The sequence below is a fragment of the Diadema antillarum genome, unplaced genomic scaffold (genome assembly GCF_040938485.1).
Source record: "Diadema antillarum isolate AM-2024a unplaced genomic scaffold, OU_Dant_1.0 seq00001803_RagTag, whole genome shotgun sequence".
Classification (NCBI taxonomy): Eukaryota; Metazoa; Echinodermata; class Echinoidea; order Diadematoida; family Diadematidae; genus Diadema; species Diadema antillarum.
This window is the reverse complement of record NW_027272479.1, coordinates 14,321-157,897: the sequence shown is the minus strand read 5'-3', so window position 1 is coordinate 157,897 and position 143,577 is coordinate 14,321. Positions and strand designations below refer to the sequence as shown.

General features: G+C 37.7%; 1 protein-coding gene across 1 annotated transcript; it reads left to right on the top strand.

Moving 5' to 3' along the window:
• The first annotated feature begins 25,247 nt into the window (after positions 1-25,247).
• On the top strand, positions 25,248-105,233 carry LOC139712416 (WD repeat-containing protein 89-like). The gene is made up of 6 exons (XM_071624237.1): positions 25,248-25,508; positions 33,448-33,589; positions 56,132-56,232; positions 90,744-90,828; positions 99,191-99,240; positions 104,986-105,233. Exons 2-6 carry the CDS (start codon positions 33,486-33,488, stop codon positions 105,090-105,092), a joined length of 447 nt encoding a protein of 148 aa, XP_071480338.1. The 5' UTR covers positions 25,248-25,508; positions 33,448-33,485; the 3' UTR covers positions 105,093-105,233.
• The last annotated feature ends 38,344 nt before the right edge of the window (positions 105,234-143,577 follow it).

Below are 143,577 nucleotides of genomic sequence, written 5' to 3'. Positions count from 1 at the left end.
ACATATTCGAACTTCGCAGATTGACTCCCCATCGCTCAGTGTCACTTGGACCCTTCCAGTAGCTTCAGACAACAGTGGTGTCGTATACCTGGGGCATATAGGCCTAACTTCAATCCTCAAGCACTGATTCCATCAGGGCAATCGTCAATTATGTTTGCCGCCATTGATCCTTTGGCACTTGAGACCACTTTCACGTTCAGTGGTTTTTGTCGCGACATCAGGTGAAGATGTTAACTCCTTGTTCACATTCATGTTCTTGTATAAGTCTTTTGTGTACATCTTTGCAACAAATCTATGATCTCATTGTCTGGTTAGATGTTGTTTTTTCAAAGCATTACGTGTAGACCATAAGTTACACTGTAATATATGAGAAGGGGCTGTTAGGGAGGAGAAAGATGGATCCGTTGAAGACAGTTATTTGATTCTGTATAAAGAAGACTACTCTGCATCAGCCCCACCGTGAATGTACCAAGTATTTTATGATTATAAGGGAAATGATGCGAGACTGATTATATGTTTAATACTGAATATCCTTCAATTAACGTATAGACTTACATTAATTATTTAGATTGATTAACTTAAAGGTGAGTTTTAGAAGGTTCTCTAGTAGAGGCAATGCAGATGTGGCTAGGTAATGCAAATACATTGTCTCAATTATTGTTGCCGTTCTACAGGTAATGCCACCTACCAGTGATCACCGGATACCCTGGTACAGAGACTGCCACCCTGCCAATTGGATTCTCCGGGGCTGCAGTCAACTGGAGTCCGCCGCAAGTCACTGTTGCCAGTCCTCCAATTACTCTGACGATAGGGAGTTTTCGCTACACGACGGGGGAAGACCGAGAATACGTGGAAGCAATCAGCCGTGACAGTCCCTGCACTCAAACCCCCGTCCCCCATATCTAAGCAGTTTCGCTTTCCTGTGTGGACGGAGGCCTGGGGACTAGATCGCTGATTGTCTGGCTGGCTGGCTCCCTCCTGGCCAGCATCGGGACCGAACGCTATTTTGGCCGAGTACCGTACTCGTTTTCCGCAGGACAGGACGTTTCTCGGATTTGATCATGCGCAGAAGCAAATTTTTCACAGGGCACACTTAACTACCGGCCGCGTCGTGCTTGCGAAAGCTCACCAGTTTACCGGGACGCGAGATCTTTCTTCACCACAGGGAAAACCATACATGGTCACATACACGGCAGCACATGGGGTGGGGTTGTAGTTAGTGTGCACCTTAAATGTCAACGTGGGTACTGATGAAGGAATAATTCTCCTCTTGTTTCTGTTTTTTTTTTAAGCCTTGCAGGAAAAGAAGGTGTCACTGCATGCTCACTGGCAGTACAAGAATGGCTCTTATAGTATGGGACCAGTTGAAGATCAGTGTCAAAACCAGTGCGGCTCTGTGATGCACTTTTGGCATGCAATGTGGCATGTAATGAATATACACCACGAGCAGAACTTGTCCCCTAGCCCTAATAAGGTGCATTAAACCCAAAAGTATTTTTGAATTGAATGAATGCCGAAATATTAGTGAAACGAAATACATCAGTGAAGTTTAAAGGAATTTTGAAGATGGTTCGGGAGATATAAATTTTTAAGTTTCAGCACCACCACTTCTGCAAGCTTGTTGCAAACTTTGTTTGCCCTAAAAAATGAAGATAATTTATTTACCTGAATAACGTTAAAAGTCAAGAGTAAAATTGCTTTAAGGCTTGTTTTTAAGCCTTGACAAGATGACACTAATAAAAGGGACACTTTTAATAACCAGTGTGACGCTTTTTTAAAGAATCCAATTACACTTAAACATTAAAAGGAGCTGATAGTTTATGATATCTTTCTGGAAAAGGACGGATTTATAGCTACTTGTGAATACTGAGAGTCTATAAAGCAGATTTGTTAAATTTGATATGTCATTCCATAAAACTGGTTCCATTTATTAAAAATATGTATATTGAAGTGCACAAACTGACTTATTTCATTAATAATTTGAAAGTAAAGCGCATTTGAACTTGTACGTGTATGGAAAACGCGCTGTTCAGTATTATAATTTTTCTTGTTATAAAGTATTGTTTATTATATGAATACATAACAATAACGAGGAAAAATTTGTTCTATAAAGATATTGTAAACATGTTATTTTTTCAATAATGGACCTGTGTGAGTAAACAATGGTCTATCACTTATCATACGAATTGCACGTTTTTGCAAAGTAAAGAGTTGATCTTAAAAATACTCTTCACAATTCACCCGCACGATATCACTGAAAGATAAATGGAAACAATTAAAGTATAATAAAACTTAACAAGAATTTCAGGAGGTATGATTGCACATTTACTATTGATTGCACTTATTGCTGTGGAGAGTTTCCAACATACTTCATTGATACGACATTTCCCTGTTAAATGATTGTTGATAATCACTTCAAGAATTGTTGTGCCTATAAATGGCAACTGGAATTCTGAAATCAGCAATCTTCACATTAAAATCCATCAGTACACACCACCTTACTTCTTGGTCTAAATATTATGCATGGTGTTTTATCAGCAATTAATTTCAATTTCAAAAAACCATTGATTAGCTTTCTCTATAGCTCACAATTTAAGATCGCACTGATGCCATACAGGTACTCTGTATATCTTTACATGGCATAAAAATGTGGTATCATCTGCATATGAAATCAACTCGAAATATTTGCTAGTATGCTGTGAGTCATTCATACAAAATAATGAAAGTAGGTACTGTCATAATCTTACGGTGGGAAGAAAAGCTATTTAATATTTTAGTTTTTCAGACGTATATATATTCGTCTACTTTCTTCGCTTGCTTTAAAAATTGACAAAATTGACAAAAATCTAATGATTTTTTTTTTCATGTTTCTTACAGAAAATACAAAGTATTTTGAATGCAAATAAACCACATTTTAACACTAGGTTTTCTGTAGAACCAAGTATAAAAGTACTTCTAGCTATTGAATGTTACATATTGCATATAATATGGTTTGAAAGATAATTCTCAAATCAACAAAAAGCTGTATCTCTTAATATGCCATAAACGTGTAGTTTACTCCACAATTTTGTGTGTTAATGCAGTCAAAAGCCTTGGACAGAACAAGAAATATTCCAACCAGATGCTATTTTCAATAGCAGTTGTAATTTTATCAATAGAATCTAATTATGCCATATAACTGGATTTTTTTTCCTCGAAATCCAAATTATTTATTGAATAATAATCACGTGCTATTCGGGAAAGCTACGACATAAGATGTGTATGAACTGAAGTTTTTGAATATTTTAGTAAGCAGATAAAATATAAATCTGTCTATCATTTTATAGAATACTCTTCTATCCTTTATATATAGATATATGATATATATATATATATACATGTATTGATATATATATATATATATACATACATATATATATATATATATATATATACATATACATGTATATATATACATATTGGCTTTATACGTCATCCACATGGGATATAGGGGAACGGGTTCAGGATACACTGTATGCTTGAATGGGTCCCTCCTTCGAGTGGTATACACTTGTTTGCTGGTTTGTCAGCGTCAAATGTATTGTTTGTACAGTAACATGTCTGCTTGTTCTTTAGGAAATTGTTTGGTTTGTATAATAGTTTACCAAAATTGAAATATGAAAATAAAGTAAACATTCCGTAAAAGTAAACAAAAATCAAAGACGTCAATTCCTCTTGCATAGTATGAGTGGTTATGTTAACAATTATTTACTTCCGACACTCAAATATACACGGCTGACCAATGATTTTGGACATACACGTTGTGTATGTACTACATTTATTGAGTCATTCGAATGTACATGCATCACGTAAGCTGGAAAAGAGAATGTTTATCATTCTAACTTTGAACTTTAAACTTAATCACTTGTCGGAGATGTTGATTATATGCAACCATGCTTACTTTACGTACAGATTTCTTGATATTTTGTTTTTGAAAAAAATAAGGCTATTGTTTTTACTTCAACAGTGTTTATGAGCAACAACATAATTCATACAGTCTATTCCAGATACATGCTCACCCTTTTTTTCAGCATGCTTGTTCGTCCTCACTCGGCATACACAAGATCATGTATTCTATGCTTGTTCTTGTTATCATTGTATCTGTGTGTGTGTATGTGGTGCATAGGCGCCGGAAGTGGGGGGGGGGGGGCAGGGGGGGGGGGGGGGGGGCGGCCGCCCCCCCCCCCCCCCAATCCAAAAAGTGGGGGGGGGGGGCAAAACGCATTTTTGCCCCCCCCCCCCAAAAAAAAAGCCCCCCCCAAAAAAAAAAAAAATAATAATAATAATGATAATAAAAATAAATGAATAAACAAAGAAAATAAAATAAATATGTATATATATGAATAAAAGGGAAAAAATATGGCTACCAACGGCAGCTTTTGGAGTGTAAAATGTCAAAATTTTCAAGCTCGCTCGCTTCGCTCGCTCGCATCCAGCAGTTGAGCCCGGTGCTCCTCCCTCTTAATTTCTAAAGCGAAAAACATAGCTACGACGGCAGTTGTTGGACTGTAGAATGTCAAAATTTTCAAGCTCGCTCGATTCACTCGCTCGCGTTGAATCGTTATGCCATTCTCCTAATGTTGCTGACAGTAATTGCCAGTAGTTGCGCCCGATGCCCCCACTCCTTAATTTCCAAAGCGAAAGATAAATATAGCTACAAACGGGAGTTTGGAGACTGTAAAATGTCAAAATTTTCAAACTCGCTCGCTTCGCTGGCTCGCATTGAATCGTTATGCCACTCTCCTAATGTTGCTGCCAGTAATTGCCAGCAGTTGCGTCCGATGCCCCCCCCCCCCTTAATTTCCAAAGCGAAAGATATAGCTACAAACGGGAGTTTGGGGACTGTAAAATGTCAAAATTCTCAAGCTCGCTCGCTTTTGCTCGCTCGCATTGAATCGTTATGCCATTCTCCTAATGTTGCTGCCAGTAATTGCCAGCAGTTGCGCCCGATGCGCCACCCCATTAATTTCCAAAGTGAAAGATAAAGCTACAAACCCCAGTTTTGGGACTGTAGAATGTCAAAATTTTCAAGCTTGCTCGCTTCGCTCGCTCGCATTGAATCGTTATGCCATTCTCCTAATGTTGCTGCCAATAATTGCCAGCAGTTGCGCCCGATGCGCCCCCATTTATTTCAAAGCGAAATATGTAGCTACCGTAATTAAAACTCCAGTTTTGGAACTGTAGAATATCAAAATTTTCAAGCTCGCTCGCTTCGCTCGCTCGCATTTTATTGTTATGCCATTCACCTTATGTTCCTGACAGTATATAATTTGTCGATCGTTTCACACCGTCATTCCATAATCCATGTAAGGAAAACTTACAATGTTCCTCAATGACTGCATTGTTGAATGTATCACGTTCCGTAATGTATTGTAGTCCCATACAGACCGTCAAAATTACTTTATGGTTTTGGGACTCTAGAATGTCAAAATTTTCAAGAGTGAATTTCGAGTGAAATTGGAGTGAATTTTGAGTGAAAATGCTCATTTTCACTCATTTTGGAGTGATGTCAGGGATCACTCCAAAATCTTCGAGTGATCCCTGACGTCACTCCAAAATCTTCGAGTGATCCCTGACGTCACTCCAAAATGAGTGAAAATGAGCATTTTCACTCAAAATTCACTCCAATTTCACTCGAAATTCACTCTTTTTAGAGTGAAAATTTTCACTCGATTTTTTTAGAGAGTAGACGTGTGTGCGTGTGTGTGTGTGTGTGTGTGTGTGTGTGTGTATGTGTATATTGTGTAACATAATAATTATGCATGGTCTAATCTTGAGCCCCCTCCAATGTTTGCCCCCCCCCCCCCCAATCCAAAACTGCTTCCGGCGCGCCTGATGTGGTGTGTATGTGTTTGTGTGTGTATTGCGTGTGTACTACACATAATTCTGATTCACGATACACATTCATTGATGCAACTAGATTCTGGATCCTACATACACAGCTCAATGCACAAATTTAGATTGATCGTGAGTATATCATCGCTGTTACAATGTAAATCCAAAACTATAAAAATCAGCTGCCCTACAGAAATGATGTCATCATGACTGCGCATGTTTTCACAATGTACACAGTCTTAGAACATTCATTCAAAGCGGAAGAAATAAATAGGCGTATAGCCAGCATTATAAATGAATTATTGGAACGAAATCATTGTATTGTTTTATTGGAAAAGAGAAAATGTGAATAGCTTTCAGTGTTTTTGAAGCGGTAGTTTGGTGTGTAGCTATCATTGAATTGCATTAATTGAATTCAGAGGTACTTTCAATGAAGAATCGTTGCACGCAGTACATGTATTTCCAAGTGTCATTTATTGAAAAGGTGTCTTGTGTCATGCCCTCTGTCTTCGAGCTTCAGATTCTCTCTTTGAATTATTCTCTCCATCTCATTTCATATCCGTAATACACATTGTTTATTACATACTATGAATGGGTGAATGGAATGGAGTCTTGGTGTTAATGAAGAGTTTTCAATTGGGCAAAACTTTTGTTGCTATAGAAACAGAGGCGGGACTAGCAAGAGAAAGGAAGTAGTGTATAATCTTCGATTTGGATTAAATAATTAGGTGATCCGAGAATCCTCTCGGATCACCTTCTGTATCTGTACTGATTCTTTGTTCTTCTTCTTCTTCTTCTTTATTTCTCCGCAAAAGTTGTGTAGAGATGAGCTCAGAAAGTGCATTGCCTATGAATGTCAAACTTATACCATATGTGTATCATGTCCCAAAGACGACATGTCAAGTAAAATCGTAGTGATCAGTCGACCGTGACGTCACTATGACGTCATTATATGAAAACACATTTTCAATCATATCTCATTAATGGAGTGGAATTTCTCAATGAAATTTACGTCACATAAATTTCAATTCAAGGGAATTCTACCCATATTTTCAAAATTCCTCGCATCGTAAAGACGTGCGCGTACGCGCGCGTTGAAATATTTGTATGCTCCAATCAAGCTCAAATTTTTTTTGCATACGTTTCAGACCATTTGGAGCATTTTTTGAAAAATTGAAAAAATCGGACGGACGCGTACGCGCGCGCACATATACGCACGCACAGCTCATATGCAATGAAAATTTCCCGTTTTTTCACTTTGATCGGATGTGTGAAATGTCAAGGAATATTTCTACCAAGTTTCAAGTCAATCCGACTCAAGATGACGTCATACGGGTCCGTCAAAGTTGAAATTCCGCGCGCGCGTCAATGGCGATATACAGTGCAACAATGCCAAAAAACTGCCAATTTTAAATCCAATTTTACTCGTCAGGATGGACGGTGACCCCCCATTTTTTTTACATATTCTGAAAGCTGATGAGTTGTACATGTCATTTCATGGGTTGGCAATGCTGGAAAAATGATTAAAATATATCAAATTTCTTAATAAAGTTAAAAAAGTAAATTTTCAAAATGACGTCATCAAATTTCAAGTTCATTCAAGCATATCTCACTTATTCTTTAGTTGATTTTCGTCCAAATTTCAATATGTTGTAGCTTATTAAATGGTCTTTCAGATATATAATAACAACAATTTGATTGGATGACGGCATCACCTCGTAAAAAGGGATTAAAAGTAACATTGTTAAATTTGACCAGTTTACGTGTTATCTCTATGGGAGTGCAGTTTTTCTGGAAATGAAAACTGACATGACTATCTTTATCGAGCACTAGCTCACTTATGCTTCGGTGAATTTCTCCCATATTTTAGTATGTTGTAGCTGAGACTTTGGGCTATCGTCAATGTGCCCTTTGTTTTTTCATACGGAGTCGGCATCATGCCCAAAAACTTGGTTGAAATTAAAGCTTATCTTCCATGTATTTTCATATTCCTTTCTTTCTGCAACTTTCTTTGCAATAACTCAAGAAAAACAAGCTCTATCAGCCCAATATTTTGCACATGTTTAGTTTATGTCACGTACATTATTTCATAAAATAACAACTACTTGATCGGGTACCTTCTTGGGTATGTAAATTAGGGTCAAAGGTCAAAAATGTTTCATCCTGTATCTTGGTGAATACATGTCTTATCTTTCCCATATTTTGCATACTTAAAGACCATGTTACAAGAATCATTTCACAAAGTAACTACTTTTTGCTCAGACGCCATCTTGTCTGTGCAAAGTAGGGTCAAAGGTCATATGTACTTCTTTCTTTATCTTCATTATGACGTGTTATCTCTATGGGAGGGAATTTGTCTAGATGTGAAAATTGACATGATTGTCTTTATCGACGACTAGCTCAATTACCCTTCGGTGAATTTCTTCCAGATTTCAGTATGTTGTAGCCAATGTAATACTCTTTAAGTTTTGTTTAATCAAAGTTTTAATCGGATGATGTCTTCACCTCGTGAAAATAGATATAATGTAACCTTGTCAAATTTAACCAGTTTACGTGTTATCTCTACGGGAGGGAATTTTTCTGGAAATGAAAATTGACATGACGGTCTTTATCGAACACTAGCTCACTTACTCTTTCGTGAATTTCTCCCAGATTTTAATATGTTGTAGCTCAGACTTTGGGCTATCGCGACTATACCCTCCATTTTTTCATACGGCGCCGATATCACGTCAAAAAACTTGGTTGAAATTATACTTATCTTCGATGTATTGAGATATTTCTTTCTTTATGCCACTTTCTTTGCAATAAGTTAAAAAAACCAGCCCCTATCACGCCCATATTTTGCACATGTTTAGGTCATGTCACGTACTTTATTTCATAAAATAACAACTACTTGATCAGACACCATCTTGGGTATGTAAATTAGGGTCAAAGGTCATAAATGTTTCAACCTGTATCTTGGTGAATACATGTCCTATCTTTCCCGTATTTTCCACACGCAAAGACCATGTTACAAGAATCATTTCACAAAATAACCACTTTTTGCTCAGATGCCATCTTGGCTGCGCAAAGTTGGGTCAATGGTCAAATATACTTCATTCTGTATCTTCGTTATAGTGTATACCGAATTTGGTACCAAAGATGGCAGACCTGACTCTCTTTTCTAAATGGGAATCCAAACATCACACGGCCAATGTCTCTAAACACAGATGAAACCTATATGGTCATGCCTATTGCGATCAGGACTCGAATCATCGATTAAAACAAATCGGATCACCTAATTTGTCAGTCTTGACAAATTCCAAGTCTAGTTATTTTTAGTAATCAATGTGGGAAGGGCAGGATGTTTGGGTTTAAGTCAACCTGGTCGTAAAAAAAGATGTGGCTAGATGTTACTTGGTATACATTGGAGAAATAATGGGATCATTCTAACGTCTGGTGGTATACTCCTCGGTATACTCAAGGGATGATGAAGATCGGTGACTCACTAGAGGTGGTGAATATCGTTAGAGATCATTGACTAGCCGGAGGTGAAGTGACATGCACATGTAACCGGTCATCATAATGGTGTATTATGGAGAGAAATGAAAGATTACTTCTGTTTTAATGTTTCGTATCGCTGTTTGTTTATAAATAGTCACTGGGGCGACAAGACCTCGTATCTCCAAAATGTTAAATGTTAAGGAGAGCCAAAAAAACATGGCAGCCAAAGCAATATATCGAATGGGAGAACCTTTCCTTTGACATGCCGTGGTGGCTTTATTTTTGGGGTAAGACAGGACATCACTTAACTGATTATCTGACCATTCAACCTAAAAAGACATTTTCATCAAAATTTCAGATACGAGGTCTTGACACCCAGCAGCGATATATATATATATATATATATATATATATATATATATATATATATATAAACATACATACATATTCATTTATATCATGTATATATATATATAAACATACATACATATTCATTTATATCATATATATGTAAATGTATATATATATATAAACGTTAATATACACGCAAACGTATCCACTTCACATTACAAAGATTCCACTTGATACCATTCACAATCTCACCCAAAATGTGACGCATTTTAGGTATATGGGACGTTCTCCTATGGATAGTCCTGATTGCTGAGTATTCAGAGCTGTTTCCTATGAAGGACATCGTTAGTTCGTCTGACGAATACCAGCGGACATGATGCCATGAAGAAACGAATGTTTCCCTGAATTGTGTTTGTTGACTGTTCACAATACAACATATCATTTCAAATATGGAGAGGGAAGGGGTTAAACTTCTTCTTTAACTTCCAACGGGATTAAAAGTGCGATTTTCCAGATTTCAACAGAAATAAAAATATGAAAGGAGATTTCCTTGTTTTTGTTTTGTTTTGAGCGTTATTACAGGAGACATCTGCCAAGAATATGCGTGTCCCCGAACTCATATTTAGAAAGCTGGGGATAGTACTTTCACTGTATATACCAGCAAGACAGGCACGAATAACCCGCATTTACATCAAATCTGCAAGTTCAGTGCACATTAATGTATTCTCCCTCAGTTGTTCTAGGATTTCAAATATTTGATTTTTTTTAACGAGTATCTTATAAACGCTCTGAACTATAATATATGTAGCGCATCTTAGTAGTTGGTAATGATAAACAATTATAGACATATTTATTCAGTCGTTCATTGATGTATTAAGTTTCCACACATTTTATTCATAACATACATTTACAAATTTAACAATATTTAAGATATACAATCAAAACGAATATTTTATAAATGTATTATAGTTACAGGACGCACTCCAGTAAATCTAATTATTTTCATATGGAATGACAATTGTAATGGAATGTATAGAAAGCTACAGGAGAGCAGATCTGAAAATCTGGCTTACATCCACTGGCCTTAAACTGATGATGCTAAATCTGAGTTTTTGTAATTAGGTTCAAAGCATATACAAACAGCCACTATTACTATTGTTTTTATCATTATTAGCATTATTGTGGGGATAGGTCCCTTGATAAGACATCAACATACGCACTTTAACGCGCACAAGACAGCACACACACTACACGTGCACACGAACACAATGGACAAGCGCGCATGCACATACCAACATCAAAGAGAAAATGAAGAGAGAGAAAGAAAAAAACAACAAGAGCACCGACGAGCCCGTCATAAGGACACCACTAAGAAAGTAATGTTGAAGCTGCGAGGAAAAAGGAAACATCAAAAACTAGGAATGGGAGAAGAGATCAAATGGACTTGTTTTAGAACCATGTCGAGCAGTAAAAATCAAGGCTACATAACTTATCACGGTATAGATTGATTTTTTTAAAGGAATTTATGCTGTCACCAAAGTACTGTTTAAACTATATTTTCTACATCTAAGAAAACTGAGAGTCTGTTAAAATTCAGTATTTGCAGCACTTATGTTTGACGAATACGTGGTTACAAGTTTATATTATTGTCATTTACCGGTATGTTTATTATGGGAAATAAAGTGTAAATCAAAAGACCATGAATTACTGTTATTTTTACAAACGCTAAGTCGTGTAGTGCTTACTGTGAACTCGGGGGAGAGTTTTTACACTGGACGTTAACTATTAATGTAAACATTAGAATTGAAACAATTCATATAAAGTGTGATTCGGATGAATCATGATAAACATCTAAACCAGCACATAACAAAACGACGAAACACTAATAATTAAAACATCTTAAATCAAGCTGCGAATATCAACCCAAGCTCGTAAATCAGTGAAAAAGGGTGATTTCGTAAGACTAAGTGAAGAATGGAAACTTCTTATACACGTTGGGATCGCATCTCGGTGCTTACACTGGTTCTGTCCTCCGGTGTGGAAGCTCTTGTAGTTATGGCAACGGTCCTTTCTACATCCTTCAAGCTGTAATGTCAGGAATAGTAGGTTAACAACATACAGAAAATGAGATCGTTGAAGTGAAGATATGACGAAAGTTATTTCACTGGTTTAGACATATTCAAATTTAGACAAGAAAAAATGTGCATTTTAGGCTTTTTTGTCAGATTGAGTTCTCAACACAGATAGTTGCAAATAATTTACACCCAGTTGGCTTGATTGATGAGTGAATGATTATATAACGTAGGGAACTTTCACAGATATGTATGACATTATGTGAAAAACATACATTTTTATCAACAATATCAATTACATAGCTACTGCACTTTTTATGACTTTCATAGAACATATGCATAATTGTTTATTGACGATGATACTGACGCTCGTGTCGGCTCCGGTAATAAACAAGGGTGCCACACTATACACACAAATTAAGGCCCCACTAAATTTATAACATTTTTAGGAAATACAACTGACTCTAATTTCACTTAGAATGATCGTATATTTCGTGTACTCACACATTTTCTAAGCAATGGGAATTTGACACCGATTGAAAAAATATTTATCAAAATTGAAAATGCATGAAATTATTTCATATAATGCTCTGTTTCTACCAGGATATAGGATGCTGCAATAATGCACGGGGAACTTTGACACATCTAGAATATGTTCCACTTTTATTCTTCAGAAACGCATTGTGCGATTAATCACTAATTCCCCCTATGATTTAACTTCCCTATGATTTCATCAATTGAAAATAATGCGAGTTTATGATATTCTTTAATTTCAGACTTCAATTTTTATGTAAAAAATGCATAGTGATGTAATCGTTCCCCCCCCCAAAAAAAAATGATTTTTTCTTTTGTTGATGCAAACTGCATGCATTTCATTCTTATACCCAATGCGTCAATCAACCGATTTTCATCTCGAAAAAACCTAGAATCATTAAAACTATCAACTTATTAAACAATCACGGGTCATGCAGATATCTGTAATTCTGTGCCTTGAAATTATAACAGTTTATGATTTTCCAATAACCATATGAAACTCATTCTTCCCCCACAAGTCTATCGTAAGCATTACAGCATGTATACTCCTCAAATCAAAAAAATATAACAAACCTTGTACAACAACAATGTTGAAGTAGCACGTCTTAGTGTCGTCGGAAAAACTCTGACATGTTACCATGGTAACTCCCACAGGAAACGCCCCTCCCTGAAGATGTGAGGGATCGCAAACGACGCCCGATGGAGGCTTCCAGTTCGTACTCCATATCGCAAACCCGCTTTGGCCTTCATCAACCAAATACACATCTTCACGGCATTGCAAATCTGGATTTTTCGACACAGGATCACCAGAAAGAGATACAATTTGTGTAACGATAAATCAAGATGCCTCTACTCTATAACGCGTCTTATGATTCTCTCTGGTCAAACTTCTATTCGAGTGACAGACTTGAGCAATTCTGTGGAACGCATCAAAATAACTTCACATGATTCAAATATGGACTGTTGACAGAAGTCTTTGTCCTCTGTAGATTGTGACGCCTTAATATAGTTACGTTTCCAACAATTTTTCTTCATTTTTATTGACAAAATTGCTCAAAATCTCAGCAACAACTATGCTTGTGCAATATTGTTCGAAATATTAAAGGCAAGGCATCTATTTCAGTCTTCTAGTAGCCCACTCCTAGTACTTAATTTTCAATCAGCATCGAGAGGAAATTATGTGGGTAATATTCTTATACTCTATCAGGAAAAAAAATGATACTATAATATGCTGGGAGACTTGATAACCACTATTCCATTAAAAATAGGTAACTAAGGCTAATCATGTTTTCTCTGTGTGTGTGTGTGTGTTTGTGTGTGTGTGTGTGTGTGGTTGTCATTGTTTTTTGAAACAAATTAATTAAGCACCTGTTAAGTAATAAACAGAAAAAAATATATAAATTGTACTGATATATACGCCACAACACTTCTGGAACCAAAATCAATTTAGCCCAGATCCTGTAATTTTTTTCCTGCCTATATGTTGTTTATAATATGATGCAGGGATGACGTTATAGCGTTCTTTTTTTTTCTGCTTCTTCTTTTCTTTCTTTTAATCTTCGAGACACTTGAATTATGAATCAGTTCTTTGAACTTAAACCTGTAGTTTTCCTCACGCTGAGGGTTTTATTTTGGATTGATTGAAATATAATGCCTTCTTGAATATTATTTACGCGGGTGCAGGGGGCCTGGAATCTTCGCATAATATTCCTTAAAAGTGACCGATCGATCGATCGTATTGTTACTTGATACAAGGTACGAGTCTATATACACGACAATGTTTTATTTCTTCCTCGAAATAAACGACTACAAATCACAATACATAAGAATTAATTAAGTTCAATCGAACATTGTTTCACATACCACCGAACATAGCTGCCCCCCCCCCCAAAAAAAAATAAAATATATATATAGGCCCTAAATAATTATGAATTGTTTGCATAAACCAATTTCTTTTCCTTCCTTTTACCGATAAATTGACGGGAAATCTCGGGAACCCATAAATGTAATGTATTGCACTGTCGTTAATACCAACATTGAGATATCATAGTTTGACATATAACATCTACAGAGCTAACTGCATAGCGCCTCAAAATGTTTCCACGTGCACATGTGCATGTACAACTATTACATGGTACAGTGTAATCGTGCTGGAAGAGTAGTTCATACTTATTTCATGTTTACACCGAGCACGGTACGGGCAACAGGCCTGGTATTTGCTATGGTGCGCCAAAAGAAAGCATGTCTGGTACTGTAAAAAGAAAATCGGTAGTTCGGAAAAAAATCACCAAAATCTTATACTTATGTCTAAATCAAGAGTAACAAAATCAACAGTAGACACGTAGAAGAGTAACTTTTTAACAAAATTATTAGCGGGGAAATGGTATTGTGACACAACCCGACATGGTTGCTTTTGGCGCAACATACGTCCACAGCAAAACCCGGCCCGTTATCGTACTCTGTAAAAACGGGCCTTTACTGTTATTTGACCTCATCATAATGTATTGGAATGCTGTATGTAGTCAGATGCAAACGATTTCTTACCCTTTTTTGCAGTCGCTGTCTGCCATAACGTCAGAGCCACCAGACCACATAGAAGAAGCAATGCACATCGAGCCATTTTATGAAGTATTCGAGCAGCAATTAATTCGTCTTCAGGAAGTAATTATCTCTCAGGAGGAGATAGATAGCGCTGAAGGACAGTTTTATCTCAGGGAAAAGGAATGAAAGTTACGCATTTGGCACAAACTTCTCCAGAAGCGCTCAGGACCAAAGGCATCGGCGAATATTTTCGGTCGCAAGCACGATATCTGAACTAAGCAATCTCAGGCGAGAAATCGTTTTATAAAATGCAAGGATGGCTGACACGCCCACAAAATCTGTTCGCAAGCGCACCAATCAGAGAGAAGTCAACACCCATTTTACACTTGTCAGGATGTTTGGTCCTGCCTCAGACGAAAGACGCAATGTTTAAGGCAGCCGACATGCCCTGTATACGCAACCTATTTGTCTCCTTTGACGAAAGACAACCAATCACAGGAAAGCTATATCTAAACTTTTCACTCCCCGGAACAACTATACAGAATTCAATAATAGTCTAACTACCCTAATACTCTCTGAATATGTTCACATATTATGCTCAGAATTACAAACACCTCTTTGTTATTACATGTATTATTCTGACTGCGCTCCTCCTAACAATACATTACATTACGCTACTTCCTTTTTTAAAAGATATATATTTCAGAGAAATATAAATAAATGTCAGAAGACTTCGCGATGGTTAAGGCTTGAGATGCCAACCTAATAAACGGATCATGAATAGGCGTAACTTGAAAAGCAAAAGTCGTCTAATTGCCCCCCCCCCCCCAAAGCTAAAAGGTTTAATACCTTTTTCTGCGGAGATGAACTTGAGAACTTGAATTCACAGGCTGTGTAATTCATGGTTCATAGATTAAAGACTGAAATAAATACCACAATATTTTCGCTCCTCCCCCGCCCCTTCAGAGATGTTTATCAAACTAATGGAGCCCTGGGTCAAACAGAATTGGGTCATAGTCATTGTCAAAGAAAGAAACAATTACACGAACAGAAGAACACATTTTTGCGCGTAAATAAGTTCTCTAATCCAGGGCAAGGATTATTTTGCATTATGATATATTTTCTTTTATTTGCAAAGGGTTTTTTTTTTTCACCCCGTGATGTGATCCCACCTAACATCCAAATGAACCCGTTGAAAACCAGCTATTGCAGCTGTATATGTGTATGTGCTATCAACCATCTGTTCAGATGGAAATGAAACAAACAAACAAACAAACAAACAAACAAACAAAGGAGAAGTTTTTTTTTATTATGTCTCATTCGAAAACAAGGCCTAAAAATACGCAAAAAGTACGAATGATAATAATGATGATTATAATGATAGTTATAATATAATAATACAATTTCATATAGCGTATTTTCAATAACAATAAACATGGGCTTTACCAGTGGGCTATTAACATTAATGAAACAAGTGAGTTTTTATACGTTTTTCTTTCTTTTTTGTGGAAGAAGAAGAAGATGAGAGATTGCTGTTTGCGGAGAGTTTGGGGTAGTTAATTTCACAGTTTGGGAGCAGATGAAAATGCTGTATGGTTTGATGGTTCAGTGAGATACCTTGAGAGGAGCGGAGGGTGAACCGGGATGGGTGACGGATGGTTATGATTTCAGATAAGTAAGGAGGAGCGAGACCGTAGATACATTTGAAGGTGAGCAGAAGAATAATGCAAGGCCAATTCTGAAGTGACATAAACCATGAGTTAAAGGAAAATAAAGCAGTAAAATGAAAGAATACACATACTTGGACTGAAACGAAACAACACACACACACACCAAAAAAAAAAAAAAAAAAGGGACAAACACAGTCACGATTAACTCGTTTGTTCGTTTGTTTGCGCATTTAACCTGTCTCTCAAGTCAAAATAAGATGAAATTACACTGTTCAAAGACTCAAACGAAACATAATAACTACATTACAAAATAGAAAAATAATCGAAAGGGAGAAATCAAAGAACTTTGTCATATTAAAGAATTTCCGGTGTAATCTCTAACAATATATATATATATAAATAAATAAATATATATATATATATTATTCATATATATATATATATATATATGTTTTAGTTATATGGTGTGTATGGAAATTCATGTAAGGAAAGATGATCCGACTGTTAGCACTGTTTGTGATGGGAAACGCTGGACCATGGGTCACCTGACGATGAGGGCGTGACAAGCAAAGTTATTAAACTGATATCGAGTTAATTAGCTATTGCATTTTACGTTGTAAGTTTTAAAGACATTTTCATCGAAGATACACAACTTGAATTTGTATCATATTGTGTAGGTCATCTAAATTACCGCAAGGATAAAAGTGTGTCTAATTCTCTCTCTCTTTCTCTCTTTCTCTCTTTCTCTCTCTCTCTCTCTCTCTTCCTCTATCCATCCATCTATCTGTCTGTCTGTCTGTCTGTTTGTCTATCTATCTGTGTCTCTCTCGACTGTGTTCATCAAATTGTCGCACCATCTCGACGATTCGAATGGACATGGGTTCACTGCAGAAAAGAAAAAAAGAAAAAGAAAATGGAGAAAACAAAAATGAACCAAAGAAAATGTATTCCTTTGTTGGTCCTTGGATCCAGGAGAGGATTAAGTTTCTTTGTGATTGCAAGAATTATTATCATCAATGTTACTTCTGGGTGGGCCGTGCCCAAAATTTAACACAGTACAAAGAGAGTTAAAAAGTGAACTCATCAAACATCGCAGCCTGAAGACACACACACACACACACACACACACACACACACATACACACACACACACACACACACACACACACACACACACACACACACACATACACACACACACACACACACACACATACATACTGTACATACATACACACACAAATGGGTTAAGACGCTTGTCATCGGATATGAACAACTTGAATATGCAACACAAACCTCCTGACATTGTATTCTCTTCGTGTCCCCCTTTTTTTTCTCAAGGCTTTTAATCAAAATGAATGTCTCACTATAGGTTACACATTATAGACCGCTCTGAATATTGCGTGTTTTTGTCATACTGTGCATCCAAGGTTAGCATTAGTTGTCGCATGATCGATTGTTTTCACTATACAAAAAACTGATGCGAATGTTTGAACTATCCGTGGTTGTCTATGCTCCAGATCTTATACATCAGAAACTTTTTAAACGGCCCTGAAAAATAATTTCCCATGAGCATGCATGTCAGATTTCCTACCCTGTCTGGGCCTATACCCATTTTGCTTTAGTCTGCAAATAGGTCCTATAATACCACGTGTGTATATTTCACATGGCATGTAATAATGAAGATATTGTCATCTTTATGCCCCAAAACCTTGACATTGACTATGTGTAATTTGTATAGATAAGACGCATGAGTCACATATCAAGAAAAGATAAACGACAAAGCTTTGCGGATTCTGATTTCTTCTCACATTACGCAAGCTGGTATTATTATTGTTTTCTGTCTTACCACTCTCGAAAATGATTTTGCACGTCACGTCTAAAACACTTTCAACGAATGATGTTCGTTATTCCGAAGCTTCGTTTAGATGAAGTTATAAGGTTTGTTATTCAAAGAAAAACATCAAAAAATAGTGGATGTTTACAAGTAAACACTATACCTCAACACATTTCCCACCTCTCTCCCCTCAGGGGAGTGTATCAAATTGATAGGGCGATGGGTCATATGAAACTGGGTCATATCCAAGAAAAGAAAAGACGGAGAAAAGGCGCATGCGCATGACAGATACAAACTGTTTGGGTCTTCTGATCCAGCGATGGCAGTTAACAAAACTGTAAAAATTCAAAGCTTTTGAAAAGATTGTCCAATTTCTCTCAACTTCACTGATGTGTTCTACTAACTTTGGCATGCATTATTTCAATTCACATTTAAAGGTTCTATAGACTTGTGTTTGGGTTTCATTCATTTCATTCATTTCATAATTTTCGCACTGATGAAGATTAAAATCTATCCAAGAGCAGCAATCGAGCTGGGGGTAGGGAGGGTGTAAGAGGGGGATATACTCCTCTCACTCATGCATACTTTGTGTGCATACTTTGTGCGCATATCTCAGAGGATATAAAGTATCGAGGGTAAAATTAAGACGATACGTTTTTCATCTTATTCAAATTTGGGGAAAATGAACAGAGAAAAAAAACAGTTCTTTAAATGTTTTATATGATTCCCTCACTTATTGATTAAAAAATTTGAAAAGGAGGGTGTGATAGAGGGTTATATTGACCCTATACCTTAACGTACCAGCCGAGATGACAATAGTGAATAAAATAAAATGTGTTCCTTTTAAGGTCAGTGAATCCCAGGTAAAGCTGTTTATAGATAATTAATTAATTTCTCATTTGAATGCAAGAAAATCCTCAGTTTGTGAACATTTCTAGGTGGGCCGTGCCCCAAATCTAACACAATGCAATGAGTCATGAAGACAATTTCAAAGCGAATTCATAAAAAAAAGCAGTATAAAGAAAGTGGGTTAACACCCTTACCCCCCTTTTCAGCAGATATGAACCTGAATAATTATGCACTTCGGGGTAGGAACATCCATCCATTGGTTATTTATCTGGGACTTTTGTCTGTCTCGCCTTGCCTTTTTTTTTCCACAGTAATGATCAAAATGGACGACTTATTAGGTTACAGAGATGTAGGTCACTGTAAATATCATGAGCTTTTGACATACTGCGCATCCAAGGTTAGCGTTAGTTATCTCATGGCTGATTCTTTTCACCGCAAGGAGCTGAAGGGAAAATGTTTGAACAATCCGTTGGTGTTCATGCTCCAGATCTATAATTTGAAACTCCTTAAACGACCCTGAGGAGGAATGATTTCAAGCAGGTCGGCCTTTCCTGCTCTATTTACTCTGCTTCATCTTTTTTTTTTTTTTTTAGGGGGGGGGGGTAGGCATCGCATGTGCACATTATTGACGCGACATAGAATTAATGGTATTGCCATCCTTATACGCAAAGAAATTGTTTTTTGGTAATGTGTAAACAACGATTCGTACATACATCCATGTATCAAAATAATGTTGAGAAAAGATGGCAAAGCTTCGCGGGTCATAATGCAAGAGCCAATTAGTGTTATTATGTCGTCAGACTTTCTGAAATGATTTTCCATGTCATGTTCACAAACTTTGCACTGGTTATATTAACAGATTAGTGCAGAAAGTCGGGTTACATCTTATGCAACTTCAGAGAAATGTATTGTCTTGAATATATACTAATAGATTATAAATGAAACGAAAGGAAGCTTTAGACGTGATCTTGGTCAGCGGAACTAGAAAGAGAGGTGAAGGCAGGGCTGCAGCCCCCCCCCCCCCCTCTCCGTTTGCATACACACACTTTACCTGAAAGAAATACCCAAAAGAGGATGCCCTTGATTAAAAAAAGAAAAAGAGAACAAAAACCGTTCATTGTTCAACTGCGTCATGTTTAATCAGACGACGAAAGGAACAGGGTGTAAAACAATTCTTTGTGATTATCCCCCTGGAAAGACGTCTCTTTCGAAATCTCTTATCGTAAGGATCTTTAGATTTGCGACGCGAACGTTTCGACGACGATTCCATGCGGTGGCCGTTCTCCTCTCACTTGCATGCGTCGTGTTGCAAAGCTTTAGATTACGCGAAGACGCAGCCCGTATATAGAAAGTAACATGGCGCCCCCATACGCGTAAAATATCTAGGTATGATAAGGACATCCATCTAAAAATCTAGCCAACCTCAAAAGCAGAATTTCTTTCAGAGTGGTAAGAGAAAAAAAATTAAAACAGAACAGCTGTTCGCAAAAAATATCCCCCTCTACCATATCCATATAGATATGTACAAGGAAACCGGTGAAACGAGGGAACAGATGCCTTCGCAACATCAGCAATTATAGATGGACGAACTTACTTGCACGAGGGCCAAAATCCCGGGAGCATCCCACGAGACCGACACCCACGAGTCATACGGTCCACGAGACCGACATCAATATTAGATTCATGAGTCATACAGCCCACGAGTTATACGGCTCAGGAGTCATACAGCCCATGAGTTCGACACTACGCACAAAAGGCTCATGAGACCGACACTAAGCAAACATAGCCCACGAGACCGACACTAAGCAATAAAGGCTCATGAGACCGACACTAAGCAAAGAAAGCCCACGAGACCGACAGTAAGCAAAAAAGGCCCACGAGACCGACAATAAGCTAAAAAGGCTCACGAGACCGACACTAAGCAAAGAAAGCCCACGAGACCGACAGTAGGCAAAGAAGGCCCACGAGACCGACAGGATAAACAGCGCCATCTACATGTCAATCACCTGTACAGGGTGTTCCATGAACGGAAAAATAACATACTGGCGGGTGTAATTTTGTAACGCTATCAATTGAAAGATGTTGACCATCTACATAATTATGAACGTCATCGAATATGTATTTCTACATAGTTACTTCTGGGGAGGGGGGGGGGCAAGTTTTTGATTGCAAGAAGTTCATCCATGTTTGAACACTCCTATTTTATGGGCCGTTCCCTAATAATTCAACACAATAACGTAAATCATAAAGAGAACTGAAAAGCGAATTCATCAAGAGTCGCAGCCCAAAGAAGATTAAAGAGGCTTTCAACATGAAAATGCAATGCAGGGTGGGAACATGGCACGTATAATACTTTATCATTGGCATTTCTTTCCCCCCCCCCCTTTTTTTTTTTCTCAGCGGTGTTGATCAAAAAGAATTCTCAGTTTGTATAGTTCACACAGGATGTAGGTCATGGTAAACATTATCTGCTTTTATCATAATGTGCAGCCAAGGTCTGTAGCGTTACTCTCATTCATTCATTCACTCTCAACATAGAAACTTCTGAAACAGCCCTGCCATGAAAAATGCAATATAAAGTAGGTTGCAGAGTTTCCTGCTTATACTGTTTACCCATTTTCATTGTTTTTTACCATCTTGTTGCTTTCTGCGAAAATTCCATGGATGGAGATAGTAGAGTTTTTTAATATATATATCGCAATATAGCTTGCTTTTTAGTATCGGGACACAGATATAACATGTAGGCCTATATCCATGTTTTATTATATTGAGGAAAGGTAAACCGGAAAACTTTTTGTTCTCCTAGGACAAAAGCAGACATTGTGTTATTCTGTCTTTAGACTTTCTCATAACGATAACTTTCACGTCACGTCCAACAGGCGTTTTATGGTCAAATAGAACGTAATATAGTTTGGGAATCTGGCATACACCCATGCATGCATTGAAACCTGAAAGGAACAGAGATAATTATCAATACGTGTAAAGAATGAAACGGGGTCATCCCATGAGAACGACACAAACAAGTCGTACAGCCATGGAGTTCGACATTGGAAAAAAAGGTCCATGATTAATCATCAAGCCCACAAGTCAAAATTTGTGAGCTCGACGCTATAGGCAAAAAAGGCCCACTGGTTCGACACTGATACAGGCAAACTAGACCCACGTGTTTGACATTGCGGGGAAGAAAGGCACCACGGGGCTCAATGTGTCAGTTTTAGGGGCCTTTTTTGTTCAGTGTCGAACTCGTGGGCATTGTTTGCCCACATAGCGTTGGACTCGTGGGCCTTATTTGATGTGTAGTATCATGTGAGACTCATGGGCCGTTAACGCGATTTGCCCAGTGTCTATAGCTCATGGGCTATATGAGTCGTGGGCTGCTTATGACTCGTTGGTGTCAAACTCTTGACGTTCACCAGAAAGATGTTCGTGGTCATGGCCATGCACAACTGTGAGGAGGGGAGAGGGTTAATGGGGATTGCAGCCTCTCTCCCCCCCCCCCCCCCTTCCGTTGTAGCCTTCCTCCACGTATATCCACCCTCACTCAATCTGTATATGCGCATCTACACTTTGGCTGAAAATCAATACAATTAAAATCGGGAAAATAAGATATTCAGTTGCTCTTACTATTAAAAGCTGGTAAGATTGGTATATTCAGCGTACTAAAAGTGTTGCCATCGCGAACACTAAGATCCTGTTCGTGTTTATGGCCGTGCGAAACACAGTACATGTGTATTAGTAGGTGATGCGTCATATGCCTATTTCGCGAGACTCGCAGCCTAACTTGTGTCTAACACTTAAGAGGCTACCCTATAAGGGGCCTAACTGATGATATAGATAAAGCCACTCACGGTGATTTATTCCTCCAGGGGTCAACAAACTATCAAGCACCTCGTGTCTCTGTAAAAAAAAAAAAAAAATGTGAGAGAAAACCTAATGAGACAGAGTATTATCAATAAATACTGCAGTTCGAAACATCTTCATGACCTTCATGCATACCAGACTAATATGCAAATTTATCAATATTAGATATGCGAATTCGGTACGCAGTAAGGACGGATGCTCATGAGAACAATCATTTATCATAACATTATTCATCAAAGCATGGAATGGAACATTACAAACTGAAGCCCAACAAATATGAAGTTTGAAGTTTGAAGTTTGAAGTTTTTATTAGCAACAACAATTGAGCATGCACATTTTCAATCATAACATTATTGTATAATTACATACATATGTGAAAAAAATACTTATCACTCCTTTACAATACATAATTAAAGGATGACATTTGAGATTTATATTTAAATATGATACGTGTAGCATAATTCTACAAAGTTGTTGTTAACAAGGGAACCAAAAGTTAGCACAAGTGCTAGTCGAGATTGGTCACCTTGATCTTCATACTAAAAAGCTAAACACAAAAGAAAAAATTATTTCATGGTTAGTTGAAATGGCTGTTAATATTTATACAATGTACATCATTCATTTTCTAACACAGAAAACTAATCATACTTGCTACTGTATAATATCTATCAGAGTAGGAAATCTACAAGGCATTTACGAAATGTAGATCTTTTGCTTTGTTCACGCATTTCTCGTGGCAATGTGTTCCAAAGTTTTGGTCCTAAGTAAGAAATCGAAAATTGTCCCTGTGTGGTTCTAGATTTTGGTAAGTACAACATTCTTTTTTCATTTGTTCTTGTCCTGTAGGTATGATGCACAATTTGGCAATATTCATACAGTGGGTGCGGAAAAGTTCCATTGCAGAGATCGTACATAAATGTTAAAACTGAAAACTTATGTAACCTAACAACATCTAGAAGTTTGAATCGTTGGAACAATGGCTCTGAATGCGTTCGTAAAGTCGAAAATGTTATAGCTCTCAGAGCCATTTTTTGAGAAATATGTATACAATTTAGGTGAGATTTATAAGTACTGCCCCATACCTCAATACCATATAATATGTGTGGTTGTATAAAAGATTTATACAAAATCACAAGAATGCGGAACATATACTGTCTTAATTTATACAATACACCTACTTTCCTTCGAACACATTTATTTACCAATTGAATGTGAGGTTTCCAAGTAAGATGACAGTCAATCTGAGTTCCGATGAAGGATGCAGCACTCACTTCATCAATGTCTGTGTCAGATAGTTTTATTGCACCCCTCATCGCAACTATCTGGCGTTTTCTTCTTATTACCATACAATTTGTTTTATTTAAATTGATTGTAATTTCATTGGCATTGCACCAAGTTTGAACTTTGTGCAGGTTTTCATTTACTTCATTCACATCTATTTCTTTTTGGCGAGCAGCATAAGTATGAAAAATATTTGAGTCGTCAGCCAACAATCTGAATGTAAAGAAAGAGCAAGAGCGTGGCAAATCATTTATAAATATCAAAAAGAGTGTAGCCCCCAAAACTGACCCTTGCGGGACACCACAAGTTATAGTCTTCGGTGTCGAGACCATTCCTCTATAAGATAGCAGTTGAGATCTGTTGGACAGATAATCAGCAAACCATTGAAGTGGAATTCCACGAATACCATAATGAGCCAGTTTACATAGAAGAATATCATGATTTATCGTATCAAAAGCCTTTTTAAAATCTATAAAAAGTAACAATACTTCTTAAGAGCGTGTAAGCAAATCAAAATTTACTGACTTTCATGTTCCAAGTCCACTTCCGAAGAACCATCATAACTCTTGTTTTTCTGATATTATTCCATTGTATCTAACCCAACTTGATAATGCATGGAATTGCTTAGTACACACATTCCTTCATTATTATGTCAGAGCGTTTAGCGGCAACGACTAATACCTTGCACGCTTTCTAGTGCCATGTATCTGCAAGCTAGAAGAAAGAGACATGAGGCATATATAAAGAGAAAGAAGAAGAAAAAAACATAGAAGAGGATATATAAGGAGGAGGAAGATTTAAAAAAAAAATACTGATTGATAGATAGATCGACGCAAATTCCTCTACAGACTTAATACTCTCTCAACGTAAGTGGCGCTGGTGCAAAATTGGGAATATTGGTTGTGGGAACTTTTCGTGGCCCAGACATTGCGTAATGCACGTACCCATACACTCGGCAAGCTCGTTAATGAGCTGACTGCACCGTATGTGGGTAAGTGGCGCTACATTGGTATTGCCAGGCCGGTAGACTGGGCAGGGCTGGCATTGAGTTTACGCTGATGCTTGTGAAGCCGTCGTGGGAATGAGATTTCACAGATACATGCCTGAAAGAAATAGCGTTCGATGCCTCAGATGACCGTGCATTGTGGGAATACGGTAAGTAACCGCGGAAAATATATCATATGGTATAGACTAGTGTCTATAGCTCATGTGTTTCCAGGTATTCACATGAGTATGACAGCGATAAGTTGGGTGGAGATGCCCGCATGACCCGAGCCTCGTTGTTGGTTGTGGTAGTTGCCCTTCGTGAGCATTTAACGCCGAACGGCGTGTATGCCATGCTGTGGGATATACCTAAAGTGCATGGTTTCCAATTCATTCAAATGGTCCATGGCATGCGAAATTAGTCATGTAAACGCGCACCCGTTCCTACAAGGCTCACTATATCTAGGAGACTGTTAGACCTATATACGCTCACATTAATCAGATAATCAATTCATTCAAGATAAACATCAGAAAGATACTCTGTAACACAGTAACGGTAAGTATTTGTCCGTATGGGGTCGCTGCTGCGGTTAGTAGCCTAGGTGTATTCTAATGTGTCAAATTACAGAGCAATCCTCTTGGTGGCATGGGTAAATACTTCTAGGGATAACTTGAAGAAACTGCATGTAACCTACATCGTCCAGTCACATACTGTAGACGTGTGTGCATCACACTGTCAGTGTCTACATATTTAGTGGCTCAGTTGGCATGTTGGTAGTGTGTCTGCCTTGCAATTGAAATGACTTGGGTGCGATTCGATTCCCATCAAGTGTAGATGAGTGTCACAGAATTGGTCCCATCTCCACCTCTTATAATGGGAATGAAATGGAACTACTGTGTACCAAAATATCCTCCAAATCTAAGTATTGACAGGTGTTAATTCACTCAAGAACAAAATGGAAGAAGCTTTATGATATGAACTCTAAATGCTTTATACTAATTGTGTATCATTCTATGCCTTTCATTCATACAGCAAACTATAAAAGAAAAGATGGTAAACATACAAATTGTAGGTTGTCGTTTGCTCAGAGGCTTCCTGGCTTTAGTGTCTTTATTTGATTGGGATGTATTTACCTTGTGGTGTTGTGCTGCCCCTACAATATTGTAACAATAATGAAATGGGTCTCCTTTACGCAAGTGCAGGTGCAGTCACATTTATTTCTGTCATATCGAGTCGAGTCCTATTCACGTATGAAGGAGTCAATGTCTCAACAGATGTCACTGCAATGTCCCCTCAGCATCCAGGAACATAGTGCAGGTCAAGTCTCCTTTGTCTCAGAGCTTGTCATGGAACACCCTCCTGTCTGTACTTCAACCAGTGGGTCATTATTTGTGGGAAAACCCTTCAAATATTAAAATACCAAGTTAATCAATAGCCAGAGCACTAGAGCAATGTTTGTGATCCAGCGGAGAGTTACTGTATGACTATTCAAGTTATTCAAAATAAGATTCAAATTGCCTTGGAGTACAAAAGTATTTCATCTCATGCAATTTGCAAGCAATAGCAATAACCATGTGTTCTAAGCAATAACCAATACATTTCTTAGTGACTTACTGTCACTGTAGAAAGCACCAACAAACAGCCACAATTACTTGTAAAGAGATTTCACTAACTACTATCAAACATTATCTGTTGAATATAAAAAAAAAAAAGCTGGGGTGACAGCCCCTATCACCATATGACCATACACTGTAGATAGGGAGACAGCACCACTGTGCTACTGCTATGTCTCCTTCATTGACTGCCTCTTCTTTCCACACTTATCCCCAACATTGGCTTCACTGGGAGCAGCCCAAGATTCCTACAACTGTAGTATTCATCATACATACATATGTTAACCCGTTGAGCTTAGACAAATTTTGCTACAACATGCATAATTTCCCACAGACACCTGCCCAAGTATACTCAGCCCGAGTATACTCGGGACTCGTCCTCTATGGGTTAAACATATGAATTGATATTGTAAAAAAAACTTCATGCAAATAACCTCATTAGAGAAGAGCATCTGTCAGTCCACTTGTGACACTTAGTATTAATGTTGCATGTAATTTTACAGCCCCCTCTAGTAGTAGGAGGCAAAAACACATTTCTCTGTCCTAAGCCCTGCAAAGTCGCTTATGCTCAAACATGGTATAAATGCTTATCTAGGGTCTTATTTTGATGAAATGGGAATTATTGTCCATTCTCCATTGATCAACTTACCGGTACACTGTATGCTGCAAAAGCTAATTCTTGCGGATTTTGCATTTGGCATACTTTCAGCCGATATAAACCCTTTAGCTAGATCTGGGGTATATGTGGACTCTATTCCAGTTGGAAATACCCTGCTGTAATACATGTATAAGGACTCGACAGGCCTGCATGTTACTGAGGAGACTCCGGCTTACCAAGTGTCCTGTATTTGGCTTTCTAAGAGAAGGCATGAGACTTGTGCCGTAGGGGTCTTTCTCACGTTCACACACCTGACAAGCATTTACTCGTGCCTCACAAAAAAAGACCCCCAGAACAAATATCATGGATTTCCAACCATGTACTGTAAACATGGAAATTTTTACGGTGTTGACATTTTCACGCGTTTCGTGCCACCAGAAACAAGCGTGAAAATGAAAGCATGCGAATACTTTTGCTTGCCATATGTTCCAAAAGTTTCTGTCTTAAATTCAGAGGAATTAAAAAGACACGAAACTCTTGTTACCCGGCTTAGTGCAAAAAAATAGTCATATGAAAATATCCACTTGTACAGTAAAAGGTTGTCACTCCTTTGAGCAGTGCTGATGCATAATCTCGTGCCTGAAAACTACTTGTTCACGTTTGACACATGTATTTCGCCTGAAAAGTATGCATTCGTATCTCCTTCCATGGAATATGTAGGAAGCTCTTCATTCATATCCATTGCAATGTAATTTTGTTATCAATATTACTTGTGTCATAACTGTTATGCTATCAATCTGGGTTTTTTTTTTCTTTTTGTTTATTGCATACAGTGTAACTGAGTTTGGGAGGTTCCATTTTAAACCCTTAAACAGACTTCATATATTGTGAATAAAGAGTTTATTGTCTCCTCTGTATTTAAGTTGACATAATAATGGTTGTGTGGTGGCATTCATAGTAATATTATAAGGTTATTAAAGTATACACATGTTGTAAAAAAAAAATAATCAGCAGCAAACATCCTTGTTGTTGCTTTAGCAGATGCAATAAATATACAAATAATACACAGCTGAGAGTGTGTTTGTGGAGGTGCGGAGTATTTACAATGGTGTAACACGCACAAAGTGCAACCAAGTGCATGTTGCATAACATTGTGAATACCCTAGAGTGTGCTGCATGTTGAAGGCGCATAGTCCTGGTAGTGTAGAGGGCGCTGTTGATGATACTGCCGATCACCATTAGCATTGATACGACGATTTGCCGAAGTTGAGCTGTCATCAAGAGTAAAACGCGTAGGTATTGCTGGGTAACGTTGCCTTTGTTGTCTTCTCTGCACATCACGCAGTCTGTAGTAATGCCAGGGGGCGTGCATATGTGCTTCTTATTATGGCATCACAAAAGAAGTTTGCTAAAGCTGTCGTCCCCCTCAGCCAAATAATGAGCCGAACTGTGATCGGACCACTGACTACAGTGGATCGGACTTCTTCGGACTCTGGGGAAATGGGTCGCAGCGTAAGCGCTAAAGAGGAGTCGATAGCGTAGGTCTCTGTAGGAAACTTGTGCCATGCACCCCGTGTACGCATTTGACTGAACCATCAGGACCATGTGCCTTTAAAGGACAAGTTCACCTTTATAAACATAAGGATTGAGAGAATGTAGCAATATTAGTAGAACACATCATTGAAAGTTTGAGGAAAATCAGACAATCCGTTCAAAAGTTATGAATTTTTAAAATTTTTGTGCAGCAACCGCTGGATGAGAAGACTACTGCAGTGTATGAATAACTTGCGTACAACAATATAAGGAAAATATAAAGAGAATTTCACAAAATTCCATCTTTTGAAAAAAGTACACATTACCCTGACTCGTTACCGACAAATGTTATGGGCAATATTATTCCCCCTGCCATTAGAAAGAGGCAAGTCAAGAGCTCTTTTATTATGCGAAAAAAGTGAAAATATGTTGAATTTTCTTTTACATTTTCTTTATACTGTTGTACGCATATGACTCACAAGCTGTAGTAGTCTCCTCATCCAGCGGTTCCAACACAAAAATTTTAAAAATTCATAACTTTTGCATCGATTGTCCAATTTTCCTCAAACTTTCACTGATGTGTTCTACTAATATTGTTGCATTCTCTCAATCCTTATGTTTATGAAGGTGAACTTGTCCTTTAACTAAAAGCACGCCTTGTCACAACTAGCTTGCTTTGGGCTAGTTGGTGATGCTGCAAAAATGGCTGCCAGGGAATTATTATACTTGAAGGTATGTTGATTCTCAGAGGAATGTGACCAATCCATGCAGTTGTACAACTATTCAGTAACCTGAGGTGTCTGTGAATGTGCACAATATTGTAACCTCACGGAATGAAATTCTAGTTTCAGATCATTGGTTTTAGGTCCCTTAACCCTATGAAATCTAGTCATGAGTATACTTGGACAGGTGTCTATGGGAAATGTGTAATAGCAAAATCAATTCGTCCTCGATGGGTTAATAACATTATGATTCTTACGGTGGAACATTCTGTATGTTTCCTTCCATCAGACCTGGGCCCCGTTTCCTAAAACTTGTTATCAGTGTGAAGTTGCCATAGTTGTTATAAGCTACTGAAAGCCTTATAAACTACTGAAATCCTTGCATCTGATTGCCTAAGAGCAAATTTGTCACAGAAATGTGGCAGTTGTCACTGGTAACAAGTTTAGTGAAACGGGACCCTGGGGGTGTTTCATAAAACTGCTCTTAAAGTTACAAATGACTTAAGAACGACTGTTGATCAGTTCTGATGTGCTTTACTGATCAGAATTTCAATAATTCAGCACAAGAACTGATCACCATTCATTCTAAAGTCGTTTGTAACTTTAAGAACAGCTTTATGAAACACCCCCAGGTAGTCATAATGTAATGATGCTAAAGAAATGAAAGTACTGTAAGATTCATTTCTGTTGCCTCTGTTCAACAATCTGCCACTTAATAAGTCTGTGCTACTTAATTAAATTAGTTTATACTCTCAGACGTTTTAGAGTTTATGAATTTCCATTTATTTTGTTTAAGTGCTTATTCTAGACAAGCATTACATAAGAACTAATGTTTGATTCATATCATCTGCAACAGGAAAGACATAACAAATACTCATGTGTTAAAGACAAATAAACTAATATGGCAAAAGATGTGCAACATTTCAAGCTATGTAAGATCATTCTCCACACACAATATTTTCCCCAACCATTTACATCAACTCATTAGCAAAGAGCCAGCTTGTCGTATACCTTATGCATGACAGCAGGCATGGGGGGGGGGGGGGGGGGGGGGAGGGAAGATTCTACTCATGAATATGCACGAGTTGTCAGCCAAGAGAGAATTCCCTAGAGCTGTATCCGTCATCTCCCCCCATGAGTGTGGTCTCATATGATTATGCATGGCAGCCACAGGTTGTCCACAGCACTGCCAGCATCATAGGGGGTCGCTCTTATTGATGAATATGCATGATGTGTTAGCAAGATAACACACGCCCCCCCCCCCCCTCTAACTCACACACACACACATACACAACCAGTTTTGCTGCATTTAATCATGCATGAGGATCCACTGTACTCATGAGGTAGATGAGGAAGGGAAAGAGGGGGGAGAGAGAGAGAGAGAATGAGGGAGCGAGCGTGTGATGCGAGGATGTCGTACAGCGTCAGACATCCTGCACCTCAATTGGTGATGCAGGCACCACATGACACGCTCTCACTGCACTCGACTTCAGATGCAGCGGAGGAGAGTTTTGTTTTCCCACCATCGCTGGAGGGTAGCAACAAGTAACTTCCAGTGCAATCAGTGAAAGAGAAGGAAAATCTCAGTGGAGCCAGTTTATGTGTGGTTTTACATTTCTAATCAAGAGAAGGATATTTTCTGGGTTTTGTTTGAGGATTTCTGTCTGTCTTTAAAATTGTAAGTATTAATCTTTTCTTTCACATGAGATATTCCATATTTTGTGTCACACAATTTGAAACTGTTATTGTGACTAGATATAAAAGTTCCAAACCCAATCTCTTCAATGTTTGCTTGTTTCGTTTGTTTCTTGTTCTCTCAACCGAAATTATATTGCAAGACTAAATCAAAAAAGGATGCACAGTGTAATGCTTGATGTTGCTTCAAAATGTGTAACAGGAACTTTGCTCTTCTTTTAATGCTTTCAAAGAGGGGATTATGTTACTCATTCTTTTTTTTTTTTTCATTAAACAAAGCCTTTTGTGAATGCCAAAGGGATTTCCAATGGAAAATCCATACGTCATGTTGCGCTATTTGAAAAGAATTCAAAGTGTGTACTTATCTTTGTTGTGCTGTGTTTGGGACTTCACCTATCTGTAGATTATTCATGAAAAAGCTAGCACAACTACTGTGATAGAATAACTCGAATACTTTGTGATAGAAATACCTAAAATGAAAAGGATATCATTTGCATGATACAAAGGTCTATTTGCCACATTGCATTTGAAGATGCAAATAACTTCCTTCACCATTTAACTACGTTAGCACCTTGGGCTAACCTGCGAATTTACAATGCAGTCAGCTTCAAGTCAGGGAAAAAAAATAAGATATCAGATTTATAAGTAAAGACCTCCTGCATCATGCATCCCCCTGAAACCTTGACAAGAAACTTTTTTCTTTCCTAACTTGGCCTTGTGGCTTTGTCATACAATTTGTTAGCCCATTCATACTCTAGTGATCAATATCATTTTCATAAAAATCAACTTCTGTGCCATTCAAAAAAAAAAGAAGCATGACACATTAACAAGTGTCATGTCAGCTCAAGAAATTTACGAAATAAAAGAAGTTACTCATATCTGTGACATTTGTGGTTATCATTCATGAAAAGGAAGAATGTTTGTAATGCCACCCATCAGATTACTTTTTGTAAAAGATGAGCTTAAATACTGGGTAGAGAGCATACTGTAAAAGGGGATTGTTCACCATTATTACACTATGTTTTATTGTCAACAATTAGCATATGATTATTAGTGGTTTAAATCTTGATATCTTGATTTGATTACTGTTCTTGACATCACCGTTTTATTCACATTTACAATTGATGAATTGTTAACAGTTGTAGATTTTCTGTCCTGACGCTATAATTTTGAAAACAATACCCCATCTACTACCGACTCATATATAATCAGTGTAGGAGTTCTCATCTTTTCGCTGTGCAGATACATTGTACTCTGGTTTAGCACAGTCTGCAACATATTGTTTTTGTCATTTGCTTTACATTGTATTTTTCAGTCACTTCATTAACTCAACCCCAAAAGTACTTCTTTAGAATAAGATGAATCAATTATCATTAATCGTACTTATAGGAAATATGCATTGTGTATTGAACTTTTGTGATGATAGGAAGTTCAATTCTTAAAAGAAGTGTTTCATATTGTTGTACCACTGATATTGTTTAGCATCAGAAGTTTTGTTTTTTCTCTATGATAGTTGTCAGTACATACATTGCAGTTGGTTCTTAGCAACATATCTTTACAACGGAGGACCGAGGACCCCCTTCCCTTTTGCATTGTAAGAATGTCTAAAGTTTCTAGGAAAACCACTACTGAGTTGTGTGTGTTTATTTTAACCCTATTTCTTCTGCAGTGTGGTGATTTCCCTCACTGAGTTTAACGTTGGACACACCTATCTCCCTGTATAACAAACCAGTGACGAAAAAAGAACTACCTGTTGGATTAAAAGTAAACTTCTAATCACCAAAACAGATAATTAATTGGATGGTGTAAAATGAAGCTAATGGTAGTAACAAGCAGACAGTATTGAAAAATTAGGGAAAGAAGGAGAAGATCTTATAATTGCTAGCTATGTTAAAGCTGATCCATATATGTAAGTGATGTTAACGATAACTTTTTATGCTTATGACAGGTAGCAGATCCATATTGGCTTGAAGGGCAGGAGGAGCAATGTCGCTTTTTACTCCACTTACAAATCTGAAGCTTGGGAGGAGCACGTCGGTTTCCCCCGACAACCATCAGACGTACATCACTGAGTTGGATGCACAGAAAAGGTAATTTTTTTCTTCTTCTTCTACTTCTACTTCTACTTCTACTTCTACTTCTACTTCTACTTCTACTTCTACTTCTTCTTCTTCTTCTGCTTCTACTTTACTTCTACTTCTACTTCTACTTTTTCTGCTTCTGTTTCTACTTCTACTTCTACTTCTACTTCTACTTCTACTTCTACTTCTACTTCTACTTCTACTTCTACCTCTACTTCTTCTTCTGCTTCTACTTTACTTCTACTTCTTCTTCTTCTACTTCTTCTGCTTCATCTTCTCCCTCTTCTCTAATCTTTTTTTTTCATATGGCACAATATGCCTGCATGGTTGATACTTTTTTCTGACTATTGCTTGTGACCAAGGATGGACCCACGAGGGGTCAGTATCTCCTGCCAATTTCCAGTGTGTATCATGGGGCGGACCACTTCACCACATTTGAACCCATATCTTTGTGAGAAGTACAGTGGGCTCTTTTAATTTTTATTATTATTTTTTTTTAACATTGTGGGTCCCGATTCTCTCACATGGGGCCTCCAATTACATCCTATCAGGGAGTTGTTTTACAAAGAATTTTAAATTTGATTGTAAAAGTTAAAATCGACTTGAAATCATGGTATGCCACTGGTTTACCTGTTCAGTTTTATTTAATATTTTCAGAATCTACTTGAAATTGTTATCGAAATTTGTAGACAAATTCCTCTGTCTCTTATCTTATTTTGTATATCAATGGCTGCATAAAAAAGTCTCCAAAATTTTTGATTTCATTAAGAAGTTATTGAAAACACACACACACACAGGATTCAATGATTTAAAGTTGATCATAGCTTTTGAGATCGACTTACATTTTTAGTAAAAACTCCAACTCCCAGGGACAGAGTGTTTTGATTTTTTACAAGAGGGGACAGCATGATATTAAAAGATACACATCATGATTTTCAAGAGACCCAGAACAGCAGGGAATAGAAGAGAATGTGATGTGAGACGACCAATGACAACATGGCTTTGTAGAGACAGGTCTGTGAAACATGGTATAATGCATCGTGGTATCGCTTAATTTCATGAGAGGGGTCTGGCTTGGGCTGGTACTTTCATAGGAGATACCACCGGCCAATTATGAAAATTGATTTTTTGTTTTCTGGGCCATTCATTATGGTGTGACACGGAGGAGAGTGAGATGGAGAGAGTGTAATGTACATCAATTGGAAACCACTCAATATAGGCCACAGATTTCAACACTTTTGTTGTTGTTACAGAGACTCCAACCCAAAGCACCTTCTGATCTGGAGATTCTCCCACCTGAAACCCTTCGCAAACGGGAGATTCCAAGTTGATGTGTGCGAAGCGCGAAATTCCCAGGGTTCTAGATGCTCTCTGGTGCTATCTAAGGCTTATTTTTTCAACATACGATAGCAATAAGTAAGAAATCCTTTCCAACAGGAGACAAAGAGCCAGGACGGGAGAAATTAAATCATAAGCGGGAGAACGGGAGATTTTGCAAAAATGTGTTTTCGGCGGGAGATCTCTCGTCGAAAACGGGAGAGTTGGAGTCTCTGTTGTTGCTGTTTTTTTGATGCACACCCTACTTGAAACCATCAGACTAGACTTTATTTTGATACACATATTTGTACAGGGCAGTCAACAAGGGGTGTTAGGGTGTCTACATGACATGCTATAATATTTGCACGACATCCTTGAAAAGTGAACACAAATGCTTCTTAGCATCATACCAGAGACAGATGGCATGCTGAAAATAAGACTCTTGCAAGCAAATCACTGCATTTTTGTGTCTGCAAACCAACAAATAATCTCAGCTCTGACTGAAAATCGTACTTCTTAGAACACGGCTCATTCACTGCAGTCAAATTGTTGAGAAATCTGTAGAAACAACGCTTGGGCTATGATTACCAGAGAGCATCTAGACCCCTTGAGCTTGCATTACCTAGACCCCAGACTCTGGCTGCAAAAAGACTTCTCAATATTTCAAGTTTACTCTAGCAGTGGTAGTCCTCTGTAACAGAACAACAATTAGGACCAGAAGATCAATACACCCATAAAGCACACCACTTGTATCACGGAAGTGGTCAATTTTTTATTTTTATATTTGGGCAATTCCTTGAAAAATGTTACCCGAGGGTGGAAAAATGAAAGTCAAGAAACAACTTTGTTTTACCCTGGAAAGTATTCACTAAGGGTCATATCAAACTGATATGATGAAAAAATTTGGTACAATTTGGAAAAAATATAATTTTTTAGGTATTGAAATCATGTGTTTTTTCTGAGACATTGCAGAAAAATTCAGTATAATTTGCATACAATTCTTCTGAAGTAGAAATTTTCCCTATAAAATGACTTTCAGGCAAACATTTTTATGCTATGATAAAGCTGATGACTCATTTTTACATCATCCTTCTTGGTATCGAAAAAAAAATAATTCTTAAAAGATGAGCATTTCAATTTTTTGAATTTCCACCTCTTACAAAGTGTAATGTCCGTAACATTTTAGATGTAAAAGTTCTTGTAACACACTGTGTGTTTGTCTAATTTTGTTCTAAATTCAAACGCAAAGCTAAAATGTGATATCACCCAATATATCCACACAGTTTTTCGGGAACCTGCATAATTCTTTTTAAAAAGCGTTACGGACATTACATAACCAGTGCGTTACGGACATTACACATTTGTGGCAAAAGTATTTGCTACATAAAATTATGATTGCTAGGAATAGTTTGGATTCTACCCTACAATATTGATATCTATCACAATGAATGCCCTAGCCCTTGCATGAAAATTGATTTGGGACTTTACTCAGCAACAAGTGCAGTGTTTCAGCAAGGTTTTGACTAATCTTCTGCATTCCTCTACAATCTTATTTCTTGTGTCTACTTATTTCTACCATGAAATACGGGTACATGGATGCAAGCTATCTTACAGCAACAGCATATCAAGTTGAGTAATCATACTATGATGGCAAGAACTTGTTAAAGAAGAGAAATAGTCAAAAACATCTCTGGACAAGGCCTTTTACACAATATGGTCAGTTGTGGTCTGACTTGTCTGTTAAGGAAATACATTCCAACCTCAATATCTAACCATGTCGTGAACGGTAGCCCTCTGGATAAAATGATATTGCTGGATAAGGGAGATATGCTCACGCATGACACTTGTAAGTAAATTGTGTAGGATATTATTAATTGACTATTCAATATTATAGTTTACATGAAAATGTCATGTTTTATTATTCAATAATGTGGACATCAAATGGAATGTGAATGAAATACACTTCCTCATTATTCCTTCTAGCAACAGTATTTTGGTTGGTAGAAATATAATGTACCATAGCGATTAACGCTGTCCTGAATCACAATTACTTTGTAAAGAATAAAAAAGTGTTACATACTTTTCGTCATATTTTGCACCGAATCATGCAAAGAAAATCATGTGCCAGTCCATATCTGAATAATAGAGCAATCCAGAAAAATGATTGCTGGATAAGTGAGGTTGGACTTTATGTAATGAGGATAGTCCATCGATTATGAAATTTCTAAAAAGACAAGGATCCATAAATATTTCTTTGAGTGTAGTGAAGGAGAGCCATTTTTAGAACAGCATGGAATCATGGTATTAGACCCTCTCCAACAATTGGTCAAGAACACCTTTCTAGCTTCCAAGGTGATATGGAAGCAGAATAAACAATATTTTCCAAAACAGACTTTTCTGACCGGGGAAAAGACTGTTGTACTTCAACAAACTGTAGGGGAATAAAAGAAAGTAAAACTAAACATTCATAGTGTAAAAATACATACTGAGCATTTGTTGAACCATTATTTTATTTTATTTTGATTATGCATTAGTTTTTATCAAATCAAAAGTTGTTTATTCGTGCAGAGTTATGCTCAGTGATGGCTATGTAGATGTGAATAAAAAGTGTAATGTCCGTAACATTTCTTTAAAATTACATTTTGAGTAATTAAAAGTTTGAATATCATAATAGAAAGTCAAAAGGCTGATCTATATGTTATTTATAGATCACAACTGTATTGCAGGCATTAAATAAGTTGATTAAATTCCAATATGATAGAAAAGTCAACAAATTGTTAAAGTAGAGGTCCATACTGAACAAATAGTCCTCAAATTGGCAACTCCTGAAATAAAAGATCTCATGAAAGGGCTATGGCAACATTGTCAAATGTGTATTGATTACCATCCAAGTGAAAAGGATAAAAAATATTAATACTTGCATGTGACTCCTGCCACTTAATGAAAGTGGACAAATCTGTAATGTCCGTAACGCTTAGAATGTAATGTCCGTAACGCCACAATTATAGCTCTAGGAGGTACATGTGCCATCTATTTCACTAAATTTGATTTTATTTTCTTTAAACATTTCTTTACCTTTCAATTTATTCCTACATTGGTCTAATTATGTGCTTAAACTCACAGACTTTTCAATGATTGTATAGGCATGCAAAAAGTCATGTCCAAAAAATGTAATGTCCGTAACGGCCAACATTTTATGCAGTAAGTGCCATATAATGTGGTGAAATGGATTGAAATTTTCACTGTTTATGATTTAGCCTCATATGTGAGTGATTCCATTGTATGAGTTCAGAATGAAAACATTTTGTTATCTTAATGACCTTTTGAAGTTGCAAATTTTGTCTGAAATGTAATGTCCGTAACGCTGGAACTGCCCATTTTTTTTTTCTTTTACAGTGGAAGATGCCCTAAAAAATTCAAAAGAAACAAGGATGAGTGCTTGAAATTCACTCAATTCACGGTACTGAATCACTATTTATGGGTTAAGCTTGCATTAGACAAATTCCATGGCAAAAATTATGAATATATGTGTCATCTTGAAATAAAAGGTTTGATGGCAAATGGTGGTTGTGTAGGCTTGCAAATTACCAGCTGTGTGAAATGGAAAAAGATGTAAAGAAATTGGCACTCCTTGTAAGACTTTTTAGCCATCTCTCAATATGTCAGTGTTTTAATATAGACATGAGAATGAAGTAGGAATGTGCCATGTATAAATAGTAGTGTGAATTCATGAATTATGAGACAGAAGTGAACAAGCAAAACAAGCCAAACATAATTAGTGTATCAATGGTAGCTGAGAGAGCCATTTCTTGATTGCCTTCCTGTCATATTAATAGACAACGTGTCAACACCCTGCTGTCCAGAGCATTGTGCATCGACCAGACAGGAGTATAATTAGACAGGAATCTGATTTTGCACTTTTGTTGGGTTGATCAAGCCACTCTGCTCTCGCATATGATCCTGTAGCGGAATTGGGGGGGGGGGCGGTGGAGGCACTTCTATCAACCGATTGCAGAGTCCTGATCGTGCTTTCATGAACCCGCTAATGAATGAATTGGAGGCATTGTATAAATACACAGCCCGTGAAGGGACGGTCTGCCGAACGAGCTGGCGTGAAGTGAAGCCAATCAGTGATAATGTATAACCTGACGCTCACGCGACGGCACTCAGTGCAGACGTTGAATCAATAAACAGTTTTTGGTGTTGCTGCTACAAAAAAAAAAAAAATTCAAATTTGGAAGATCAGCAGCCACGCGTGTAGGTTGTAATGAGGTGGTGGTGTCATACATACGGTACATCCTGAAAATGTGGCGATAACCCATCCTTTGCAGCACCCTGCAAGATAATGACAAAATTGTAAGCATCGCCTTTTTTTTTTTTACTTGACGAGGTGTATTATTTCAAGCTTAATCTCTTGGCAATGCATAGTGTTTTGTTTTTCTCTCCATAATTTGTAATCAGTTGTCTGGAGTTCAAATGAGAATATGCTTTATACCAATTAAATGGAGATTTCGTCATCATCATAAAAGAATATTATAAGAAACTTCACATAAGCCCAATCTGAATAACATCAGGCAGAAAGCTGAAATACTGTAACAGTTGATGGAAAGTATGTGATCTATTATATTATCAAATGGGCAATTCATACACATTCCATGGTCTAATCCATTACTATGAATTACCTGTATGTACAGTTGTCTTCGAATCTATGATATATAATGAAATTTAGTCAAATTACAGTTATCTTATATTTTACTCGAAGGTACTGCCTTTTTCTAAATATTTGGAAAATAAGCCATCATTATACTGTGCACAGTTACTAAACTTTGTACAGAAAGAGAGAAAAATATTGCAAATGAGTTAGTTACAATTCATGCGTGCTGCAATCTAATTGGGTACATTACTAATACCATTACCAAAGGAACCTGATTGATTGCTGCCACAGTGGATCATTTGTATATATGGGTGGGATACGTCACATTATTACCTCCGCTAAGGGAGGAGGTTATGTTTGCATTACCGTTTGTTTGTTGGTTTGTTTGTTTGTGCGAGTGCAAAATAACTCAAAAAGTAGTGAACGGATTTGGATGAAACTTACAGGGAAGGTTGAAAATGACACAAGTAACAAATGATTAAATTTTGGTAGTGATCCGAGGTGGTTTTTTTTTTTTTGGGGGGGGGGAATTTATGAAGGATTTTTGATATTTTGACAGGTAGGGTCAATGAACTTGGGAGTTCAAGCTGCGCATTTTTGAGGTTTTCAAACACACACTAAAGTGCGTGCTCTAGTATTTCTGCTAGGGCGAGGTGCGCCTCGCAGCTGAGGGTTTATGACGCAACAAAGGATTCTATATTGGGAAATCGGGCGATTTTTCAGCATGTACATACCTATGGGTGGAAATCACTGGATGATTTCTATGGAAGAGCCCAAAGAGCTTTTCCCCAGTGGTGGAGAGGAGAAAAATCTCTTTGGGAAGAGCAAGATCGTCGGTGGAAAGTACAATGTAGCTGCTTGGCGGAGGTCTGCGCTCTCAGAGTGCTTTTCTAGTTCTTATTGGTACCAGCCAAGTAGCCATTAAAATTTTAGTGTCTATGAATTTGGTGGAATTCTCATAAATATGGTCTTTTCTTCCTGTCTGTGGTATTACAGTGTGCTGGTTCATCAAAGTCAACCATCTAATTCAGCTGTCTTTATTGAGTTTTTTTGAATATTTTTTTTTTTGGATACTCACCTTGTCTGCTACAGTAACATATCATTGTGACTTCACTAAAATGGCAAGCAAGATGTCCTAAGGCATTCATGTGCTTCAATCATGTTTCTCCATATAATACAGTAAGCACTCAAAGTATTTTCACTCAACTAACCGGTACTTAGTCAGAGCCTTGATTCGAATATAAAAAAAAAAAATTTTTTTTGGACTGTTGTCACTTTTTACATCATTATTAGTGTGATAAGGGTGCAAGTTTTGTTTTCAAAGATAAATCATCTTGAATTATAGATATTTTTTTTTTTAATAAGGTGTACCAGAAATGAATTACCTCATGTAAGAACATATTTGTAATGTGAAGGCAGCATATTCATGTTGACATGGGCAGTTAGGAGAAATGTCAAGCAGAGAATGGAAGTTACATTCTTTGTCCATAGTACTTGGGATTACTCACCAGGCTTGGTTTTCATCATGCAAGAGATGTGTGCTGCCGTTTCTTATTTATGAATCTCTCGTGGATTATTCACCGTGACGGTGGTGGCATCACATCGGGTGGCCGCAGCGTGATTGTCGTTCGCGGGGCCAAATTGATGCAAAGTGAAACGGACTGGAAACAAATTAGCTAGTCTCGGGCAGACTTTCCAATGCCCCGCACAGCTTATATCAATAAATGGCAGAAAAAGTGAGAGATTTCGAGACGCCGCACAAAAGCAAATGTGATCAAATTGAAGAGCGCCGCTGAGCATTGATGAAGCCACGGTTGTGTGGGTAGAGGCCCAAGTCGGTTGTGAGGGAGAGTTTTGAGACCTCAGAATCTAAATGTGAATCCAATTTTGAAACACTGCGCCCTGTGTTTTTGACTCTGTCTACTGTGCCACGGCTTCATTATCTCTATATCAGATTAACTCTTGACACTGCCAAACAATTTAAGGCGTATTTGTCCCTCTGTACTCTTTACATTTACTTGCCTCAGGTGCAGAGATGCATCATTAAGAATGTGTTTTGCAGCTGGGGTAAATAACTATTTGACACCTCGAAACTTATGTGTTAAATGTATACAGGTACACATGTTACTTTTTTTTTGGGGGGGGGGAGGGGGGATCAGGGTGTTTGTTGATGTCTACATTCGACATCATTGGCAGAGATACAAAACTGTATGAATACTGTATTATGTATCGTATGCCTTATCATATCATCTTGGATGGTTTAATTTTGCAAACTTTGCAAGTTGACTTGTATTTGTGTGTCATGGTCAGAATGTTTCTCCAAGGTGGGAAAATTGTTGACATGTGAGGAAAGACACACTCTTCCTCTTTCCATTGATACCTAATTATGTTGACAACGTCATGCATGACTGAGCAATGAACTTTAAAGACAACAATGACAAATTGCACTTTTTCCAAGTTTGCGTGTTATTGTGAAGGAGCAATGCATGTCTCACTGCATGGATGAGATCTGTCAATGAAAGTGGTCAAATCATCACGCCAGCCTGCACTACTGCAGATTCATGTTAAGGGTTTCTTCTAACGTCTTATTGTTCATAACCTTCAACATTGCCACGTTGTTGATAAACCATTATCCATTTTACTCTCTTCATATTCAAGACATGGTTGTCACTGGGAGTTATGTGTTGAATATGACCAGAGAAAAATGGACTGGGTGGGTTGGCCTCTGTGGGAGCAACCAAGTTATCGGACAAAAGGCCATGTTGAAGGTTACGGACCATAAAACGTTAGGAGAAAACCTAAACTCAAACCCTAAACACAAACCTGCATTTGTATGGGCTGGCCTATTTGGCAACTTTCATTGACAGATCTCATCCATGCAATGAGATATGATATGCATTATTCCTTCACAATAATACGCAAACTTGGAAAAAGTGCAATTTGTCATTTTTGTCATTAAAGTTCATGTGCTCAGTCATGCATGACAATTGTGAACATAATTTGGTATCAATGGAAAGAGGAAGAGCTCCCCTTCCCTTCACAACCAACACTGTGCTCTTTATAGCTGATAATTATGAAATAATTGGTAGCCCTCGAAAGTGGATAACTTTTTCTATATGCTCTGTGTATGACAGTTATACACAATATCCCATGTTTACTTAAGGTCAAGAAATCCATGCAGACCAGCCAACTAATATCTTTTTATTGAACTCATTTTTTTTTTGAACTCAGGTTTTGCCCTTAAAAGTATGTTAAATTACTGTTCATCAGTATTTTTTTTTAAGATATGTACAGAGGTATGTAGACTGGCCATTAGACCACTGTAGAAGTTAATTTGAACACTTCAGTTATGTATCCATTTATGGTTATTACAAAGATGCATTGGATATTTTGAGCTGTAGCAGGTACATTGTAAGCACCAACTAGCTGGCTGATCATTGGCATTTTAGTTGATACCTTTAAAATCAAGCTGCATTTTTAACAACTTTGAGGATCAATTGCAAATCAGCATATTTTTAATGTGGAGTGCAAGTGTACACTGTAGGCCTAACAGATTGGATAACACGGTGCAGTCCAGTTTTTATCTCTCAGGGCATTATTTAGCCATGAAACTTTAAATGGGTAAGCCCATGAAGTGTTAAATAGCATGATAAAAGATTGATATTACGGAGAGACTGAATTAAAGGAAGGCAGTAGAAGATGAAGAGAAAGTGTGTAGATGGGATAGGAAGTCAGGAGTTTGTGTGTGTGTGTGTGTGTGTGTGTGTGTGTGTGTTTGTGTGTGTGTGTGTGTGTGTGTGTGCGTGTGTGTACTGAAAGGAGAGTTTGAGATAGAAAGAGAAGAGATGGAAAAGGAGATGGAGAGAAAGTGAAAGGCAAAACAGGGGAGAGGTGAGAGAGGGGTACAAAATCTGGATCATAGTGCTTGCCCTAGTTTCATAGATGATGGAAATTCTTGTTTTGTTTTGTTTTTTATTACTGGGATATAGAATGACAGATACACCTAGCTCAACATTCTAATGGTAGGTGTGAGACAGGAAAGGGAATTTGGGCAGCTGAGAAATAGTAGGTCGGTATCACAATTTTGGGGATATTGAGTCATTGGTATCACATTGTAGAGCATGATCTCCTCTACATTATGGTGTCAATTGAAATTATTTCCATTTTCAGTAAAATTCAAAAAATCAGAACCACAAAGGCACTATTTTGTCCAATATTTGAAACAATGATTGTAAATCTACCTACTTTTGATTAAACAAACTCTTTATTTCATGAAAATTGATTGTTTCCTTTTATTTATGCTCAAATCCTAGAATGTGATAGTATCCTTTTGGTTTTCAGTTTTGAGTTTTCCAAGGTAGTGTACATTTCTAATCATTTTGTAGTTTGTAAAGACATTTTAAAGTCTTGAAACCATTTTTCTTTTATTGCTAGGCAAGGGAGAATGAAATCAGAAGCAGTATGTTTTTAAAAATCTGTGATACCATTATCCAACACTGCACACTGGCACTGGTCCGATGATCCCCGACCAGTAAAAATCACTGTTGGACCAGTAGCTTTTTTCAGGAATGGACTAGTAAAACATAGAAAATTGGGTACCTACTGGTCTGTCAGACAGGTCGAACCAGTAGAAAAAAAAAAAAATGGGTTATTGTGCAGCCCTGCATTATCTATGTATTATGTTGTAATTGCATCAAATCCTAGTCTACAGTTGTAGGTGATAGACTAAACTACACAATTCATGACACAGTCAATAGTGTTTTGAGTCATTGTATCACTTTGCCTTGTGGTATCAGTAGCACAATTGAAGAATCCTAGGAAGAAAGTGTGGACAGCTTTTTCATCCGTGCCTCCAGATCAGATCAAATGTTACCCAAAATGAATGCTTCATAATATATAGGGTTTTGTTTGTTGTATTCTGTTCGTGGGTACAGAGAGAGAGCCTCTCTATACGATTCTCTATTCAAGGTTGGAACTTGACATCAGTTTCCTTTACAAAATTTATACCATTTTTTGGTGCCATTAAGAGTTCAGTGTGAACTGGGTACTCTAGGTAACAGAGCAGTGCAAGATTTCACCCCCTTGGCACTTCATACCGTGTCAGTGCACTGAATTCCTGTTATCCTATGCGTTGGTGCCTGCTGGATAAGTGTGAGCCCCTCCAAGATTTAGCATAATTCTTAGTGGGTCATGCTCCTCGAATGAAGAGCCGGCGTCATTGCACCCTGTGTATGCCGGTTCTTACAAGCATTGTGCACGCATCACCACTGCATTAAAGACTGACTTGCCATCGAAGATAAACTTTACATCACACACAGTCATTGGGAAGAGGAGAAACATGCTTTTTTATGTTGCTCTGAGCTTCATTTTCTTTTATGAGTAGAATTAATCAAATTCTGAAGCCCAGTGTATACAGTGTACCATGATGTTAATTTTCAACGCTTGCAGATCAAAGGGGGGGGGGGGGGGGGGGGGGAGTTGGGATTGTTGTGATGTGATAATGCAGCTTTGTTCTCATCCTGTGAATTGAAGGATATCAGCAACAGCAAGTTTTTCACATTCTAACTTTTTCCTTCAATTTTGCCACACATTGCAATTGACATGCATCATTGACTTAGTGAGTACATGGTGTTGGGTGTGTTATAATGAGAGGGTCCATGGCAGCATACACAGTAGTAGAGCAGCTTATTTGTAATGTATACATGGTAGCAAAGACAACAACAAAAGTCACTGAATCTGTTCTTTTGTCTGTTGTTGGAAGGGAAGATGAGATGAGATGTGTAGAATCGTTGTGATACATCACCATCTGCATGCATCATCTCATTTTGAAGTGCTAAGTAATTTCATTTTGAGGAGTTTTACCTCTCATTGCTTGTGTATCCCCTATGCATTCACAGATCAGATGTTGTTATTGTTTTTGTATCTACATGTTTATGTTTGAATTTGAAACACTGCCAACTTGCTCGGTACTTGATTGTGCCATAAACCAAAATGACAACTTATCAGAATTGTGCCAGCAGCAACGGCTTACAGGTACTATTTTTAACGATGATTACGCTGCCCTCCAGTGGCGGGCCTTTTGATGTCCATCCGTAAACGCTCCTAATGTCTCCATTGCCAGCTCTCATTAAATATTTCAGGGAATTGCCCACGGTAATGGGTGGAATGCACAGTACGAGGATATTGCTTCCTTAATAGTATGTTGCAATGGATCGTGCAAGTGCACACATATGCAGTTGTACACACACACACATCAAAGGAAAAAGTGTCCTTTAATCCACTGATCATTGGCATATTTACCTTGACTTGCATTCTTGTTTTTAACTTGCAGCACTCTAATATAAAACCATAAAGGTCAGCACAAGTCATGTGCATGGTTAAGATTGGTTCAAGTTTGATGAAAAAGTTCCCAAATGATATGGCAACATTTTTTTTTGAAAGTTTATCGCTGCTATCTAAATTAGATATGAAAGAACTGAATCCAGAGGAACAGTCTTAATACTGTTACAGTGGAAGACTTTGTGTGTGTGTGTGTGTGTGTGTGTGTTTGTATTTAAGCAATTGAGACTATGCTTGTACTCTTTTTTTAAAGGAATGCCAAAATATTTGTGCATGAACATTTACAGACATTGCCATGCCACAAAGTATTTCATGTCTCTAGTCTCTTTAATAATTCTAGACAACCATCACCTGAACAGCCCATTGCTACAGGAAGATTGTAGATTATTGAACCAGGAAACTTAAATTCATCTTTCTTTATGCGTGCGCAACCTATCTCTCCAGTGTGTATATCATGATTTGTCACAACTTGTTATGCAAATATTTCATGAATAGAATATTATTAGTGTAATAATGCAGTATTGTGAAATCCATGCAGCCTTTCTAGAGCCTCCCAGCTTACTCAGTGATCATTGCTGCCATATTTATTGATCTGCACATCAACTGTAACTTGGAATTGGCTGTGTGAGCTAAAAAAAAACCCAGCCCCACAGGCAGCCAGAGAGCATGACACTTTGTAAACATTAATGGCTGCCGAAAGTTTATGATCGCATTCTTGATTACATGTCATCATAGATTAGCCAATGGAAGACGTTCTGGTCATGTTTATCAACTTTTTGTTGCTGGAGGAAGTGTATACACTGTAGATATATTGAGTACTAGATGAAGGAATTTAAACTGTGACTGGTTTAATTTGTCACAGGTGCTCACAGCCTAGAGTCTCATTTCAGTGTGAACTGTGAGATTACTACAAGTATTTTTGTTTTGTTCACTGCACAAGAAAATACTAAGTGACATTTTTTTTTCTTATTATCCTAGGAGATGTACACAACATAGTTTTAGCCAGGATTGTGATTTTTTGAAAAATGGAAAAGGAATATTTTACCTTACTCCCTCATGATGCTTTTGTTTTTATGAGACATTGATAACAAATGGTATAGATCAAACCCAATTTCATTATTGCCAAAATTGAAAGGGGTTTGGGATTTGATACTCCACATAGATTACTCACAAACCCCATCAGTTTTGGATGTTCATAAAACAATCACAGGAAACTTTCAGCCTTGTGAACTTATGCACAGTTAAAATGTGGACACTGCCAAACTCACACATGACCTGGACATTCTGTTGATTCTTCTTTGAATCCAATATTTACAAAATCATCAGATATTTGGGTAGGAATCAGCACATTGCAGGGCCTTCTCATTTGCAGCCATCAAGTAATTTTGGTCTTTTTTTTCCCTTTTTCCTTCATCTGCATTATCCTATCGATTGATTTCAGAATTCAGCTGTATAGGCTGTATATTTAGCAAAGTTGGTTTATTTTTTTTAGAATCGGGACTTCCTGACAATTTTGTGAGTGGTTAAATTTGCAAATGTGGAGTACAGTACTGAAGGTAGAAATGTATGCACGCACGTCACATTCATGTTTGGATCAGAGTTGATATTTTTATGTGCTTTTAAGTTTGTGAATAGCACCAGATTCCTTAAAGTCCCCCAAATAAAAACATTGCAAAATATTTGGCGTATCACATACAGTATGTTCTGATGTATCCATGTATCTGTCCATGCGTTAATTGTACTCGTCCGTGATGTCATGTGCTCACTCATTCCTATAAATTAGGTTGAAGTGGGAGGTATGGGGCCATTTGCTCTGAATAGATGTAATGTAGTGTCTCTGGCAATGGAATCATGCATGCGACTAGAAGATGAGAGAGCTCAGTGGTAATTAGATGCAATCCTGGAGGTTCACTGGGAAAAAATTACAGTGAAGCAAAGAAGACTCCACTGACGTAACTCACCGTGTTTTGTTAGGCACGCATGGTTGATTGCTTTTCTGTGCTGATTGGCACAGATATAGGGAAATTAATTGTCACTACCCACAGATTACTTAATCCCCCTAATCCCTATGGTATCACCATGACCTTCCTGTAGTACTGAGGTATATTGCTCTACCCAAGTGGCCTTGCTAATCTACAAGCAGGTCGCATTTGAATGGATTAGTAAATGCTGATATAAAAGCGTGGCAAGTTAAAGGGTGAGTACAGTTCTGGTCGAGGTGAAGATTTAGCTTTTAACATTTTGCGAGATATTCAGGAACCACTCTATGAGATGTCAAAGAGCATGCAGTTCTAAGGGGTATCAAAAGTTTATTCGATGAAAATCGGTTTTGAAATGGCTGATATATCCAAAAACAAGGTGAAACAAAGAGATCCTAATAAAGTTGTGGCATGTCGCCTTTTATTATTAGCACTTTTTTGGATATCTCGGCCATTTGAAAACCAATTTTCATCAAATAAACGTTGAATCCTTTTTAAAATTACATGCTCTTTCATATTTCATAAGATGCTTTTCATTATCTCACTTAGGAATGTTCAAAACATGAAACCCTACATCAACCAGTACTGTACAGTCCCTTTAAGCTGAGTGCTGGGCATACAAAGAATTGAACATGTTATAGAAATGAAGATTCTTTACATTGAAACTATGTTCGATGTTCCAGGGAGTGCTTTAGATTAGATATTGTTAGCTTTGTGGTGTTTCAATACAGAGCTACTAACTGGTATGTTTATATTAAATAGCATACACCATCAATGCAGTTTTACAATTTTCAGACTAAATCTTTTTCTTTCTTTTTTTTTTTGCCCGTTGTTATGAAGAGTTTAGCATCGGTGTGTATGATGTATGGATCCTCCAAATAGCACAGACACAATGTGAATGCTTGTACAGACTCATGATAAGTGTTGTTGGCAACAGGACGTGGACCCAATTTTGTATTTAAAAACAAAAAGGGGCTTTGTGGTCTCCTGTATAAAAAGGGAAATGAAAGCTACATATATTTTAAAGTAAAATTTAGAAGATCACAGAGGACAAAGTCTCAGCTATCAGAGCCAGATTCACATTTATTTTGTCCACAATTTGAAAATTCCATTTGCACCTGTGATATGAATTAGCATTCACTACATGAGAACTGATAAATTGCATTTCATCACGCTTAATGATTATGGGAGTTATAATGGCATACAAACAATACCCCCCCCCCCCCCAAAAAAAAAAAAAAAAAAAAAAAAATCAGTTTGATGCAGAATCTTGTATCACCACTTTCAAGCAGAATGGTTGAAGAGGAAAGATGGATAGAAAAAAAAACAAGGCAGGGAAGGGGAAGCAGAGAAGAAGAAAAAACAGAGGAGAGAGAGAGAAAGAAAGAAAGAGTAAGGGAAGGACAAGCAAAAATATATCAAAGGCGCTTGGCAAGGGTTCTAAGAAATATGAGCTTGTTTTCATGTTTTTGCTAACTGCAAAAGGAAGAAGTTTTGCATAGTAGATATGCAAGTGCTACCATTTGAATGCTTGTTGACATGCCGTATAGCTATGTGTGTGTGTGTGTGTGTGTGTGTGTGTGTGTGTGTGTGTGTATTGGTATTATGTTTGTTCTTCTTTGTGTGTGTATGTGTGTTTGTGTGTGTGTGTGTTATATGTGGGTTCATGCAGTTCTTTGGATGTATACGTACATGTGGCTTGTTGCACACAGTGGGGAGCTTAGTATAGTGAATGAACGGAAATGAATACAATTAGCATTGATTGGATCCATTCTGAGCTGATGTGGATTAGGGGCGGAGGGAATTACGGAGAGCGGGAGAAAAATTATGAGAGATGGAAAAACGCGAGAAAATCCCCAAACACATTCATCCTGATAAGATGATACCACTGGATTCATTAGGTACTAGTTTAATTTAACCAGTTCCTATTTTGAAGGTCTTCAAAGGTAAGTATGAATGAATTGATTTATTTACCAACTTGAAAATACCAGTCATGTATGAAAATAGAAAAAACAAAACAAAACATGCATGAAGCAATTTGAGCGTTGCATACAAACATGTTATGTGTTAAAAAAAGGAATAGGAACTAACAATTAGCACAATAAGGCTGGTACCTGTAAGAACTATTTGTAATAACAAAAACACACACACACACAATAAGACATGCACACACTCAAACTGATATTATGACACCTATCATGTTCCCATAGACAAAACATTAAAGAGGAAATGGTAGAGCCTACTGTTGCAATCTTCAATTAGCATCTCAATCATAATAGTTTATTTGACTTCAATTTCAATTCAGCTTCAATTCAATAAAAGCAAACATTATTCTTTTCTTGATAGTTTTAAAAAAAGATTAAAAAATCAACACATCGCATATTTTTATTTTTGCAGCATTGCTGTCAGATTGGGCTGTTTAGGCTATCATTGTGCAATCAGCCATTGTAAATTCGCATGAGTTTGACATCCTATTTATAGTCTCTGTAAAGCCACATATCCCACAAATGTATTATGGGTTTATACCACTTCACACCCACAGAGTAAGATATTCCACAGGAAATGTGCTCAGTTTTTCAAATTTTGGGAAGAAGTAGACAGATGCCTTCTATTTTGCTGGTTTTTTTTCCTGTGCCATTCTTTCGACGTTTCTCCTGCCAACAACCTGAAGTGAACTTTCAGCATCAGACGTAGAATAATCTTTGTAAATCTTGATGTTGTCTTAGCATTGGGCGTTAAGTTGCTACAGGATGAAAGCAAAGTGTACTTATCTCTGGAAATGGAGTGAATCAATCTCTCCTGCCATGAGGAGACTTGCAACATTATAGCTTCTTCTTCTTTTCAGTGTGGAGAATGCTGTGCAATATTGACTTTGATGTTATTCTCTGCTTGAGTATAGACCCTTGAGGGTGCATGAATTCTGACTGTTTTTTCTTTAATGTTTAGATCAGACACTTTGTGGTTTTATTAATGCAGATAGAGAATAAGCCAGAAAGAATACCCCTGAATACTCCTTTTGAATTCTCTCAATTATTTTAGATGAGGAACTGCCCTCTATCTGTAAGATAACATCATGGTGTAGTTTGTCTAGTTTGCCCTTTACACAGTTTACCATAAATTCTTTTTGAACAAGAAATGAAAACAAAACAAGTATGCTTAGTAAGTATGTTCCACATCCAGGAATATATGTGTGAAAATAACATGTAACTCACAAAATAAGGAAATGTTTCCGACTAAAATAAAAAATCATTGAGTTACACACAAAATAAAAATGTTGCTTACAGAAATGTATGCAACCGTGCCAACTTCCTTACTCACATATATGGTACAAATGTAAGCACTAGTGTAGCCTTTCTGACCACTCAAAAAAACCAATCCACACCTGCACCCCTCTTCCTTACCACCCCCCCCCCCCCACACACACACACACAATCACACAGTCTCATACCTATTCTCAATGCACATTAATACCAAAGCCTACTCTTTGTAAGCTGTTGTATGCCATAGGCAAGAGGCCCATAATCATAAGGCCAGAAGCCCACATATTGCCAGTTGAGAACCAGAAGGGTGTTATTGCAGTTAACCTCTGGGGTATTGAATTATTGGTATCACATTGTAGAGCTTGATATCCTCTATATTATGGTGTCATTTTAAGTTATTTTCATTTTTCAGTAAAGCATTAACAATCAAAACCACAAGGGTGCTATTGTACTCGATATTTGGGACAATGCTTATAGATTTATTACCCACTTTTGCCCGTGACAAACTATGTGTTCATGAAAATTTATTGTTTCATTTTTATTTATGATAATGCTCAAATCTTAGAATGCAATAGCGCCCTTCTGGCCCTCAGCTGATGATATGATAATACCTATCCATCACAGGAGCATGATTAAAATGTCACCTGCTGGTAGACCATACCTGCGCCAACACCTGTCAGGGTCAACCGAACTAATTTCATGCTGATAAAAGTCTCCCACTGAGAACGAGCTCAGTTTGTGATGAATTCTATACATGTATCAAACATAGTGTGTATTTGTGTGCTTCTATCTATGTGTGTATGTGTTTGTTTTAGTTTTGATGTGTGGATATTTCAAAAAAAAATTTGTTCTACCTGTTCTGAAAATATCTTGATATGCAGAATTTAGTTTGCAGGTCTTAGTTGTTGCACATGATGTTGGGCAGGTTTTGGCAAGTTTTCTGGTTGTTATGAAATGATTTGTTGCAAAGTGAAGTTTTTGATAGTGGTAGAAAGAGACATATACACTGCAAATGTATTTACTACATTTTTTTTCATTCATGACAAGAATTGTTCAAGTTTGATCATATTTACAATTGATAAATTCTAATGAAGTATTCTAAGTGTATGTAGCTGATTTAATGGTTAATTTGTTTTTTGTATGAGTGTCTTGTTATTGCCTCAACATCAGCTTACTTTTGTTTGCAGATTTTAGATTTTTATTTGCAGATCTTAAGTTTCAGTTCCACGTAACTGTGATGAATTTGTGTTGTTGTTTGTTTTTTCCAAATACTCTCATTACATTTATCTTCTGATCATGTGGTGTGCAAGTAGACAAGCAGTATGATCATGAGACATGGCTGTGTGTGTGTGTGTGTGTGTGTATGTGTGTGTGCATGTGCTTTTCTTTTGCTTGCCATGTGTATATCAATTTCATGTGTCAGTCTTTTTGGGGTTTTTTTGCATCTAGAGGTTTAATCTGAGATCCCTGGGAGGCCCACATATCAGAAGATACAGATTTGAGTCTGTTTCTCCAAGTGATAGTAAAAATTATTGTCAAGAAAGTTTTTCTGCTACAAAGAGGAAAAGCAACAACTACATGGAGCTTGAAAAGACGTCAGCTTAGATATCCCGATTCCTTGACTCGAGAGGAAACTAAAACACAGTGAAAACAAAGAAAAGAAATAGAGACGAGAAAACCCGGAAAAAAGCACCCCCAGCTTGTGATATTTTAAGACTTTCTAGAACAGAAATCACCAAGAGATATTTGCTTTACAAACAGGAAAAGGGGAGAAAAAAAAAGAACTCACATCATTTTGCTTTCCTTTGGTCTGGTTTCAGAAATCAACCCCCTCCATCTGAAAAAAGGAGGAAAAGACTAGAGAGAGAGTTACCTACAGAAAATAGTCATCCTCTTCACCCAGTTTCCATGCAGCTTGTCTCATGTAATATTCATGACTGCCTCCTGAGATGTTTGGCGAAATTTTAGGATGAAAAGAGCAGAATGACGACACCACATCTGTCATCTTAAACTGTTGCATCAACTTTCTACCTTCTCTTTAGAAATGCCCAAAATGATTCAGAATGCAGAAAAACCCCTTTTTCTTGATTGATTGATTCAGTATAGTAGTATTTACGTCGTGTGTTTGAAAAAAAAAGATAAGATTTTAAGTGAAAATCAGCAGGATTAAACCTAGCACCAGTTGTGCCTGAGAGATATTTCATGTGTTTGAGGTCACAAGCTTCATTAGAGAAGCATGTCCCTCATCAAGTGAAATCATAGAACTTGACATGGCAAAAGTATATTGGGCACAATGCTCTTTGTGATATATAACAAAAAAAAAACAACAGTGGAGTGTCATCCAAATTGAAGCATGAAGTTCATACAGTACTTTTTAGGACACTTGAACCTCATATTTTCAAAGCAACTTTCAAACAATGCATGTCTCATACTTGTCCATCACAGTCCACAATTATGAAGGTTGTTTTATGTGTGTGGGATACTGTGACGCATCAACACAAAATTCTGATGAAGGTGATTACAATTGATTTTCCATGTTTGATGTTTTAAAAGTCTCCAGATTCTAATCTTCCAAGGAATTTATTTTTTTTTTAGTTCCACATTGCTTTCAAAATCTTCTACAAATGCAGTGAGAAGGGGGGTCCAGTTGAACAGATTTTAGGGAGACTTGGCTGTTTAATTTTATATACAGTTTATATGCAGCAGCTTGGGTATTCAAACACAGTATTGGTGTATGTAGTGTAGATTTGTCCATCTATCTTTCTATCCATCTATTTGTGTAGTATACAGTTTGTATGGATATGAAGTATTTTTTTTTTTGCGTGTATTCCTGCTGAGAAAGGTTTTTGAGGTATTTTTGGAGACACTTCCTTCTTGATGTATCTCCTTAAAAACAAGGATTAAATTTTCACATTTGCCAAGCTGGAGTGGCCATACTAGGTGTCCTTGTAGAAAATATATAAAAAATATGCAAACAAAATATGCAAAAATATGTATCTTTTTACATGTATGTCTCCTTTGGTAAATAAACTTCTTCTTTTTATTTGGGGGGGGGGGGTTGTAAAAGAAACAAAAGCTTTGAAGACTGCGAGACAGGGCTATATCACTTGAACATTGAAGGATATGTTAGATTGGTACACTTGCAGATAAAGCCGTGTTGGAAACTTGCTTTTCCTATGGAAGTGGTGCAGTATCTTTGTAAAATGATTTGTATTATAGGATCTAATTTTTCTCGCATTGTCTGATGTTTTTGGCATAAATGAAAGAATTCTTAGAAGGGCACAGCATGTGATGAGTAGTCTTCCAGAGAGTTCTCCTAATGACGTGTCATGTCTGCATCGCCATGGCAAAGCTCCATCAGCCGTGATGCATCATTGCATCCTCTTGAGGTGTCCATGATGTGGAGTGAAGCTTGAAGTTTGTTCGCACAACATGGCACGCTGGTTCCGTTTTACATTGCTGTCTTCCTGTCTGTCCTTTACATTGTAGCAAGATTGCCCATTCAGGTGCAAAGTTTCCCCCTGAAAACAACCAACACTGGAATGCTTTGCTGTTTGAAAAGGTCCACAGATGTTGGCTCTTGGAATGAGACTGACGAATAGTTAATTTACGTAAAACTGTCTTAAAACTCTTTAACCCATTGAGAACAGGCTGATTTTGCTACAACACGCATTTCCCATAGACACTTGCCCGAGTATACTTGGGACTCGTCCTCAATGGATTAAGAACCTCAGCCAAGAAATAGTACTGAAGCACACGGCATGCTGCTTACCACTTGCTTACATTGTATGCCTTACATCTTCAGTTTCCTTATACCATAAAAGACAAGATGCCATCCTTTCTTTAACCCTTTGGATATGGATTGATTTTGCTATAACATGCATTTTCCATAGACACCTACCTGAATCTACTCAGGACTCGTCTTCAACGGGTTAATGGAGTATTAATGCATCAGATAAATTTAAGTGAAGTTGAAATGATAATAATCTCTTTTTTTTTTGGCTGTTTCCTTGCTATGCAGATAAAGTGGCAAATTTGAGAGTGTTATATACCCGTTGTCCACAAGATTCTTTAATAAATTCCTGTAGATTATGGGAACTGAAATGTTCTTGTATGGAGTGGGTTTGGGCTTCTTGGAAAAGTCACCAGATATGTGACATTTCCTTTCAGTGATTGTTTTGATTACAGTATTGCTTTTCTGCTGCCATTTTTTCTTCATTTTCTGCTGTATTTTTATAATTTCTTACCTTCTATTGAAGTACAGACACTGTATCTTGTATGTATGTATCTGTATCTTTCCTCAACTAGAAAATATAGAATCTTTCTGGAAAGACATATTTTTCTTGGTTTGCTGTGATTAATAGCAATTAGGCCAGCATCAGAAACATTTGCCTTGTGGTGAGATGTCTTTCATACTCAGTATCACCCGCCTGAGCAAGTAAAAACTAGGAGAATAACCAATTTTTAAATGTGTTTAGAAACATGTTTCTTTCAGATGTTCTTATTTTCTTTATTTTTGTAAGTTTAAAAGCAAGCTGAAATCATATTTCTTGATACACATCTCGCAATCATTTTTTGATCACTTGTGGTCTATATGCGGGATCTCTAGGGAGTTTGATATGAGACAGAGGAGTCTGTGATGTAGCATCCGTGTGGAAAGTCATTTGCATGGGTGGTTGATAAGGAAACTCATTTCAATCTCCAAAGACTCTGTTCGATAAGTACACTGTATATGAGTGTGAAAAATTTGATAAAAACAGTTATTTTGGTCTAAAACCTCTCACTGAGGTTGGGTTGCCTCAGGCAAGCAGGGATCTAGATTTCTAGCCCCAGATCTTCCAAGTTGCAAAATTTTTATAATAAGCTCTGCCGGACTCTCTGTTTGTATCCCCACAGGTATATCTGACATTTTACAACTCGTTCTCATTTCCTCCTTCACTTTCCCCTCGACCAGGACTTTCTGAAGTAAAATGGCTACTTTTTTTTTCCATCTTCTTATCAGATTTGCAGGATGCGGGGAGCCACTAGCAGCCCTGGCCTGCTCCAACCACTCCATCAAACTTGTCGGCAAGGAGACCATGACATCAGCTGGAGAACTCAAAGGTTAGTTGACCTATGTTCCCTGATTAGAGAGAGAAAAAAAATGAGAGAAGAAAAGAAGAAGAAGAAGAAAAAGAAGAAGAAGAAGAAGAAGAACAGATAGAGGGAAAGAGAAAAGAAAGTGAGAAAAAGAATTCTGCTCTGATGTGTGGCAATGTTCTCTGTCTGTGTGACATTGTTGTCTTAGAATGAAAAAATTGTATATGATAAATTCAGTTGCTAAACAAAATTTCACTTTTTTCGCACAGTTAGGCCTGCATTCAGATAGATGGTTTCAATTTGAGATGTGGATTATGCAAATTTTTTCTGCTTAAATGTTTGTTGGAGACCACACATGTCAAGAGACATCCAATAAAAAACATGCTCTGGCATGCATGTGTGGAAGGTACATGATCAATGTGTCTTAAATCCGTCCATAATAGTGTAAATCTGTTCCTTTCGTAAGCAGAGGCCGACATTGCAAGAAACCTGTACGTGCTATGAGGGGATGAATACGTCAGTATGATAGGTCATGCCATCAGTGTCGGCATGTAGGGATTAATCCAGTATCATTGCAGTCTTTCAGATTTGAATGGTGGTGTAGACATGTGCGCCATCATTGTAAGATCTGTGAGATCACATTTTAATCTATTCATTACGACCTGATCCAAACCTTGCACATAATATACACCTGTACTTTCACATCCCTTGTAATGGGAGAATGTGTGTGTGTTCTCACTGTGATGACTGTGAGCGCCACTCCATAAATTCAGCGATTGTCCGATACACCGTTACCAGCTTTACAGCATTTAAGTCTTAAACCTGTGTGGCCAGACCCTCCCCATCCCCTATTACTTCCCGCCACGAAACACTCTCCTTGTGTGCTGCTTGGTGGCCTCGGCCCGCCTGAAAATGTGATTACACGATTCCCTCGGAAAAGCAATTACACGACAGCCGCACACTTTCAAGATTGATGACTCAAAAATGGGGAGCATTACTTAGCGATTGTTGAATTAGTTCGGCTAGCTTCAGCGTGCGTGAGGAGGATGATGTTGTTGAGTTGCTTGGAAAGATTAACCCTTGAGATGCTGGAAGTAAGACACTTGCAGTGTGAGATATACATTGTATAGCACCAGAAGATTTTTTGTTTTTAAGATGGCAATTTCAAGAAGAGGACAATGAAGGCCAACCTGTGTGGCTTTTTCATAATGACTCATTAAACCCTTTTGATACAGTTGAACCTCTCGTATCCGGACAAGTCGGGACCGGGTCTCATCCGGATAAGGGATTTGGCCGGATACAGGAGACTCGATGCTTTATACATGTACATATACATACACATGTACTGATGTAGCCCATTGTAGTACCACATGTAGTAATGTGTATACTGCAACCTTTTCATTGTTACATTTGGGGATGTTTCGGGATGTTGAAATGTCTGAAGGTAAGCAATTTGGAAGGAAATTTGATGCAATGTATGTTAATCATATTGGAAGTAATATGTAATTCATGTGTGTTTGGGTAGGAGTTCTCAAGGAGTTGGGAATCCCCCTTTCCTCCCGTAATCATAAAAAAAAAAAATCACGGTGAGATTGCGTCCGGATAATAGAGAGATCCGGATAAAGGGAGGCCGGATAATAGAGGTTCAACTGTACTTAATGCTTGAGATCTCTATTAACATCTTATGGAGGTTCACAGCCAGTGGTGATGACTGAGTTAATGTAAGAATGTTCACTAAGATGAATCTGATGTTGACACCATTGGGAATCATGTTTGTAAAATAGATTTTTTTTTTGCTCTTTTGCAAACCCTCACCAATTATGCAAAGAGCTCGCATACTGTAAAACAAGGATGTTCGCGTGCATTTTAATTTTGCGAATTTCGCGAGAGCCAAGATTCGCGAAATTAATATGCACATGAAAGTTCTTGTCTACACTATATGCATTAAATATTAGAGGCAACTCGCGAAAATTTTATTCCGCAAATAAAGTCGTTGGCTCCAATTCACGAAAATTTCATGCCGCGAAAATATTGTGTCTTATAGTAGTTAGGCATTTGCCATTCGGAAACGACAAAATGCTTCAGTCAAATTGTCTCTACTATGTTGGAGAGAACTTAAAAAAAAAAAAGATGACTCTTTATCCAAGTTGATTGTGATAGGTAGAGTATATCCAACTTATACGATGTTAAAGTACATGAGATAAGGCAATGGTGCAAGTGCCTTACAAGTCCCATCAGCACACAGGTCTTTCAAAATAACATTATTTGCAATGGCATCAAAAAGAACAAATTACATGGTATGTTATCTGCATCAAACTTGTACGTGACTGTTGATTTTAAGGGTAAGACATTGCAGTTTCTAAGGTATCAGCCAAACTATAATATCATATTTTGTGTACAAACCAATAGGAGAGTTATAAGGCAGTGATATCACTGTATTATCTAATTTGCATATATGTCATTGAGACTATAAATCCTTTAAAAAAAGTGTGAAAATAAGTAATTCCATAACTTTCTTGCTTCATATGACTATTTTTATGCTACATCTGTCCATTTTTTTGTGCTTTTGTTCCGATAAATACTCACTTTTACATGGAGTGGATTCTCCCTTTAAAGTGCACCACCCTAAATGTCACCTGGTCTACACAGTCTATGAGTGTAAGACTTCTGTTCATCTCCGTTGCTCGTAAGGTCTGTATTTGTACATTGTAGATTGTCCATGATGCCACGGAACGAACATACAGCAATATCTCCAAGACGAGTTCTCATTTCGTGTTGCAGAATCTCATTTAGGAGCAATTCACCTGCCAACCGACCGTACACAGCATTTCAAGAGATGAGGGCTGCTACCCAGAGAGGGAATGTTATTCAAGAATTTGATATGAAAATAGCAACCCAATAATGCAAATCTATAAGAAACACTGGGTCAATCTCTAGCACTGCAACATGAAATTCAGATCTTTAAAGTAGTAGATTGGACTGGCTGTGTGATGGAGAGTGACAATATTTTTCTTTATTTTTTTTTTTTTTTTGGGGGGGGGATGGAAGTATGGTAAACAGTCTTTGACTAAAAATGTAATGTATTCTTGATTATCAAGGTTGGCCTTACTGTGTCTTATACTCAATATAGTATTTTCAAACAATCTGCTATCTTACTGATGATTTTACATCAAAATAGATCAATGTGAGAAATTAACAGGTTGAATTACATTGCTTTTAGGGTGAGGAGGATGATGTAAAGGGCTGGATATTATTTCATTTGAAACTATATATTTGACATAGAGACGTACATTAGTTGAGGGATGTAGAGGGATTATTTGTTGAAATGCTGTATTGATAAGAGCCTCAGAATAGATGATTCCACATAATTTCTTGGTGATGTTTACTTGACAACTTCTCTCTGTGATAAGATTCTTATTTTTATCATGTATACTTGTATGTTCAGTTGCGACATTTTAGCAACAAATCTTTTTTGTAGAGTATATACTCAGCTCATGAAATGTAATATAAAAGCTTACAGGTGTATAGGTCCATGAATATGAGAAATTGATTGTATTTGATTTATCATAATTATATGTAAATTAATCTACAGACATTTTGGGTATCATGAAATTTCATTTTTGACAGTTCAAAAAGTGAAAATTTTCAGTAATTGGGCTATTGTTTGAGGTAGTAGATGGAGTGTGCTAATACTTCATTTTTATGTAGATGAACCCTTACATATGAATTTGTGATGCAAATGTTGCAAGTTTTGTTGTTGTTTTACATATCTTAGCAGCAAAATCAGAGGATAATTCAAAAGAATTTAGTGTGTCTGTATGGCTGTCAGAATTTGATAGATTTTCATTCTTTCTACCAAACCTTTCCATGTATTTTTCCAGACACTGTATACCCCATATATTTAGCAAGTCTATGATTTATTTATTTGATTTTATTATATTTTATTTATTTTTTTTTTGCAAATCAGGACTTCCTGACAATTTTGCCAATGTGGTTTAATTTCGGATTGTGAAGTATAGTACTGAACAGAGAAATGTATGCATGCACGTCTTTAGATTTGCGAATAGCACCCGACTCATGAAATTCACAAAAAAATAATGTTAACCTCCTGAAATATTCGGCATATACAGTATTCATTCAGTAGACAAACATTTTCAAGCGGGATTGTAGTTTGAGTTTAAATCAGTTACTTCACAAAGTTGCCCTAAAAGAGAGTGATTTGTAGTAGGGGATTAATTTTGTCCCTGATGACAGTGCATAAAAGAGATTTGCTATCTGCTGGATTTCAAAGAGGCACATGAGGGGAAGGACTGAAGGCACAACACATTTTTTGTTGCAGTCATAAATAAATTTAAAGTCACCATGTTGTGTTTTTGGAGTTACCCAGAATGCAATGCATACTCACAGGATCGTAAACAGAAGAGCAAGATTGCAATTTTTGCTTTTGTTTGTATGTATGCCCCAGCAATGAAACAGCCTGTCAACCTTTGCGGGGTATTTTATAGCAGCGAACAATTTGCAGATTAGGAACGACATGGATGGGTTTGATTTCCATTATTGTGCCCCAGCCCGGACTTGCCGCTTGTAAATTGAATGCCGCTTTGATTAGTTAAAAATATCCTTGAAAATTTACTCACATACACCTACCTACTTACTCTACTGAAATATATATATATTTACAAAATGGATTCTGTGATTTTATCATAACTTGTAGACTATAAACAGAAACTTTAGTCTGTTAATTGTCCAAGCCTATTCATCCCACCTCATCGTGTACAATTAAGTGGCAACAAACTTTCCAATTTTATTGCCCTGAAGTTTATCGTGATACATCTGGATAAAATCATTTTCTTGTTAATGTACAGTTTCATATGAGTTTGATAAACACATTTGTATATTGCTTCTGTCAATTTCTACTGACTGTTGAAGTTAACAAATGGACTTATATTGTAAGCCCCCCAAATCAATTGACTGGCTAATACCATGATGCTCCATGAAAGTGAGAGCTCTGATATGTAAAGTAGGAGGAAGGCTGTGGATTTGTAAAGAGAAGGTCTGGGGTTCAAATCTACCCTGGTGCAGCAGTCATCCTCGAACGAGATGTCTCCCCTATTAATGTCCCTCTTCACCCAGGTGTGGATGCTTGGCAATGCTGGGGTGATAATAATTGCAGCAGCTCTTGAGCTCCCTGAAAGGACATTGTTTATAACACTGAAGAAGCTGCCCTGGTTTGATATGACCCTTTTATCATTCTGTCGGTACAATTCCCATTAGGCAGGCAAAGAGTGCACATATTGTATGCTCTGTGGGTCATGTTTGGTCTTCATTTTCAGAGGTCACTGCTTAGGATTAACCTGTCTAGCTGTATATGTTGTCTAAATTAATTCCATCTGTGCAAGGGATGACTGCTATTGAATATCAAGTGCTCTAAATGTGGAAACTTTCGCGCAGTTGATCTTCATTGCTGTGTTGAACCAATTTCAGTGAACTTCATGTTTCCTAATAATTTTGAAGATGAGAGAATTCCGTGTATATTTGTGCATATTTCAGTATCCACCTCAAATATCTGTAGCCTCTGCACTACACTGCAGTTCTGTCTAGTTCTTTAGGATGTGTTTTATTTTTTTTTTTCCTTTTTTGTGTCTAAATGCAGGATGAGAAGTGGTCATATAAATGTTTATTACCCTTGGGTAGTCATATTACTGCTGTAAAGGGTACTTTTCCTACATAACCTGCATATCACATTGACAATATGCCATCGTGTATGATATGTGCCATCGTGATGATATGTGCCATGAGTGTATCTGAGCATTACTTTCACTGACCTAATGTGGGATAGGAAAGGAAGGGTTGCAGCAGTGAAGGGGGGGGGGGGCGTGGAAAGATTGGGGAAAGTAAATAGCTAGGAAACAATTGCTTTGGGATAATTTTCCCATTGTACCCTAAAAACATTTTCTACAAAGAATAAAGAGACAGAAAAAAAAAGATAGGTCATGATGGCCCTATTTTCCCACACATGCTACTATTAATTGTACAATGCAAAATTGCATCTGTGTGTGTTGACATTTCCAGAACTTTCTTGTTTTATGATATTATATCCTGGCTGTGACTGGCCTATTGATAAAAGACAGTCTGCCAGGTATATAGCACATAATTTTGCTATGGCACCTTGGGGAACCCTTTTTACGACACTCACAATAATTGCAAGTTTTAAGTGATTGCTGATACCATGGCGACAAGGTGATTTCTTCACAGCTGAGCAGTTGCAGGCAGCTGCTACCATGATAAGTGCAAATATTGCTAGGAGTTATATAAAATGGGGTTTGAGATGGAGGACTTTCTATCTAGGCTGAGCCATAGGAGGTGCTTTTATTTCATATTTAATATGTGTGTGTTTGGTCTGATTTTTTGCTTCATCATAATGGATATCTGTAAAGCATTTAGAATTAAACTATATACCCTACCGATAAGGTATTTCATAAATTGTTCAGATTGGCATGAAACTGAGGTGAGAGATAGACACTAATTATTTTGATAATGAGCATTTTGACAATCATAATATGACATAGAATAGACACATTTTCCACATATGAATTAGACATGCACCAAACCTGATAACACCTGAAATGGGTTTGATGGTAATGAAGTAATTGTACACAGTATAAAACTTTTTCATCGAAGGTCAAGCTATAGATGCTGAAAATTGCTGGAATAGAACTGAAAAGGAACAAAAAAAAATTTTTTTTGATTGTAAAATTGGATGTGGAGCTTGTGTTATAGCCATTGTGAGAAATGTTGTTAGGCAACTGGCATAGTCAATGGGGAAAACTATTTCAGTGTCATTCTAAACAGCATACTACATGGTGACAGGAGGCTACCGTTATTCGAGGTGGATACTAAAATATGCACTTTTTAAACATACACAGAGTTCTCTCATCTGCAAAATTATGAGGAAGTGAAGTTCACTGAAATTGGTTCATCGCAACAACAAAAATCCACTGTGTGAAACTTTCCGCATTTAGAGCACTTGATATTCAATAGCAGTCGTTCCTTGGATGGATGGAATTAATTTAGACAACATGTACATCATCCTAAGGACATCATAAACAGTGACTTTCTTAAATGAAAAACCAACACAACCCAAAGTACACACTATCCACCTGCTTAATAGGAATATGAATAATGAATGATAATATCGTCGGTTGAGAATGATAAGGGCGTTAAGTTGCCATAAAACCCATAGTGTTCAAGACCACTTAACGCCCTTCTCATTCTCAACAGACGATATGGTCATATCTATAAACTAGGACAGCTTCTTCAGTAATATATGAAAACATTTTATTTAAAATTAGTTAATTTGAAGACATGTAATTTGACTAACAAGGCCTTTTCCTAGTGTAAAATTCCCCTCTTAGTGTGATACACTGTACTACCAGATTACCATCTGATACCATCTGAGAAGTTTGTTTGTTTGTTTGTTTTTTGCAAATGTGGAGATATGAAAGCCATGTAAACAGGGAGGAGATGGGAACAACCTGAAAGAAACTCTCCTGTGATAACCTTGTATAAACGAAAATATAGGTCATGTGGATTGAGTGAATGCAGCAGTATTAGTAAAACACACCAGTGAAATTTTAAGGAAATCGTACTGTGCATTTATAGGTCATGTGGATTGAGTGAATGCAGCAGTATTAGTAAAACACACCAGTGAAATTTTAAGGAAATCGTACTGTGCATTTATAGGTCATGTGGATTGAGTGAATGCAGCAGTATTAGTAAAACACACCAGTGAAATTTTAAGGTAATCGTACTGTGCATTTATAGGTCATGTGGATTGAGTGAATGCAGCAGTATTAGTAAAACACACCAGTGAAATTTCGAGGAAATCATACTGTGCATTTAAAAGTTCTGGGTTTTTCAAATTTTGGTACAGCCATCACTGCATAAGAAGACTACTACAGATTGGGATACCACATATGAAAAATGGTATAAAGAAAATATAAAGAAAATTCAACTTTTCTAGCTTGATAAAGAGTACTTGACTTACCTATTTCACAAAGCACGGTCAATTATATTACCCTTAATATATGTCAGTAACAAGCCGAGGGAATGTGTACTGTTCATTTTTTTTAAAAAGGAAATTTTGTTGAATTTTTAATATTTTCTTCATATTGTTCTTCATACATGTACGTGACATCACAAGCTGTAGTACTGTAGTCTTCTCATCCAGTGATGGCTGTACCAAATTTTTAGAAATTCATTTCCACTTTCAAGCAGATTGCCTGATTTCCCTCAAACTTTCACTGATATGTTCTACTAATATTGCTGCATTCACTCAATCCACATATGTTTAGGTTTCATTCTACTTTAAACCTCAATAAGAGTAACAGCTCAATTATGCTGCCCACAATTCTGCTGCTGCTGCTGCAGCAAGCAAGGGAAGACAACTCTTGAATCCAGTGCATGATGGTACATGTACATTAAATATTTTGGCTGATGGGCTTGTTGATTACTATGCAACGATCGTCCGGGGAGCTTCTTGCCTCATTGGACATTAATGGGTTCTTTCTTAATGATTTGTCATGGAACCTACGGCAACCCAAGGGAGGGCCAACTACTGTCAAATTCTTTCGGTCATTCTGGTTGCATGTAATGAAAATCAAACTTAAAGGCATAATTTACCATTTGCCGATGAAACAAAAAGTCAGCTTTAGTGCTTCTAAATAGTTCTAAAATGTGAGTCAGGGATAGAAACAACCATTATGTAAAAATTTGAATTTGAAGTATTACATAATAATAATAATAATAATAATTGCATTTATATGGCGCTTCATACTGACATTTCTAAGCGCACTTTGCTACTCATACAAATAGACTAGAAAACACAATAACATTAACAAAATTAACGTTAACAGTAACAAAAGAAGAAGAAAGAAAAGAAAAGAAGTATTACATAACAGTATATTATGGAACAATGCAATGGAAATATGTGTTGACTTCAATTGATTCATTATACCATGATTCCCAATTATGTGGCCAATCATGTGCCATTGGATATATAATATAGCAATTTTTCTACTATTTTTCTTCAGACTGCTTATACTTACATATGCCCATAAAAACCTTCCAAACCAAGAATCTGCCAGTGTCATCACCTGTCAATTATTGCCTGAGTGCTAATATGATTAACAAAAGACATTGCAGAGAAACATGAAATTATGCTCAGTCTGGGATAAGATGCATTTTAATGACTCTTGGTTATACTTTTACAATGACTTACAGATTATGTCACTGGGCATATCCAAGTAATCTGAAGAACAATAGTAGAAATATTAATTTCAAATATATGGGGCATATTTAGATATTCTTTTGCCATCATGGTATCATGGTATATTGAATAGGATCAATTCAAGTCAATATGCATTTGAATTGCGTAGTTTCCTTGATATACTGAAGTCTTTGTATTCTTTGCAGAGGAATGACGAGATGCCCTTTGACAGTGGGTTAACCCTTCTGTGCCAGGAACTTTGGACAGTGCAAAACATTTTTTGCAATTTGATTTTTTTTTTCTTTTTTTTTTATCATGAGGGGACTGCATACTGCAAGCTCTGCTCTTTAGCAGTCCCCTCCATTTCCAGCAGTTTTGTTTCTGCCTTTACCATAATGATAAAACATTTATTTGTATGTTTGTTGATATAGTATTTACTGTGTCTTTATCACATCTTATTATGTTAGTCACATTGTTGTAATGATTCCCTGATATCTGTATATACGAACGTTTATTGTATTCCTAATTATTTGTTTGTTGGAAATGAAATTAATCAACTTGAACTTGAACTTGAACAGTGTGTACAACACTATGGGGTGTTCTGTGCCAATCTGCACTCAAAGCACACAAACCGTTAACTCTTTCTGTGCCAGAGACTTTAATCAGTATGTACACCACTATGGGGTTTTTTGTGCCAGTCCTCACTCAAAGCACACAAAGGGTTAATTATCAGGGTCACAGGTAGACAGGCGTAATGTTCTCCAGGTATCGACTTTAGATGCGGAGTGATTGATATTATTGCAAAAGTAGTTTTCATGTGTGAACCTGCAACATCAAGTTATATACTTGGAACATGCCGAAAAGTGTGTGTTTGGCCACATCAAATGCTTTAGGACATAAATGCTGTATAGACCAAGTGGATCCTTGACTAGAATTTTTAGGGCTTGTTTTGCCAGAATCTTCTTCTGACTGATTGAGGGAATTTGTGCTGTTGCTAAAATGATTCATTAGCTGACATTGTAGGAATCACCCACTGATTGAACAGAGGACTGCTGCTAATTCTCTCAAAGCAATTAAGCTTGTAGTACAGCCTCCTAAAAAGCCATGCAATTAGGAATAAAGTGTGAACATCAATGTTTTTAGAAAACATTTTGTTTTCTCTCTCTCTCTTCTAAAGTCTCCTTGAATCAGCTCGATTGATGGTTGGCCGTCGATGCCAGCCCAGCAAATTGAGGTGCTCAGCAAAGCTAATAATTCATAACAATCTCTGTTGACCTCACTAAACCATGGCCAAATTGACTTTGCCTCGTGGCTAATTGCAGGGAAATGGAGAGCAATCTTGTAGCACCCATTAGTTTGACTTTTTTTAACAACCATTTTTATCTTTCACCACACTGTACCATTGCCGTAGGCACTAACATGAATATTTGGGTCACTATGGAAAAAACTCTAAAGCCGTCTTTTGGATACCCTCTATGAACCCAATGTAGAGTGAATAATTCAATTTGCTTTCCCCCTCCAGTTTAAGAAAATAAAATCTTTAAAGCCCCATTTTCGTTATCAAGAAATGTAGTTTGTTTTTTAAGAGTATGTACATCATTTTCCCTCTGAATGGTTCATTAAGCATATTTCTTTTTATTGTAGTACAATCTGAGTGGTAGGAAAAAAAATATGGAAAATGTCACAGAAAGCTGTAAACCATGTTTGTCACCAACCATGCATGTAATGTGTGGTACCGTACTTACAGTGCCAGTGCATATCTGTGTCACAGAAGGTACAATGTTAGTGAGGGATTGCAATGTTTGGCTATTTTTCTTCTCATTCGCGTTAACCAATACTTTAAAACAAATCTTAATATGTCTTTCTGTAGGCCCTATAATTGTAAACCAGGAGTAAGAATTGTGACAAAGTTTTTGTTTTGTTTTATTTGTTTTGTTTTTTGCTGACAGTAACATATTTTCTTGAATGTCCCAGTGTGAATGTAGGAAGGAATTTCTTTAAGACAACCTGTCAGGTACAATACATGGGAGAGCACACAAAAGATTAATTGTCACATCTACATTTACGAAGAGATATACCAATTGGTATATTCCCTTACATTATGATCATTGTGAATATACATGTAGTCATACTAATGTGCAAAGCTTGTCTTGTTTTTTTGTTTGTTTAAAGCTGATAGAACTGTTGCCAAGGAGGAAATCTCATATGGAGACACCATTCTACAAAATTTATTAGAAAGACTACAGTCATTTGCTCCCGTATAGGCTTTTAATATTTATGCCCCCGCCAAACGAAGTTTGAAGGGGGTATATAGGAATCAGCGGACGGTCGGGCGGTCGGTCGGGCGGTCGGTCGGTTGGGCGGGCGGTCGGTCGGGCGGTCGGGCGGTCGGTCCATTGCAAATCTTGCGTCGCGAACTACTTCCTCAGTTTACAACCGATTCCCATAAAACTTGGCACAGATGTGTGCCTTGGGTTGTAGATGTGCAAGACGTATTTTTTGACAGTACCCAAAAGTACGTTGCCATGGTAACGGCATATTATGGGCAAAAATGGGTACAAATCTTGCGTCGCGAACTCCTCCCACAATTTTTGATCAGTTTTTATGAAATTAGGTACAGATGTTCATCTGAATATGTTAATGTGCAAGACACATATTTCCGCAGTGGCAAAAAGTGCGTTGCCATGGTAACGGCATGTTATTGGTAAAATATAGGGCAAAATGCTTCATGGCAAAACTGCTTCATCAGTGTTCTTCCAATTCTCATGGAATTCATATTGATTGTTTGTCTTAGGATATAGGTCAGCATGACACATTTCTTGACAGTGACAAAAAGTATGTTGCCATGGTAACAGCTCACATATTATGAGCCAAAATGGTGGAAAATTTTGTGTTGCAAACTACTTCCTCAGTTTTTGCCCAATTTCCATGAAACTTGGTACAGATGTGTGCCTTTGGTTGTAGATGTGCAAGACGCATTTTTTGACAGTACCCGAAAGTACGTTGCCATGGTAACGGCATATTAATGGCAGAAGATCAAGGAAAGATCTTGCGGATTTAACTACTTCCTCAGTTTTTTGACCAAAGCTTATGAAATGTGGCACACACCTTGATCTTGGTGGGATGATGTGGAAGACATATTTTTCGGACGTGTCGGAAGCTGCGTTGCCATGGTAATGGCATATAAATGGCAGAAGATCAAGGAAAGATCTTGCGGATTGAACTACTTCCTCTGTATTCAACTGAAGCTCATGAAATGTGGCACACACATTGGTCTTGGTGGGAAGATGTGCAAGACATATTTTTTGGACGTGTCGGAAGCTGCGTTGCCGTGGTAATGGCATATTAATGGCGGAAGATCAAGGAAAGATCTTGTGGATTGAACTACTTCCTCAGTTTTTGACAAAAGCTTATGAAATGTGGCACACACAATAGTCTTGGTGGGAAGATGTGCAAGACATATTTTTCGGACGTGTCGGAAGCTGCGTTGCCATGGTAACGGCATTTAAATGGCAGAAGATCAAGGAAAGATCATTCCTTGGGTAAGACTGTCGTCACGGGGCGGGGGTATTAATCACCTTAAGTGATATTTTTATAGTTTGTAACCAGAATCTGTCACTCCGCCATTGATTGGTAGAGTACATTACAGTCTAAATCTCTGTTCTGTACATTAGTTCCAATGTTTGGAAGAACCGTTTACAAATCTAAAAGTTGGTTAGATGCACATGTTGATATAGGTGACTGTATCCCACAATGCACTGCTTGTTTTCAGCAGCTTTGATTAGTAATGAAATATCTGCTATTTGGCCAAATTATTTGTAAATCCTGCTGGTACTTACTGCAGACTTTGTGTAACCCTGTCTTGCTAATGCTGTTGTCAAACAATCATACATTTAGGTGTAATGTCAGAGTATTTTGAGACTGTAATTCTTTGAGGCTTTTTAAGTCATCAAGTGATTGTTCAAGACAGTGAACAGAGACAAAAGAGGAATCAACTTTTTGCTCAAACAGTTATGAGGGGATTACAGAGAAGAGGGAAAACATGTCCTGAATTGGATATCATTTACCATGCCTTTCCAATACTGTGAAGTAAAAACAAAAACAAAAACAAAAACAAAAAACAAAATGTGTAGATCATTTTGCTAAGTCTGACTTGTGAATATTCCAGAAACCAAAATATTTTGTATTGATATATCAATCAAATGGAAATTCAGGTGTATGAGAACTTAATTTGTTTTGTTGCTTCTTCAAACTCATTACCTCCTCCCCCCCCCCCCCCCCCCCCCCATTGCCATGCTTTTTTGAAAGGTTCCTCTTTTTTTACTGGTACTGCATGATCAATTGTGTCTTGTCTTCAAACGATCACATTCTATGTTCTTTGGCCATGGTTACTTTGGTAAGCTCCATAAGTAATTGCATTTTTTTTCTCTCTTTCAAACTCTCTTTAAATCATTGCTTCTTAGAATACGTCAAAGAACAGCAGATAAAAGAATTATATAATGATTACAGAAAAAGCAAAAGCAACTTATGAAACGAAGGCAAAAATATATTAGCATACTGGTAGTATTGTATGTGATGGAAATGGGACATTGTAAAGTGGAGACTTCTGGCTTAGTTTTTATAGAGGTTAAAAACATAGCTAAAAGTCACTATCATTACTCTTACTATGGCAGCTGCAAGGACGCAACCTGTGAGCTTCGAGCATTGAAATTGTTGCTGTGGTAACTACAATTATTGCAACTTGCGACAATCACAAACATGATTCTGACATGCTGAGCCTATTGAGGACTCAGGCAGGTGTCTATGGGAAATGCGTGTTGTAGCAAAATCAGTGTGTCCTCAACGGGTTAATCTCAGAAAGAGCTAATGGCATGCAAGGTTATTGACTTTGGGGTAAAAAAAAACTGTGTCATTGTCATAGCCATCCCCAAATTCTCTAGTTGACCAAGGCGTGGGCAGAGAAACATTGCAATGCTGATACCACCTGTTTGATACACCAAGTAATTGGAGCGAGGAGACAATTTTTGCTGTCCTTTGGGAATTTTAGTGCCACAATTTATCTGCAATGCAGCGATTCATATTTCCCAAGGTGATTCCCCATCAATGCATGCGTTTTGTTTGGCTTTGACTCATCGATTTCATCTTGCTTGAGTTGATAATGCTTTCTTTGATTACTCCATTTTTTTTGTTTCATTTTTCCTTTTGTTCTTTACTTTGACGAACACAGCACACTGCCGTGGAATCAATATTGTTCTTTGCCATTAGAATGGCAAAAGTCAAACATCACTTTCGCTCTGCCCCGCTGTGAAGCCAGAAAGTGCCGAGATGTGTTTGGACGAGTCTGTTCAAATGAACCTTTGAAATCAATCAGTAGGAAGTTGTCTGAAGGCCTCTCCTGGGGTGATCATGTTCAGAATGTGCTTAACTCTTTCTGTGCTTTGAGTGCGGATTGGCACAGAAAACCCCATAGCATTGTACACATTGTCCACAGACACCAGCATGGAAAGGGTTGATGGAAGAGGAGGGGGAGGGGGTTGGAAAGAGAGCAGTCTAGGCAGGTCTAGATGATGGCTCATAAATTATAAAGTTTACCTAGATATCGTGTTCGATGAACAATTTTGGCTGAGGAGGAGGGAATCTGAAGTGCTAGCAAATAAACTAGAGCATGCACACTTAAATGAGATTTCACAAATTAGTTGATGCACATCCACCCCCTCTCTCTCCCTCTGCATATCCTTTTAATTTCAATATTTGCAAGGGATCAGTTTTGCATTTAAGCAAATGCACATCAGCAACAGGCTAGCCACTGTAATGGAAAGTGAGAATAACTTCATGGCTGTTTACAAGGGCATGCAGATTGAATATACTTTAGTGCTGCCTGATTTTAGTGGATATGAATAATTAAATGTCAAGGGTAAGTTGTCAAATTGACACATCCGTAATCAGTCTGAAGTGACATTTGCCATTCTGAGAAAATTTGCACCATGCTGCCAGGTCTCCTGGATTCTGCAGACGGCATCAGAAAAAATAGAGATTTCTTTTCATAACAGGAATACTGACAAAATATATAAATTTATAATGTATAACACTCCCTAATTTGAAAATTGATTCTGTCAAATGAAATGCATGCCACACAGAAGTGTTTCCATGATTGCTCTTGTGAACTTTCCCACAATTGATATGTAAATTTTGGCAGGCCCCAGTACTGCAAAACCAGAAAAATTGGCAGCATAATTTTTTTCTTCAAATTTTGGTGCTTTCACTCACTCCATTTACTAGTCATTAATTCCTGACCTTGTTACTCCAAATGTTGATGTCTCAGATATTGTTCTTTTTTTGCCAGAAATGTGATTTAAATCTAGAACAATAGTTAGTAGACTAGTTTGTTATACCCCCGCCAAACGAAGTTTGAAGGGGGTATATAGGAATCAGCGGACGGTCGGGCGGTCGGGCGGTCGGGCGGTCGGTCGGGCGGTCGGTCGGGTGGGCGGTCGGGCGGGCGGTCGGGCGGGCCGTCCGTTGCAAATCTTGCGTCGCGAACTACTTCCTCAGTTTTCAACCGATTCCCATAAAACTTGGCACAGATGTGTGCCTTGGGTTGTAGATGTGCAAGACGTATTTTTTGACAGTACCCAAAAGTACGTTGCCATGGTAACGGCATATTATGGGCAAAAATGGGTACAAATCTTGCGTCGCGAACTCCTCCCACAGTTTTTGATCAATTTTTATGAAATTAGGTACAGATGTTCATCTGAATATGTTAATGTGCAAGACACATATTTCCGCAGTGGCAAAAAGTGCGTTGCCATGGTAACGGCATGTTATTGGTAAAATATAGGGCAAAAGGCTTCATGGCAAAACTGCTTCATCAGTGTTCTTCCAATTCTCATGGAATTCATATTGAATGTTTGTCTTAGGATATAGGTCAGCATGACACATTTCTTGACAGTGACAAAAAGTATGTTGCCATGGTAACAGCTCACATTATGAGCCAAAATGATGGAAAATTTTGTTGCAAACTACTTCCTCAGTTTTTGCCCAATTTCCATGAAACTTGGTACAGATGTGTGCCTTTGGTTGTAGATGTGCAAGACGTATTTTTCGACAGTACCCGAAAGTACGTTGCCATGGTAACGGCATATTAATGGCAGAAGATCAAGGAAAGATCTTGCGGATTTAACTACTTCCTCAGTTTTTTGACCAAAGCTTATGAAATGTTGTTTTGACCAAAGCTTATGAAATGTTGTTTGGCGGGGTATGACCAGTCGCTGTATCGACATTTCTAGTTTGTATCAAAATTAGTGAAAACTTTGCCAAAGTTGCTTCCAACAACCAATAAGCTTGACAAAGGCTTGTCCAATGTCGGAAAAGCAACAGGAACATCATTATTGTGATAATAAATGTGAATATATGCAGTTCATGATCAACAGTAGATATGAAACTGTTGGTATTGCTTCATTAATGCATATCCTTACATTAAGCCTTAAAATTTTGGGAATGCATGTTGATGCAGATATTTCTATATCTGAAATTCAATTAAGATGTGGGCATGCTTCATTTACATTATGTTTAGGTAGTGTTTGGAGAGTATGGACTAAGTGTAAAGAAAAACATGGTAGCACATTCATAGAAGGATTTGTTCTGTTGTAAATCTGAGCTTTTCTTCCTCTTGTTTGATTGGGACCAAGAGTGGTGATGATTGATAAAGAGAGCTGTTTTGTCCATCTATGCCTGCAAAATACCCCCTTTCCTGCCTTCAAAGTCAGATTGGTATTGTATCCAGTTGTGTAGTGTGATATAATAACAGCTAGTATACAATTTACAGTGATAAGTTAAATTTCTACCTTTGCCCTTTGAGAATGCAGGGAAGCATGGTGTCTCCAGTTTGACTTTCCACTTTATCCCTTGGTCCATCCACCTGTCCGCTTGTCCATTTGTCTGTGCACTTGAGATAGGAGCCAATCAAAGAAGACCATCCCACCTGTTTCCGTCAGTCGGAAGTCCCACAGAATCCATCATGTGACGTGGGGGGGGGGGGGGGGGGAGGGGGACATTTCATGAAGTTCTTTTTTTTTTCAGTGATTTTTCACTGACAAATTTGCTCTCAGTCAATCCGATGCAAGGATTTCAGAAGCCTAAAAGACTTGTCAGTAACTGACAAGTTTCATGATATGCTACCCAGATGTCAGTTGGGGAAGAGCCCTGCACAGTCCCCAAACAGACTATAGTCATTGCTATGGATAACCTTGAGAGAGGATGTGAGCTGAATATGACTATATATGAATGGGTTTCAGAGCAGCTCTGACTTTTCATCCTAACAGGTGTTGCTGTGTTTTGTCTGAACCTAAGCTCCAGGAACACGATACAGGCACTTTGTTTGCCGTGTATGTTTCCTGTCGACCTTCTGATTAGCCGAGTGATAAAGCTGACTCAATGTCATATTTTCAAGGCTCACCCTTGAGACTGTGTCAAATTGATGTGGCATTCATACATGTGATATCTCCCTGAACCCACACAGAGACACACAGACATGCCCAAAGTATGAAGCCTTTTTATCCCCTGAGACCATGCATACGGCATCGAGGGGGGGGGGGGGGGGGGGGAGAAAAAATTAGCTCATGATTTTGCTATATCTTTGCTACCTGAGTTCATATAATAGTATTATAGTGCAAGCTTTCAGCTTGTGGATTATCATAATTCATAAAGCGGGTTAAAGAATGGTAGCCAATCAGAAGCGCTTTTGCTATTAAAATGCCTTGGAGTGCAAAAAGTGCACAGCAAAAAAACATGAGTGCACTGCAGGTACAACTGCTACCTGTGCTGTGCAGCTGCGAGCATGGCACGAACCCAGGCAATTGCTTTGATTTACACAGAGTTGTGTTTATAAAGCAAATATGCTCAGGTTTAAGTTTTTGATTTGTGAAACGTAGCACCTGCAACATTTGACAAATCTGCTGTTCAGAATCATTTAGATTACCTTAATTAATGTTGTGTAAAATTGCACCCAAGATTTCAGCCATCAGGAAAAAGAAAAGAAAATAAAGCATCATGCCGGTGATGCCAAAGGGTGTTGATATTTCTAATGATTTCTATTTTTTCTTCAAGATGAATTAATCACAATGTTTGGGAAAGAAAGTCTGTTGATTTCTGAGAATGTGTCAGCAAAAAAAAAATAATAATTTCATAAATATTTGGTATATGCATTATTATATTTCTTTTCTCAGTGATGATGTTGTTGAAAGCATAGATATGTCAATCAATGTTAAATAAAAGCATGAATAGCTAGAAAGCACTCTGAGAGTGCAGACCCCCACCAAGCAGCTCATTTCCAAATAATTAGAATGCTTAGTAAAATGGCCCTTAGATTTCCCAGTGATAAAGAATCCTTTCTAGTTGTCTCCGCCGTATCTTCCTGCTGTGCCTCGAGCGAGCACTCATCGTTAAGCCTGTGCTCATCTCAAATACGTGCAGCTTTAATTCCGTGGTACAGGCCCCATTTGCCAACAATAAACAATTCTTCAAAAATCAAAATAAAAAGCAATTCCTGGATGCAGATGGCAATCCAAATCATTACCGAAATGTAATCAAGATTTGTTCGTTGTAGTCATTTTCAACTTTTTTTTTGGTGTAAATTTCTTCAAAGTCCAAACACAACTTTTTGATATAAGTTGTGAACAGACAGACAAAAAAAAAAATATCAACCCCAAACTAACACTGGCAGAAACATAGACTCCTTGGTGGAGGTTATTGCACCTGTCAATCTTAAGCAAACTGAATTTCCAGTTTGATGAGCACTAGTAACCCTTCAGGCACTAATGCGTGCACTTTTGTATGCCCTAGATATCATCTCATCTCATATAATGTGTGTACATCACTTACAACCCACTCAAACCTTTTAAACACTTTTGGGGTTCCCTGGTGACTAAAGACAAGTCTTATGGCTTAAAAATGACATTAGCTGTATAAACTATTTGATGTTTTGTGCTCATGTTTTTGCTCGCTATACCTCTGTATGCACTGATGTCAGGATTCGACATGGGCGGGAGAATGGAAGAGCATCGGTGCAGCCCTTTGTCTCTCCCTTTTGCTCTGTGAAGGGAAAATGAATGGCCATGTATAGTCCAACTGCTGTTGCTAACAGCAACTTCACAGCATTCCATATTTTCATGACATTGTGCTGTCAAATTTATTTGATTAAGATATAATGCATCTCATGTAGACATTATACTATCCTAACCATCCACAGACAAATTGAGATTGATGGAGTGTATGCAGTACAAATCAGTGAACATAGTCTGCACAATATATGCAGTTGTGCAGTACATCCGTTATTGGCTGCAATGGTATATAAACGGCACCCTGAATTTTGACTTAATTTAGTGGGAAAAAAGACACAGCTAATACAACATTAATTCCAGTACTCATTTTGTATACAGTCAACCAATAGTACCATGTAGGACTCTTTGTAGGGAAAATCAACATTATGTGGTTGTACATGTTTGTCTTGTGATGAAAGTTGGTCCCTTATTTGAATGGCAGGTGAGTTGATATCAACCTGTGTTTTGCATGCTTTTGACCAGAGAGAAGGAATCCTTTCCAGTTAGATGAAGTTCTGAGGAATTAGAATTATGTGGAGAAATTAATCTTACAATGCTGGCACTGTGCACATGTCCCTCATCTGGATGGAAATTCTCAGATGTAGAAAGACCTGACCAGAAAGCTCAAGAAAAACTTTAAAGAAATCAAACTGGTGCAAGTGGGAGCATGTGAAACAATGCTTAACCCACTTAGCTTGAGTGTGTGTCTCTGAATTTGGGCCTACCCTTCAGGTGGCCGACGCGGTCAAGTTTCAAAGGATGCGACCTCGCCGCTGATGAAGTCATCATGATGCGCAACCACAGAACACGAAAACAAGCCCCGAGGAGGCATAGTGCTCAAACATCTCTCGCTTGGCAAGGAGATAACAAGAAACATGGTGTGCCCGCATTTTACCCGCTCTAAACAAAATCACTCGACATGACGTTGCAGCAGCATGAGGGTGTAAGAGTTGATCTCCACCATGCCTAAATCAAGGCCAATATTCTAGCCAGGAGGTACAGAGGGATGCAAAGGGTACCAAGTAAAAATGTTGGGCACCATCGCCCAAGCTTGAGGAGGAGATGCGGCAGCGTGCTGACACTTTGAATTACTCAGGATCAATTATCACAATGAGTTTCTTAAATGCGAGCAAGCGTGTGTTGTGGTGCCACGGAAAGAAAGGATGCGAATGAAAAAGTGTCGTTAAAAAAGTGTCATCCCCATCTGAGTGCCATTAGTCAGTGTGACAGTCTGCAGGGCATGCCATAACTTGACCGCCTTTGGTCTGGTGGACATCCCGCTCTTGAAATCCTTGATCTATTCTGAGATATCTCAAGTGCCCTTCTGCTGCTATGCATGGCTCTTGTATATCTCTTGCAGTCCTTAGCACATTTTTTTTTTTTAAACAAGAATCCCAGTCATCCAAATTGTGGGATGGACCTGTCTGTTTTTGATAGTCACTGGTACAATTTGAAAGGAGAAGGCACTGATATTTTGTATGCCAAAATTAAACTAGTGTCATTACAGAGTGTTTAGTCATTTATACCCAGTGAGAGTTTATGCATGACTACAGGTACATAGTGCAATTGTTATATGAGATCAAGATGCAAATGATCCCATGTGAAAAGAACAACAAAAAAAACCTTCAAGGATCACTTACATGTTGAGCAGCACATTGGCAATACAGGTTAATACAAGCAAACAGTTATTCCAAGGCATCAATAGCTTTCAATCCCTTCTTTGTTTTATTTTGTCTTGTTTTGTTGTTTGTTTGATTAGGATTCAAGGAAGGACTACCAGTGTAGGACTAGTACAATTATACAATTGTAATGCACACCAACAAGTAACATAAAGTTTTGGTGTAGAATTTTTCGTGCATTTTGTGCAGCATGCAACTAGAGGGGGAAAATAGTGCAAATACTTGCTTGTAATATGAAATAGTATTTGGTATCCTTGATTCTGCAGAATTGAAAACTTACAAAATTGAATTTACTCTACTGAGCACAAAAGATTACTCAAACGGATTTCCATTTTTACTATATATCATGGCATGTACCTTCATGATTTAGCCAATGTGAGCTAGCTGCCAACATTTCGCATAGCTGCAAATCCAGCAGATTCCCTTGTATTCCGTAGATGAGAAGCGGTCCCTTTGAGGCTGAATGAACGTCTCATCACGACCCATAAGACCTTTCATTTAACGAGGCAGCATCTCGTGTGGCTAATCATGATATGAGGTACCCACATCTATGTCAGGATGATATAGCAAGCACGACATGAAGCTCAGGCTAATCACTGGGGTTGTGGTACCTGGAAAGAATTCCCTAGCATCAAGAAAGAAAACATTTAAGTGTCTCTCGCTGACGGTAATCCTTCAGGGTCAAACTGAGTTCTGTTGGTATGTAGAAGATAATTGTGAAGATATGCTGAAGGTATAGTCAGTGTCTTGGCCTGTGTTCAGACGGAGAAAAAAACAAAGAGGGTTGTATCAAATGAAGTACCTGGCATGTGTTTGAAGGCACAAATATGGCATCTGCTTTATAATGTCGTACAAAATCTCAGTGTTATGATCAAGCCACAAAATAATGTCTTTATAGTGGTACAGCACCAGACCTTTGAATATGTGTTGTTTTGGTACATGTTTTGCACTTTCTTATCAGCCTCAAAATGCTTGCATTGGAATTCATTCTTCCTTGGCGTATCCTCTCTGCTCTGTCTAACAACAGCACAGAATGTTTCCCTCCTGCCCTACCCTCACTCACCCTCTTGTAGACATGCAGAAAAGGAGTTCATACATCTATTTGCCTTGATGCTCATAAATATTCATACTTGTACTGAACCTCCACTCTCCATGCGAAGTAATTTGGGGATTTATGTACTAACTGCAATGACTCGTACATCACAACTCTGCAATAGTCATGCATGTTTGATCAGAAAGAGCAAGACCATTCCAACTAACTGGCTAGCACAGGAATGGAAAATGCCATTTGCAATGTGATTGTCGTAGGAAATTGAGCGAGAAATTGTTGTCTGTTTCAGAGTCGTTAGCAGGTCATCTTGAGGCTGCATCTGAAATTGAGCAAGAAATTGATGATGTTGCTCTTAAAGTATGTGATTAAGTGTAGGGGTGTATGGGAAGAAATCAAGCATGGGGATAGGGCAGCATCATGCCGTAGTGAGACCAACTTGAGCGGTTGTTAACGAGGAAATTGTGCAGGCAACCGTCATTCAATCATTGTGGCTTTCGTCTGGTTGTTATTGTTTTGAGGGAATTCAACTGAGAGGCTATTATTTCAAAGTAGTGAGTGTTATTCAGGGCAGTCCTTCCAACCCCCTCCTTACAGATGGCTCATCATGGTGGGATGGTAGGATAATTTGTGATGTCCCCATGGGCACCTTGTCCAAACCTTGTCTGTGAATTAGGGCATCATGGAATGGGGTTTGCAGTGGATTATTATGCGTGAGTGGCGACAGTGCATTTTTTTTTTCTATTCAGAAAAAGTATAAGAGATATGTTTTCCATTTCTGTAAAGCTATTGATGTTGCACAGTGTGAGAAGTATGTAATTCAATATGAAATGCATTAAATTGCAAGATTTATCAGTATCAGAACAGACCTTGCCTCATTTCAACCTTACCTTTTAATGGTTTTGCAAGTATCTCTACCCCCCCCCAAAAAAAAAAGAACAGTAGAAGAGAGCTTTTCCTTGTTAGTTTCTTATGATTTTGAAAAAAAAGAAGGTACAATTGATTGCAAGGATTTCCTCATTGGCAAAGATGCAGTGTCAAGCTTTCAACAATGTCTTAATATATTCATAAGAGATTTGCAAGCATGAAAGAATAGAGAGAGAAAAAAAAAGTGTTTTTCCTGCAGAAGGGGAAAAATTAAATCTCCTTTTGATTTCTATGAGAATTAATGCCAGTGCCGATGCAGACCTAGAGCAGAATGCCCCACATTTGATTTGCCCGATTTGATGCACTCTAAATCTGCTTTCCAGGTTCTGCAGTCCTGTATATTAGAAGAGCACTGGAGACTGTTTGAGGTTTGTCGCAAGTCACCTGTTTCCTCCTTTAATACAGCTCCAACCCCTCACTTTCCATCACCCCTTCTCTCCTCCCTCTCCCTCCTTCACCACCTTCTCTTCCTCCTCATCTTCCCCCTCCTCCCCACCCCCCATCTACTACCACTTCCCACAGAAAGCGGCATAATCTGTAGAAGATTCTATGTGATTGAGCATTCCTGGACGGGGATTCCATATCTCAGTATTACAATTTTCAGGCGACTGCACACAAATGACATGCGGTGGATTCTCAGCTGCCAGTAAGACCTTCGCTTCATGATTGCTCTCTGAATTTGTCCAATAACTTTTCTCTCTATCAATTTGAAGGAGAAAGCGCAATATCTGTTGACCGGTAAATCTTTACCAATGCATCAGCAATCCTGTAGGAGAAATTAAACTGCCTTCTTGCCTTTGTCGTTGCTATGTGCTGTGCACATGCAAGCTGACACCCAAATGAAACATTCATACTGTGGCAGAATTGATGTCCATAGCAATAACTCACTTCTTTTTTTCCCCTAAATTGAATTTCTTACCCAATCAAAAATTGTGTTGACATTTCACTTGATCAAAATGAACAACTCACTGGTTTGTAATGCAGCTGTGATGCCATATTTTGTAATGATTATGGAACAGCCAATCAGCTTTGTATGTTTTAGTTGTTCCTTGGTATCTACGACAACTGTAAAGATTATTTGAAATTTTATTACACAAGAAAAATCTCACTGTGAAACTGTTTACCCTTGAGGCAGAACTGTGAGAATCTCAGTATTTCCTGTTTCATATGTTGACACTTGGACAGTTTGAAGGGTAGATAGGGATGTACTAAGTCCATTCAGTTTCGTGCCGAGGTATGTAATAAACTTATTCCCGTTGATGTGTAGACAGGATAGAATACAAGGAAACTGATCAAAGCAAGCAAAGCCCAGTGCCGCGGGATATCACACTTGGACAGGATGTATGTCCACTGCACAGCCCACTGTTTTATTTTTGTTGTATGTTTACAGTGGCGGGATTTTAGAAGCGCGAAATCTTTAGGGGGGCTGAATTAGTGTCCCGTCATGCAACCACGCCGACTGGTGTTAGAGCACTTGACGAGATGCGGCTCGGGGAAGCAAATTAGCCAGGGTATGACGCAAGTTATCGAACAAAGCGGAGCTGGATGTTGTGAGGTGACAAGGCGACGAAAGCAAAAGGAGTTCGCCGAGGCTTCGGAAATGGAGAGAAAGAGAGGTGGGAAAGACAGATCTTGGGGGGAAAGGGTCAAGATCAATAAATGGAAAGCAGTCGAGTACTGTAGGCCAGTAGACTGAATGGCATACAGACAAAGAAGAAACTGAAACTAGGGTACAGATGAAGGGATAGATGGATGGATAAGCAACTTTGTTTTGATACATTGAAGTGTAAGCTCATGAGCAAATAGAATGTGCTTGTGTGCTCTAATTCTGAAGTGTCGCTTGTCGGGAATGAATGCAGCACTTCATTGTGCAGGACAATGTGCGACCAAGAGACCACAGAACATCTCCTTCCTAGGAATGAGCAGAGAGCCTTTGTAATTAGAGGGCGATTAAAGACACGCAGGCTGCCGACATACGATCTGTGCGAGCCTAGCATGTTGTGCCCGACGTTTGCCGCATTAATGTAACCAGAGAGGAGTTCTCAAGACAAGCTCGTATTATGTGCCATTCCATTTAAAAGCCTCCCATTCCTGGTACCGACTGAACAGCAGTAGATGCCAGTGGTATATCAGAGTAGATGTCTTTAAAGGGTTAAGTCATTTTCATTTCTCCATCTTCCCCCCCCCCCCCCATTGCGATATATACATCTCTAACTTATTCAGGAGTTGCTTAGAGAGATGCATGGCAAGCTATGCAGGACTTATTAGAGCATTAAATTAGAGGCGTATCATTTGACTGGGACTTCCATCCACCTACCATGCATTGTTCATTGCTCTCGTAAATTACGCCCTTAATTACCTGCCAGTAAACTGTGCCTTCTTAAATGGAAAAAGACAAAATGAGGAGAAGTAGTGTTTAGTATGAAATTGATTGCGATGAAATATGAGTTGAAAAGCATATGTATTAATTTAACGTAGGCCTCCATTCATTTGTTCTTTTTTTAGTTTCCACTTAAAATTGCGTAGCTAGAAGGTAAATCAAGAACAAAAGGAAATGGGTAAGAAATGGGGATTAGATGACATAAATAGAGACCAAGCCAGAGAGATCGAGGGCAAGAGAGGGAAGGAGCACAAAGAAGAAAGAGGAATGGGAGATAGAGAGATATTAAGAGAAATATAGTATAGACCAAGAGAAACAAAATAAGCTGTAATATCACTTTGTAGGAGATGTATATAGGCTAAAGAAAAATAACCTGACCTAAATCATTTTACTTGTGGATACACCCACTTCAATTTCATCCAGTATCAAGTTTAACTAGAACCGGAATTTGTCAACACTGACAAATTAGGTGATTCGATTTTTTTTTTAATCACTGATTCGAGTCCTGATAGTGTAAAGTCTCAGCTACAACATGTTAAAATCTGAGAGAAATTCACCGAAGCATAAGTAAGATAGTGCTCGATAAAGAGAGTCATGTCAATTTTCACATCTAGAAAAATTCCCTCCCATAGAGATAACACGTCATAACGAAGATAGAAAAAGAAGTACATATGACCTTTGACCCCACTTTGCACAAACAAGATGGCATCTGAGCAAAATGTGGTCATTTTATGAAATGATCCCTGTAACATGGTCTTTACGTGTGCAAAATATGGGAAAGATAGGACATGTATTAATCAAGATACAGGATGAAACATCTATGACCTTTGACCCTAATTTACATACCCAAGATGGCGTCTGATCAAGTAGTTGTTATTTTGTAAAATAATGTTCGTGACATGAACTAAGCATATGCAAAATATGGTGGTGATAGGGTATGTTTTTCTTGAGTTATTGCACAGAAAGTTGCAGAAAGACAGAAATATTTCAATACATCGAAGATAAGCTTTAATTTCAACCAAGTTTTTAGACATGATTCTGACAACGTATGAAAAAACGAAGGGCACACTTACGATAGCCCTACGTCTCAGCTACAACATATTTAAATCTTAGAGAAATTCACCGAAGCATAAGTGAGTTAGTGCTCGATAAAGATAGTCATGTCAATTTTCATTTCCAGAAAAACTGCACTCCCATTAAGATAACACGTAAACTGGTCAAATTTGACAAGATTACTTTCAATCCAATATTATGAGGTGATGCCGTCATCTAATCAAAATATTGTTATCATATTAATGAAAGAGCATTTAATAAGCTACAACATACTGAAATGTGGGTGAAAATTAGCAAAGGATAAGTGAGATACGCTCGAGTGAACTTGTAATTTGATGATGTCATTTTGAAAATTTACTCTTTTTATTTTATTAAGAAATTTGATATCTTTTAATCATTTTTCCAGCATCGCCAACCCATGAAATAATATGTACAACTCATCAGCTTTCAGAATATGTAAAGAAAATGGAGGGTCATTGTCCATCCTGACGAGTAAAATCGGATTTAAAATTGGCAGTTTTTTGGCATTGTTGCACTGTATATCGCCATTGACGCGCGCGCGGAATTTCAACTTTGACGGGCCCGTATGACGTCATATTGAGTCGGATTGACTTGAAACTTGGTAGACATATTCCCTGACATTTCAGGCAGGCGATAAGTTTGTAAAAACGGGAAATTTCCATTGCATATGAGCTGTGCATGCGTATATGCGCGCGCGCGTACGCGTCCGTAAAATTTTTTCAATTTTCCAAAAAATGCTCCAAATGGTCTGAAACGTGTGCAAAAAAAATTTGAGCTCGATTTGAGCATACAAATATTTCAACGCGCGCGTACGCGCACATTTTAAGAGAAAATATGAATTTTGATTATATGAGTAGAATGCGCTTGACTTGAAATATATGTGACGTAAATTTCATTGAAAAATTCCATTCCATTAATGAGATATGATTGAGAATGTGTTTTCATATAATGACGTCATAGTGACGTCACGGTCGACTGATCACTTTGATTTTAGTTCGATTGCCGTCTTTGGGAGACGATACATATATGGTATAAGTTTGAAATTGATAGGAAGAGGACTTTCTGAGCTAATCGATGCACAACTTTTGGGGAGAAATAAGAAGAAAAAGAAGAAGAAGAAGAAAGAATCCGTACAAAAACAGAAGGTGATCTGAGAGGATACTCGGATCACCTAATTACAATTATTGTTTGTAATGAAATTTTCTAAAACATAGGAAACTGCTTCAAGAAATAGTATTCACATCAGCATACTCCAACTCATTTATTATTAATCATTTTGTGTGTATGAATTTTCAGTGAGAGGGCAAAACTAACAAAAATCTTCCAAAAAGATGAATTCAACCACTTAGTGTTGCTTCACTGTCTATGGTACACATGTTGTTTAGTTTCCCATTGCAGTCTTTTCTCTCTTTTTTGAGATGGCTCTTGTTTTTAGAGTATGAGTATGATTGTCTTTTTGGGGTTTGTGTGGCAAATTGGATCTTACTGAAATTGGAGCTAATTAAAGAGGCAAGTGGTGCAAGGTGTGTGAGGCAAACTAGAGAGATTGTATCAATATGAATTATTTCTTTATTTACCTTTTCTCACCTCAGAGTTGACATATGATGCTGTATGTAGATTTGGATGTCTTTACCAGGAATTTCACTTATGTAAGACCAGCCAATGATTGTAAAAAATGAAAAAAAAAAAAACCTTTTAACATGCTGACAGAGGAAAATGCGATCCTTTTGAATGCAACATACATCCTCCTGCTTCCTGCTCCTCTCAAGAGTGAAAAATTTGAGCTTTTGAACAGAAGAGTTAAGGGCTTTTATTTTATTCAGGAAAAAAAATGACCACACACTGCTGAGTATTGTAAGTTTTACAGAGTAATGTGGGCCACCATAAGGATGTTGGTGATTCACTGCTTTTAAGTTTTAGTTTAATTGAATGAAGCTCATTTTTAGGTTTTCCCATTTTTTTTTTTTTTTTTTTGCTTTTTAATATCAGCAGCATCTTTGGTTTTGTTTGTCCCTGGTTTTTGTCCAATTTTCTCTACTCTTTGACCGTATCATTAGATACAAGCAGTCATGGAGAGTTAACTCCATAAGTGGTAGAAGTGAGAAAATGGATTATGTAGGTTAATAGTGTAAGACAGAGAGAGAGAGAGTTAGTGAGGGAGTACGAGAGTAATAGAGATAGACTAAAGATGGTAAGAGATGCATAGCTAGAGAGCAAAGGGATGGCAGAGGTGAGGAGGAGGAGGCCAAAAATGAACAGAAGAGACACTAAGAGAAGGAGAGAGAAAATATATATTTGAAGAGTTTGATTACAAGACAAGTTATTTGAGATATTTTGGGAAAAAATGCTAAAAAGCAAAGAAAATGATCAGAAAATATGAGATATTTTTTGCCATAACTTCCTGAATATTCCTTGTTATATAGCAAGTGAGGTATTACTGAAAAGGCTATGTCTTCTTCTGTCTGATGAGGGACTTACTTTAAAATGTTTAAGAATATCACTTGACCCATTTTGTGATCACACTGTATCAGAAAGAAATGTGGGTTAATGGATGTATAAGAGAAGAAGGGAAGGAGAAGGAAAATGAGACAGTTACTGCAGTTAAAGAGAGAACGAGAAAGATAAAGCATATTACAGGCTCCTGAAGAACTAAAGCATGAACAGTTAGGAGGGAAAATGAGAGATAGAGAGGGAGAGAAAAAGAAAGAAAGAGGGGGAGTGGGTGGGAGTGGATGGCACTAGCTAATGAGCACAATATAATGATAAGACATTTTATGTTGACACCCAATCTAACCTTTCCCACTAATAGAGCTTTCATGTCTTGCGCTCATTTCATTTATGAGACTTGTCTTCTGGATGGCACTGTGCCGCTAAATTTTCATCATGGAGTATTAGAAAGCGGGTAGACCAATTACAGCGTAAGCCTAATTGCCATCCTTGAAATTGTCAAAATATGTGACCCGCTACAACAAAATGATCCTAAAGTCGGGCGAGGTCAATTATTTGAAAATTGCATGGCATAATTTCCTAATCTTTCTGCTTTAAATTGATACATAACACATCTTATAAAAATAATCGGCTGCGGAGATATCGATGTTTAAAAGAGAGCATGTCGAGACGTCTGAGAAATCACTGTTTCGAGAAAAGCACACTAAACGTTTTCCTTGCGATGCAATCACGATCAAGGGACACGGAAGTCAGTTTTCACCTCCGGACAATAGAAGGCAAGCCCTAGCAACTCCCGAAATGCTCATTCAAGCACAGCGTTGGCGTTCTCCTCACCGACCAATCAGTGACCAGGATGCCAGGAGAAGCGGCTGGGCATAGCGCACCACGCCTGCACGCACCAGTCGACTAGGCAGTGTGTGAGCTTCACGCTTCGGTTAGCGGCAAGCAGCAAACTGACCAATGAGATCACTCTGGTCGTTGTTAGGGGCGGAGCCTATCTGTGGCGCTCAATCCAAATTTTGGAACCAGTTTCTGCTTCGTCGAAACGCCAAAAAACATGGCCCAGAAAAACGCTAGTTTTTGGTCTTTCCTTTCACCCACTTTGCTTCAAAATTTCGACAGATGATAGAAGATATGTCAGACTACAATAATATGTCAAAATCTGAAAATCGTAATTTTTGACCAATTTTGACGCTCTGACTTCAAACTCGATTTTCACGGCTTCGACCGTGCGCGACTTTAGGACCCTTTTGTTGTAGCGGGTCACATATGTTCAAGTTGTAAAAGAAAATATATATAATGTGCATATAATGATGTTCAAGTAATGATAATAATTATCATAAAATCTAAGTTGATGTTAGTAATGATCCCAATAAAACATTGAGAGTGAAAATAATATAATGATAATACTAGTAATGATGATGATAATGATGATGATATTGTTAGTATAGGAATTATAACAGTGATAATAATCATCATGATAACAACTACAGTCCAACCTCTTTTATCCCGCCATATCGGGACCAGCACCCATCCGGATATGCGATTGGTCGGATATGGGAGAAGAAACAGTGTTTATGTACATATGAGTACAAGTAAGCTTCCAACCCAGTGATAGCTGCGTGGTGTACATCACAACAGTTATGTACTTTGTGCTCACCTTAGAATCTAAAATTGAATCTTTAAAATCTTAGCCATGAAATTGAAAAATTTTACTATAATAATCAAAACATGTTTCTGTAGGGAATATAGGTAAATTTCCTTGAGTTTTGTAGGAGTTTAAACTGTGTTTGAACTCACTTTTTTTTTCTTCACTGCTTGGAGGCGTCCAGATAATAGAGAAGTCTGGATAAGAGAGGACCGAATACTCAGAGGTCGGACTGTAGAAGTACTCTGGAGAGCACAAACATCCTTCATGGCCGTGGGCCACTAATACCATAGAACTATAATGATGATGAGGATCACTTACCCAAAGCTAATCATCTACTCCTTTTTACCTTAGCAAACCTGTCCTGACAATGTCATACTTTTTGAGTGATAGTTCTAACAGACAAACAAAACAAAAACAGTGCCTTAAAAACAAAAACAAAACATATCCCTTTGGCAGACTTTAGAGTGATAATGATTAAAATCATTACCACTCTGCAAGCAACTGATGCAAATGACATGAGGAGAAATTTTAGATTAGAGACATGAAAGCTTGTCAAGGTCTCACAATTTACTAATTGCTGGTTTTCCAGGAATATTATTTGTGGCAGAAAGCTTCTGCACCTGCTTTTGAAATCTCTTCTATATTTGAAGGAGAGTATAATCAAATTTTGTTTGGTAATAAGCATGAAATGTCATGATGGGGAAGTGTAGTGTCTTTCTACAGAAGTTTTGGAGAAAAAAAAGAGACCCAACCATGTTTCTATTTACGTGGTTAGGCACTTCAGAGAACAAGGCATTAGTCCGTGTGCTTTTGATAGTACATATGTTTTGCCATTTCCTTTTGAATTTTGTTTTTATATGCAACCGGTAAAACAGTTGTAAATGTTTGTTGTAGAAACTGCCTAGCTTTCAAGAATGATATGGTGTCTTTTGCCTTCTTCGGTATCAGCAAGTCAGCAGTAATGAAGCAGAATGTTATTTTGCCAAAGAGCACTCATGAGGTTAGATTTGATTTGACAAGGAGGAATATGGGCAGTGCATAGTTATCTGTTGGTGCTTCTTCCAATCATTCACCTCCATTTTTGAGAGGGTACAACATTTTAGCCTTGAAGTGTAATATGATAAAGATATCATCCAGAGCATTACGGGATGTTTGCAGAGATTCTTAGCTCGTTTTGCTGGTTAAAGTTCACTCTTACGCCCTTCTGCCAGCCTCACAATGATTCATTTGCTGTGGCTAGGACACATAAGTGTTCATAACCCTTGAAAGATATCTATAAAGTAATAGTTTGGAAGGCGACGTTGTGGCGGCAGAGGTGGGTTTCCTCGCTATGGCCAATTTCAAAAGCGTGGAGCCAACTAAAACCCCAAATGGCAAATTCTATAGTTTATGACACAAATCAGAAGAAAACTTGTTAAAGTATGTTGCCAAATTGTTTTTGAAAATATGTTGCAGAATTGTTCAGGAGAACTCCTTTTTCACAAGAGAAAGAGAAAATAGCATTAGTTGATGAAGTTAGAGCATATGGATAATAGAGAAATGCACTTATCCGAGACTGACTCCTCAGCTAAGCATAACAAAATGATCCAATTATTACACTCACTCTAATAAAAGATTCCATAGAAGATAAAATACTCTCCTGATGACTGCCAATTTTGGAAGTAGAGTTACTTTACTCATTGTGCCGTATGCAGGCCTCTATTAAGCTCCAGTATTCATCGAAAGTACTCACCGATTTATGCGTACAATAGATAAGAACATGAATTTGCCAGAGCAAAATGTCCTTGAAGCCACTTAGAATGTAGAGCAGAAATGTTTGTCTGTTCGACTGAAAATATGCTATACACATATTCACTCTAGAGGGCTTCTTGTTGAAGCACTCATGGTGAAGCAAATTGTAATGAAGCTTCTTTAAAAAGCAGTTGTAAGAATAATCTGAATTTCACTCTACTGTAATGATAGCCGGTACATGCAGTGTCTACTACCATCTAGAATACCAAGCAGTTGAGTCCCTTTAAGGGCTGTGCAAGACATTCTGATATCTGATCAGGTATACTGTACCTCAGAATTGGCAAAATGAACAGGAAAACGTGTATGTGTAAAGGACATTAAAGTAATCTTTCACTCATTGTGAAGTTTGCAAGCTACATCTAATCATTGTTTCTTAATTCTGGTATCTTGTCTAAAGTCAAGACTTTTCCCTGGGTGATCTTCATACATTTTCAGCAAGCATTTAGATTTACTTTCTTTTTTAATATGCGCTTTACCTTTCTTCCTTATTGAGTTGATGTTGGAAAAGAATATTTTGATGAATATCACTCTTTCTGTGAAAAGATTAACTGTTACACATGATATCATACAACATGTTAAAACAGATTAGCACTCAGTGGTAATGTGTGGGTGGTTTGTATGATGATATCGAGTAATTTTGTGATTGGTCATGTTCATTACTTTCAAGGTAAATAGATTACATGAAATATTATTTCTAGCTGAAGCTATTCCTGGTAGAAGGACTCATTGAATGCATCCTGTTGCATTATTGAAGAGTTTTCACATACAATGTATTATATATTTTCCCTGAAACAGTACCAATATCAAATGTGTGAAACAATTAATCCATTGAGTTCATTATCTTATGGTGAAACATATAATATGACACCACACAGTGGGTGGGTGTCATTGTACATGTATTAGCATCAGTATGAAAATGCTTATTCTCAGTATCAGTGACTGGGATTTAGTGCAGTGAACTTTCTTTTCATTGTGAATTCATAAGGTAATTGATGGAGAGTGTATGGATGTGGTATATTGCACCATAGTCGGCCATGGACAAATCAACGATATATTTGGACAAAGTTTATGAGGAAAAATATGACTCTGGCTTTATTACAAAGACATAATTACAGTTAATGACTGTGTACAGTCTACAATTTGTGAGGATTTCATTTTCACAGTATTTGCAAGTCTCGCAACATTTGCAAATTAGTCACATGGCACAATATTGCCTCATAAAACACAGTGGACTTGTCATTGTGTGTTGCCCTGTGCAAATTTAACCTCTAAGGAAATTGCCACGCAATTTTTGATTTGTCCAATATTTTTCCAATGAAAGATATGCCTTACACAGAACATGCAGCTAATTACCTCGTATACCTTTGACAGTATTCTTAATCCTTGAAGTGGCAAAAAATGAAGCAGAAAAGATAACACTCACTATATTCAGCCAAAGTGTGCAATTTGAAATTCTATGTACAGATTTGATAGAAGGAAAGGCAGATGATAAATAGCTAACATGAAGAAGGTATCTGTACAGAAGCACTATCAAATGGGTAAGCATATGCACAGAAACATTTGTGTATGAGAACACATTTGCAATTTGCTTGTAAGAAAGGGTTCGAAAAGGGAAAGCCATCACAAATTGATATTTTGCTGTGTCTGGTATTTGCAGAAAATACAGCAGTTGTGGTGACTGGTTCATGAAGTGGAGGAATTAATATCGAGAATAGAAGATAACTGACAAGGTTGGAAAGTTTAAGACTTTACATCCAGGAATGACAATGGTGCAGGGTAGTGAAAGCATGGATGTCAGGTAGTGCAAATGTGTCATTCCAAAACCAGTGACATATGAAAATTTTGCACCAAATTGTGTGATGTTTAGCAGAACTTTTTGTTGATTAGCCATTGTAATGGAACTATTGTGATACCCTAAGGCAATGATATAGCCTCAAGTATTTTCTTTCCCAAGCTGCAAGTCAGGAAAAAGGAGAGAGTGTTGTTATGGAATTCTTAGTAACCTCATTCAATCTTTTGTCCATACATCACCCTTCATCTAGTAAGATCTATGTTTCATTTCAAATGCATTGTCAATGCATATATGTGTCAATGAGTGATAAACATGACATGTATATTTATGTGTATGTAAATATTCTTTTATCTGTTGGCATCTCCTTCTTTCTGGCACAGGTCACAGTGGTCCATTGTCAGGTGTAAAGTTTGCTCACAGGAATCCATTCACAGTCTTCTCCTCCTCCAAAGATGGAACAGTCAGGTGAGTTGGCGGCAGAACAAAAGAAAGATAGATAATATATTATGCATTCAGTGAGGATAGAGTGTGATAAATAAAGATGAGTCATTTTCGTAGAACTGCATGAGGGCGGGAGTATGATAATGTCAGCCTGGCGTGTCGGCGGGCGTTGCTGATCAAAACCTGTCAGATCCTGACTGGCTGATTTCTTTAAATCTGTGTGCGGTTTATGCGTGGGTTTGTAGATGGTTTGCATTTTAATTGGGTGGCTTTACATAGATCCATTGTCACTGATGGGCTTGTACATGTACATCACCCACCACAAGTATTTTTTTCTCGGCAATTTCCTGGAAGTGTTCCCTAAGTGTCTTTTACCCTTTCTGTTCTTGTTTATGCATGAAATTTGTGCTTCTTAAAATGCTTTGATTTTGTTTATAATTGACTTACCTTCCACACTTTTTTTTGTGGACAGTGCCTTTTGCCATAGATTATGAATTTAATTTGCAAGTGTTTTGAATGGATTGGGTGCTTTGTCAATTTTCATTCAACACGCTTTCAACTTTTCAAAAAGGATATCATAACATGGCTGTCACACACATGTATCTTTTTGAGACCTTAAAGCAACCCAACTGAAACCTCACCCAGACCCAGAATAGCATATGCAGTAAAATTCAGAGTTGCCAATTTAGTAATCTACAAGATGATTGTTTGTTTTGTTTGTTTGTTTTTGTCTGCTTGTTTTGCAGCAGTAGCCACGGTCCCCTATGACTTTTTAAGTCAATTGCATATAATGTAAACACACGTGCATGCATTTATATGATGAGTACTAGTATTTTATTCCATGTGTTGGTTCCAGCACACAAATAATGATAGGAAAAGATCAGTAATCCGTAAATGCCTAACAAATTTTAACGGTTCCACCAAATTTTCAACATGTCATGCATCTTCTTGTTTGTCACCTTGAAGAAGATGTGTGATGGATTGTAAGTTTGATACAACCATGAGAATGCATTTGACATTAATTACTGGTATGCATCCATGACCTCTTTCTTTCCATGTATATATTAATGAATGTATGCTTGGAGGGATATTACATATATATATGTATGTATGTATATATATATATATATATATATATATATATATATATATATATATATATATATATATATGTATACATATATACATATATGTATACTGACACATCGATATACCTGATTTCTAAAATACATACAAATATGTAGTTTATTCAATAATCCTAGATTTGTAACCATTGTGTTAAAAGTATGGGAAAATATAAATTTGGCAAAGACGTTTCTTGTCACACACAAAAAATATGAATTTGCTGAAGCTGCTATCAAAACCATTTCATCCTGATAAGGCATGACGTCTAAGCCGTACCTCTCAACAGATGATTCAAATTTCTTCTTCTTCTTCTTCTTATAAAGCAATCAATTTACTAACTTATAAAACAGTGAGTACAAACATATTTTTCACATTTCCCTGCTTGATGACTCCTGACAAATGAGGCAAATCTTTGACATTTATAATGCAGTCCGTTCAGTGTGACCTATCTCCAATTATATTTGTATATGTGACTTGCCTTCCAAATTGCTTTAGGCATGTTTCAATCCCTTATCCAGGCTAAAACCTATGAAACTGTTGATGTATATGCTCATTTATCCTTATTAAGAGGAGATTCTTGAATTTTCTGGGTTTGATTAAAGATAATTGAAATGATGGATATTCCAGCTTTATTCTAAATTCAGTGGTCATCTTTTGATAATATTTACTTCCACCGATCACAGATCCATAGTAATGAGTGAGAATTGTGACAAGCTAACAATATTGATTGAGGGTAGTCACTGCCCCATAATACGTGACAGTAATTGGTTTTCTGTCTGGACGGTACTGCATGATTATGTGCATGCTGCTAATGGAAAATATGGATTTTTTTCCTTGTTTTCAATCTGGCGGTAAATATTAGTACCTTTGAAGACTAATGGGGTTATAAGTCCCATTTGTAAGAAAGTGTATATGTGACACATGTAGCAAAAAGCTGGTAAAATAAATTATTGCATAAAATGTTTCAATTTGCTGTTTGATTGTGCAGCAAAAAGGTGGCCTGTAATGCTCAAAGGGAAATTCCATCCTGATATTATGTTACATTGTATGAAAACCAAAAAAATCAGAGAAGAAGAATAGTGAAAATATGGGGGGCAATCAGACACACGAAATACTTTGCGAATTAATAGAATTTAGAAAGTAAGAAAAATTGGCAACTCTGTGTGATCTAGATGTTGAGCAATTGTCATTCATTTTATACACAAAATTGCACTCATTTTGTTTTTGCTTACACGTTTTGGCACAGACAGGACGTATCTGCTGAGGAGGACAACGCAAAAATATACTGCTCTTATATTATATTCCAAGAACAAATCTGAAAAAAAAATCTCTGTGAGAAAAATGACTTTTGTGTACAAATGAAATGGAGAGCTGCCTCACACAGATTTGCCAATTTGTCCTGCTGTCAAAGCTTTAACAGTTCATAAATTCGTGTGACCCACTTTTCTGGCTTTTCTGTTTTCATGCAAAGCAACATAATATCTAGATGGAATTCCCCTTTAAGAGGTGCACATGGTTGCCATAGAGACAACCATGTCATCCCAAACAAGGTGTGTTTGATATGATTTTTTCGATCACGTTGCACATTACATGTGCCTTCTCATGATTGAAAAGATTCCTTCAGCAGATTTGCGATTGCCTCTCTGGAATGTCAAACATATCCGGCGAGGTTATTACATCGATTTTGGAGGTTGGTTATGAAACTTGTCCACATGCCTTGCCAAAAAAAAACTAACACGAACACACACACATTCTCTCCCTTTCATCTCTCTCTCTCATTCTCTGTTTAACCTCACATTGATTGTTTTTACGTAATGAGGAATCCAAATATAGGTCCAGACACAATGGGTTGTGAGGGACATTCAATCAAATTCGTCCCATTAGTGTCCCATGCGTGACAGGTACTCCATCTTATGCTTTCACATTACAATTGTGTGTTAATTGTTCATGATTGGTCATTTGACCAGTCCTTTTCACTGTTGTCATTCTTTTTTCTAAGTACTCAAATTGATGGGAGCATTGCATATTGGCAAGCCAGTGTGCTGGTCATTATCAAATATGACAAATTTGTAGGGCTGACATGGTTCAGAAACCCTTCTTCGGCGCATTGTTGTTATTTTTTTCTCACAGTCTGCAATTATTTAGAAACCTCATTAGAGGTAAACAATGACTAAGAGTCTGTGATATCTTACAAAAGGAACACCGGAAATATGCCTTTTGGGCTTGTAAAGGCATATGTGAAGAATAAAATGAAAAAAGTGAACCGACATCCTTCCCTCAACATTATTTCTGGCATTAAAGGAACTTTATGAGTACACACAAAAATAATAATGGTTGAAAGCTTGTTACAAATTTCTGCAGCAGAAAAATGTAAAGCATGCCCTTACAGTGTACATGACCAGTAAATGCAAAGCATCATTTAAGGAAACATTAACATACATGTAGTAATATAATCCAACACATTATAACCCATGATGGGTGATTGAGAGTGAATAAGGGATCAGGTTTTTAGGTCAATAAATGTAAATACTGCATTTTTTAGAGGAATACTAAAAATCTGCCCATACATGGCCAATAGAATCATCGCTTAAGTAGAGAGAGAAAGAAAATGTACCCCTCTCTTGATTGTCATATAGGTAGAATGTAAATACATTTTATTCTAGCCAAAAAATACCAAATAAAAGCTGTATATATCTTGTCATATATCTCAGGCAGAAGTTCATATCTACCTCAGATTATTGTTAACATATATCTCTTTATCAATGGGGCCTATATCTTTTCTACAGTTGTTTGTTTGTTGTTGTTTTTTAACTAGCTCTTAATGTATGCCCTTTGTTTGGAAATGCCAGGTTGTTGTTGAGGTTGTTTTTTGAGTATGTTTTCAGACTGAAAATGATAGTCCAAAAAAAAAAAGAGAAAAATGCTGGGAAAGAGTAAAAAGAAAAAAAAAGCTGGATCAGCGGATAAATTGCAATATCTACAGTATATACAGAATGTATTAGAGAGACAGAGAGAGAGAGAGAGAGAGAGAGATTGGGAGAGAGATTGGGAGATATAAAAGTGGATTAGAGAGAGGGAGAGAGAGGAAATGAAAAGAGATGAAAGAAAAGTCTATATATGTGTACAGTATATTTTATATGTGTGTGTGTGAGAGAGAGAAAAGTATAGAGAGATAGATGATAGGTTTCAATGTCTACAGTGTAAGCATGTACTGCACCTGACAGGTGTTCATATACATATCTAGGCCTCTGAGCCTCTATCAGCAAATCTGAATCTCTTGGGGTAGTATAAGGAGCCCTAGTTACACACAGCTATCAAAATTCTATGTACTGACATCAGACAAAAAGGCGTGGATTATCTCACCTCCAAGGTACCAATATTTCATACAGTTGCTCATTTTCCTGTAGGAGGAATTTCCAGGTTAGAAGAGAATAAAGTGAGAATTTATTAAAACTTAGAAAAAACATCATTGAATAAAGTCCCTGAAATATATAAATCGATTAGCGATTATCCAATTTCTGTTTTTGCTGTAAAACTGTGGAATCATCTCCAAACAAATTTAAGGCTTGGTAATAAACTTCACAGTTTCATGAATCTCCATAAAAGTCCTCTGTTTAAGTTAATACCAGAGGATGGTATATTTTTTAACCTTGCCTGTATACTTCACATGTATACATTAAAAAAACAACAACGAAAGGTTTATGTTATGTTTGTATGTGTATAATTGCCATGTTCCAGCTCCATACAACTGCTGATGAAAAGGGACCCCATTAATACTTGTGATGTGTGATGCAATGTAAATTGCTTTATTCAACTTTGTGATTATCATGTTTTGAATCAATCATCAGCAAAAAAAAAAAAAAAAAAAAAAAACCTGATTGAAATGCTTGGTGTCAGAATGAAGTGGGAAAATGTTTAAGTATTCCTTCTATTATTTCATTTCTTAATGATTTTTTGTCTTTTGTTTATTGATTTGAGGGGGAAAATGGAGTCGTGACTAGAATGAAATGTGTCTGAATGTCACATGTTTGAAGACAAAAACAGGTGAACACAGTTTCCCTAGATGCAGAGATAGCATGAAAAACTGGTCTTGATATTTGGTCTGATTTCAGTACAGCATTCCATTCAATTCAATTCAACTTTCTTTTCTTTTTCTGGAAATTTGATTTATTTACATGCATACATAGAAGACGATGGTACATATATGGTATGGAATGTATGCAGATACATTACACAGACCTATGAGATACATAGAAATACAAGGAATATACAATACAATATCAATAATTGCTTACGTCATATCTTCCAATCCAGAAATAGGAATGAATGTAGGGACAGATTTGGAATCTTGACTCTCAAGCCAATATGGGCGAATCAGATTTCATAGAAATCATTCCTATTAGTCATCCAGATTTGTCTTTGTAAGGGAAGAAGATGGGTAGAGTACCTCCATAATGGATGCATTAGACGATGATTAACCCTCTTCGTGCCACATTATATTACCGTACCTGCTCATAGGTTTGTTTGTGACATTCATGCACATTTTACTCATTGGTGTAGAAAGGGTTAAAGATCTTTTTGGCAGGGAAGAATTAATGGAGTGCATGGAGCTCAGTCTGTGTATGTGCTGTTAGTGATTCAGCATTAACCTGTTGAAGACTAATCCTGGGTATACTTTGGCAGGTATCCATAGGAAACAGTCCTGAGTATACTCGGGCAGTTGTCCGTGTAGGAAATGTGTGTTAAATCAAAATCAGCTCGTTCTCAACGGGTTAATGGTAATCTTCAAGTATGTTGGTTAAATCTCAAATCATTTTGTCATTTCCAAGTTCATTTCTTCCTTCTCCTCTTTGTTTTGTTTTTTGTTGGGGGGGGGGGGGTAAAGGGGCAGCTGTTTTGTCTCATGGCACTAGGATCAGATCGATTTTCTTTTGCTGTTAGATATAGCAAAAATGCTTTAACCCAGATTTGTCATGACAATTATTCCTTGGCAGCTGTGTCTCATTTGATAGGCAGGGTTTTCAAATACAGTATGTGTATAGTGAAGGCATGCATGGGAATTTAGCTTTGTATCACTTTTGTAAGAAAGGACAAATACCGCAGGAGATTTTTTCCCATTGGGAGCTGTCATTTATAAATTGGTCTTCTACCAAGCGTAGGGGGAAAAACATTGAATCACAGAATTTGGGAACATGAGATATGTGTATTCAGGGCTTAAATGCTGTCTGTTTGTTGTTAGGGTTAAACTAAGGTTGTATTCTTCCAAATGACCTCATTTTTTCCCCCATTGCCTTTATGAAATGCATTCAGTCTTCATGTACGTTTTAACTTTAAATGGCACGCTGAACTGACATCATTGAATACTATTGTGGAATGTCGACGATGTAGGTGATGGTGATGTAAGATTGTAAAGAGCCAATTGAGGTGCTTTCGAACACTTCACAATACAAGACTGTCGTCCTTTATTCAGTGAGACAGAAATAGGTTTCAAGTGTGTCTAACCAGCAGCTTGTTTGGTGGAGGAAGAATTCATAGTGTCCGTTTAAAAAGATAAAATAATAGAAATCCCAAGACTGTGATCTGATGTTTTTATATGGGAGTTTTGCAGGGTTTTTTATGCCTCCGCCACGAAGTGGTGCCGGAGGCATTATGTTTTCGGGTTGTCCGTCCGTCCGTCCGTCCGTCCGTCCGTCCTTCCGTCCGTCCGTCCGTCCGTCCGTCCGTCTTTCCGTCCGTCCGTCCTTCCGTCCGTAATGAATTTTGTGGACAGCGTACCTAAAAACCCTTTTGAGGTATCCTAATGAAACTTGGCATGTGTGTGTATTAGGGGGTGAAGTTGTGCCTATCAACTTTTGGGTGCACATGCTCAAGGTCAAAGGTCAAAAAGTCAAGGTCAAATACATAAAATTTCACTATTTCCACCATATCTATGCAATGCCTGAAGATATTTTCTTGAAACTTAGTGTATACATGTATTACCCAATTAAAATTCTCTGGTGAAAGTTTGGGGTCATGAGGTCAAAGGTCAAAGGTCAAAAGGTCAAGTAAAAAATATTAAAACTTCACTTTTTTCTCCGTATCTTGGAAATTGTTCTAGGTATCTTCATGGAACATAGTATATATACATGTGCTGACTGGCAGTGATTATCTAGAGAATTTAGGGTTTGTGGGTCAAAGGTCAGGGGTCAAAGGTCAAGGGCAACACTTCAAAATTTTACTATTTCCCTCATTTATGCAATGCCAGCAGGATTATCATTTTTTTTTTTACACTTGGTGTATGCATGTATAACATAATAGAGATTCTCTGGATGCTTTCTTTTTTCTTCTTTTTTTTTTGTTTGCCTCAAAGGTCAAAAGGTCAAAGATCAAGGGAAAGTGCTGAACTAACTTTTTCCTCCATATCTCAGAAGTGGCTCAAGTTATCTTGAAACTTACTACATATTTATGCATGTTGTGCCTGACAGTGATTATCCTATGAATTTTAGGGTCAAAGGCCAGATGAAAATGGTAACAATGAACTTTTCAATACAGAAATTGCACTTTTTCTCCATACCATGAAAATTACTCAATGCATAAACTTATGAATGGGTCAAAGTCAAGTTAAAGTCCTTAAATCCCCAAATACATGCTCTCCTATTCATCCAATTAAACCTAGGTCAAGGAAGATGAACATTCAACACATTTGTGACAACTTGTCATTTTAATATTTTGCCAATTTTGTGAAAATGTAATCACACATTGTCTACATGTACTATAGACCTATTGGGAGAATCATGCATTATGGCGGAGGCATACCAGTCGCCTTAGCGACATTTCTAGTTGTTTGTTTGTTTTGTTTTGCTTTTTTAATATCACTCAAGAATTTATATGAATGGAAGATCTTTAATGCTATATCTCTGGTAATGACAGTAGATGGCGTTAACGAATGGAAAATTTTTCAAAGATACTCCTGGGCCCTGTTTCATAAAGCTGTTCGTAAAGTTACGAACGACTTACGAGCGACTGGTGATCAGTTCTGTTGTGCTATACTTATCAGAATTTCCATAATTCAGCACAAGAACTGATCTCCAGTCGCTCATAAGTTGTTCGTAACTTTACGAGCAGCTTTATGAAACACCCCCCTGGACATTATCATGATTGTGAAGGTTGTTTCTATTTCTGTTGTGTTTGACATAATGTTTCACTTGTGTGTTCTTTCTCAGGTGTTTATACATTTCTTTAACATTGTAGTATGCATTCTTCTTTATTTATTTCTTTTCAGATGTTGGGATACCAGAATGAAAAGAAACAAAGCTCCACAAGTCTTCACAGGTATGCTGATAATCACAGTTTGTTCAGACTTTTTGTGATGATATAATTTGTATTTTTCTGTGTGTTTCTTGAACCCATTCCATGATTCAGTTTGCCTTCAGTTTAAATTTTGACAAAAATTGGCTACTCTGAGGATACTGTGTTGTTGCTATCAAGTCCTTTGTTGCATTGTCTAAGAAAAGAAAAGTGAAATAAGTGCTTTTACTCAAAGCATAGATAAAAGCAAGTAAGGTATGTAAGATAGATGAAAGGTAATTTGAAGTGAACTCGGGAATCAAAACTAAGCAAGCACCAAAGCCAAAAGTTTGCATGACCTTTGATTAAGAATGTCAGGTCATTGACTAAAGGAGGTGTAAGGTGAGACAAACTTTAGAGTTGTTTGTTGAGAATGTTTCTTTGTGTGTACATTTCACGAAATGGATTCATGAGCTTGGTAAAAGTATCAGTTCAGGTTCACATGTAGCTGCCCTAACTTAAAGTTACATTCTATAGATAGCTAATTTTGATGGTAATGGTGCCCCAAGGGTTTCTAACTTTAAGTTAGGGATGGTGTGAACAGAACCCTCAGTTAGGTAACTTAAGTTAGAGCAGTGCTTCTTCTAACATGAGGAAATCTTTTGACTAGGACATACACTGAATGATAAAGGCACTGTGAAGCATCAAAGTTACCAGAGCCCATGTAAATATAGTTAATAACTAACAACAATATGTTTGAATCATGTGAGAGCCAGACTACTTCTCATAAATAAATGTCTGTGTGCAGATGTGTTGTAAGCATGAAATGGGGGTCAGTGGGGGTCGCTGGTAGGTAACCACACTTCTATTGTCAATTAATGATGAGCATTGTGTGAATGTAACTTATAACAAGGAGCTTGTTTACCCAACATCAGTGATGGTGTGACTGTGTAAACATCTCTATTTTTGGCTGAAGTATCTATATATGGCGCAATTGTATCAATTTCATTGTGGATTTGACAGATGGCAAAATCAATAAGCAGCTATATTTATGCTGTGACAATGGGCACATTGTTATAACAATCTACATGTTGCACCTGTTTTGCTATTTCATTGTGTCACACCTTGTTGCACCTGTTGTATCACTGGTGTCACAGTGCCAGGTGTTTAGAAAAAGGACAAAATATCAAGACACCTGGATTAAACAATGGACAGGCAGAACAGTCAAGATTTTAGCTTTCATACAAACAAATGAAGAGTAGATTGATAGCGCCAAACAAGATGCTCTTCAGTTTATCACTGAACAAGTAGCACCTAGAAAACATTCATGTGTAAAGAAATTTTATATGAAGCAGTCATTTGTTTGAAGATTAATGGCTTTACAGTAACCATCTGTTCTATGTTTCTCAAAGTCTAAAGCAATTTTGCATCTATAGGTAAAGTCTTTATAGATCTCATTTTCTCCTCTTCTCCACTCTTAGCTCTAAGAAGGCAAGTTTGTTCGTTTGTTTGTTTCATTTCCACCTGAGAAGATATGCCTGGATAGCCCTTATTCAGCTGCTATAGCTGGTCTTCCATGGGGTCATGTTGGAGGTTGGGTGGGACCACTTCACTGGGTTAAACACCCTGCAAGTAGTAAGATCTTGTCCTCTCGTCTTCTCAGGACGGAAAGTGAAAAGGCGTGATGTCACTTTTTGACTTCTGCACTTTTCAGTCCAAGAAGGCAAGAAGGAGACAAGATCTGAGATTCTGGCCTTCTTGGACTTGAAAAGTAATGCAAAGATGAGAAGGCAAGGAATTACAATCTTTTCTTCTTTATGACACTTGTGTGCTTCCATACTCTCTCTCCCACGTTAGCTGGCCTACATGCAATTTCCTTGCTGAGTCCTGAGAGTTGTTTGTGGGCTGGTCCATTAAAGGTGATGAATCCTAGGCCATAAATATTGCCAAAGTCTTGTTTATATTTCTAAATGTAGCCAGGGAGGATACAGAAGATGGAAAAAAAGAACAGAATGTGGCAAAGAGAGGGGAGGGGGAGACAGTTTGATGGGATAGTAGAGCAAAAATAAAGAAGAAGAAGAAACATGTGAGCCACGCAGCTGAGATTTGACAGACTGCATAAACAGATGGTTAAACAATGCAAGCTGCTGCGTGTGTAGTCGGTGACGATGATTTGAAAGAAGTGGCCTGATGTAGGCATTTACGAGCCAGTGGATTGCTTCCAAATAAAACTGTGTATTCCATAAAAAATGGTGTGTATAGGATCCTTTGCCTGCTTTGAATGTCCAGCTAGTGTTTATTCTTTCCAAAGAAGGAAAAGAATATTTAAGAGAAAGTGCTGTTTGATATTATTCACATGTTTACCACATAACCTTTCCATACCTTTAATTTGTTATAAATAAGTGAACTATAACTGTCTCATTACAACGAACCTTTTCTATCTGTGGGCCAAGTCACGTAGACATTACGTGCAGTACATGCACCTGTTGGACTTGTTTTCAATATAGCTGAAGAATGTGATCTTTGTACAAAATTCAACAAGCATGAAATTAACACTCAGCAACAGCTGACTTGCAAGAAGCCATTACATCCTAAAATTAAGTGATAAAATATCAAGATATGAAGCCCATATTTAACTATCATTAATGTTCTTATCATATATACTGATTTATTGTTTATTCCTTATCCCTTTGTCAGATCACCACTGTAGGGGTAATTGCCAAATGACCATGCTTTTAAAACGCATTTACTTATGAGGAATTTAAACTGTAAAAGTGGAAATTTTCATAATGTGAAAATTGTTCATGCATTTCGCATGACACAAAATTAGCATTAAAACAAAAAACGCATGAGCTGTTGGCATGTTGTATGTAATGCTATTCCGTTCTTAAATTTTGCTGAAATAAAAAACATGAAAAATTTGTCTTTCTTGTGCACAAATTTACTCACACAAAAATGTCCACTTTTTAAGTAGTGGATATCTATTGCCTCTATGAGTAATAAGCATGTCTTGTAAGTGGTGGTTTAAAGAGAGGTTATCAGTTGGTGTAATAGAAATGATGTACAATCATGAATTTTTTGTTTTCTGTCTTTTAAAGTAGTATGCATCTATCGCCTCATATGAGAAATAAGTACTTCTTGTAAGTGGTGGCTTGATAAGATGGTATCAGTAGGTGTAATATAGATGATGTACAGCCATGGAATTTTTGTTTTCTATCTTGGAGACTGAAGATTTTCTGTTCAATGCATCATGCAGATGTCAAAATGATAAGCTACTCATACATCATGGTTGCTTATTTCATAAGAGATCACCGCATTTGATCCTCAGTCATGAATTAACAAAACCTCAAAATGATACGACTTCACTGAAGGCAACAGAAGAAACCTTCATTGAACGTGGAAGTTGTGTTTTTATCATCGCATTTCTGTACAAGTAAGCAGATCGATCTGGCGCACTTTTCTGAATGCATTATTTTGACACTGGTATCACACTCAGAAGTCATTTTTGCTGTCATTAGATATGCTCATGGCTTTCCTAAGAGAGCAACCAACTCCCTTCCTTCTATATTTACAATGTAACAACAAAGAGTTGTACTTCCTGTTTAACTTCCGCAAGTGAAAGTTATTTGTAATTGCTGCTGCCTGCTGACATCGATCGTTATTGATTCTGTTCCTCATTGTCAAAACATCAGTAGAATACTTCAGATTTTCATTCAGTTGGGGATTTGAGATGTGATATTGAAGAGAAAAAACTTAGATTGAAAAGAAGTGAGACAAGAAAATAAAAGAGAGAAAAAGTGAGGAGAGAGAGAGAGAGAGTAGAAAACAGAAAAGTTGAGAAAGGAATCCTGGAAGGAGTTATACAGGAGACGAAGTGCGGATTTCTCCAAAGGATGGCGTTGCCCTGCCGATATCTCATCAGAGTGTTGGCTGTGGAGGCCCCTTGACAATAATATTTGCAGCCTAATCTGGCTACGCGCCATTTGCCAACAAGACTGATAGGCCCACAATGGCTGCGGTGGCAACTTTTTGCACAATCCCCCGCCACGAGATCAACTCCGGAGCGAAAGGAGAAGAGAGAGAGAGAGGGAGAGAGGAGAGAGGATGCTGGGCCTGCCAATAAGGGATATGGATGCTTCTTTCGGGTGGTCTGAGTCATTTGCAATTCCTTCACCTGCACTGGAGCTTTTGTGAATCTAAAATTGTTGAAACCTGTGCGTCAGAGTCCAATCCAAATCGCATTGTTAGTAGTTACCTGGGAGGACAAGATTTGACAAGCTCTCCGGTTGTTGATGAAAACTCTGACTTGAGGCTGCACATATCAGATTTTTGACAACACAGCAAAACTCTCTCAGTGCCTCAAACCAAGGAGCATGCTTAAACATTTCACTCCAAACCCTCGAGTTGAGAGGTATGAGCCTTAAGTTGCAAAGACATAAAGGGTGTATTTCAAAGAGGAAATGTCTCATTCTGCTCCTTCGACTGGCACGACAGATTTACATCAGTAGTCAACCTGTGCTGACAAAATCAGTACCTGATAAATGATGTCTGAAGTGCTTGTTAAATCTTTTACAGAAGATTTTAGGGCATGTATATGGTATATCTGAAAAAAAAAAAAAAAAACTAAAGGTGGTTTACAGTAAAATACTTTGCAGCTTGCGTGGAAGCTGGCTGAATATTAAATAAGTTTTCAAATGACTGTGAAGCAATATTATCTTGTGCAAAAGAGGACCTAGCTATTTATATGCATTGCAAGTCCAAGCAGTATATAGCAATGCTGCATGAAATTATGTGTCGGGATCAGCTAGGTAAATATCTTTATGATACAGTAATACAGTATGTATCAAATTCTAAACGGTCTTGTGCTTTGGATTTGTCATGTTTTCAATCTTGCAAGATATATATTTGATAATTTTCTAACAGGCAGAGTCTATGTTGGTGTAGATAGACGTTCATTCAGTTGGGCGAAATTCATTATCTTCCGTGAATGTTCTCTGCTTATGTTTCACATGTGTCATTTTTCTATGACAGGAAGTATTTATGTATTCTATGCAGCGAGTATTTGTGTCATCTGACATAAGTGAGGTGTGAACTCCCAAATGTTGGAGGAATATAAAGTGATCAATCAATAGTCAATTTACTTGGCATGCATAGATCTGAACTGTTAAACTTTTAAAGCCCGGAATAAGACTATCATTACAGTTTGGAAGTGTTGAAAATTGCGCCAGCAACCTGCGTCCTTGAGACTTCTATGAATTAACCATGGTTCGAATGTAGGTGATGGTCTATATGAGTCATACTACAGAGACCGGCCTGTAGTCTGATACCTGAATGTTTTATTCCTCTGTATGATTTAGATCAGAGAATCAACTTTGCATGGTGTTTAAGCCAAAATGGAAATTACAGGGGACAGATGATCCATTATTTTCTTCCTTTCAACGTTTTTCACAAATTAATGACTTTGAATTGAAGTGTCCGTCATTAGCCATCAAAATTTGAAGACAATGAGTGTGTCAATCTTTTTGCTACAACTGAGAGATATGAAATTATGAGGTGCTCCTCTACCAGCTTTGATAAGCAAAAGATACGGAATAACTGATTTTTTTTCTCTGTTTATCTTTAAATCAATCACAATTCAACAACATTGAACAATGTTATGATATCCACAAGACAATATCAGAAGCTGCTAGTGATGGAATACTTTTGTTGCTGTTCAGAACCATCAAGGATTACATTTTTCAATTTTTAATGTTACAATTTCTTCTTCCTTTTTTCCCCCTGTTTCCACAGGTTATGAGGGAAACTCATTCACAAGTTTTGACATAAACTGCAGTGACGACATCCTGAGTGCAGGGACGGAGGCAGTGGAAAATGATGCCTATCTCATGTTCTGGTAAGACATTCATATCATAATTTATTGTAATAACTTTATCAATAGCTACCTAAAAACCAACACAAACCACCTCTCTCATCTTCATTTCAGCAAGTGGTTTTATGACTCTACAATTGCCATCACTGCTACATCTACTTTATTGCAACTCCACTTTAATAGACTTCTTTTATCCCACGATGATAAAAATTTCACTTTTGATACCTGTGTTATTAATGTTGCTGCAGTGTTTATCACTTTTCATGTTATTAAACCATGTTTGCTTTTCTGCTATTACTATTAGTTCTTCTAGTACTACTGCTATTTGTATAACTTTTACCGCAGCTTCAATTAATACCATAACTAAAATTACTTCAAACTTATTTCACTACTAGTAATACTACTAATGATATTATATTCGCATTACTACCACTACTACTACTACTGCACTGCTACTGGCACTGCACAAACATGCTAGCCTCCAGTTTTGTTTTCAGGCCATCGTGAGGTTGTCTATAAACTGCAGGCTAATATCTTATGCTTAGCATGCGCAGTACTTATGGGTAAGCTGTCTGCTTCCTATTAGTGTACACACAAGATGTCAAAGCGTGTTTAGGTATGTCGATTTAATAAATGCTCCGATGTTCTGTATGCATAATGTCTTTGCATCAAGGATGACCTCTGTTTACACACCATACTCTTCTGTAAATATGGTTGACTCATCTTCAGCATTCTATAAGGGCTATCTCCTTGGCTTAAAACTCATTCAAACCTCAAAGTAGAGGTATTGATAACCCGTTATTTACATGTTTAGCTTATGGTTGCTGATGGCAGTGAAAGCCTTAATACAATGCCCTGAAAAAAAAAAAATGTATTGGAGGGAATGCTGATTTGGTGTCTATGTCGCATGTATACATTATCTAAATTGATGATGTTGTGGGTGTGATGTTGTTGTGCCTGAAAGAAGGCACTGTCAGCTAAACTTTTCTATGTGAAATATTTAATGGCTTGAATTAATGGGTAATAGAGGAAATTCACAGTGAATTATGTAGCTGGATAATGATCACATCCACTGTGCAATGTATACCTCCTTTTGAGTGGTGAATAGACCAGCTCATGGAGCTTTTGTCGTTAAGAAATTGCCCTTTTAAGACAAGCCATCGTCTTTCATCAGTATCATCAATACTTTCATTTTTGAATAGCACTTTGTCTTGTGTGAAAAGCCTTTAATTGATTACATCGATAATGATTGATAGGGGGAATTTGCCTGCCTGTGCTGACATTTAGTGAACAGAATACAAAGCTTCTTTGAGTGATGCAGAGAAAAGGAATAATGTTGCTGATGAGGTACCATCTAATGCAGTAATGTTTCATTCCATAAGCTAATTGCAGCTGTAATGTGTTTTTGAGGGGTTATTTTTGCCTTTGAATAGTGCAATGTGATGCAGAAAAGTGAGGCCTGGCCATAACAAAGTGAAAAAGTGCAAGAGAAGTGTATTGCAGGCCATTAGTGAAACGATCCTTCCAGGCATTGAGTAGTAATGGTGCATTCGCTTCCTGTTTTTGTAAGTCTGTGAATGCAGTGTTTCAAATTGTGCCACTTACTGCAGTCCTGATGTTTGTAGGGTTCTACTCTTCTAATAGACATCACACATAATGCAGTAAAATCCATTTTAACTTCAATTTACAACCCATTTGAGCTGCCTGAAATTGTTCACTCAATTGATGGAGGAGGATTTAGCAAAATTTTCAAGATAATTTGCACATAAACTTTGCTGCTACATTTTGTGGTGCATTTACCTCATTAGCACAGGGTGAATGCAATTTTAGAATAAAATTTTGATTTTCTTTCTCAATGAAAATCAAGAAAGTAATGTACCTGCATGGAGTTAGATTCATTCCATCATGAATAGTTATTTTGGCACCACAGTCAGAACCACAGTGCACTAATTCTCTCAAAATAGAAAGAAAGGACTAAAACAAATGAGCAATCCAGACATTGACTTGTTAAGGCTGTTGTTTTGTTTTGGGTTTTTTTTATCAACAAATTGTCACCTTTTAACCAACTTTCATCCATGACACAGGCAGACTCTCATGTTCTGTTCATGGCTTGTGATGTGCTTCCTTCCAGACTTGGTTGGCACACAAGTTTGCTATTGTAAGAGGTCTATTAAAGATGTATGGCACCGTGGTCGTCATGCCTACAAATATTCCTTAATGCATTTCTAAGACAAACAAACTAACTAACAACATGATCAGGAGAAAAGTGTAGGTGTATGTTTTGACTGATATTCATTCAAACACTGGCACATGCAGGATAGACTTTTTGTGTGGGGGATGGGGGCGTCTATATCCCAAAGAAGGCATCAGATGTAGATTACGTATTTCCCTGACTCTTAGTTGTCAAGTTTTAAATAGCTGTGCATGTTAGTCATTTCCATGATGGATTGCATATGTAGTGAAGCTCAAGGAAAGACTTCAAAGTATTAAGGGTGATCTGGCAAAAAAGAAAAAAAAAAAGGGGGGGGGACATGAATTTCATCCCTGTTGAAAAATGGAAGAAATTATATCTTACCTGTCTGCTGTCTCAGCTTCATAATTTAGTAGTGTATTTACATGTTGTGATTATCTTCTAGAAACAAGATGAGACAAATTATATAGCTTCAAAAAGCTTGGAATCAGGAGAATTAAAAAAAAAATCAAAATCAAAAGACTGATGTATTGCAACATAGCCAGGCTTTTGTGATAACAGGTCATAGTAATGTGCAGAAATGTTGTTGAAGCACATCACAAGAGCTTATTGCAGTATTTACACTGTGTGTCTTGATGGTTCTCCTAAGAGACTTTGGACATACTGGTTCACAAATAATTTAAGGCTTAGAATAAATCATGATTTTTTTTCCTAGCAGTCCACATACTGTATCGTTCTTTGAAATAATTAATATGATTGACTGATGTAGAAACTACATTCCACAGTGCTAACAGCTAACAAGTTTCAGCAAAACAAACATTTGTTCAGTGTTCAATAGTGCCATAGTGTTGCCTTACACTTCCACTCAATAGTGGTTCTTTAACCCTTTAAATCATGTACCTTCCATCCAGCTGGGCATGTCCTCTTGTGTGTTTTTTGGCCTCTATCCACTAATGTCCCAAGACCAACCAACTATCGATAGATTAGGGAGAACTTGATGCAGTTTATCCTTTTTGTGTAGTAATAAACCTTCATGACTACTGTAGGATAACCATTTTACTGGCATGGGTTTGTCTGGCATTCATTGTGGCTAGGTTTTGAGGGGAATAAAATGAATGTGTAATGAAACAACGTGTCATGCAATGTCATAGTGCATTGGTATGTAAAGGGTTAGATAGGCTCCAAATGTCCGTGTGTAATGACATAAGGGGTAAGTACTGTGCAAATCCCTCTGTCAACCATACCATCACACTCCTTTCCACATATTCCAGGGTGACTATCTTATCATCCAACTCATCTGACATGCCCTCTCGGAAGGCTGGGAAAAGAATCGCCCCCGAGGAGCGATCAACTTTCAAGTAATCCATCAAATTATGGACAATTTGCAGAATTGTAGAGAACAAAAGGGGTGCAGAGTGATATATAAGATGCAATAGAGAAAATAAAGAGACAGAGAAATATGGAAAAGGTGAAAGATATATTGTGGGACTAGGGAGAGATTGAATGTGAAGAAGGAATATCTTTTCATCTAGAGAGAAGCCAGTGTCGAAAGATCACCTATCTTCTTGGACTGTGAGATTTTATCCTCCCATTGTATATGAAAATTTCTGCATAAGATTAACTGAAAAGGTTAGTCTTCACCCAAGACAACAGTAACCACTGACAGGTAAAATAACAAAAAAAGGGTGTGAACAGATATAGAGAGAATGAAAAAGAGCTAGCGAATATATAAGGACCAGAGCGCAACTTGAAAAGGGAAGAGTTCCATAGCAAGAAATGAGTGTGGAAGGAAAGGAGGAGAAAAGAACAAAATGTTGATTGAAACAAAATATTAAAGCAAAGTAAAATAGTTACCAGTGTGATGACAACATTGGTTTCCAACCTGATCTCTATTTGTTGACACTTCTTGAATTTCTGTTTCAAATGCCAACAGAACCATTGCTTATGAGCACTTATTACAGCCAAGTTCTTTTTCTCATTTATGAGCTGCATGCATTACAGGAACCTGGCATTGCCTCAGGCTTTAAAATAACCTTCTACGTGCTCAACACAAAAAGCTGCTGTATTTTGATAATGATCTTGCATAGGAATGATCCGTCTTATAAGCTAACCAGGCGAAATCTCTCCAGGGCTTGCGAGCAATTATTACATCCTCTCCCAAGCTCGTGATGGTAATTTGACAGTCAACTCTTTGGGATCGTCGCCAATGGCAACGAATGCTGCCTCAGTGCGTTAAAGAAGGTGGTGTTGGTGGGGTGTGAATGATGTTAAGTGGGTGTGTTTCAAGGGTTTGTATTCCTTTGGTTTAAGATGTTGATTCTTTTAATCCTCTTATAGCCCTTGGCAAGGTAATCATGAGTAGTTGCTATAAAAGTTTGATTCAGGTATCATATGAGAATTAAGACCAATAAAAATCTACTCACTTAGGATCATGGCAATAAATAACGGTTTATTGTGGTTGTAGTATTATACTTAAAACTTTGAACTATCCGAGTGATTGACTGTTTTTTTATTTGTTTTTTGTTTTTTTAGCAGTAGTGCAAGCACCTAACCATCAGTGGAAGATGCTTTTATTCCTGTTACTTACAAAGATTTTCCTTCCAAGGAAGACAACCATAAACACCACCCTGGTACTCATGAAGTAATTAATACAGTATGGAATGTTGTAAGGATTCCAATTTACATGTATCTATTTCATGAAATGACTTCTTTATACTAAAGTTAGTCAAGACAATTGCAAGACTCAGTGCACAATAGATTTTCAGTTAATACAGGTGTAAATGGTGGTAAATATGAGCCATTTGTATAGATAATTAAGAGTATGACAGTATAGAGGATATGTCCATTTTCTATCATATTGTATCATAAAAGAGAAAAACTGATGTTTTCATCAACATCTTTGAGGAATTCAAATGTCAGACCAAGATTAGAAATTTTACAGAGATACATTGTTTTCTCATCAAATTGTTAAAAGTTTTCTCATCAAATTGTTAAACAAATATTGCAATGTTCTGAATTTTAAACAGGATGTAGATGCATTCTTGGAAATGTATACCGATCATATATCATGTAGTCAGCTCCTCCCACAAGCTCGTAACATTGATCGGGGGAAAAGCAGCTAATGGATCTGGGAAAGAGAGTGTGTGGGACGTGTGAAGGTCGATGAAATGCGCAAATTGAAGACTTTATCAGATCATGCACATGGTGCCACTGTTCCGTGCAGTCATGGCTGCGCTGGTAAGCGTCAATGGAACGGCACCATTAAAGGAAAACCCAACATTTCTGTTGCACATTGTAAAGCTGTAAGAGAATTAATCAGTAAATGTAACTTTATTTGTAAAATTGCATCCGCGTATTTGCTTTCAATAATTTTGCAGTGAATATGAATAACTTCTGTTAAGCATTAAGAGTTAATGACAACTAAAACTTCATGAAATTAAAATGTTATGATCTGCTTCTGAAAATATGTGTGTATTTTCTTCGCAATTTCTATTCAAATGATATTGGCTGTCACTGACAAAACCTGTTTCAGGTGGAAACTACATGATTTCCCTCATGCCATTTGGTTTCACAATTATTTCATTTCATTTCCACCAATTAAGTATTGATATGGTGAAATACGATGCGGCTGCCTAAGCCCGAATTGTTTATGATGTAATGTTGCAAGTACTGCTGTGGCTTTAGTTCATATATTTTCGTTTGCATAACCCAAATGCTGAAAGCTATTTAGCCATTTATGTTTACTTTCTGTTGATATTGATATTCATGTAATATCTAACAAATTAAAGGGCTTGCGTAGAACATCTAAGAGATGGTGAGGTGAGTTACGGGTGCCTTTAAACTATCAGTAAATGGATGGAGGAGAGTTTATCATGTTAGCCAGCAAGAGATTGACACGTGGTTCTTGGGTAGCATGTCCTCTCTCCTGTTCTTATGAAGGCATTGATCTAGTGCTCTGCTGCACTTTGCCAGGTTCAACAGCTTTGGAGAGAAAGGTTGAGGGGAAGGGATGGGTGAGAATGGGCGAGAGATAGATGATAGAAGATGGAAAGAAAGAAAGGAGAATTTGGGAGTAGGGGATGGTTGAAGGAAGGTAGGGTAGAGAAACGATGAGAATTGAGACGGGGTGAAGGATGGGCTGAGGTAGGAAAGAGAGGAGAATAGGAGTAGGACAGGGGAGAATTTGTGCAAGTGCCAGGATGGCTTGCCCAAGACCCCGTTTACAGTGCGGGGCTGGGCCGAGCCGCGGCCGAACCTGGCCTCAATTGCGGTACTTGGCCCCGCAATTTTGTCCGTTTACAGTGCCGGGCTCGGCTCGGGCTTTTAATTCAAACCTTTCAATATTTTGTCGTATGGCACTCTGCTTGTAAACAAACGACTATTATTTGGAGCGCGCCGGTCGCAGTTTGGCACCGCATTTGGCCCAGTTTGCATTTACAGTGAGAAAAGGCCAGGCTCCGCCGCAGCCGAGACTACCTCCAGAGCTTGGCCAAATGCGCGGCAGATTTTAGTACCGCATTTGGCCTTTTGCGCGTTTACAGTGAAATGAAGGCCGGGCTAGGCGGAGCCCGGCCTTTTCTCTCACTGTAAATGGGGTCCAAGAGTATGTGACATGCCTTTTCTTTCCCCCCCCCCCCCCCCCCCCACCCAAAGTTCCATTCCCATTCTGATGTTCAGTTGTTTCCATCACCAGAGCAAACAAGCCCACCTGCAATTGGTTCAGGTCTCTTTGTCATTATGATTTTAATCATTTTTTTTTTTGGGGGGGGGGGGGTAGAGTTTTCATGCAGTTGTATTTCATGGCCCCAATTCTTTCCATGTTAATTACAATCAATACCACATAGATTGAACCAGCTGAGTTGAAAACCACTGACATGCCTTACATAGATGTTGCCTCAGGCAAAGTTACATTAAAGCATAGTTGGAGGAGGGGGGGGGGAAGGGGGGTTAACTGGCCTTAATAATTCAGTATTGAGCCTTCAGAGTTGAATTTTGTAGGATTATATTCAGCGTGGAATTTGAACTGGACCATCTGTCTCCTGTCTGCCTGTGGGATCAAACTTTGTTTCACAAAAGGTTAAATGAATTGACAAGCTTTCAGTGCTGTCATAGTATGGAGTTTCAGGGAAGGATTAGGACTTTAGTGTGATATGGCTCAGACTAATGCCAAGCTCACCGGACATACCTTCCAACACAGGAAGGGGAAAATAAACCTTAAATGCGTCAAGAAACTAGGCCATGTTTTGATGATCAACAACAATGCTGATGGCAGAGTTTGTGACTGTAAAAGTGAAAATAAATGATGTAAAAAAACCCCAACTGTTTGGAGAAAATGCATAACACTACAAAAGCAGCTACTAGACAATTGGTTGGAACAAATGAGAGGAAATAAACTCAGGAAATAAAGTGGAAGAAAAGTGTCCAAGTAATCTTATACAGAGGCAGTCCTGAAGGAAGCTGGTTTCTAACGTGCAAATGACAATCTCAAGTTGGGGGGGGGGGGGGGGGGGGGAGGGGGAGGATAAGCTCCCAGAGCCATTATGGAAGACAATGTTAGTACTTATGTATCTGGCTCTATGTAGCAAGACCACTCTGATTATTATTAGAATTGTAATTGTTATTGCATTTATGATTATCATAATTACTGTTTTTATTGTACAACAGCTTCTACTACTATCATTAATATTATCATCGTGTACTTTTCGTGATAGTTATGGTATCGTTGACTCGTAAATGATACAGAAATCTTGTATCAGATGCTACTTATGTTATCAACCCATTGCGGATGAGCTGATGTTACTATAACACATATTTCCCGACGACATCTGCCCGAGTAGTCGTGGGACTAGTCTTCAGTGGGGGTAATTTCACAAGTCCCTGAAATAAGTTTCAGTGCAGACATCATACTTTGTGCTATGTAACCCTCGATGTGTAATGTATATGTGTGGCCTCCTGCCTGTACAATAAGTACCTCAGTTGGCTCGGGGCTTTAACTTGGCAGAATTACGTGTACATTTCATATCTAGCGTGGCGCAGAATACCTCTGTTGAAAGAATGTGTGGATTCAGACTCATGTTCATGCATGATCAAACACAATTTTGGAACCACACTATAAATGCAACGTCAGTTTATTCATGGCCACTTTTAATGCAGCGTAAACTTGTCTCCTCAGGATCAGCACAGTGTTAAAATCTTTGGTTTTTGTTTCAGTACACCCCAAGCACAATAAAACTGTGATGTTATTTCATCTTTTCCTCCTCTGTTTCTCAAATTTTGCCAAAATGAGAGGCATGTTCTTCCTGGAGCCTTTTTATATTGTAACATTGGAGGCATTCTTTTTCATTTTGCACAACAGGAAATTCTATCTAATGTTGTTAGACACTTTCAATTTGTGCACAAGGTATCTAGGATGATTTTACCTATGGACAAGTTCTTTCTTGTCATGAAATCTGTCATTGCATTACATCCTCACTTTGTCATGATATTGACCATAATGATTATCTAATGTGCTTCCCCTGGTCAAGCACTTACCTGCAGTAATCAGATTATCTGTCGTGTTTTGCAATTTTGTAGCCATTTCATCAATGAAACATTAAGGTGAGCTCATCAGCAATGTTTCACTGTGCTAAGAATATAAGCACTATGCTTGGAGAATGTATTGTTCTACAAAAAGTCATATTTGAAGTTATGTGCGATATAAAGTACCTGCCATTTCATGTACATGTACATTTGATTTGATTTGATTTGATATGATTTGATTTGATTTGCTTTGATTTGATATAACACTTTGTGTGTCATCATCGACAAACCCAAAACTCGAGGTCATCATGTGATTGCAGGGAATAAAGATTTTATTATACAATATTTTTTTTTATTTGCGTAAAACAATAATGCAAAATAAATCGAAGCAATACATTGAACATTCAGAAGGCATAGAGCCTATTAAAGCAATGGTTGATGTGCTAACAACCCTTGTAGCAAATGCATTAAGTTTCTGCTTTCATTTTGTTTTGATAGGAAAAAGAGGAAGAAGGAAGAAAATTTACTACCTTTGTTGTATAGGAATAAAGCAAAACAAGTTATGTTGTTAATATTGACTAGACGTACTCAATGGCCTTTGTTTTGTTTTTTTCTACAAAGCAGCTGTACTTTAATCTTTGAAGAGGTTTTATATGGACATTCACCACCATTCATATTACAAGCAATTATGAACTCAAGGTTCATACATTTACAATACAATAATTCTGGAATTTATTATGCAACATTGCCAGGTGGAGAGACCAAGGTGACAGTATACTGTGATAAAAAATAAGACAAACAAATGGTGATACAGAATGTGATATTAGTTACGTTCAAATGGTGATCCTTAACTTCGAGGATAGCTAACCTTGAGGATAAGTTCTATGGGGCGCAAAGTGTCGCACAGTCAACTTCATCACAAAATCAGTAATTTCATCGTCGAAATGGCCATTTCGTCAACGAAATGATAATTTTTTTTTTTACGAAATTGACAGTGTGACACTTGGCCCCCCAGAGCACTTAATTATCCTCGAAGTTAACTTATCCTCGAGGTTAAGGATCACCATCTGAACGTAACAAGTGTGGTATAGTATTAAGAAGAGAACACAGATACTTCTGCATGTCTGTAGCTTGAGAGTCATCACTCAGATTGAAGCAGATATTTCAATGATGCTAGAACTGTACCAATTACACTTGTATTTCTACATCAAAGGAAGTCCTTCAATATTTTACAGTCACACCTGCCTTTTAGTGAGTTAGCTATCTCCACCCCCCCCCCCCCCCGACATCCTGTTTTCATCACTATATTCTAACACAGAACTTCAGTCTGTGCATGACAGTTTTTTATGCTGTATTGTTGATATTTGGGTTCAAGGAACAAAATGTGATTAAACCAAGCTGAACAGGTATTATTTCTAGACTCATGGCAATGTACGCTTGATTCACGACATTTACAAGTGGAGTGTGTTCAGGCATGGCTCAGGTAACTCTGTCCTCCTAGTACAGAGAAGCTGAGAGTGAGGCCCCCACACTCACTCACCATCTTCCATCCCTGCAGCCTCGGCTCTCTAAGTGGAAGTAGTGAGTAGTGGTGGTGTGGATTACGGAAGCTTTCTCACGTGGAAGGCGATAAATTGTCATCAGGAGTGGTTCCCACTCCTTCCTACCCTCTCGTCCATGTTCATAGTCCTCAGCCGGCTAGATCTTTCGTGCTACAGACACGTAATTGGCTGACGTGATGCAAGTGCTTGATTACTGTTTGTCCTCCATAGTCTCAGATTGAGTGACAGGGAGATTATTTTGGTCCCATAGTCTCAATGCAAGGTGATTCGAGTGACAGTAGTGATGACAATAAAGTTATGATGACGATAACGACGATGAGAGAAAACAGTATATGTGACCCGCTACAACAAAATGATCCTTAAGTCGGGCGAGGTCAATTATTTGAAAATTGCATGGCATAATTTCCTAATCTTTCTGCTTTAAATTGATTTATAACACGTCTTATAAAAATAATCGGCTGCAGAGATATCGATGTTTAAAAGAGAGCATGTCGGGACGTCTGGGAAATCACTGTTTCGAGAAAAGCACCCCAGAAGTTTTCCTTGTGACGCAATCGCGATCAAGGGACACGCAAGTCAGTTTTCACCTCCGGACAATAGAAGGCAAGCCCTAGCAACTCCCGAAATGCTCATTCAAGCACAGCGTCGGCCGTCTCCTCACCGACCAATCAGTGACCAGGATGCCAGGAGAAGCGGCTGGGCATAGCGTACCCTGCCTGCACGTACCAGTCAACTGGGCAGTGTGTGAGCTTCACGCTTCGGTTAGCAGCAAGCAGCAAACTGACCAATGAGATCACTCTGGTCATTGTTAGGGGCGGAGCCTATCTGTGGCGCTCAATCCAAATTTTGGAAGCAGTTTCTGCTTCGTTGAAATGCCCAAAAACATGGCCCAGAAAAACGCTATTTTTTGGTCTTTCCTTTCACCATTTTGCTTCAAAATTTCGACAGATGATAGAAGATATGGCAAACTACAATAATATGTCAAAATCAGAAAATCGTAAGTTTTGACCAATTTTGATGCTCTGACTTCAAACTCGATTTTCACGGCTTTGACCGTGCGAGACTTTAGGACCCTTTTGTTGTAGCGGGTCACATATATGAAAAAGAACAATATTGTAATAAGTAACAGAATAAAGAAAACAAGAATAATGATTAAGTATTAATGATAATGATAATGGAAAAATTATAAGAAGTAGGGAGTGAAAAAGAACAGATGTCACCTCATCAATACATGGTTGCCTCTTCAGTATTACTAACACTCTTTCACACGGTCAAGAATGAAACTGCAGGTAAAACATGAGCCTTGACTACCTTGGTACTGTCTTTATTATCATGCATAGCATGAAATACATCATAAACAGTGTCTTCTAATTTCGAAGGGAGATGATAAGTACATTATATTTATTTCAACTTCATTATCTCAGACAATACTCATTGCTCCCAGCAACATAGTGTACTGAATGGGCAGTCTTGTAAACAGAAACAAAAACTATTTCTCTTTCTATTTTCTTTTCAAAAAGGCTCATGTGCTAAAATAAAAGAGAGATATAAGTTATCAAACAGAAACGATGACCCCATTTCCACTGTAGATACCTGTAGTTCAAGGAGTGGCCCTTGTAAGTGATGTGCTAAAATTGGAGTTCTACCATAATGGAGCCTTTCGGGGATACCACTTCAAGAGGTACATTGATACCCTGATGCTCCTCTGCTATTTTCTCTACTCCATGGGGGGCTGGTATTGGAGGGTGTTGGATGGTAGAGGATAAGGATACATCTATGTTGAAAGGTGATTGATGTCAAAAGGATGAAATTGACCCTGGCAAGTAGGAGTAGAGACAAGATGGTTGTTGCTCAGCAACCCCATGAAGGATGGCATCTTTTGAATATGACAGGCATACCAGTTCTTGTTCTCCAGCATTTACATGTGCATGGCCATGGCAAGAGAGGAAAAAATATCCAAAGTAAGATGGATCTGCCTATGTTCCTTCCCATGTAATAACAAGAAATTTATGTGCGGCTTCATCGTCTTCATTAATTTTCAAAGGGCTAGATGCAGCCTATCATGATTACATGCTTGAATGTCTTACTTGCACTGCTTTAGGGCAGTGTTCAGTTGGAAAGTTGTTCTCTTTTTTTGTATCCATCTTATGTTTTTGTTTTTGTTTTTTTCCTGGCAATTTACCGGGATCTGTTTTAATCATGGAAGTCATTTGCAGAGGAGGTATTGAAATGTCTGAGTATAGTCTGGGCTTTGTGCTATAGCTGGCATTTATTGAGATAATGATTCTAAGCCCCCGAGTCTGTTACCGTGTTTTCCTTTCATTTCGCACTGACGTCATAGCATGCTGACTGCTCAAGATACTTTAATGGTATTATTTGTTCTCTCAGACATGTGGATCTTTGTTGTAACATCATGGCTTGTTGATTAGAGGGAAGATGTTTTAGTGTGTGAGGTGGTGGTGGTTGGGGGGGGGGGAGGGGTGGAGGTGTCTACAAAGTTTTATGGGTCGCATTTCTGATGCTGTGATCCTGGTGATCATGTAGCCCTTTGTCCTTTGGGATGAAGCTATAGACACACAGCCATCAACTGGGAGTGTGCGCATGTGAAATTAACTCATAGCCCTCTGCTGAACATTGATGCTAAATTTGCTTGACTTTCAGTGTTATCAGGAGATTAGGTCTTTGTAAGGTAAGATTGGTACTTTTGGATTGCCCAAGGAGAATACTTGTTGGGATGCAATTCTGTTAAATGATTACATGCCATCCCACTGTTTAAATCTCCTGAGCTTGAACAGCATGTCACTCTATGTGAATATTTTTTCTTGTTTTTAACGATGCAGATTGTTTTGCTATCCATTGCTGTATAGCAAAATTTTCATTTCATAGTTATTTACTCTATGGGAGCACATTATCAGAGGTAACAATTGACACTGCCTCTCTATGTTTAAGAACACAATGTCATATTTCACTCAATGTTTTACAAGGAAAGAAAATGATATCATATATGTCTCATGGAAATATTTATGTTTGTGGAGAGAGACGAACAGTTATGGATCATAGTGTTACCTATATTATGTCATATAATTCCATAGGAACTAACTTTGGTTCGAAAGCTTTGTAACTTGTAACAAACATATCATAATTGAGTTTAAAGTAAATATATATATGTGTATATATATATATGTATATACATATATATATATATACATATGTGTGTGTGTGTATATATATATATATATATACATATATATATATATACATATGTGTGTGTATATATATATATATATATATATATATATATATACACATATATATATCATGTTTGCATCTCTTTGAGCAGTCCCTATACCAGGTGCTAAGTATATGATTGATTGATGATTCCACATAGTGAAGCTTTCCACCTGCAATTTTAGAGAGAGAGAAATAAGAGACTTTTATCAAGAGAGGGAGAAAAGAACGAGTTAGAGGTGAAGAGAAAGAGGGAAGAGAGAGAGAGAGAGAGGCAGAGAAAAGAAAATAAAGAGATGAGCAACCGAGGTAGAGGGTAAGAGAGAGAGAAACATGACTAGAGGAAGAAAAAAGGAAAGATGAAAGGGGCGTAAATAGAGGGACACACACACAGAAAGAAAAGGACAGGGAGGAAAAAATGAAATAAAGGGGGAGGGAGCTGGAGATATAAAGGGAGAATACAAGGTTATCATAGCAGCATAACTTACTGTTTATCTTTTTGTGATCTGTGCAGGTGCTTTCAGCAAAAAGGACTTTTAGTCATTTTCTCTTTGAGTGAGGGAAAGACACGTGCCTCTCAGATGGTACCTTGTTGCTTTATCTGCCAATCAGCCAGTAATCGTGAAACCTGTACATGCATGTGAATATGGGATAAAAGAGCAAACCTGCGTGGATGAAACACCATGATTTAAATCTGTCAATGCTGAAGTGTACTCTGGTTTTTTTTTTATGTAGCAGTGACCTGGCCCTCATTCCTTGGTAAGCCTTAAGGGGGTATCTCACTGAGCGACGAATGTTTGCAAATGTAGCGAATTTTAGCAAATTTTAGTTTTCGTCAGGGTTCGTAATGAGTTGCAATCAAATTCATTAATAGTTGCAATCAAAACAGTTTTCATTGTCACAAACAATTTTTCTTGTTGCAAAGAAATTTTGAACATGTCCAAAATTTTTTTATGACAAATTGTGAAATGAAAAACTGTTTGCGACAATGAAGACTGTTTTAAGAGTTTGATTGCAACTTTTTACGAACCATGGATGAAACCTAAAATCGCCACATTCGCAAACATTGGCTGCTCAGTGAGATACCCCCCTTAGAAGTTAAAGAGATGCTGTCATCAGCACAAAGAACTTCATCAATGTTTAATTTTTAGCCGAGTGCCTAGCTGCTGCATATGTAGGGCACTCGTGGAATGTGCTTGTAATGTAAATTGCAAGTAAATTACCCATCCATTAGCACTTCATCACATACACCATCAAGTACGGAGCGATGCGGGCATTCACACTGAACACAGTTGTCATTCGTGACAGCATTCTGGTTCTTAAAGGGTTGGTATGGTTACAGTTGAGATTAGGCTTCAGGTTTTCAAGGTTTTTTGTATGATGATTCTTTGAGGCAATGAGAAACCCCAACCCCTTATGAAATATATAAGAGCATATAATTCTAAGGGGAATTCAAAGTTTTTGTCATGAAAATTGGTTGTGAAATTAATCGAATTTTTTTAATTGAATAACTGAAACTGCACTGGTCTTACACTTGAGACACAGTGAACAGTTCCAGCACGTTTATTTTCATATTTCACTTGACATGGAGATACATCACAAAGAGAATACAAACAAGCAAGATACAAAATATGATATAGATCGGGTCATGAATAGAAAGTGTGTCAGCATACATATGTACATAAGAAAATTCTCTATAACATGTGAAATATGATGGAACCGCAAAAGCAAAGCTTGTAAACGCAGGTTCCAGGAAAAAATACCAATTTTATGTAAATTTGCTATGCAATCAATGGAGATAAGACATAAAGTAATATTTTTAATGATGAAACTATGTGAAAGCTAAAATATCAAGGTACAAAGGGAAGAAGAAATAAAAGAGAAGAAAAAGAAATGACAGAGATATAAACAACAAAGCAATCCTAATAAAAGGTGGGACCCACCTTTTATTAGGATCACTTTGTTTTACTTTGTTTTTTGATATCTCAGCCATTTCAAAACCGATTTTCATCAAATAAACTTTGAATTCCTCTTAGAATTGTATATGTTCTCTAAAATGTCATAAGGTGGTTATAAAGTATCTCGCAGAAAGTTAAAAGCTGAATCCTCATCTCAACCAATACTATACCATCCCTTAAATTTGGAGCATGTGAAAGTGTTGTCTTCAGTAGATATGAAATGATTTATTACCATGCAGACATTTTGATATTTCTAAGTTGATACACTGAGCTGCAGATTGGGATTAGAAAAATCAATTCTAATACAAATAATCAGTTGAATGTCAATATTCTTGACAGAGAGTTTGTGCTTATGAAGTTGATGAATTTTTTTCATTCATTTCAAAATTTGTGCTCTTCACTGCAGATTTCTCACTATGCTACAAGATCATGCCTACTGATGTCATATTCAATGATCTAACAATTTTCCATAACTATTAAAATCTCAAATATGATATAGTTTTTCACATGAGGTCTCTGCCTTGGCATTTGCATCATTTCAAAGTTTGAGATCAAACTGTTTCTTGGTTGGATCTCCCTGAAAGTATCCAAAAGGTGTTGTTGTAAGGATACTGTATACGCCAATATTTTCGCGTACAGATATTTTCATGAATCACGGTATCAGTGGCATTTTTGCGTGTTGTTAAATTCGCGATTGATAGTAGTAGTAGGGTCTACTGCCAAGCCCGAGAAACACGTTCAAACACTTGCCAACGTACTCGTAACATTTTTCGATTTGCATTGTGACTTCCAAAAAACATGAAAATAGAAACGACACTGTAGAAGATTTATAAAATGAAACAATTACGGCATTAATTCACAAGTACTCAGTACCTACCAAATGTTGCAACAAATAGACGACAAAATTTCAGAGCTACGCTAGCGCTAGCAAAAGTTTTACATGCATCCTATATACACGGCCCTGTTGCTGTACACATAGTGTCGTGCTAGCTACACCTAGCTGCGCATGGCGTCTGCACGGCCCTGCGCATGTGCACACGGCGTCTGGTCGGGCTACATGTATCCCTAGGCCTCACCCGTGTACCCAACCACGTCGAGCCGGTGTTCGATCGTTCGCGTAGGGTAACGTAGCACGGAGATTGCACATTTTAATGCACGTTTAGCATCGTACTGCACTTCCACAATCGGTCGCACCCAAAGAGGGTTTTATAGAACCTCTTTGGTCGCACCGTAGCGTACGTACTAGTAATATAGTATGTGTATGCACTAGCCGATGTAACAGCCGCGTTCTGGTCCGGCCAGCGTTGGATGCATTTTGTCATCAATTTGCACATAAGGTATGACGGGGTAATATTTTCGCGAGTCTTTAATTTCGCAATCAGCCCGAAGCTTGTGAAATTCGCGAAAAATAAAATCCTCGCAAAAATAACGGCACATACAGTAATGCATGCTTTCATCAAGAATGACCTTCCAAGTTCAAAACAGAGATTTGTTCATTATACACCTTGTAAGAGTATGGATTATAGAGGAGTCATTGATGTTTTTTTTTCTTTCACACATATACTTTTGCCTGAGAGAAGCACACACTTCATGTAAAACTCTTACAAAGTAACTATGAATGAATGTCCAGGGCCAAAATGCAGAAAGGTTACTGAGGTCACTCAGTGGATAGTGTACCTGCCTTTCAGTCATATGGCTCATGTTTGGGTATGGGTTCGAACCCTATCTATTGATAGATTCATTCATAGATAGATATGTAGTAAATACAAGCTGATGAACATACATTGCAGCATTATTCAGATTATTTAAGATAACTTCAAGGTAGTGCTTGAAAAGAAAAAGATTGTTAAGCTCACAGTTCTTATTGCGATTAAATTGCGATGAAACTATTTCTTTGAATAGAAACTCGAATGGCATTGCCTGATGTTTTGACTTTACATCAAAATCTGAGTTTGGAAAGTCAGCCTTTGTATTCCAGTGTAATATGGAATTTCATCACGTGTGTGGTTTGTGGTGCTCTTACCATAAGCTTACTGTCAGAGTAACGTAAGTGCTGTAGAGATCTTTTTTTTTTAATGTAGGGAAGAGACTGATGTAAGATGCATATTAGATGGGTTCTTTACTCTCTCTCTCTCTCTTTCTCTCTGTAGTGAACAATGCATCATCAATGAGACATGTCATCAACAATACATGACTGGTTTGTTTCTCTAGGGTTATCATAAATACAGGAGGAGCCATGGGGTATGGAAATGAAAGCTCTGAGTTCACCCAAACAGAACCTCATCATATGACTAAGGCAAAGTGCGGTGAAAAGGGGATTATGGGGAATTGTGCTTATCAACTTCTCCCATAAGTGAGATATATTTTTCTTCTCTCCCCTCTGCTCTTCTTCATATTCTCCTTTGTATCCTATTGTGGGTGCATTACAATAGTTTAATGATTGAACTTTCTGTGAAAAAAAAAAAATTAATCAGTGCATCTTGATGAAAGTAAATTTGGGAAATTTTTTTTTTCTATGTGTTTGCCCTAACTCAAGTAGAATTTTATCATGATAGCTGAAAATTTGAGATTGCAAATTCTTCAGTATCTTGCCCAAAGCAAACCTCAATTTATTTCATGTTTGTTTTCACAATTTCAATACAGAAACATACACAAGTACCTGTTAGATATGAACTAATCATCATAAGCCGAGTGCTCATTTACAATATGGTGGACATGAATTGCTCTTAGAAAAAAAAATGAAACTGTACTATAGAAATAGACTATAATGACTACAATTATTTCTGCATACAAAATCTCTCTAGATTCATCTCCATCGTCTTCAGTGTTTTGTACCGATCATACTATCAGTCTTTCAAATGTTATTCTATTGTCTGTTGCATGTGATGATATGTAGATAAGCAAAGCAGACTAGAGGGATAAAGAGGAACAAAACAAGAAGAATAAGCATATAAAAAGGCTTTAGTGTGACAGGCTGACATATTAGATTCAACATCAGTTAAAATCCAGTTGTATGTTACATTCAATAGCTTTCAGAGATTCTTCCTATCCCACGCCACAGCAATATAACAAACACTTTAAAATAACTGTTAGTGCACCAACTGGTATTAGGACAGATATTCAATGAAATGCATTACGACAAGTAACTCCAAGCAAAAAGAAACCCCCTCCATCCCTTTCCCCCAAAAATATATAAACACATATATCAATGTTATTTTCTGCAAGTGAAGTTTCATCGATATGAATAGAATGCAACTGGTGTAGTAAAGTTAGCCACAGCTCTGTCATATAAAGCCATGTTATGTACAACACGTAGTGTATAACATGAAGAGACTGCAATTAATCAAAAAGAGTGCCTGTTGCATACAGTAGCCAACTGTTTGGTGATGAATTAGAGATGACTCAGGAACTATTCCTGAAAGGACACAGGGAAATGAATAGACTAGAAGTGATAGTTAGCTTTAAAAAAAAATTCTATATCCGGTTCCTCGGTGCAATTTGCAAGAGCGAGGACAACGAATGGCGCTAGGGGTCATCAAAAATACGAGTCAAGTGTGATTCATGCTTGTGGTGATGTCAAAAAGTTAGGACATGTGTAGTTTGTATTGGTTTTCGTTGTCATACTTTGACGTCATCCATCAAACTTTACATCAGCTTAGGCTGAAGGCAAATTTAAAGTGCTCAGTTATATCTAGCATTCTATATCTTTCTTTCGTCATTCACCCTCCCTCTATCTGCATTCCTCTCAGTTTTCTCTTTCTTTTTCTGTCTCTCACTCTTCTATCATTCTCTGTCACTCTTTTGCACTTCTATTTTTCTGTTCTGCCATATCCTTCTGTTTGCAAATTTAAAGGGAAGTGAAACCCAAATATACACGTGGATTGAGTGAATGCCGCAATATCAGTAGAGCACATCAGTGAAGTTTGAGGAAAATCGGACAATCTGTTGAAAAGTTATATATTTGTACAGTTTTATTGCAGTCAATGCTAGATGAGTAACATTATACAAATAGTGAATGTCACTAGTGCAGTGATACGAGGTTTCACATGAGGTGAAAAATAGAGGCGCTCTATTCAGTGAGGCGAAGCCAAGTTGAATAGTGTGCCTCATCTTTCACCGAGTGCAAAATCTTGTTCCATTTCACAAGTAAAGACCATACATTATTTGTTTTATACAATACCACAGATGTCAACAGATGTGATCCACATAGATTCTTGAATTCATTACAGAATTGGCAATCACTTTTTAACTGGTTCTTGAATTCATGCTGTGCAATGGACATACCAATGTATGCATATCATGCCTCACTCTAGACGACGAGTGTTGTACTGTACGTTACACATTACCCAAGTACACATTTGACAGCAGTTTACACGCAAATGATCCATTTAAAAGGACAGTCCTCACGAAATTTAAAAAAATATGTTGTTGTTGGTACCTCCAATGAACTACTTTCACCGAAAACAAACTTTCAAATCACCAAATAAGCTCATAAATTTTGGTTGAAAAAGTGTGTATCTGCATGGTGAATATGCTAATGAGCAAGTCCTGGCGGAGAGTCAGACGTCACCGATGCACAACTCTTCCCAGCCGTGTTCTGCTCGTTATCCATACTCACCCTAGTTACCCGGATGCATGAAGACGTCGATGGCTACTACGTGTAGTAGTATTTGACATTGTTTCTACGTTGTGTGTGTGTGTGTGTGTGTGTGTGTGTGTGTGTGTGTGTGTGTGTGTGTGTGTGTATGTATTGTGCATTATAGTCGTACAGTACACGTGTGGACGGTACAACTAGATCTACGGTAGATACCCCGTACGCGGTTTGCCCTTCCCACTTTTCCAGTCTATCATAAGCGCAGCTGCAGCACCGCTCATGCATGTTCTAGTACATACAGATTGTAGGTAGAAATGGTTCAACTGCATTCAGCGTCGTCTGGTCAGGCTATCTTACATCAGTTGTTTTGCTCGAATCGTGCAGAAAATTTCCCAGGAAAATCCTTTTTTCCGTCCCAGACCCACGAAAGTATCATGAAAGGTGAGCTGTATCGCTGGGAAATCTCGGTACAACGATGCCGAACATAAGATACTTAGGGCCTACAAAATATCGATATCGTGTTGTGACCTATCTGTGCGTGGACCATTTGAGAAACGATGTTTTTACGTGGACCGGCAGGCTGTGGCCCTCCGGTTATAAACCGAGAAAACTCCTGAAGCCAGATGCAATCCCGACCTTTGCTCACATGAGTTATAAAACAGAAACACCTCAAGCATCGACTTCGAAGAGAACCTAGGGAAAAAGCGTAGAGAGGTAAGGAAAGTGGATAGCTATGTTTCATTTACCGTGGGGCTGCAGCCGGGGTTGGACTGCAGTACAATGCCACTGAGCTAGCTGCTGCCAGTGCTGACTGGACATGCACGGCAAAGTGGTGCGAAATCATAACCCTACGACCCCCTGTGTTTACCCTTCCCGGCTCACGTCGAGGAAAGGCGATATCTGACTACTTACAAAAATATTGAGATACAAACAATATTTTCTTTGAAGAATTCGACTCTCTCATGCACAGGTTATCTTCGGCAAAATCAGCTAGACGGAATACTAGTACTGTGTACATTAGTATGGTAAGAATTCGCGCGCGAGAGTGGTTTCTACGCTAAGAAGTATGCAACACGGACGGAAGCTAGAAAAGGACCGTGCCTATTTGATGTGAAGTTCATGGTATATTTGGTTTGAAAATACATATAAATTTATGTTAACAATATCAATTTTTCATGAATTATATATATCGAAGCTTGAAACATTTTGTTTGAAATAATAAAACCACAAACTTTCACATTATATGATAAAATTGCAACTAATCATTTCAACACGTAAATTGGTTTTTAGAGGCACGGCTGTCAACTTGGTGAGTAGGGCATGCACTACGTAGCATCTTTTTGCCGGCTCTTACACGATCGCTTGCAGGAATTACTTTTCAAAAATCGCGTACGGAGACAGTTTTTCATTTACATGCGTATAAACTGGTGAAAGGTTATGTTTTTTACTCTTCTTAATTATCATTACAGTGAAAATCTCAGGACTGCTTCCCTTTAAGTGGACACATAAGGCTACTGGCATACACACATGCTGAAATAGATATTGCGACACACACACAAATACACAGAGACTTGCACATTTACTACTACTTTAGTATTCCTAGTATTTATCAGCTGACGAAGGACATCATTGAACCTATTCAAAATGTGCATGAAAACTATGAAGATATTTCTTCATGTCTTAGAATTTGTTCTAGCCAATAAAAAAAAAGTACAAAATCTGAAAAAAAAAGATAATGTACTGTGAATATTTCTCCTTTTGCAGTACCCATGGACTTGATTGGTTAAGAGTTGGATTAGATAATCACCTCAAGTAGAGTAAATAGTGAAGCTCTAATATAAAGAATTAAAACAGCCATTTTCTCAGTGTAATTCGGTATTTCCCTGGTTTGACAGGTTTTGGAATTGAATTGATTCTGCATCAGCTAATCCTGATTCATGGATGTAAACAGGAAGTTTTAGGCAATTCAACGGCGACATGCTGAACACTCTTTGTCTTTGTCTACTTGCCAGTTTTAGGAAATTTATCACCTTTACACTAGTCAGAGAAAGAGAAAGAAGATGAATCCCTGAGGACAGTGGGAAAATGAACTCTGGTTCTGAGAAACATTGACTCAGAATCATAAAATCTGTCCATTTTGGCACCCGTCTTGCAGCAAGAGTATTGATTCAGCAGGCAACAGCATCAGTAATTACTTTTACTCCCCTGTCAGGCATACCGGGAAAGAGGCGGTGAAAATATATGGCGTGTGATAGATCCCTAGTTTCATTGCCAAGCAGGAACCCTTCGCAAGTGTGTAATTATGAGTGAAAGGAGGTGCATAATGCAAACTTTGAAACGATTTTGGCCTTCGCTGGTGGTATTACAGTTGTCAAAGAGGGAAATATTCCTGTGTGTTTATGTTTGTCACAAGATATCGCCATGATGAAAAAAAAAGATAATGGTTTGAGATGTGCGATCGAGAAGTTGAAGTTCCAGTACTCACGGCGACAGCCACAAGAATTGAGGATTGGGCTTATGCATGATCTGATTTGCCAGCTTGGAGTTGAGGACAGCATCCTAATGAAGTCCTACCAGCTGAGGATGAACTCTTGCCATAATCAGGTTTCTGTCTGGCTTACTATTAACCCGTTGAAGACGAGTCTTGAGAATACTCGGGCAGGTGTCTATGGAAAATGCGTGTTATAGCAAAATCAGTCTGTCCTCAATGGGCCAAACTTGTCACCAATATTCCCATTCTTTTTCGTTTTCTCAGCTCAGATGAAATATACCCTCATCAGTGTTGGCTTCAATGTCTGTCAGCAAGTCCGAAAATCTTCTCTTTTATTCTTTTTTTTCGTGTAACAGAGCATGGTGAATCATAATCTTTCCCAGTATTTACATAAAACTGTGATTTCATTGCAGTTCTCCAGAACTGTGACTACATAGCAAGTCTTTAAAACTGTGAATACATAGCATCGGCATTCCTGTCCTTGGATTCCAGCTATTTTACAACCCAGGCTAGAGTAATGCAATAAAGATGCTACAGTTTGTGTTTGGATTGGTGCTGCAGTGAAGGATGTCAGTGTTTACTATTACACAGATCAGTGGTACAAGATGTGAGGCTGTTTTGTTGTTTTGGGCTTTTTTTATCCCAATCTGTATTTCTTGTTATCAGGAGAGCTAGTGTGAGTGGATATGAGTCAGTCAGTGACTTGGGATGCATTCCCGTCTGTCCGCACAAATCTCCCTAGACGAATGACCTGAAAAGCGCAGCTTGTTTTTTCACTATTCTGCATTGATACTCTCTGTCAAACTCCCGGACAGGCAGTTATCAAGCCCGTCGTATATCATGGAGACTTAAGTGTTGCGTTGAAATGCTGCAGTGATAAAGCGTGGCTTCCTGCCGAGGGTATTTAATATTCAGAGTTGCAGGGGGGAGGGGAGAGGTATTTGGCAGCATCTGGTATGGCTTACCTCAGGTTATTCTCAGCAGGGGAGAAGAAACCATCCTGTAATCTTGAGGAAAAAAGCTGGCAAAGCAAGGACAAAGAAGGGGTTGCATTTGTGCTTCAATGGCATGACAGATGTGTACAGATTATGGATATATACTTCCTAGACTAAAATCTGACAATCCTCCACCAGCAGGAATATTTGTCAACACAGTTTGCAAATGTCGCATGTGATTTCAGCGAAGCTCAACATAAATGCGTCTCGTTCAGTATTCATATTTTCATACAATAAGTCTGCCTGAAGTCTCTGTAATTCCATAAGATCTTTGCTAGGCCTTATGATGCAGAACACACATGAATTGTGTCAATTCAATTTGGTAAGTTGTTGATTTTGAACAAGACTGTGGTGTTTCCCATGGACTGTTGTAGCTAGCAGCAAATTTGTTTGATCTTGTTCTTTGAATATTGGTAAGTTTTCGTTACCAATATTTCTGTCCATCTTAAGTAATCACCTTCTTGTGAGATATACCAGTAAATACACACTGAGAGGGAAAAAAAATGCTTTCACAGCAACCAAATATACTTTTTTTTAAAATTCACACACACACACACTCATGAATTATGAAGATATGAGGTGTTCAGTGTCTATTTCGTGACATTTTCATGCACTGTAATGTAAAATACATCACTTTTTTTTTCTTGTACAATGTAGACCTAAATTAGATTTTCCAATATGTTAAAAGGAGGCATAATGTGACTGCATGTGGTTGAGGCTTTATAACACTTGACCTTTCACCACGGACCCTCTTGTAGAAGCCCTACCCCTGGCCCCACCGACAAGGCACAAATTGACCTTGACAGGTGTATGGGGTACCTCGCCGACCGACACCCTGCCTGATGCTTAGTCACCACCACCACCTCGCTGCAATGATCTCCACTTTATCGATTCTGGAGGGATGTTTACAGCTTTCACGCTCTCTTCAAGGCAGAGAACTGTTCTAAACCAAACATCTCATCCCCTCAACATAGCCCTACCCCCTTTCCTCTCTCCTCCTCTCCCATCCCCTCCCCATCCCAGCTTTGCTCTCTCCCTCTATCCAGAGAATTTTTCCATTTATCATTTTCTGAGGGACTGTATCAACAATTGGAAAGGTGCAAATGTGACACATATTCTACTTTACTTCATACTACAAGAGTTCAAAAGTTCAAAAGTAAAAAAAAAAATGATGACTATCAAAACCATGTATCTTCAAAGATATTCCTCTTCTGTCTAGAGGGGGGAGTAGATGTAATCTATCCACAGTGCCATACCCTTCTATTTCTCTTCTTTGTGATTTTAGCCAACTTTGTCATTTAAGGTAATATGAAATGTCTTCAAAAAAAAAATTATCCAAAAAAAAATCCTGAATTCATGCAGCTTGTTGATGAAGGGGAAAAGCTAACACAGTCAATATATCTTTGTACAAAAAAAGAAAGATCTTGTTTTGTTTTGCTTGTCAATCACAATCATTAAAGTACAGATTTTAACCATTTCTATGGTTACAGGTTTTGCCAATTTAGAATTATTCTGTGTGAAAGGTTTTCTTAGCCTTTAATATCGAGTTTTATCAAGCAAGGAATGAAAAATGAATGATTTGCAATTATACATTTGATTGATGATCATTTACATTTTCTTGCTTATTTGTCGAACAGGATCATTTAAATGGCAACATGTACCTAGCATTGGGACATTCAAAACAGTTCAGGCATGAAACTAGGTCTTGACATTTAAAGATATCATGTAGCCATATTTTTTTTCCCACCATAGCTGGTTGAGAGAGTAATATGCTCCACATACATCATGAGTTATATTGTGTTGTGTTATGATGTATGTTTGATGTAATTGTGATCCATGAGAGAGAAGTCAGAATATTTCTTGTAGGTACCAATCGAGCAGTCAACTGCTCTCTGGATGATTAGAAACATTGATGGAAGCTCTGACTCCTTGGGGCATGGTATGGATTTCATACTTTGATGTGATTTCATGTATCGATGTTAGCATTTCCAGTTTTTGTTCGATATTGCAAATCACTACAAACCCTGCAGCGTTATCTGTATTGGCTTTGAGGTTTCTTGAGCTGGTGACCTATTTTCATTTCTTTTCCCCCATATCTGTCATAAGCTAAAATCTTTCATATATACATTTCTCTAAGTTACAGTCTTCAGGACAGCACATTGAAAATGAAGGAAAATCGGGTCGCCTCAATATTCAGGTATACGGGAAGGAGGCTGATTGCCCAAAAGATTTGATTAAGTGAAGCATAGTCTTGCTTTCAGACAAGACATTTGTACTTTTTTTAGTTAAACAGCTACAGAGCATACAATTAACTCAAAGAATACACTTTGTGCTTGGGGTAGGGTATTTCTAAGACTAACACTCAAGCTTGTGTGATTGGTAAACTATAGATTTATCAACATGAAGCTGATCGTGGCTATCATATCAATCGATTCCAGAGAGAGAGAAAAACCTGTACAGCTTTTTCATTAATGCACAGCGTAGAGACCACAGTGATCAATATCATGGTTGAGTTTCTAGGACACACTGAGTGGTAAGGGAAACTTTTAGGCCCATTCACACTTGCGGTGAAATGCTGCATTTTTTCAAGCGGTGTGAATGTGAATGCAAATACACTTGTACCAAGGTATATGGGATGGTAATTCAACTTTCACATAAAATATGCATGCGATCAAGTGTGAATCGTACCACAAAATACCACCCACTGCACTGCGGTGTATTTCTCACATGGCCTAACACGCTTCCTGTCTCCTTCCCATAGGAGATATGCATATGTGCAGCCCTTACCTCAGAGAAGTGTACTTTTGGGCCAAAAATCCTGTGGTACCACATTATTTTTTTTAATGAAGACAGTAACAATCGAAATCACGTTCTGTTACTATGGCATATAATCACCAATAACCAGTGAATGATATATAATAGCAATGGTACATTGTAACTCTGATGTGAATGCATCTAATGTCTACATCTAATGTAGATGTGAAATTAGCAGTCAATGCTCTCATTTGTTTTGCTTGTATGTATGCTTGTGTATAAGTGTGTTTTATGTACATATTTTCAGATTAATACCTTTTGTTTGTTACTTTTTGGCTCATACTAGGGTCAAAGCAGTAGTAGGGGGCACTAAGAATGCAAACATAGCATTTGGTTTCTTTCCAAAGATCTTTGTTTTTCATCTTTGAGACACCATTGTACCATGTGAACATTAACATATTGGTGTTCAGCATATATTCTATATTGCAATGTGCAATTGAAATTTATAGTGGTAAGCATTTGTATATATCATTATTTATTGAACTGATGTCACAACAATTGTAATTCCTTTGAGAAATTTGGAAATATGAAGAAAAACTGACTTGAATTGAATATGCTGCAAAGAGAATATCTTAGTTTACCTTAAGTGATAAAGATAAGTTGCTTTGGTCTATTCTGTGCCAAAAGTTAACATTTGGAAGAAGTCTAAGAATGCATTTTGTTTGTAACAACCATGCACAAGATGAGATGACTTCTCAGAGAAATATTTTTCGGTTAGAAATTCCAAGTACTGGCGGGTGCACACTTTGTTGCACTGCGGTGGCCAATAAAGACAAACAATTCTTCCCAATTAGAGCTGACAGTCTTCAAAGGTCTCGTACAGCATCATCTTTATCTACACCTCTCTCTCAAGCAGTCCTTTCCCACTGACCTTTAGCTGGCTAGGAAGTACGATGACTTCAACAAAAAGAACCTCCCCCCGAAAAACACCAAAAAATTACCACTCCAGCATGAGGCCACCTGAGAAATTTGATTTTGTTCCACGGGATTCCTTGTTATTGGTCTGCACAATCTCCGACCCTTGCCGGTCTCTTCCAGTTCATAGGAGCTGGTTTGCGATCGTGTAGTTGGTTTATTTCCTCCACTCGTGACAAATCCAGATGGGGCATTCAGATTCATCTTGTATCTACATTGTCCCAGAGTTTTATTTGATGCTCTGTATTTTATTTGATGCCGCTTCTTTTATGGGTTCAACATTGATTCTATTTCTGCAGTAATGAATTCTACTCTAAAGTTGATTCCAAATTTCATTGTTCATTGCAAGGACATGCATACTTTGTACATACTTGAGCACAGTATATGTAGTTATGTAAAGATTTTTGTCCTCCTCTGAAAAAAAAAAAAAATCTCCTGTAGGGTTAGCAGTGCTTCAGAGCAGTTGTAAAGCTACAATGTTGTCTTGGGACCAAAATTTTATTTGTACAAGCAGATGAAGACAGAGGTACCATATTTACCAATGACAAGGCAGAAAATAAAGCGTTAAACTCTGGACGCAGCCTAGACACATCAGCACGACAAACGATGGTTTGTTGATTTTTCTTCAAAATTGCGACACAAAGGTTACATCATTTAGTTTGCACAAGACACTTTGAATTAACAATAACATTTAAAAAAAGTTAGGAAACAGGCAAAACCAGGCAGAAATGCAAATTAAGTTTGTTGTCAAAATTAAGAAAAGTGATGAAAGTTTTAACTGGAATAAAATCCTTCCACAGTTCAAAATCCAAAGTCAGGATGTGGCTTTTATGGAGGTGCAATTTCCGGGAAATATGGTACTTACTTGAGTGTATGTATGCATCGCTGCAAGGATATTTTCTGACTATTTTGAAAGGTGGAAGAAAAGAAGAGGAAGAAAAAAAATGAGATGAAAGATAGTAAAATGTGACAAAGAAAGAGAGAAACAGTAAGACACACACATACACACAAACACACACATCTACATTCCCATTTAATTTTTGTACAACAAAATTCTGTTAAGATAAAATCCCACAGTGTATTACCCCATGAGTTTCAGAGCTTTTGACGCAAGAAATGCATGAGGAACTTTGTAAAGCTCATATCTATCGATGAGTAAAGCTTTTATGAACAATTGTCACTGATTTATACAGTTTTTATTATGGAAGTGGTGCGGGGAAGGGGGGATGTAAGAGAAACCCAATGAAGACATTGTGGCATGCTGATAGCATTGATACCAAAAAGATCTTGTGATCACTGTTGTTCATATTTAGAAGGTTCCCTTAAGTGTAGAATTATTTCATGTGTATGGAGATGGGGGAAGGGGTACATAGGGTGCTACCATTCACACTTACACTATCATTACACTATCATTACACTATCATTACACTATCATTACACTATCATTACACTATCATTACACTATCATTACACTGTCATTACACTATCAGTACACTATCATTCACACTAGGACATTAATGAGATGAGCACTGGTGTCATCTCCTTGTAATGCTGGTACACGATAAAGGCAAGAATGCGTATAAGATATTATTGATGGGACAGAACACAAATGCAGACTACTTCCTTAGTTTTCCTCCACAGCATACTGAAGAAAATCGACTTTGTTGTGTGTAGTCTTTATGCTCATGTCTAGTTTTATACACGCATCATCGCTTTGGACATTTGAATCTAATCATTTCAGATTTCCATCAGTCGTCAGTTAAATGTGTGATGACTTTTCCTTCAAATTCAAGTCAAATAAATAAGATGTTGATGATGAATTCCGACAGACATCAGAATGTGACAATGTTATGCAGAGCGCGAGCATATGAGATGGCATTGCATTTGCACATGTTGACATTGAAAAGCAAAAGATAAGGGAGAAATTGTTTACCAGTGGAAAACTTGAAGCATACTAGAGAAAGTTGACTTTGTTCTTGTTCTTTGCAGTCTTTGTGTTCATGCTTAGTTTTATACCTGCATCATCACTTTGGAAGTTGGAATCTAATCACCTCTGATATCCATCAGTTGTCAGTTAAATATATGACGACTGTTCCTTCAAATTCAAGTCAAATAAACAGGATGTTGATTATGAATTCCAACAGAAGTGAGAATGTGACAATGCTTATGCACAACTTGAGCATGTAAGCTGGCATTGTATGTGCACACATTGGCATTGAAAAGCAAAAGATAGGAGACAAATTGTTTACCAGTGAAAAGCGTGGAGCATACTAGAGAAAGTTGACTTTGGTGTTGTTGTTGTTGTTTGCAATCTTTGTGCTGATGCCTAGTTTTACACCCACATCATCACTTTGGAAGTTGGAATCTAATCACCTCTGATCTCCAACAGTCATCATTGTGTGATGCCTTATCCTTCAAAGTCAAATTAATAGGATATTGATTATGAATTCTGACAGAAGTCAGAATGTGACAATTCTTATGCGTAGCATTAGCATTTAAGTTGCCAAGTTGTAAAGAAAAATATAAGGACAAAATGCATATCAGTGGGTAGCTTGGAGTTTGGGGAATTTAGATACACCAAATTAGAGATTCAACGTCAAGCATCATGATGACAGTTGGCGTTGAAAGAAACATGATGAATTAATGATGATATATATTGACATTATGAGTGCAAGACATGCAAACAAGATGAAACTAATGGACAAGGGAAGCAGGCCAGGGGATGTACTGATTGGCAGTTTTAGCACAGTAGGGGTGGAGGGTGACATTAGTTTACAAGTTATACTGTGAACACAATTTTAGTAATGACTAGATTCAGCTTTAAGCATAGCGACAGTGATCAAGTGAGCCAAGGTGAAAAGCTTACATCAAGGCTACCACTAAGCAAAATGTCAGTCACAAAACCAGGTAAAAATAAAAGGATTTTAGAAGAAAATTATACAATCCAAAATTTGACTGCACACATGGTTTAAGCACTGTGCTATCACGCTTTTTGCATTATTTGTAGTGATATATGTATCATGTGTGTAAATATAATGCATATCACTAGCGGTACGTGTTTGATGGCACTGTATCAAGGGATGGTGCGGTCCCTCATGTTTTAAACATTGGAAAATGCAAAGCCTTGTGGGATTGACAGTGCAGGCATTAAAAGTTTTTTTTTAAGTCTTATTTCCATTTATTTCTTACAGAGCATTGCATCCATGCCATGGGTAGCAGAGCAAATTTCCCAGTTTCTAATATTTGTATAATGAGGATTTTTTTTCCCCCTGACAAATGGTCTGTTGACAATGCCACTATGGCGGAAATCTGAAGATAGCATTCTGAGGGAAGGAGCAAGCTTTTATTGCAAGGTGGTCGCTTGTCTTTCATTCCTGTATAAGGCTCCAATTTTTTAAGCAATGGAAATAAGTGACATATAGCACAAACTGTCAAATGGTATTCATTCAAAAGGTATAAAATGTGAATATGAAGGTTATGGCAAAATCTTTTTATCTGTATCTAAGCCTGATCCATCATATACGCAGAGTCACAATTTATGATATGACGTGTCTCGACTTCTGACGAGACACCAATGATAGAAAATAAGCAGTCATAGTTCATATGCATCAGACTACTTAAGGTAGACACCTAGGTCAGTGGAGTGTAGGGTGTAAACACCAAATGCTAGAGATTCACAACTTGACCATAAAAGCAAAGGAAAATGGATTAAGGAATAAGTCTGTAGTTTATGTTAGTTTTGGGAGCTGGTGGAAAGATATAGAAATTTTATGTGAATTTTCCATGCCAGTCTTGGAGTACCAGGAATAACATATTATGATTGTTCATGCTGTGTTACAGGCTATGTGAGAATCTAATCACAAATGCATGTGACTGATAGATCTGCCAAGATCACCATTACATGTTGGAAACTATGATGCAACATACACTCCGTGTTACAGAACACATTTTCCCAAGGGGCTGTAAAATAATCAGAGCCTTGCGGCACATTGTATTCCTTGCTCCGTATCTTTGGTACGAGATACATTTGGCAAAATGACAATAGCTACTCAAAACTTGTAGCTTCCATCCCTTTGGTGTTGGAAATTTAGATATCTGCAAATTTTACTGATGATAGAACTCTGTAATATGTGACCCTGCACCTCAAAACAAACAAAAAGTCGCCAGACATGAATTTTTAGTTAAGACCATATTCTCAAAGAGCAGACTTTAAGCTTTAAAATGATGTACAGTTCAAATCAAATGGACTCTCCTAACCTATCTAAATATTGGAAAGAAAACACAAACTCAGGAAAAGTGTGAATTGAGAAAAGAGGCTCTGAAGTACAGTGTCTATTCAAGCGCTTAATCTTTACCAAACCGTGCTGGCTGTGCAATGAATGGGACAAAAAAACAGGAAGTAAACCACCAGAGTAACAACAATGAAGGGATTATCAGATTAAACTGAAATTAAGCATGCCTCATTAACACATTCTGTTCATAATTAATGCCAACTTTCAAACCAGTAGCACTATTCTTTCAAAAGTTATTAGAGTTGAAAGTGAAGAGTGTGGACAAGGTTTTTCAGAAATGAAAAAGGGATTCTAAAGACACACCTAATCACTCTATTCTACCAAAAATGTACGAGATAAACTGCTAAAAAACACACTTTACTGCCCGTTTTATGATACCAATTTTTAGCATAATGTAAAAGAAGACCCGCTCTTTCAGAAAAGATGAAAAAGTCAAGTTCGGCTAGGTCGACCCATTTCACTTATTTTCAGTCCTCACGCAAAATCAGTGTGTGCGACTTTATGTTCGTTTTGAGGTGCACGGTCACATATGTAGCATTTAACTCATTTTTTCAGTCTATTACTAAGTAAATTGTATTGTAAAAAAAGATACAAAACCCCTCAAAACGTCTGTCCAGGAGTCTAGACAAAAAATGTGGACTGCGATCCAGTTGCAAATCTTAACAGCGGACAGCATGATTCAGCATGCACTGCACCACATAGCTAATGCCAAGCGGCGGAAATCCGTCGATCAGAACCCTTCTCTCTCTGTATAACTTACTCCAGATATTTTGACAGAGTGCATTTTTTTTTACCTCATCCCTGTAAACACTAGACACTCAGCCCTCCAGTGAGTCGCCTCTGTGTGATAGTGTAGCTTCAGCCTTTCGTTAGCATGATTAATGGAGAGTTAAAGGCAAGACGTGGATATATTCAGTATCAAACGCTCATGCATTTCCTTTCTTCTGCAGATTTTGAAGTTATAAGATGCATCCAGCATTGATGTTTATGCAAAGTCACTTGACACTTGATGTATATTGCAACACTCGATCAATATCATACAACCACAGCTAATTCCATGTTGTATTATGCAGTGATTTGATCCTGATTCATGAAATGTCCAGATTCTAGATCCTTGTTTCTAGAAATATTCTTTTATTTTGCCCACCTAAGGCAAGGCTTACAGTCCAGCTGCAAACAAGTTGCACAAACAAGTTACATTGAGTTTGAAAAGATGGTTTTGACTATCAGTGATGGTATGATCAGAAAATCTTACATGATTGTCATAGACAACTATTAAAAGTGGATGTCTGGAGCCTGTTTGGCATTAAGGGTAATTGGTGATTTCCAGAATTAGTCCTATACTAGATGTACAATTTTTTTTTCAGTTATTTCATGCATGATCTAGGATTTTTGTTCAGAAGTCATGAGCTAGCACTGCTTGAAGCAGTGCTCCAACAGTTAAAATGGATTGGAATGATAACTTCACAGCAATGTTTTTAATTTTTTATCAGCCTTGTACTCATTTAACTTGCCATGCTATTTCAATGGCATCTAGGTAATACCTCCCTCCCCCCCCCCCAACAGAAAAAGAGGGAAAATATGAACTTGATTCAAAATTTGACAACCCACTCAGGCATAGGAATGTCACAGTCTTTCATGAATGCCATTATGAATTAGGAGAAGAGGATAATACCTACTCATCGACAGTAAGTTTCTGGATGACTATGCCACTTGCGAGAGAAAGCTAGCCGGCAGATATGTGCTTGCAAATAAAACTCATAGGCCCGAATTCATGAAGGTGGTACAAATGAAACCATGGTTTAAACCATGGACAAAAACCATGGAGCACCAAGTGTCACACGGAATATTTCGTTACGAAATTGATCATTTCGTCGACAAAATGACCGTTTCGTTAACGAAATTATAATTTCGTGGACGAAATGTTCATTTAGTTACAAAATGTTGTCATTTCATTACAAAATAATCATTTCATCGACAAAAAGACTGATTGTGTAATGAAATGTTTCGTGCGACACTTGGCGCTCCATGGTTTTTGTCCATGGTTTAAACCATGGTTTCATTTGTACCACCTTCGTGAATTCGGGCCATAGAGGGTTAAGATAAAGACGGAGAAATCATAAGGTTTTTTGTATTGTCTTGGAACAATACGTTGCATTTTCTCTCTGCAGTTGTTACTTTACTGTAAAAGAGGAAATTTTTGCAGTGTGAAAATTGTTAATTTTGCACAACATGAAACTAGCACAAAAATAAAAGGACGTGAATATTTTCGTATGTGATATGTATTACTATCTTATATTTTTGATTACCTGGAATTAAAAACACATGAAAGCCATTTAACCACACTGAGCATGAAAAATTACTTATTGATGCAAAAATTCAACATTTATGAACCTTCAAGCATCATATAACATTTACAGTAGTTGAAAGATATCCATTCTTTGATGTCTCTACTTTTGTTGCTTCTCTGTTACTGCAAGTGTGGTTGGGACCACCTGCAGATGATATTAGATTAAATGACAGTGGCATTCATGATGTCTCTATCAAGGCCTAGCGTTGAGGGACATCCCAGTCCTGTCTCTTACAAGATGATGAGAGTTATATGATGCTTCCATGGAGCCGTTGTCCTCAATGAGTTCTGTCATCCATTCTGAGTCTTCCCCGCAGCCCTCCTCTTTAGCATTTGGGGTTTTTTTTAGCGCTCCTGGTTTATCCATCTTCATCACCATCATCATCATCATCAGAATCGGCGTGGGAGGATGCAGTTGAGCACGTCGCGCGCGTGTATGTCTGCGAATCTCCTCCGTTGTCGAGGCAAACCCGCAGACTTATCACGTGACGCAGACTTGGACTGCGTTCTGAAATGTTCCCATGGGCTTTCTCTTTGTCGGTTGCTGATCTGATGAGCTGCTGCCTACTTGGGAAGTTTCGCGCTTCATTAGCGATCAAATAATGACAAGTGCAGTAGTTTTGAAGGTGAATTCTGAATGCCACCACCCCCTTCTTTTTTTTCTCTCTATTTTAGGGTTTTGTTTTTTCTTATTTTAGGGGTTTTTTTTCTCCCAGGTATCTTGGGCCTGTTTTAACCACACTCGTCTTCATTTAGTATCCTAATCAAGAATGAAATCGAGCTTGTAGTAAGTAGTCATGGCTCCAGTCTTTTTCTGCTGATTAGCCAAAGCAGCGTGACATATTGCGCTGTAAATATGAACTGTGCGCTGTAATTTTATGCTTCCTTGCTTTTATTACCGTCGTCTAATGACACCATTTTGCTCTTGGTGCTTTCATGTTTATATTGTACAACATTTCATGTTTGTATTGTACCATGAAACCTGTACAAATATATTCTGTGTGTGAATTTGAGTACCCTTCAGGTCACTCTGCCTAGTATTATTGGATTGGTTTGCTACTCCCATTTTCATCATCATCAACTTTTTGCCTGAAATGAAATTGAGAGAGTTGAATGGATTATACCTTCTGTACTATTTTTACATTGATTAATTCTGCAGATGTGTTAAGCATGAAAACAAATGCTGTATGTTTGTACATTTATGTGTGTATAATGTACAAATTGTTGGAATAATGTGTGAATGTGCATGCAAATATGAATGCAAATGAATTTATATATGTTTGTTTGTATGCCCATAAATAAAACTTACATCAAAACTTTGAATTGCTACCAAGCTGTCCTTTTTCATTGACCTAAGGAGGGCTCAAGTACAATATAAAGATACGAAATTTCACAGATCTCCAGCTGCATATACATGTATTCAATGTGCACAAAAACAAAGTTGAATGTTCTAGTATAGCTTTAATAGATTCTTGCTAATGGACAGAATGTCTAATCAGGATGTTTTTACAGTAATTCAAAAGATGTATGCACTGGACTGGCTCTGTAGTGTATTCAGATTTGAGCATGCTTTGTTCACAAGAGTTACCCTTGACAAGAAACATCCCTAAATTGAAATGAATTACAGAAAAAGTGTAATGTGCATTACGATAATATGGTGATTCTATTTTGTTGAAAATGACTTACGTTCAAACATCTTGTATCACTTGCCCTTCACTCAGGCATTTTATTATTTTTTTTTGTGGGGGGATAATATAATGCAATTCAATAACAAACACAAAAAGGTTCTGACCAAGTGATTAGGATGGTTGCCTTGCTAGCCACAAACCTCCATTTTGAAAGTTTTTATTTCTCTTTTTTTAGGGGGGGAGGGGGAGGCATGCAGCCTTGGCTTTAATGGCATAGATGCATCATTTGATTAGATTTGGAAATATGTGGATGCATAGTCCTCCTGAGTATATTTTTTCCCCACAATGTCATTTGGAACTCAGCCAAAAAAAGAAAGGAAAAGAAAAGAAAACTGAGAGAGAGAGGAATAATACTGCAGGGCAAGGCAGAAAGCTGTGCCTAGCCAGAAGCTGGTCAGGAGGCCCTCGGAGAGACTTATGTGTTTGCTCTGCTCCTCTGATTGTTGTCATGACGATTGATAATCAATACTGACAGCATCCTCCGTCTTGCCCCTCTGTCTTGCCCTCCTCCACGGACCACCAGTGTCGCTCCTCCCCGTTTGCTCCCCTTTCTTCCTTTATCCGATGTCGTCACAGTTGTTTAAGGAGGCAGCCTTCAGAGACCTGTTGTGGCCGGGCTGTGCCTTGCCTCCCTGGCCCACGGGGAGCTACCCTTTCCTGTTTTCACAAGCTTCTCAAAATTTGTCAGTGGGGCATTTGAGAGTGACATACATTTGATATGACCGTACATCTTTCCTCTTTGGTTTTTTTTTCTGTTTTGTGATGGTTTCTAAGCCAGCATCGACTGATTTTTCTATCACACTCTGCCCTGGGATCTTCCATTAACAGCATTGTAGATTCAGGAAGCATGCCGCAGGAACAACAGCATGCATTATTTGTCTTTGTATAAAGAGTTTGGTCTTACTGCAAAGTTATTAACCCCTTTTTTCACTGCTACACTTTACAGAGCATCTTGTGTTACATTTTGTATGAACTCAGGTTTCCATTAATTAATATCCAACACTTGTAATATATTATATTTTCCTACCTCTCTATTTCCTCTGCTTTTATAGTATTTTCTGGAATTAGCCTGGCCTGTTTTACTTTGTTTCATTTTATCAGAGCAGTGAATTCCCCGGCTGGCTGTTTCTCGGCTCAAATTGTGGGAGATGTGTGGCCTCCGTCATCAGCCCGCGGCCAATGTCGCAACTCGTTCATCTTCAGTTTAAGTGAAAAGCGGAAGACCTCCGCCGCAGATGATACAAGAGGGAATTCAATCCCCAGGCACACAAAAGAGACACACGAAAAATCAGTCTGATTGTTCAAAGATATTGTATCACAAATGGCAGTGGTTAAGTGGCACACTTCTTGTCTGAATTAAGTGTGCCTTATGTGTCTTTGTGTGTGTGTGTGGTTGTGTGTGCATGTGTGTGTGTATGTTTGTTAATGTCATTAAATCACAGTTTAAATGTAAGTAAAGGGGGAAAGGTCTTCTTTTTTTTGGCCATGATGAGACACATCTTGCTCATCTCAGTTGGAGAGAGGATCAAATTTTGCCTTTCAATGTGAATTATCTTCTTTACTTCACTGTGTGTTTATTCAGTGTGACCTGTGTTGAAGAAATTTTTGTCTTTGCTCAGATTTGTTTACCAGAAGAATGTTCTAATTCAAAACAAAAAAAAAAACAGAAAAAAGAAAGCATTGATCCAGTGATGCTTATGCAGATACTGTAACCATCAAAGTCAGTGGAGCCATTTCTTTATGTTATCTTTTAGTAATTTGTGGTTGTAGGAAAGAGCTTCCTTCTAAGTTTAGACTTCTAATGAGTTGTTTGTCAATGATTCATGGCTTTCTTTCATGAGATTCAAAAAGTGGAAATGGTCCGGAGAATAAGAGCTGCGAGATTCATTCTGAATCACTGCCATAATACCTCAAGTGTCACTAAAATGCTGCGAGAACTTGATTGGACAACTCTCGAACAGCGCAGAGAAAATGACAGGCTAACCATGATGTACAAAATACACAATAATCTTACTCATCTTTCGGCACAGGACTTTAATATCAAACAGGTTACTCAGTTGATGAGAGTCACCAACCACATTCCTATCAGATACCATACTCGAGAACTGATTCACATCACCATTCGTTCTTTCCAAGAACAGCGAGGAGCTGGAATTCCCTGTCCTCGGAAATTGTTGCAGCACCGTCTGTGGGAGCATTCCGTAACCGACTTGCGGTTGATCACAGTGGCTAGTCTTTGTTTGTCATATTTGTTATGTGCTTGTAAATATCTGTAAATGAACTGTATTATAATGTAAATAACACCATCTGCAAGAATCTTCAGCTAATTGAAGGAGGCAGACTTAGTCAGAAGAAGTAATTATGGCTTCGAGGCTATATCAAAGGAACATCATTCAGAAAGGAAAAGAGTTTGTTTGGAAATTGAAACAAGGTCAGTCTACTCCATGCAGCGTTATAGTAATCCATCTTGCAGAAAATAAGAATTCAAGCCATCCCTTTAATATAGAATGTTTCCCTCTCTTTCTCTCCCCTTAGTTTATCTCTTGTTTTGGCTTGTGCTACAGCCACATGAATATAGTAGAACACTTAAGGCTTCAAAACACTCAAGTTTATCACCCTGAAGTTTTCATTGCCAATACAAGCTATTTCAAATTTCTTAGTTTTGTCACATCCATAGTGTTGTATGGTGTCATGTGTTTGAAAAGAAAAAGAGATTGCCAAGAAAATGAACTTCGATCACAGAAAGAAAAAGAGATTGCCAAGAAAATAAACTTAGATCACAGATAATAATGTACCTTGAATGTGTAGAATGTGTTCAGAATCTATATTATCATTTATTCCCAGCCAGCAACAAACTGTCATCTATTAGATATGTGGAGAATTACTTACCTTGAAAGCAACAGGTTCAGTACAGGT

What these genes read in the sequence shown, in the direction of transcription:
- LOC139712416 (XM_071624237.1), top strand. Translation starts at nt 33,486, where the DNA reads ATGTCGCTTTTTACTCCACTTACAAATCTGAAGCTTGGGAGGAGCACG. An exon ending in TCCAAAGATGGAACAGTCAG is followed by an intron (nt 90,829 to 99,190) that starts GTGAGTTGGCGG and finishes ATTTCTTTTCAG; the next exon opens with ATGTTGGGATACCAGAATGA. An exon ending in AGCTCCACAAGTCTTCACAG is followed by an intron (nt 99,241 to 104,985) that starts GTATGCTGATAA and finishes CTGTTTCCACAG; the next exon opens with GTTATGAGGGAAACTCATTC.